This window comes from Chelonia mydas, chromosome 3, assembly GCF_015237465.2.
Source record: "Chelonia mydas isolate rCheMyd1 chromosome 3, rCheMyd1.pri.v2, whole genome shotgun sequence".
Lineage (NCBI taxonomy): Eukaryota > Metazoa > Chordata > Testudines > Cheloniidae > Chelonia > Chelonia mydas.
This window is the reverse complement of record NC_057851.1, coordinates 59,993,433-60,135,249: the sequence shown is the minus strand read 5'-3', so window position 1 is coordinate 60,135,249 and position 141,817 is coordinate 59,993,433. Positions and strand designations below refer to the sequence as shown.

Genomic DNA, 141,817 nt, shown 5'->3' with positions numbered 1-141,817 from the left:
ACATCCACCAATATGATATATGCCATCATGTGCCAGCAATGCCCCTCTGCCATGTACATTGGGCAAACTGGACAGTCTCTATGTAAAAGAATAAATGGACACAAATCAGATGTCAAGAATTATAACATTCAAAACCCAGTTGGAGAACACTTCAATCTCTCTGGTCACTCCATTTCTGATCTCAAAGTGACTATCCTTCAACAAAAAAACTTTGAAAACAGACTCCAACGAGAGACTGCTGAATTGGAATTAATTTGCAAATTGGATACAATTAACTTAGGCTTGAATAGAGACTGTGAATAGTTGAGTCATTATAAAAAGTAACCTATTTCCCCTTGTTTATTCCTCCCCCCCCCCACCATTCCTCAGATGTTCTTGTTAAACCCTGGATTTGTGCTGGAAATGGCCCACTTTGATTATCATACACATTGTAAGGAGAGTGATCACTTTAGATAAGCTATTACCAACAGGAGAGTAGGGTGGGGGGGGGGGGGGAGAGAAAACCTTTTGTAGAGATAAACACCCATTTTTTCATGGTTTGTGTGTATAAAAACATCTTCTGTATTTTCCACAGTATGCATCCAATGAAGTGAGCTGTAGCTCACGAAAGCTTATGCTCAAATAAATTGGTTAGTCTCTAAAGTGCCACTAGTACTCCTTTTCTTTTTGCGAATACAGACTAACACGGCTGTTACTCTGAAACTCGTAAGTCATGTGCCCCAGCCCCCTAATCATTTTCATTGTTTATTTTTAGTTGAGGGAAGTGCAGTAGAGCTGATGTAATCAGACTTCACTAAAGCATTTCAGAAAGATCATAGAATCATAGAAGGTTAGGGTTGGAAGGGACCTCATTTGATCAGGTACCACATGGGAAGGTATTACAATAGTTAAATTAGAGAAGATGGGGATCAGTACAAGCATCGCAAGGTAGATAAGGAACTAGAAAAGGAGAAGGCAAATGGGTTGTGCTGAATGGTGAACTGTTGAACTGGAGGGTGGTTACTAGAGGAGTTCCTCAAGGATTGTGCAGTGGCACATCAAAACCTGGTGAATAGTCATGACTGTCATTGCTGACCACTCGTTGCTCCAAGAAGATTCCACCATTACATTCTGTGGTGGCATAGATGACTATAAAGGGTGTCTAGAAGACAGGCGAGCTGGTGGGTGATTGAAGAGTTCTGTGTACAAAAGCAGGTCACTATTCTCACGGATCTTGGCCAGTAGCATGACAGAAGTCTAATCATGGCAAATATGGGGCAGTGCTATGTTACTAAGTATCAGTAGCTGTGGCAACAGAGTTGCCTGTAAAGTCCCTGTAACAATATGCATCGCTTTGTTAAGCTCTACATCGACCTGCCTTGTGTGAGGTGAGTGACATCAGATAGGAGCACAATATTCTGCTGTTGAATAGCAGACGGCAAAGGCTGATGTTCTAAGTGTCCAGGTGCTAGCACCCAGGTTGAACCCGCCAATTTTCTGAGCCAGTTGTTCCGAGTTCTGACTTTGGCTGCCATCTTCCTCAAGTGGTTGCAGTACATTAATGACCTATTCAATGTCACACCGAGATGAACCAGGTTTGGCTCATGCTACATGTGTTGGCCATTGAGAAAAACTTTTAACTTGTGGCTTGCGCTATGCAGATGAAATACACTAAAAATGGTCTCGGAAAAATTTGGCTGCAGGCACCATCAACTACAATAGTCTGCCATCAGCTTCCTATCATCATTCAAGACCTTGTCAATTTCTGAGAAGGACTGAGCTTGGTAGCTGCAGTAGATGTCGTCAGCATAGATAAACTTGTGTGAGAGTGTAGCTGGCAGGTTGTTGATGTACACATTTAATGGTATCAGTGAAAGAACTGAGCCTTGAGGAAGGCCGTTGATCTGACACTTCCAAGAGCTGCATCAGTTGCCCATGTGTATTCTAAACTGCCCGTTTTGGAGAAAGAGCTCTACTACTTCGACCACCTAACGTGGGGCAGCTTGAGAGAATTTAAACAAAAGGTCTCTATGACAAACTGTGTTGTAGGTGGTGGTCAAATCCAAGAAGTCGGCTCCCATCTTTAGATTTTGTTGAAAACAGTTTTTGATAAAGATGTTCAAGGCCAGAACTTGAACACATGTGCTGCATCCTTTCCTGAACCCTGCCTGCTCAACCTGCAAGACATCGTCCTAACCCAGAGCGATTCGTTGGAGGATCAAATGCTCAAACACCTTGAAACACACCCACAGCTGAAGATGCTGGACAGATGATCCAGGACTCTGAGGGGAACCAAGCATTCTCTTCCTCTTTTATGTGCTTAATTGGCTGGTTCTTGCTCACATGCTCAAGATCTAACTGATCCCCATATGTGGGGTTGGGAAGGAATTTCCTCTCAGGTCAGATAGACAGTGACTTTGGAATTTTTTGTTTTGCCTTCCTCTGCAGCATGGGGGGGAGGTCACTTGATAGGATTATCTGGGCATATCTCATTTAATCAATTCTTTGTCATTGCAGGGGCCTCAGGCATTGGTGCACGTCAGTCCCTCCTATTCTCTGCCTGTGCTACATAATAGTTTAGTTACCTGTGGGCTGCAATACTTTGATTTGGTTGTTGGGTTTAGCTTGTGGGTGGTGGTGGCCTGTGATTTACAAGGAGGTCAAACTAGATGATCTGGTTGTCCCTTCTGGTCTTAAACTCTTATGTGGTGGGAACTGACCAGTCCCGTGGCTGGAAAGGGAAATTGTGCCTCACCGGGCTGCTGGAGTTATCTGACCTCAGCAACAAACGAGTATCACCAACTCTACAGATTATAGATTTGGTGCCTGTCTTAAAGCCTCAACTCCCAGACTTATGGAATTAGGTGAGAATCTCATTTTACATTTAAAAAAATTATTTGAGTGACTGCTGCATATTCACACTCATGGGATGTTCAGGCATGGCCAAGAGGGGATGTGCGAATATGCAGAGGTCACGCAAAGAACTCTGGTTGCAGTTGAAAACCGCTATTTTCTAACAATGCTGAAAGTCAGTTCCTTATTCCCAGCTCCTTATTCATGGTTCCCAGTATAATCAGTGAATTAGGCCCATGGAAAGTTATTTTGGTTCTGACTGACAATGCAGCTAATATGAAATCTGATTGATAAATGAGTATCCATGTCTTCTGTGTTATAGATGTTGTCATAAATATAAAGGGAAGGGTAACCATCTTTCTGTATACAGTGCTATAAAATCCCTCCTGGCCAGAGGCAAAACCCTTTCACCTGTAAAGGGTTAAGAAGCTAAGATAACCTTGCTGGCACCTGACCCAAAATGACCAATGAGGTGACAAGATACTTTCAGATCTGGAGGCGGGGGAACAAAGGATTTGTCTTTGTGTGTGATGTTTTTGCTGGGAACAGACCAGGAATGCAGCCTTACAACTCCTGTTAAGTTAGTAAGTAATCTAGCTAGAAATGCGTTAGATTTCCTTTTGTTTAATAGCTGGTAAAATAAGCTCTGCCGTGTACATTGGCCAAACTGGACAGTCTCTACGTAAAAGAATAAATGGACACAAATCAAACATCAAGAATTATAACATTCAAAAACCAGTCGGAGAACACTTCAATCTCTTTGGTCACTCGATTACAGACCTAAAAGTGGCAATTCGTCAACAAAAAAACTTCAAAAACAGACTCCAACGAGAGACTGCTGAATTGGAATTAATTTGCAAACTGGATACAATTAACTTAGGCTTGAATAAAGACTGGGAGTGGATGTATCATTACACAAAGTAAAACTATTTCCCCTTGTTTATTCCCCCCTTAATGTTCTTGTAAAGTGCTGAAAATGGCCCACCTTGATTATCTCTACAAAAGGTTCCCCCCACCCCCGCTTTCCTACTGGTAATAGCTCACCGTTCCTGATCACGCTTGTTACAGTCTGTATGCTAACACCCATTTTTTCCGCAAAAAGAAAAGGAGGACTTGTGGCACCTTAGAGACTAACAAATTTATTTGAGCATAAGCTTTCGTGAGCTACAGCTCACTTCATCGGATGCTGTAGCTCATGAAAGCTTATGCTCAAATAAATTTGTTAGTCTCTAAGGTGCCACAAGTCCTCCTTTTCTTTTTGCGGATACAGACTAACACAGCTGCTACTCTGAAACCTCTACATGGTTTGGATACTGGCTATGTAGTTGCCACTTCTTTCCCTGTGTAAAACCTTGGCAGTTGCAGTCAACTAAGGTGCTGCAGCTCACAGTTCCTTGTTTTAAACAGACAAAGACTGCGGGAGGGGCTCTCAATTAAGATTTTGAGCCAGGAAAGCCTGGTTTTGCTGTACTTCTATTCTTCCAGATTTTCCTTGGAGTAGAGTGAATTAAGGTATTGTTAAGGGTAGGCTTTGGAGAATGCTGAATAGATTTTCGTGGAAAAAAATTTTAATGGAGAGAAAGTCTTTGGATGCAAATGACTTCAGGGAGACAGCGTGCATTAAGCATGTGAATGAAGGTTTGTAGGATTGGGGCCTAAATGAGCAGTGCAAGCCAGAGTAATAGCATGTCACCACTATTCACTGCATTGTAAGGCTAACCCCATGTGCAGGTGGCATAATGTACTAATGGGCAAAGCATCACCACAGGTCAGTTATCCCAATATGTATTTCTCATTTGACAATGAAAGGTGATGCAGACACCCATGCAGCAATCATGATAACAGATATAAGACATGGGACCATGATATCAGACACTTATCGCTTTGTTTTAAAATACCAGAAATATAACCTCACATATCATTTTAGTGATTATGCATTAGTTCTCATTATACCAGATGGCAAGTGCTAGGATCTTGCACAGATATGCATAGTTATTTCTGCTGATTCACCAATCCAGGTGCATCCTGTTAGCTCCAGTTCACAGTTATAAAAAAGAGGTTGAGGTGCTCCTCTGTGATAGAGGAGACCAGGTTAACAGCAAAGATGGCCTATGGTCAGAAGCCAAACTCAAAAGAAAGCTTTCAATGAAATTTTGTTTTGCTCAGTGATGAACTGGGGGGGCTGATATAATGCCCTTGTTAACCAAACCAGTACAGTAAAACCTGCCTGAAGAGAGACCACCTGTCACAAGTGACTACTTGCAGAGGCTATGGAACACCACTGCTCTCTGGTGTGCAAACCTTTGAAGTGCTACCATTTTTGCTAACTCCCATGAGTGGTCTCTCTTGGCAGGTTTTACTGTAGGTGCATTCCATGAAGGAGAATCTTAGCTCTAATTTTGTTAAAATCTATGCTACTAGCCCTTTTCCTTGAGAAATTACCCTTGAAAATATAAAACAATAGACCCAACTACCAGTGTTGAAAAGAACAAACTTCTGGATTCCAGCAGGAGGCTATAGGCACTTAAAAATCCCTACCAATGCATACTTTTCATCTAAACTGAATCAGTTAAAATTTGAGTATATCCCAGAATAAAAGTGCTAATTATCTCCAAAATCTATAGAGCAAACCTCTACGTAGTAATGGGATAATATTGAACAATAATTGATTGTGGTGGGGGAGGTAGATAGACTTGTGAAATATTTTGCCACTATATCTAAAAATATTGATACTAGCTGTACTTATTAAAATTTTTGACCCTTTCTGAGGCTAGAGTTAGCTAGCTTCTACTCTCAGACAATTGCACCCACTGTTGTTGTGGGCCATGGCAGCTGCTGCAAAAGGAGCTGCCTTGCTGTTTTCTTCACCACTGTCGGTAAGAGTGCATGCAGGACACACTGCATAGTTCTGGCCTCCTTCAGTATCTACTGGCTGCTGCAGCAGTACAAAAGGAGGCCAGGCTGCTAATGCTCCTCCCCAAAGTTTGAAGGGTTGATATTGGCACTCGAACTGTGGCTCCGTCTCCTGTGCTGCCCCTTCCCCCCCTGACGCCCCGCTCCTGTGGCACCCATTCCCCACAAGGCCCTGGTCCCACACTGCCTCTTCCCCTGATTCCCCATTCCTGCGCCACCTCTTCCCCCCCCCCCACCCCCACGATGCTGCCTGTTCCTCTCTTCCCCATCATTTGCCCTTACAGCTGGTAAAAAGTGATGGGGCCAAGGCCCTCTGCTCCCCGCCCCCATGTCGGCATCCCTGCTATATACAAAACATGTATTCCCAGTGTTTTGTTCTACAGAAGAATTTGCTCTTTGTCTCCAGGGAAAACCTGAACAATTTTAAGATATCCCCAAAAAGTTCTCAGAGCCATTTCAAACTGTGATGGGAGGAACTGGAAAATCTGAGAAATGTGAAAATCAAAAACAAAGAAGTGTGGTTTCTCAGAATTCTGTCCTGTGAAAGTGTCTGGGAAATCTAGATTAGGATAATCTAAATGATGAGAAAAGTCAGAAGAACAGACTATGACTGTGACATTACCCAGGGTACAATCTGGACTGTTGAACAGCTGTGTCATAGAATCATAGAATATCAAGGTTGGAAGGGACCTCAGGAGGTCATCTAGTCCAACCCCCTGCTCAAAGCAGGACCCATCCCCAACTAAATCATCCCAGCCAGGGCTTTGTCAAGCCTGGCCTTAAAAATATCTAAGGAAGGAGATTCCACCACCTCCCTAGGTAACGCATTCCAGTGTTTCACCACCCTCCTAGTGAAAAAGTTTTTCCTAATATCCAACCTAAATCTCCCCCACTGCAACTTGAGACCATTACTCCTTGTTCTGTCATCTGCTACCACTGAGAACAGTCTAGATCCATCCTCTTTGGAACCCCCTTTCAGGTACTTGAAAGCAGCTATCAAATCGCCCCTCATTCTTCTCTTCCGCAGACTAAACAATCCCAGTTCCCTCAGCGTCTCCTCATAAGTCATGTGTTCCAGTCCCCTAATCATTTTTGTTGCCCTCCGCTGGACTCTTTCCAATTTTTCCACATCCTTCTTGTAGTGTGGGGACTGGACACAGTACTCCAGATGAGGCCTCACCAATGTCGAATAGAGGGGAACAATCACATCCCTCGATCTGCTGGCAGTGTCCCTACTTATACATCCCAACATGCCATTGGCCTTCTTGGCAACAAGGGCACACTGTTGACTCATATGCAGCTTCTCGTCCACTGTAACTCCTAGGTCCTTTTCTGCAGAACTGCTGCCGAGCCATTCGGTCCCTAGTCTGTAGCGGTGCATGGGGTTCTTTCGTCCTAAGTGCAGGACTCTGCACTTGTCCTTGTTGAACCTCATCAGATTTCTTTTGGCCCAATCCTCTAATTTGTCTAGGGCCCTCTGTATCCTATCCCTACCCTTCAGCGTATCTACCTCTCCTCCCAGTTTAGTGTCATCTGCAAACTTGCTGAGGGTGCAATCCACACCATCCTCCAGATCATTTATGAAGATATTGAACAAAACCAGCCCGAAGACCGACCCTTGGGGCACTCCACTGGATACCGGCTGCCAACTAGACATGGAGCCATTGATCACTACCTGTTGAGCCCGACAATCTAGCCAACTTTCTATCCACCTTATAGTCCATTCATCCAGCCCATACTTCTTTAACTTGCTGGCAAGGATACTGTGGGAGACTGTGTCAAAAGCTTTGCTAAAGTCAAGGAACAACATGTCCACGGCTTTCCCTTCATCCACAGAGCCAGTTATCTTGTCAGAGAAGGCAATTAGATTAGTCAGGCATGACTTGCCCTTGGTGAATCCATGCTGACTGTTCCTGATCACTTTCCTCTCCTCTAAGTGCTTCAGAATTGATTCCTTGAGGACCTGCTCCATGATTTTTCCAGGGACTGAGGTGAGGCTGACTGGCCTGTAGTACCCAGGATCCTCCTCCTTCCTTTTTTTAAAGATGGGCACTACATTAGCCTTTTTCCAGTTGTCCGGGACTTCCCCGGATCGCCATGAGTTTTCAAAGATAATGGCCAATGACTCTGCAATCACATCCACCAACTCCTTTAGCACTCTTGGATGCAGCGCATCCGGCCCCATGGACTTGTGCTCGTCCAGCTTTTCTAAATGGTCCCGAACCACTTCTTTCTCCACAGAGGGCTGGTCACCTCCTCCCCATGCTGTGCTGCCCAGTGCAGCAGTCTGGGAGCTGACCTTGTTCATGAAGACAGAGGCAAAAAAAGCATTGAGTACATTAGCTTTTTCCACATCCTCTGTACTAGGTTGCCTCCCTCATTCAGTAAGGGGCCCACACTTTCCTTGACTTTCTTCTTGTTGCTAACATACCTGAAGAAGCCTTTCTTGTTACTCTTAACATCTCTTGCTAGCTGCAACTCCAGGTGTGATTTGGCCTTCCTGATTTCACTCCTGCATCCTCGAGCAATATTTATATACTCTTCCCTGGTCATTTGTCCAATCATCCACTTCTTGTAAGCTTCTTTTTTGTGTTTAAGATCAGCAAGGATTTCACTGTTAAGCCAAGCTGGTCGCCTGCCATATTTACTATTCTTTCTACACTTTGGGATGGTTTGTCCCTGTAACCTCAATAAAGATTCTTTAAAATACAGCCAGCTCTCCTGGACTCCTTTCCCCCTCATGTTATTCTCCCAGGGGATCCTGCCCATAAGTTCCCTGAGGGAGTCAAAGTCTGCTTTTCTGAAATCCAGGGTCCGTATTCTGCTGCTCTCCTTTCTTCCCTGTGTCAGGATCCTGAACTCAACCATCTCATGGTCACTGCCTCCCAGGTTCCCATCCACTAATTCTTCCCGGTTTGTGAGCAGCAGGTCAAGAAGAGCTCTGCCCCTAGTTGGTTCCTCCAGCACTTGCACCAGGAAATTGTCCCCTACACTTTCCAAAAACTTCCTGGATTGTCTGTGCAGATATCAGGGTGACTGAAGTCTCCCATGAGAACCAGGGCCTGCAATCTAGTAACTTCCATGAGTTGCCGGAAGAAAGCCTCGTCCACTTCATCCCCCTGGTCCGGCAGTCTATAGCAGACTCCCACCACGACATCACCCTTGTTGCTCACACTTCTAAACTTAATCCAGAAAAACTCAGGTTTTTCTGCAGTTTCATACTTGAGCTCTGAGCAGTCATACTGCTCCCTTACATACAGTGCTACTCCCCCACCTTTTCTGCCCTGCCTGTCCTTCTTGAACAGTTTATATCCATCCATGACAGTACTCCAGTCATGTGAGTTATCCCACCAAGTCTCTGTTATTCCAATCACATCATAATTCCTTGACTGTGCCAGGACCTCCAGTTCTCCCTGCTTGTTTCCCAGGCTTCTTGCATTTGTGTATAGGCACTTGAGATAACTCGCCGATCGTCCCTCTTTCTCAGTCTGAGGCAGGAGCCCTGCCCTCTCGCGCACTCCTGCTTCCTCCCGGTATCCCACTTCCCCACTTACCTGAGGGCTTTGGTCTCCTTCCCCTGGTGAACCTAGTTTAAAGCCCTCCTCACTAGGTTAGCCAGCCTGCTTGTGAAGATGCTCTTCCCTCTCTTCGATAGGTGGAGCCCGTCTCTGCCTAGCACTCCTCCTTCTTGGAACACCATCCCATGGTCAAAGAATCCAAAGCCTTCTCTCCGACACCACCTGCGTAGCCATTCGTTGACTTCCACGATTCGACGGTCTCTACCCAGGCCTTTTCCTTCCACGGGGAGGATGGAGGAGAAGACCACTTGCGCCTCAAACTCCTTTATCCTTCTTCCCAGAGCCACGTAGTCCACAGTGATCCGCTCAAGGTCATTCTTGGCACTATCATTGGTGCCCACGTGGAGAAGCAGGAAGGGGTAGCGATCTGAGGGCTTGATGAGTCTCGGCAGTCTCTCCGTCACATCGTGAATCCTAGCTCCTGGCAAGCAGCAGACTTTTCGGTTTTCCCAGTCGGGGTGGCAGATGGATGACTCAGTCCCCCTGAGGAGAGAGTCCCCAACAACCACCACCCGCCTCCTTCTCTTGGGAGCAGTGGTCGTGGAACCCCCAACCCTAGGACAGTGCATCTCATGCCTTCCAATCGGCGGAGTCTCCTTCTGTTCCCTTCCCTCAGATGTATCATCTAGTCCACTCTCCGCATTAGTACCTGTGGAGAGAACATGAAAACGGTTACTTACCTGTATCTGCATTGCTGGTACATGGACGCTCCCCTTTCTTCTTCTGGAGGTCACATTGTTGTACCAATAAATTAAAAACCAGCAGGATCTTATTAAAGGGAAAAAGGCAAAATACCACATTTATTGTGAATACAGAAAGAATCATAGTAAGCAGTTAGTTACAGCTGTAACATTCCATTCAATCTCATCTTTATTCACACATTCATTCATACACACACACACACACACAGGTTCTGCAAGGTTGTTATCATAGTAAGCAGTTAGTTATAGCTATAACATTCCATTCAATCTCATATTTATTCACACATTCATTCATACACACACACACACACACACACAGGTTCTGCAAAGTTGTTATCATAGTTACCAGCCTTAGAGTTGCTCATGCCAAGCCACTGGCCAGGTGGCCTGGACATGAGGCGGGAGCAGGGCCTTGTCAGATGCTCATCTGATGCTCCTGGAAGTTGGTTTGCAGAATCAGACCCCAAAGTTCTCACTTTTTAGAGTCTATTTTTATAGGGATTTCTTCCTATGCCAGTCTATGGGAATTGCTGCATCATGCTGTTGCTGAATCAATCAGCAGATAGCACATTCCTGATGGCTCCAAGATGTTATCTTGTTCTTTGGTTCTCCCATTCTTGAGGCTGTTGGGTGGATTCCAGTCTGCCCTCCGGGGGTCCTCTGGTTATTTCCACTTGACGCCTTCTTCAGCCGATGGACAATGGATTCTTAGGCTGGCACCTCCCTGATCATTTAGTTATTATCCACACCAAGCATCCATCCACATACATCCTCTATCTCTATTTTAATCACAATTGTTAATACAACAAAAGGGCGGGGAGTTTCTGGGTGCTGTTTCTGTTGTTAGAGTATTGCTTTGAGTCTCTCTCTCTCTGTGAATTGCTTTGAGAACAGACTCTGTCTTAGAATGTACTAACACAATTAGCAGCTTGCAAGTTTCACACATAGAGGGAGAGAAACAGTACCAAAAACCAAGAGACCTCTTAATTAGTAATACCCTGGAATTTAAACTATGGGGAATCAAACTCATTTGTGATTCTAATACAGAACTTCTTTAATATGATCCAACATAATCCCCCTTTTGACACTAAGATTTATAATCGTCAGTGTCACTTTCTATGTAGCCTATTCAAGAGAAAGTACTGTGAGGCAATTTGAGTTTGTGATTCCAATTCATGCCACATATATGATCCTAGTGATGTATCTTTACTACAAGGTTCCGGGGCAACAGGCAAGGTGAGGCACACCCACTTTTGAGGAGTCCATTCGGTAGAACCTCTAGTGTCCAATAGCTTCCCTCCCTCCCCAGCCCACTGGCTCAAGGTCCAGGGTAGCCAGAAGGATCCCATGTGTAATATGGGGAGTGGGTTAACCTTCAATACCTTTGCCTCCAGGGACTGTTGGTGTGCAATTTTGACAACAATTTCTCCCATTAACAAGTCTGGTTTACAATACTGGAAACATATTGCATCCATTCATATTGCTAAGTGTCAAACAATGATCTCTTTCTTTTTTAACAAATGCATCAAACCCTTAATATTTCCCAATATGACCCAGAACATTTTGTGTTCCAAAGTAGCTAGTGCAAGTATCTGCATTTCAGTGCGTCCCATAGCTATGGCTGTGTAGTTTCCTATTTCTAATTTTTTTTTTTCTTATGGATAAGCCATGTGATAGTATTAAGCCATTACTAAAGATTCCATTGGCCTTTTAGGTTACCCAGACCAATTTGGACCAAGTCTACATTGGCATGTACTTGTTTTTGTGTCAGACTGTCCTGTAGCTGGGACAGAGAGCTTAATTTATTTTTAATTACCTGCAGGTCTTTAGTATTTTTTTTTTTTTAAACACACAACAGTGCTAGCAACAAGACAAAACACAAGACAACACTTAGAACACAAAACACAGTTTCTAGTAGATTCATAGTATTGGGTTGCTCTTCAGCTCGCATCAGCTTTTCCTGATTTTCTGAAAGACAAAAAGAACATGTTTCTACCCCTTTTGGGGTGGCAGATTATTGCTTAAAATATTTCTTTTACAAATACCCTTGCTGATTGCAGGCTTCAGCTGGCATCAGCTTTTCCTGATTTTCTGAAAGACAAAAAGAACATGTTTCTACCCCTTTTGGGGTGGCAGATTATTGCTTAAAATATTTCTTTTACAAATACCCTTGCTGATTGCAGGCAAAACAGAGCAATTGCCCCCACATTTTCCTGTTTTTGTTCTATAGGCAGGCCAGGTTTCAATGGCTTTTATCTTTTAAGGGTTATGGGGAAATTATCCCACTGTTTAGTCATTAAATCCCTGAGTTTTCCTTCTTATACAGCAGACCAAGTTTATAATGTTTTTCCTGCTGTGTTAAGCTTTAAGTTTTATTTACAGGTAATAACTGAGAAGCATCATTACCATACGACGTTAAAGGGTTTTTCCAAAAATCATACACACTATACGTTGTTACAGGGATACTTATTATCATTAAATTTATTAAAATTATCTTGTTATCCCATGCCTTTTATTTAGACAATTTGTTTGCTGACCAGGTATGTCCTTCATCTGCAGCTCCTTTGTGCTGCTAGTTCTTTCCTTCCTTTATCATTTAGGTAATTTGCATTTTCACAGAAGCTTCCTGCTTTTGGATTTAAAGCCATCAGCAGCTCAGAGACTCTATGTTAAAAGGGACACAATCAACTTTCACCAGAGTTTTGATTACTTTTAACTTCTGCTTCCAAAACACACAGCAATCTGAAAAAGAAAACCCAACCTATTGTGGCTCCCTTTGGAGCCCTAATAGCATTTTAATTAAGTAGCATGGTATTTTTGCATTTCTTTTGCCCCTTCTACAATATACCCTGCACATGTTCTGGGGCAAATGCACATTCCTTCCATAGTTTAACTTCTATAACATTATCCAGATCCATTTTTACATAAGGTGTCACTATTTCTTTTTTTTTTTTTTTTTTGCTTACAGAGTTTTCATGTACCTTTATCAAAGTAACAGTCTGATTACTCAGAGCCATTTTAAGACTCAGTGTTTCTAACATTGCTTCTTTTTGTTTTGTGCACCTCACCCCTGCTGTTGCTTCAGAGAGGCACTGTCTTTTTTTATTTTTATTTATTTTTTTTTTTACTACAACTCTCATCTGCTATTTTGTTACAAAAACAAACAAACAAAAAACAAACAAACAAAAAGAATCCAGAATTTTTTTTTTTATATTCTCCTGATTTTGACTGCCCTGCTGCAGCCACAACTTAAAAACATTTTAATTTTTGTAAAGCATTGAGTTACCTTTTAAGGGTTAAATGCCAAATCCCAAAGCCAAATAACACTAATTACCTGTGTCTAGCAAAAAGGTCTGTCAGTTTTGCAACTTTGAATTAAAGAGTCAAATGGATTTTTAGTGGCATTATTTAAAACAAAAACAAAACCAACTGGTCCTTAGAACTTTACATATTTACACACACACAGACAGATACATACACATTTTCTTTTCCTTAACATCCCTTCCACACTGCTCTGTTTTTTACATCTTACATTCCCTTTATACATTTGAGGCAGTTAAGTTCCAATAGAATCCTCTTATGTTCTTTTAGCAAATTTGACTAAATTGTCCAGTCAAATGATTTTAATCAGATAGTTTATTTTTGCTTGGCTAATTTACAGACATTCCTTTGGAAAAGGGCCCATTTTTCTTTCAGAATGGCTGCAAAGAAACCAAGAATGCTCTTTCTCTAACACTTTTCCTTTTTAACATTTTCACAAAGTTTAGCTGCTTAATTCCCTCCAGCCTCTGCAGAGTTTTTTTTTTTTTTACTCTTTTCTCTTTGTAATTATGCCTGGGGGTGCCATACATAGGACCTTCTCCCCCTTTACCTGCCTCCCTCCAGCCTCTGCAGAGTTAACTTTTTCACTCTTTTTGTATTCCTGGAGTGCCTCTTTCACTATTTTCAGCTGGCTTTGGGTATTTGTAGCAGCACCTTCCAGTTGTCTGCTCCCTTTTCCGTTTGTGTCTTTTCCTCTTTACATGAAGACAAGCGGAGGGAAGAATCCTTACATGCCTCCCACAACAACCAAATTGCTGCTGCATCTCTTTTGGCAGCACTAGAAGGTTTGTATATGAGGATATACTGAGCCAATCTATCCTCTAGGTCCGAAATAGTGCAGACATCAGCTAGGGCTTGTTTAGTCCAAGGACTGTGCCCAAATTTTTGAAGGATTTGTTTAAAAGGTGTAATTTCTTTAACAAAAGGTGAGGTTGGAGTTCCTTCTGACTCCATTCCTCCCTCTGGTACTGGCTTACCCTGTTTTCTTTTAAACATCTTAACATGGATATTTCAATCTCTTTGTCACTGATGGTATTACTTAGCAAGTGACACAGCCTAGATTCTGAAATCATAGCTTAATCTATGCGTTTTTCTCCTGCTACCTTCCCGGAGGCCAGCAGGTCCGGTTAACCTATTTCTCCCTGCTACCTTCTCGGAGGCCAGCAGGTCTGGTTAACCTATTTCTTCCCTGCTACCTTCTCGGAGGCCAGCAGGTCCCCTGCTACCTTCTCGGAGGCCAGCAGGTCTGGTTTAATCTGTTTTCCCTGCTACCTTCTCGGAGGCCAGCAGGTCCCCTGCTACCTTCTCGGAGGCCAGCAGGTCTGGTTTAATCTGTTTTCCCTGCTACCTTCTCGGAGGCCAGCAGGTCCCCTGCTACCTTCTCGGAGGCCAGCAGGTCTGGTTTAATCTGTTTTCCCTGCTACCTTCTCGGAGGCCAGCAGGTCCCCTGCTACCTTCTCGGAGGCCAGCAGGTCTGGTTAACCTAATAGAAATGCCTAGCTCACTAGAGCTGGCGGTGTGCACACCAATATTTACAATAACTGAGGTTTTTTACCAATATTCCCCCTTTCGCAATTCTCCACCAAAATGTTTCTAACACCGTCCTCCTGTCCCCGCTGTGCAGCCTGCTCTGAATCTTCAGAACATTGTGCCCATAGAAGCATATCCTGATGTCTGTCCAGGAAATCTTCAGTTTCTCTTATGCAACGCAGGGTCGATACCTGTTGCTCCAGACCTTGAACCTTCTCTTCCAATATGGAGACCAGCTTGCACTTTGTACAGACAAAGTCGCTTCTGTCCTCTGGAAGAAAGACAAACATGGCACATCCAGTGCAGGTCACAACAGCTGAACACCTCCCATCCATACTACCTTCCTTCTACGAGCTCACTCAGGAGTTGTCCCTTCACTTCTCCAGCTTGGGGTGCCTTTTACCCTGCTTCGCTGTGAGAGCAACCACTCCTGGTCTGCTCACACACAGCCTTCAGCATGTAAACTACTCCCAGCTATATTTTACGAGTGCTATGGCCAGTTACTCAAGTATTATATTGCAGGTCAACACCAGCACATTCCTAGTCCCAGACTTTCCCCCAGAAATGTGCACCTCGTACTGCCCAGCCCTCTCCTGGACAATACAAGCTCATGTAAAATCTGTCATTTTATTAATAGAAAACGATATGCAAAAATCCTGTTATCCCAAATGAAATTTCTCCAACACTTCAATCCAAACACACAGGTCTAAATAAAACAAGTTTATTAACTACAGAAAGATAGATTTTAAGAGATTATAAGTAATGAGGCATAAACGTCAGAATTGCTTGCAATAAAATAAAGGTAAAATGCAACTAATAGCTAATTTAACAAGCTAAAACAAATTCAAAGCAAAGGATCTCTCTTACCACAAGTTATAGTCTTACTGACTGAACTCCTTTCAGACAGGATCCCGCCTTTAATCCAAAGCTGTTTCTTTGTTCCTCAGATGTTGTGGCTGCTGTGGGTAGTGATGAAGGGAGAGATATCTTGGGGCATCTGCTCCCCATTCTTATACCTTTTCCTCTTCTTTGAGAATCATCTCCAGTTGGGGTTCAGAAGACAAGAAGTCTGTGGGGACAGACTGTTTCTTTGCTAAGATATACATTTCTTGCTTTCACCCCTTTTCCTGCCAGATAATGGCCGCTTAACCAGGTGATGGTCCATTTGATTTCATTGGCACATATATTTTACCAGAACAATAATGATCAGCAAATCATGAGTTTTCAAATGATACAAGATATATTTTGTACAATATTTATCATAGTCTTGAAAAAGGGGTGAACATAGGGATGCAGATTGTCACACTGACCTTTACGTATTTTAGTGCCAGGATTTATTTCTTAACACACTTATTTCATATGCAACGCTCCTCATCCTAAGCATGGTGCTTGGCACCAGAAAAATCAGTCGATGAGCCAGATTTTCCGGTAGCCCTTTAAAAAGGGCCAAAAGCAGTAATCTAATAGGAAAAAACAGTCTTGGCAGGTCTGTGTGAAGTTCATAGGATGAGGATAAAGTCTAACAGTCACAACAAAGGATCGGTAGTCAGGAGCCCTGAGTTCTCTTCATGATTCTACAACTGATTTATGTGAATTAAGACTCTGTCCTTCAGTTTTCCTAGCCATAAAACAGGATAATAATAGTTACCTTTGTACTGATTTCAGCTCCTCCTATGGAATGCACTATATACGTACAAATTATGATAATTACATATTTCTGATGGGTGAAATGACTCCACATAGACTTTAGCAGAGATAAGATTAAATACCTCAAGAAGCCAACCACTAGTCAATACTTCATCTCTGAGATAAACAGCACTCCCAAACAATGTATCAAGTAGGGTACCACAGGGATTGCTGTTAGGACCAGTCTTATATCATACTTTATTGAATGATTTGAAAGAGGAAGTAAACAATGCATCTGTTCAATTGATAGATGACGCTAAATTGGGAAGAATTTGCACACCAGTGAGGATAGAGAAATAAAAGGACTTTGAAAGAAAAGAAAACAGAGCAGAAAACAAAATGATATTCCACAAGGAAAAGTACAATTTAGAACATCTAGAAGTAAAATAATCTGACACACAGACATCCAATAAGAAGGAGAAATCAGTAATACTGCAGAATAGATAATCGTGATAGTGGAGAGTAAGTTAGACATGTTTTATTATGTAATGTTGCAATGAAAAAGGCCAGTGTAATTTTGGGTTGCAGTTAATAGAGAAGGAAGTAATATTCCATCTCTATATAGCTCTGGACAAACTTCATCAGGAATTATTTATTTATTTGATCCAATAAAAGATATTTACCTCCAGCCATGTCTCTCTAATATTCTGGGACCAACATGGCTACAACAAAGCTGCATATGCTATCAGAAATATCAGATGCTTCTTCTGGATAGCCATTACCAGAAATGTATTTACAAAATTGAGAGAATCCAGAAAACATTAAGAAAAATCAGGAAGTTGGAAAGACTGACTTATGAAAAAAATTAAATCAGTTAAATATGTGTAACTTGGCTGGGAGATGATAAAGTAGGCCATTTTTACAACTTTAAAAGGTTTGAAGGGTACTATCATCAAGAAGGGAGAGGAATTATTAAGATTGTGCAACAGAAGCAGCAGATTCTAGGATGTAGCATCTGAATCCAGAGCTCTTCTGTTGAGTCATCCTGATGTTAGATGCTTGAACTCTTGTGATGACTTGTGTGTGTGTTCCCTTTCTGCTTATTGCTTCCTGCTCCCTATTCCTGGCTGTTTACTGGTTTCTGCTCCATGAACTCAGTGTTCCAGTTCCTGTCTCTATGTGTACATTGAGTTGGGTGTGTGGAATTACTCAGGGCCTGCTGCTACATACCTGCCGTTTGGACTGTTATGAATTGTTCAGTTTATTGCTGGCTCAACTGGTTCCTAGAATCATCAAAGTGCAGGACTGGAAGAATTACTTGTCATGTCTTGCTTACAACACTCCTGCTAATACATCCCAGAATGGTGTTCACTTTTTTGGAGGGGGGGGCAGGGCAACAGTGTTACACTGTTGACTAATATTAGCTTGTGATCATATAATCCCCCAGATCTCTTTCCGCTGTACTTCTTCCTAGGCAGTCATTTCCCATTTTGTATGTGTACAACTGATTGTTCCTTCCTAAGTGGAGTACTTTGCATTTCTTCTTATTGAATTTCATCCTATTTGCTTCAGATCATTTCCCCAGTTTACTCAGTCATTTTGAATTTTAATCCTATCCTCCAAAGCGCTTGCAACTGCTCCCATCTTGGTATTGTCCACAAACTTTGTAAGTGTACTTTCTCTATCATTATCTAAATCTTTTATGAAGATATTGAACAGAACTGGACCCAGGACTGATCCCTGCGGGACCCCACTTGATATGCCCTTCTATCTTGACAGTGAACCACTGATAACTACTCTCAGAGAATGGTTTTCCAACCAGTTATACACCCACCTTATAGTAATTCCATCTAGACTATATTTCCCTAGTTTGTTTATGAGAAGTTCATGCAAGACACTAACAAAAGCCTTACTAAAGTCAAGATATATCACATCTATCACTTACCTCCCCATCCACCAGGCTGTCAAAGAAAGCTATTAGGTTGGTCTGACATGATTTGTTCTTGATAAATCCATGTTAACTCTTACTTATCACCTTATCATCTTCCAGGTGTTTGTAAAACTGATTTCTTGATGATTTGCTCCATTATCTTTCCAGATACTGAAGTTAAGATGACTGGTCTGTAATTCCTGGGTTGTCCTTATTCCCCTTTTATAGTTTGGCAGTGTATGTGCCCTCTTCCAGTCCTCTGGAATCGCTCTTGTCTTCCGTGAGTTTTTGAAGGTAATCGCTAATGGCTCAGATATCTCCTCAGTCAGCTTTTAGAGTATTCTCGGATGTATTTCATTAGGCCCTTGTGACTTGAAGACATCTAACTTGTCTAAGTAATTTTTAATTTATTCTTTCTCTATTTTAGCCTGAGATGCTACCTTATTTACACTGGTGTTCACTTTTAGACATCTGATTGCCACTAACCTTATTGAAAACTGAAACAAAAAAGGCATTTAGCCCTTCTGCCATTTCCACATTTTCTGTTATTATCTTCCCCCTTCCCCCCACCGCCATTGAGTATTGGGCCTACCCTATCCTTAGTCTTCCTCTTGCTCCTAATGTATTTGTAGAATGTTTTCTTGTTACCCTTTATGTCTCTAGGTAGTTTGTCATTTCATACCTTGGGCTTTCTAATTTTGTCCCTTCATGCTTGTATTGTTTGTTTAATTAATTCTTTCTAATTTGACCTAGTTTCCATTTTTTATAGGACTCTTTTTTTGAGTTTCAGATAAGTGAAGATCTCCTGGTTAAGCGGTGGTGGTCTCTTGCCATACTTCCTATCTTTTCTACACAATGGGATAGTTTGCTCTTGTGCCCTTAATAATGTCTCTGTGAAAAACTGCCAACTCTCGCAGACTGTTTTTCCCTTTAGACTTGCTTCCCATGGGATCTTACCTACCAACTCCCTGAGTTTGCTAAAGTCTGCCTTCTTGAAATCCATTATCTTTATTCTGCTGTTTTCCCTTCTTAGAGTCATGAACTCCAGCATTTCATGATCACTTTCACCCAAGCTGCCTTCCACTTTCAAATTCTCAACCAGTTCCTCCAGAGTAGTCAAATCTAGAACAGGCTTCCCCAGTAGCTTTCTTCAACTTCTGAAATAAAAAATGTCTTTATGGTCTTCATGGTTATCTCATGTTTTGACTGGCATCTATATACATGTCTTGCTTTGATTTCTTTGTATCTGGGATTGCTGTTCTGGGATGCATCAGAGTGTAACAACTTTGCATGGAGGTGCACTGCAGTTATTGCTCAGTGATACTAGCAGATGGATATTGTTAGCTCTAACTAGGTTATAACAGGGTTAAGCAGCTCTTTGCACAGAAGGAACTAGGGCCCTGGAAAAAGTTCTTCATGGAAAGTCCTAGAAACAGTCAAACTTGGGGAGACAGCTTAAGTTGAAGTTTATATTAGGTTATTTTTACTACTAAAGCCAAACCCCATAAAGGAGTAAAGAACCCCATTGTCAATAATGGTCTCTAGTTTCTCTCTCCCCACTAGACAAAATGCTTAGGAACCTGTCTCTACCCTTTTGTCTATTGTGCACTGTTTTTTCCTCAAAACTTTATTGAAAATAGTTATTTTAGAGTTTAAGTTTATTTTGGGCTTTTTGTGTATTTAAAAGGTTAGTAGATATTTTCCCTATTGATTACAACAGGATGGTAGACCTGACATTAAGATTTTATGAGGCACATCTCTTGCGCTAAGAAATTTATTTTGTTCTATTGGTATGAGCCACCTCTCCTCTGACTACAAGACTCAAAAATTGCATAGGCTATAGAGCTGAAGATTGTGAAATGTAGCCCATGTGGTGAGTGTATAGCAGGGGTGGGCAAACCTTTTGGCCCGAGGGCCACATCTGAGTGGGGAAATTGCTTGCAGGGCCATGCATGTAGGGCTGGGGCAGGGGGTTGGGGTGCGGGAGGGAGTTCAGGGTGTGAGAGGGGGTGCGGTGTGCAGGAAGGGGCTCAGGGCAAGGGGTTGGGGCAGAGGAGGGGTGTGGGGTGCAAGAGGGGGCTCAGGGAAGGGGGTTGGGGTGCAGGATGGAGTGCACAGTGCGGGAGGGGGCTCAGGGCAGTGGTGCAGGAAGGGGTGCGGAGTGCGGCAGGGGCTCAGAGCAGGGGTTTGGGGTGCAGGAGGGGGGTGGAGTGCAGCAGGTGGTTGGTGTGTAGGCAGGGGGCTCAGAGCAGGGGATTGGGGTGCAGCAAGGGTGGGGGGTGCAGGAGGGGTCGGAATGCAGGCAGGGGGCTCAGGGCAGGGAGCTGGGGTGCAGGAGTGGTGCAGGGTGTGGCAGGGGGCTCAGGGCAGGGGGTCAGGGTGTGGCAGGGGGTTGGGGTACAGGCAGGGGGCTCATGGCAGGGAGTTGGGTGGCGGGGTGCAGGAGGGGTTTAGGCTCCAGCCCAGCACTGCTTACCTGGAGCGGCTCTGGGATGGCAGTGGTGTGAACAGGGCAGTCCCAACCAGTTTATTTTTCCTTATCTACCCACCCACCTTCAATTGCACTACTTTCCCAAAACTGAGGAAAAACTATGAGTGAAATTAGGAGGAAAAAGGCACACAAACGTGAATAAAAATTGGGAGTTCTTTAAGAAGAATTTATTAAATGACCAAGCAGCCATGACTCTACAATCCAAAAAGACAACAACTTTGACTAAAAATCCATCCTGGTTCAGTGGCAAAGGGAAGGCAGCAATTAAAAATAAAAAAGCAATATAACACAAATGGAAACAAGGGGTAAATAAATAGCAATCACTATAAATTAGAAGTTATGAAGTGCAGAAAATGTATATGGAAAAAGAAAAAAAATCTATGGCTCACAGGGCTAAGGCCAATGAGTGTGTTTTGTTTTGTTTTTTAGGTATATTAACACCCAAGAAATCCTAACAGTGGTTTAAGCCAGTGATACTCGGACCTCAGTGGTTCAGGAGCCAAATTAGTGATCAACATTACCAAAAAATGCCATAGTAGAGTGAATTCATTGTTTCATTTACTATAGTATTATATATTCAGATTTAAACAGTGTTTAAATATTTAATATTTTATAAGAATGCTTATGCTATGTTATTAACCAATTGTAGTTAATATATATTATTATTATTATATATGTATATTATTCACACAGCAAAATGACTGACCAAGTATTATTTTATCAACTACAATTGGTTAATAACATAGTAAAAGCATCTTGATTGGTTGTTAATTAAATCACACAGTATTTTAATATCATATGCTGCAAAGAGCCGCAGGAGACACATTAAAGAGCCACTTGTGGCCCAGGAGCCTCAGTCTGAATATCACTGGTTTAAGCCCATGACTAGATGGAGAGAATAAAATTGTCAATAGATGCAGAAAAGGCAGAAGTGTTCAATAAGTATTTCTCTTCTGTATTTGGTTAACGTATTTGTATCATAGGAGGATGAAGTATTTTCCAGTCCATTCATAAATAAGGAGGAGGATGTACCAGGGATAGATATTTTAAAATCAGCAAGCCCAGATAACTTGCACCCAAGAGTCCTAAGAACTGGATGAGGAGAAAACTGTCCTGCTAATGTTGATTTTTAATAAATCGTGGAATACCTGGGAAATTCCAGTAAACTGGAAGAGTGTTAAACTTGTGCCATTATTCAAAAAAGGGCAAGTGGGGTGATCTATGTAATTATAGGCCAGTGACACTGACATTAATGCCAGGCAAAATAACAGAAGGACTGATACCAGTCAATGCTAATCAACATGGTTCTATGGAAAACATAGGTCTTGTTGCATAAGCCGGATTCATTCTTTGAAGAGATAACAAGTTTGGTTGACATAGGTAATTGCATAGATGTAATATACATAGTACAGCACGAAATTCTAAGAAAAATTAGCACTATGCAATATTAATAAAGCACATTACATAGATTAAGAACTGGCTAGCTGACAGATCTCAAAAAGTAGTTTTCAATGGGGAATCATCATCACATGAGAATTTTTCTAGTGGGGGGGCTTCAGACTGGTGCTAGGCATGATGCTATTCAACATCTTTATCGATGATCTGGAAGTAAATATAAAATACTGCTGATCAAATTTGCAGAGGACACAAAAATTGATGGTAAATGGTGTATCAGGGCAATCTGTGTCTCAAGTGTTTCCCTGTGACACAATGGATATGCCTGCCTCAGTTTCCCCTTCACTTGCCCCCAAAAAAGAAATATAACCTCTGTCAGCATTCAGTTCAGAGGCCCTGGGCAAAATGTATTCATGTGTACATGAAATAATACACAGAACCTTTGTGATAAAAGTATTTTCCCCAGAACACGAACAGAATCACGGCGGTTTTCCATACCCCCTTTAGGAACATCATTTCTAGCTCACCTTCCCAAGACTCCAGTCTGTTTCCAGTTGCTTTTTGCTCGTTTCAGAGCTCCACTCTCCAGAGTACCCACCTGAAAATTCCCCTATTTGCTTCTTCTGAATGACTCTTCTCTGGTAGCCCCAGGTCACGTTTTCCACACATCAGCTCCATACAGATTTCCACTACATAGACTCTTCTCTGGTAGCCCCAGGTCACGTTTTCCATACATCAGCTCCATACAGATTTCCACTACATAGACTTCCTCAACTGTGAGTCCCACCCCTGTTCAGGGAACCCCCCTCCAGGACTAACCCCAAGTCCCTGGGCTCAGCTTCCTGCAGTCTTCCACCCAGGTCTTCTGCAAGGGGGCTTCCCGCAATATTCCACTCACCCAGGCCTCTCTGTCTGTAAGTCCTACCCCTGCCCTGGGATTCACCCTCCAGCCTCAATCCTCTTGTTTTGAGCTCACCTTCCCTTCCCCATCTTCCTATGGGCCTCTGCATGAGCTTATCTGTAATTCAACAGGGGTTCCCTGCTCTGGGCAGTCCTCACCAACAAAATACCTCTCCTTTTGCTCTTCCCAACAACTCTCTAGTGCAACAGTCCTCTGGTGCTCCTGTTTTCTTTTGGGTCTCTCCTTTTCTCCTCAAGCTACTCTCCTCTGCCTCCTTCCTTGTCTGCCTTTTTATATGGCCCAGATGCCTTCTCAAACTGAGTTGGGAAACAGCTGACAGGTTCAGGTGCACTGGACCCATGTTCCCTCTTACAGCAGTCAGTCACCTTGTGACAGATCGTAATGGTAAATAATAAGGACAAGGCTGTCATACAGAGCAATCTGCATCACTTGATAAGCTGGGCCAGTGTAATTTAATGCAGTCAAATGGAAATTTATAAATTAATAATAACCAATGCAGGCCATACTTACAGGATGGGAGACTGTATCCTGGAAAGCAGTGACTCTGAAGAAAGGATTTAGGGGTCATGAACAACAACCCACCCAGCGTAAGATCCCACTGCTATACTGTGGCAAAAAGGACTAAGGCGATTCTTGGAAATATAAACAGGAATAGTGAATAGAAGTCCGAAGGTGACTTTACCTCTGTATACAGCATTGGTGAAACAGATACTGAAATGCTGCATCCAGTTCTATTGTCCACATTTGAAGATAGATTTTGGGGGGGGGGGGAAGCTGTGCCGGATGCAGAAGAGAGCCACAAGTGATTTGGGAGCTGGAAAAAATGTCTGACAGTGAGACTTTTAAACAGCACAATCTGTCAAATTTATCAAAAAGAATCAGAGAGCATCAGAGTTTAAGGCCACAAGGAAGCACCAGATCATCTAGTCTGACCTTCTGTACATCACATGTCTCTGAACCCCATCCAGTTAGTCTTGCATTGAACTTTATAACCTGAATTGGCTAAAGTACTACAGCTTCAAGAAACCAGATTATCTGACACAAGCAGAGAATAGAGGGACCAAGATGCCCCAATGCCTGAGGCCCTTTCAATGGTGAGATAATCCAGATGAACCTAGCAAGTGACCTGTGCCCCAGTCTGCAGAAGAAGGCAAAAACAAAACAAAAAAACACCCCAAGGTCCCTGCCAATCTGACCCAGAGAAAAATTCATTCCCAACCCTGAAAATGTGGATCAGTTTGACCCTGAACACATGAACAAGACCCACCAGTCAAGAGAAGGACAAAAGCACCAGAATCACCAAAAAAAACAAAACAAAAAACCAAAACCAACCCCAGTAACAAAAAAACAAACAAACAACCCTCAGACTACAATAGGGATGCCCCCGCCCTCTTCCTTGACTCTGCAGGAGATTGGCTGGAGTCTGAGATTTAGGAACATAAGGCACAGAACTGGAAGAGAACACTGCTGGGCTACTGAGCCCAGCTCCCTGCTATCACAGGCAACATTGTCATGCAATCCCACTAACAAATTTATCAAGATCTCATTACCACTACAAAAGTGATTTTCCTCCCTTGGTGTTCTACTGTTAATTGAATTGTCTTGTTAGACTGACCCCACACTTGGTAAGGCAACTCCCATCTTTTCATGTACTATGTATATGTATACCTGCTACTGTATTTTCCACTCCATGCATCTGATGAAGTGGGTTCTAGCCCACGGAAGCTTATGCCCAAATAAATTTGTTAGTCTCTAAGATGCCACAAGTACTCCTCATTATTTTTTCTTAAAACTACATTTTTTGCCCCCCACTACTATTGGGAGGTCATTCTAGAACCTCACATTTCTGATGGTTAGAAACCTAATTTCCAGCCTAAATTTATTAATAGCCAGTTTATACTCATTTGTTCTTGTGCCAATATTGTCCTTTAGTCTAAATAGCTCCTTACACTCCCTGGTGTTTACTCCTCTAATGTATTTATGGAGAGCAATCATATCCCCTTCTGCCTTCTTTTTGCCAGGCAAAACATGTCAAGCTTTCTTAGTGTCCTTTCATATGATAGGCCCTCCATTGCTCTGATCATCTTAGTAGCTCTTGTCCTTACCTGTTCCAGTGGGAATTCATCTTTCTTGAATGTGAGTGACCAGAATTGTAAACAGTATTCCAGCTGAGGTCTCACCACTGCTTTGTACAATGTCTATGTCTACTGGAAATACTTCACCTGAGACATCCTAGGATTGCATTTGCCTTATAGGCACATTACATAGTTGGCTCAGTCATCCTGTGATCAACAAATATACTCTGCTCTCTCTCCTTCTGTCATTTTCAAGTGATGAGCCCCCAACTGATAGCAGAAATTATTAGTAGTACCTAAGTACTTAACGTTGCACTTTCTACTGTAGAATTTCATCCCATTTCTATTATTTCAGTCCTCTAGGTCATCAAGTTCTTCCTGTATAATATTCTGATCCTCCTCTGTATTGATAATGCCACCCAGCTTTGTGTCAGCTGTAAAATTTCATTAGCACACTTCTACTTTGTATTAGTCATTAATAAAAATTAGCGCTGTCAAACAATTAAAAAAATTAATTGGGAGATTTAAAATATTGTGATTAATTGCAGTTTTAATCGCACTGTTCAACAATAATAGAATACCAATTATTTAAATATTTTTGGATGTTTTCATTCTCTGGAATGATGCTCAAAACATGAAGGGGCACACAAATGTTTAGCATATCTGGCATGTAAATACCTTGCAACGCCGACTACAGCAGTGACATTTGAACACCTGTTCTTACTTTCAGGTAACATTGTAAATAAGAAGCGGACAGCATTATCTCCTATCAATGTAAACAAACTTGTTTGTAAAAAGAAAAGGAGGACTTGTGGCACCTTAGAGACTAACAAATTTATTTGAGCATAAGCTTTCGTGAGCTATAGCTCACTTCATCGGATTCCACTGAATGCATCCGACGAAGTGAGCTGTAGCTCACGAAAGCTTATGCTCAAATAAATTTGTTAGCCTCTAAGGTGCCACAAGTCCTCCTTTTCTTTTTGCGAATACAGACTAACACGGCTGCTACTCTGAAACTTGTTTGTGTTAGCAATTGGCTGGACAAGAAGTAGAACTGAGTGGACTTGTGGGCACTAAAGTTTTACATTGTTTTGTTTTTGAATGTTATAAATTCAACATTTATAAGTTGCACTTTCATGATAAAGAGATTGCACTACAGTACTTGTATGAGGCGAATTGAAAAATACTATTTCTTTTGTTTCTTTTTACAGAGCAAATATTTGTAATAAAAATAATATAAAGTGAGCACTTTGTATTCTGTGTTGTAATTGAAATAAATATATTTGAAAATGTAGAAAAATATCCAAATATTTATAATAAATTTAAATTTGTATTCTATTACTGTTTAACAGTGTGATTAAAACTGTGATTATCACACATAATTTTCAAAATCTAGTTTATTGTTTTGCACTAATCACTTGACTTAACTGCGATTAATTGACAGACCTAATAAAAATACTAATGAAGATCAGTCCTTAAACTCCACTAGTAATCTCCCTCCACCTTCAGAGTCCTTTTAGCACAACCCATTGTCTCTTCCCCTTTAGCAGGTTCATACTCACCTTACAATTCTCATACTAATCCCCATCATCTCCAAGTTAAATAGTTTCTCACATAGTACCATGTCAAATGCCTTTCTGAAGTCCAGATAGATCTACTGCATTTCCCTTTTCTTTCTTTCATAAGACAAGACATCAAGTTAGTCTAGCATGATCTACCTTGGGATGAAATGCAATATGGATTTACCCATGTTACATATACTTCCATTTAAATAAGAAGATTGAGAGGTGACTTGATAAGTGTGTTTAAGTACTTCAGAAGGAGAGAATACTGGGTAATAAAGGGCTCTTTATGTATCAGAGAAAGCATAACAAAAACCAATGGCTGGAAGTTGAAGCCAGAAAATTCAAATTAGAAATAAGGTGGGTGGGATATATAGATATAGATATATATGATTAACCATTGGAACAAACTATCAAGGGAAGTAGTTTATTCTCCTTTTCTTGAGTCTTCAAATCAAAACTAGATTCCTTTCTGGAAGATAAGCTTTAGTCAAACATCACAGTGACCCACCCTATAATCCTGAGGCAAGTCAAATGCATCATGATTTGATAATAACGGACAAGAATTGGTTACATTTGTTGGAAGTCCCACACTCTTTCATTAACTGATTCCAGAGAGCTAGGGCTTGCTAGCAAGTTATGTGTTCTCTGAGACCATTTCCTCCTTTTTAAAACAAAGAAAATAATACCTTCCTATCTCCCCAGAGTCTTGTATGGGTAAATTAATGTTTATGAAGTGTATAATGCAATGGCAGATAACATTTCTCATCATAGGCATGCTTGTGGCAACTGGATACTCCCTCAGAAGAACTTAAATCTCAAGAATAGCATGCAGATAGAGTAAAGTGTTGAATGTATTCAGGGTCATTCAGGTTCAGAACCTTAATTCATGGCTGATAAATAAAGGGTGTAACTTCCCCCACACCCCCAATACATCACAAAAATAAGGGTATGCCTAGCAATGACATTTACACCCATTTTAGGTAGTTACAGAAGCAGCCAGAGCAGAGGTGCTGGAATAATTTTTATAGTGGGGGTGCTGAGAGCCATTGAACTGAACTGTAAACCCAGTATATAAGGAAACCACTTCAAGTCAGCTCGTGTGGCAACACCCATAGTTCCAGCACCTATGAGCTACAGATAGTATACACTTTGCACAATCAAGACAATCTTCACCTAATTATATTGTCACAATTGGCATCTGTTGAGGAATATTCCCTACATTTCATCCAAATACTAGAATAGAAGCCAGGATACAAATCATGGTAGCTACACACCTACTAAGGTGGGTGTACTACACCTGTGGTGTAAGAGCCAGGAAAATGTTGCATTTGTTAGTTAGCAAGGTGCTGTAGATGTGACTGTACAGGTTTCTCTAGTTTCAACATAATGCCCTCAATACACCAGGTAATTCACCATACACTCATGCATATGCATCTTTCATTGCAAAAGTGTGCTTGCCACACCCAGAGAAAAGGCAGATTCTGTGGCAGATATTATAGCCAATACTTGGCTCTGTAAAAGTAAGAGAATTTTACATTGTGTTTGGGACTTGGGAGAGACACAATACTAGCCAGTAAGAGCATGCACACTTTTCTGAGGTTACCACTATCTTCACTTTACTGAGGTTATCACAGTTCTAATGTCTGTAGCACTAGTTTTCAAAAGAAGCTGCACTTGAAACACAAATAAAGCTATGAACATGCATTTGCACATATGAACACACACAAATACACTGTGGATAACACATTAACTAAATGGCTCCTTCTTAGGATAAAACCTCCAGTAATTAGTTATGAATCAATGTCAGGAGGCTAGGGAGCACTCTGAAATGGAGGGTTCATCTTTTGGATCAACCCAGAACAAGAGATCCTTTTCACTTGTGATTGTTGAAAGAATACTATCAGGTCAAATTTGGCACAAGAATTTCAGTTTGGTTTTTAAAAAAGCCTCTACAAAAATCTAAGTCCAATAGCACCCTTGCTCTGTCCATGCCCTGCCCCTTCTACGAGGCCCCACCCCTGCCATGCCCCTTCTCTGAAGCCCCACCCCCTGCTCACTCCATTCCCCCTCCCTCTGTCTCTCACTCTCCCCCTCCCTCACTCGCTCATTTTTACTGGGCTGGGGCAGAGGGTTAGGGTGCAAGAGGGGGAGAGGGCTCTGGCTGGGGGTGCGGGCTCTGGGGTAAAGCCAGAAATGAGGGGCTAAAGGTGTGGGAAGGGGCTCCGGGCTGGGACAGGGAGCTGAGGTGCGGGCTGTGGGGTCGGGCTGTGAGTGGAGGAGGGGGCTCCGGGCTGGGAGGTGGAGCCGAGGGGTTCGGAGTATGGGAGAGGGTTCCGGGCTGAGGCAGAAGGTTGGAGTGTGGGAGGGGGTATGGGCTCTGGGCTAGGGGTGCAGGTTCTGGGGTGGGGCCAGAAACGAGGGGTTCAGGGTGCAGGAGGGGCTCCAGGCCGGGGCAGAGGTGCGAGGGGGTGCAGGCTCCAGGAGGGAGTTTGGATGTGGGAGGGGGCTCAGGGCTGGGGTGCAGGAGGGGTGCAGGGTGCAGGCTCCGGGAGGAAGTTTGGCTGCAGGAGGGGGCTCAGGGCAGCAGCAGGGCTGTGGGCTCCAGGAGGGAGCTCCAGGCTGGGGCAGGGGTTGGGGTATGTGAGGGAGTGTGGGCTCTGGGCAGTGCTTACTTCCGGGGGCTCCCTGGAAGTGGTGACATGTCTCTCTGCCCCTAGAGTTAGGCATGGCCAGGCGATTCTGCGTGGTGCGTGCTGCCTCCATGCATGGGCACCACCCCGCAACTCTCATTGTCTGTGATTCCCAGCCAATGGGAGCTGCGGAGCTGGCACACGGGGAGCCATGCAGAGCCAGGTAGGAAGCTTGCCAGCCCTGCCAATGAGACTTTTAACTGTCCAGTCAACGGTGCTTACTGGAGCCATCAGGGTCCCTTTTCGAAAACCGAACACCTGGCAGCCCTAACAATGGAGCAAACCATGCCATGCATAGTAAAGCACTTGACACATATAGACAAAACGCATTGTAATTAATAATATTTTAATGGTTATAATGATTTGACTATTCCATACTGAGCTCATACAGCAGAAAGTTCCCTTTAAGCCAATTGAAATTTATTTAAGTATAGAACAGATGCATTATTGCAACTCCTGTGCAGACCAGTTTGCACCTGTTTATTCAAAGAGCATACAAGCTCTGTTGGCATTACCAGTAGAGTTCGTGAGATATACAAATTAATAGTTGCAATACAAGTAGCTTACAAACTCTACTGGTTAACTCAGAAGACCTCAAACTGTGAAAACTGATTCCTTAAAAGGAAAAAAAAGAAAATGTGGAACTACCAATAGAAAGCCAATGAAAAGTTTTCATCTTTCCGTACAAACAAGATGTCAAATTCTGCAGAAATCTATGCTCTGTTAAATTTTTGTTATTTTTCTAATCACACACTACCGGTGGTCTGCAAATGATAACTCTCTATAGGATGAAAAATCTTATCATATCAAACCAAAAGCAAGCTGAAGAATTTCTGGACTGAGACATCTTAGAAGATCAGTAACAACTTTTTTTTTTTTTAAAGGGTTGAAAGGGATATTGTAAAGGGGTGGGCCTCTTATGGCCAGCAGTGGCACTGCAGATACACCTCATTTAAATTTTCCTCCCAATGCAGCATTAATAAATCGTCTTGCACAGATCAAGTCAATGAGAAACCAAAACAAACTAATCAGAAGAAGTATATTTCCTTTAATATAGCCCAGGGAAGGAGCACTTGGAACAATAGTTCAAAGGCCCTTATCTCAGGACCCTGGTTCACAGCTCCCAAACTTAAAGTCCAAAACAAAGCCTCAAGCTCGCCTAGACCCTGAGGAAAGACACAAACAACCTGCATGACTATACACACAAACTATAACCTGCATGACTTTTATTCTCCACCTTGTTGCCTCTTCCTCTTTATATAGCCCAGCGCCATGGCAGGGCCTCATTGATTACACTCCAGGCTATCATTTAAAGGATTAGTACATTATTTCAGAGAGATAAGTAGCGGGTTCAGGAAATATGCAAATGTCTGAGAGGAGTGGAGAGGAAACTTTTCTTTGCAGGAGGTAAGCCCATAACTTCCTTTTGCAAGAAGGATTTCTTGCATCTTCCTCTGAAGCACCTGGGATCATCCAGTCACTGACTGAACCCTCTAGGTACCTAAACTTGCCCGGCAACTTCAATCTGAGTGGCACTCCTGGGCAGTATGTCCCTTTCTCTACAACGCGTAAAAAGATACAGGAGTGAGTCCCACCTATGACTGCTAACAAATAATTGAAAAGCCTGACTTGCCTAAAACTAAGTTCTTAATGTAAACTGTACCTTCATTGTTTGGTTGGTTTAAAATAAAAGCCTCTGACAAAAGTAAAAAAAAAAACCCTAAATTTTTTCAGTAGAAGTTCCTTGGTGCCTATCCTTCTGCACATATGCACTGCAGCCTCATGCCTAAGCCTCAGAGTGATGCATGAACCGGGGGCGTAGACGCGTGTTCCTCTGCCTAACTCAACTGTAGGGCCCAGCTCACCTACAAGTTTGGGCCCTTGTGGCTGGCCCAGGGGGCAGGGAAAGGGGAGGCCCTCCCTTATAACTTTTAGCTCAGTGGTTACGGTACTCACCTGGGATGTAGGAGAGCCCCCTCTACCTGAGTGGGAAAAGGGATTTAAACTGGGATCTGCCACCTCCCAGTGGTCCATCTAGTTCAGTATCCTTCTATTAAATGTTTCATTTTGATCAAAAGTTTGAGAAGTTTATCTTTGAGAATTTGTGGCGGATGTGTGAGATCCTAGAGGACTGGAAAAGGGCAAATATAGTACCTATCAAGGTAAAGGGGAATAAGGCAACCCAGTCAGCTTAACTTCGGTACTAGGAAATATAATGGAGCACATTCAAACAATCAGGGGTTTGTCAAAAATCAATCTTGTCAAACCAACCTAATGTCCTTTTCTGATAGGATAACAAGTCTTGGATTGGGATGGGGATGGGGGGGAAGCAGTAGATGTGATATCTCTCTACTTTAGTAAGGCTTTTGATACTGTCTCACATGACCTTCTCATAAACATCTAGGAATATAACCTAGATGAACATACTGTAAGGAGGTGCACAACTGGATGGAAAAGCATACTCAAAGAGTAGTTATCAATGGTTCACAGTCAAGCTGGAAGGGCATATCAAGTGAGGTCCCACAGGGATCAGTCCTGGGTCTAGTTCTATTCAATATATTCATAAATGATTTGGATAATGGCACAGAGAGTATATTTATAAAATTTGCAGACTATACGAAGCTGGGAGGGGTTAGAAGTGCTTTGGAAGAGAGCATGATCTTGACAAACTGAAGAAATGGTCTGAAATAAATAGGATGAAATTCAATAAGGACAAATGTAAAATACTACACTTAGGAAGGAATAATCAATTGAACATACATAAAATGGGAAATGACTGCCTAGGAAAGGGTACCTTGGAAAAGCAGTTATTTAGTTTATGATTCATTATGAGAGTCAAAAATGTAACACCATTGCAAAAAAAAAAAAAAAAAAGGGAACATCATTTTGGCATGTATGAGCAGGAGTATTGTAAGAAAGACTTGAGAAGTAATTCTTCCGCTCTACTCAGCACTCGTACGGACTCCGCTGGTGTACAGTGTCCCGTTCTGGTCACCATACTTTGGGAAGGCTGTGGACAAATAAGAGGCAGTCCAGAGGAGAACAACAAAAATGATGAAAGGTCTAGAAAACATGACCTATGAGGAACGATTGAAAAACAACAGGGGGCTGTTTGGTCTGGAGAAGAGAGGGCTGAGGGGGGAGCCATGGTCACAGTCAGCAGGTACAGACAAGGTTGCTGCACAGAGGGGAGGGCGAGCCACCCAGGGCAGGACAAGACGCCTGGGGCTAAATGGCAGCATGGGGATTTAGGCTGGCCCTTAGGGAAAACGTGCTGTCAGGGTGGGGAAGCACAGGGGCAAGCTGGAGGTCAGACAAACACCTGCCAGGGATGGACTAGCTACTACTAAGTCCCCGCGGGACCAGGTGACCTATGGGTCCCCAGCACCAGGCCGGGCCCACCTTGCCAAGTGGGAGGAGGGACCGTGGCGGGCGGGCGGGCTGGGAACTGCCGCGTTCGCCCTAACCTCGGCACCCTGCCCCCGCACGAACCATTCCCGAGCGAACTCCCGTCGCAGGCAGCGTCCGCCCCTGCCCCAGGCTGAGCGCCAGGCCGTGTGCGCCTGCGCGGCCGGTGATGGAGCGGTGTCTGTGGAGCGCTGTAGCGAGACAGGGGGAGGCGGCAGGCCAGGTCACGTGATTCGCGCCGAGCGCCGCGGACCATCCCGAGTCGCCCGACTCGGAGCCCGGCGCCTGCTCCGCTGCGCCCGCCCGCGCGCCGTGCCCGCGGGCACAGGCCGGTTAGCGCGAGGCGGAGTCTGCGGCGAGAGACCCAGCAGCGGCACACACTTAAATTACGTGCCCGGCGCGAGCAGGGAGCAGCAGCTCCGGCACAGAGGCACCGCAGCGCACCCGCCCCAGACACCTCTGCTGCTGCTCGCCATGGGATCCGCCGCCGAGCAGCCGGGCCGGGCCACGGGCCTCGTGTCCAGCCTGCTGAACGACACCCTCGAGTTCTACCGCTGGAGCTGGAGCATCCGAGGTACCCGGCGCCGCTTGCACGCACCGGCTGTGCCCCAGCCTCCGCTGCGCTGCAGCCTGTGCCTTGCCCCGACTCTGCTGCCCTCGACCCCCGTCGGGCCCCAGCCTGTGCTCCCTCCTAGCCTCCGCCGTGCCCCGTCTCTGCTCCCTTTAGCCCCAGCCAACGCTTCCCACCTACCCCGTTGTCTGCCTTGCCCCAGCTCTCCGCTCTTTGTTAGCTCTCCAGCCCCTATTACCATCCCCTGCGGATCTCCTTCCCTGCCGTGCTCTTACGGAACCTGCCTGTATCGAGCGGCTTCTGCTGTATTCTGTTCCCCTCCCCTGTTCTCCTCATCTCCCCCAGCATTCCTGTTCCGCTATCCCTCGCTCTCCACTTAGTCTTCCTTTGCTAACCCCTGTTCTGCCTATTTACTGCTTTCTTCTTGTCCCCTGCTACTCTTCACCTGCCCCTCCCATGCCTACTATCTCCAGCCGTTCTACCCTCGTTTCTTCTTCCAGTCCACTCTGGAGAGAGGCTGTCCCTCCCTGTCTTCCCTCTTTACTCACTGTCACTGTCACACAGCGGTCAAAATGGCTCCATTCCTCCAGACAGGGACTCTCAGTCCCTTAATAGTGCATTGAACAGTTCTGGTTTTAGCCAGACCGTGGGGGTGAGGAAAAGAGGAAGGTGCCCTCCATTCCTGCAGGTAAATTATGAAATAGTAGTCTCTTCTGCCTCAGCTTTCTCTGTTAGGGGTCCCTGTTCAGTTACTGGGAGCTTATTGGTGCATGAGCTTCTGTTCACCCTCTAACCCTGTATTTCCTACACGTTACTGAATTATATATTATGGTTCAAGGTAGTGGGAGCATCTTATTGGAACATAAGACTCTCCACCTCTTAGCTCATTTTCATGACTATATTAAATGCTGCGTGAGCCTGTATTCAGTAGCAATCATAGTATTGGTACTCTGGGATTTTATTGCTAAGTGAACTTCTAGTTCACTTCCTCCTTCCCCCAATTTACTTTCTTGGTTATATGTTGATATAGCCTCGAATTTGATAGTAGTGATAAACAAGGCCCATATATTCCATGGCATGATATACCTAAATTCACCCATTAGCATGTGATTTCTCTGGCAGTCTAAATGATGCTGCTGCATAATTTCCAAATTTTACAAATCAGGGTTTTTTTTGTTATGCAAAATAAATAGGGAATCAATTAGTATAATTAATAGACATGCTTTTCTATTTATTTTTAAACTAAACTAAAATCACTGTATTCCATTATATGGTGTTCCCACATCTTTCTTGTGCTACTTTTTTTTTTGGTATTGATAACTCATAGCTACAATGTAGAAGTTGTGAAGGGGAAAGCTGGAAGTTTTGGAATCTTGGGAAAGGTAGGAAGCAGCTTGCAGTTTTGGGACAGGCCTGTTAGGTGGATGTTTCTGCTAAAATGATCGCAGTGAAATAGTTAACAGTAATTGATGTTCAAAGGGTCATCTTTAGGGTGCAGAGTTATCCCAATATGACATGACATGGGATATGTCCACACTTCTCAGAGTTGCTTTTCCAGGCAGGCTTCAGGCTCAGAAAGACAATAATGCATCTGTTTATTCTTAGTTTGTGATTTTTTTGGTTGCCTGTAACAGGCAGTGGCTTCCACAGCTGTGCAATGATAATGTATGGAGCCTTGGTTACAGATCCTGGGAACTCGCTACTTCATCAGCGCCTTTCCTCTTCCTGCTCTGCAGCCCCCCACACACAGCCATCTGTCAGATAATAAATTAAGCTTATGTTGTACATACAGACAGCTTATTTCATGATCTGCCTTCCTACCCTAGCTTCTGGTTTTACCTTGACATATTTTAAATATTAAATTAATCCTATGTACTCATCTCTGTTTCAAATCTTCCAGAAGATGGGATCAAATGGAAAAGCTGCAGCAGAAATGCATTGCAATCAGCCAGTGTGTGCTACACTGAATCCATTTGCATATACCCATGTAATACATAAAAGGCACCTTCTTCTCCCTAATCAGTGCTATAGTCAGACTGGAAGAAAATGATGGTAAGGGCCTCCTTACAGCCTTTTAGGGAGAAGGATTTTTTTAGTTTTCCTGCCTACTGAATGTGGTCGGTTTTTTTTTTTTTTTTTTTTTAAACTGGCTTCTGGGGTACAGTACAATAACCGTAGTGATCAAAAGACAGAGCTGGAAGAAAGGAAACCTGAGGAAAGGGTGATTACAAAAAACAGCAGCAAAAGAGATAGCTGTCTTCTGTTAAAACTGCATATTATAGAAAACTTTTTCTGACACGATGCAGTTTCTTTGTGCCATAGGCAATAATAGATGCCCTTTTGATGTTTCTAAAAGGATGCTGAGCTTTTTTCTAATTAGATCTTCAATAATTTATTATTCGGTTAATTGCTGGTAATGAAATAGTATTGTAATTTAGGATTTAAAAAAATTTAAAGGTCAGTTACATTGGAGAGGGGGAGAACGTATCTTGTTATGACCATCAGGTTATTATTTTTGGAGGCTCCCTGGGAGGACAGTCTTGGAAGGGGCCTAAGCCATACCATAGTCATTTAGTATTTCTTATTTATATAGTGGCTATATGTGACTAGGGCCCTCTTACACAATCAAATGCAGTAATATAAAAAATTTTTACCTCATGTTATGTAGTCTGTGTGTGATGTTTCAATTCATGACAACTTTAGTGTCATCACATGAAAATGCTATGTCATCAGATAAGACATGACAGTGCCCCAAATTCAGTGTATGGATTTGTGGCAGTCTTGCTCAGTTCACTGCTCTTCTGTATATGCTTTTACTTGGGGAAGAAAGGCATGGAGCATCTGGATGCCCCTCTCTCTAAACTAATCCATTTTAAAATCATGAATTTACCACCATCATGTCCTGAAGAATCATAGCAGTGATGATGTTCAGTAACCGACACAGAAGAAACTATGCCAGGCAATCACATTTCACAGCACAGAGTATGATGAAACTATACCATGTAGCGATGTTGCCCAAATAGTGATACCATGGATAAGTATTAATGAATAAGCCATATTGAAACTTCACTACAGGAACAATACACAGATGAAGAAATGATATTCCCGTTACAACTCCTACACAGGGAGCTTTCCTTGTTTATTCCAGCCTTCCCACATTACTTCCTATTTTCCCCCTCATTTGTAATCAGGTATCCCAACTCTCACCTCTCCTAATACAGTAGAACCTCAGAGTTGCGAACACCAAAGTTACAAACTGACCAGTCAACCGCATACCCCATTTGGAACTGGATGTATGCAATCAGGCAGCAGCAGAGACAAAAATAAATAGGTATAGTACTGTGTTAAACAAGCTACTAAAAAAAATAAAGAGAAAGAAGCATTTTTCTTCAGCATAGTGAAGTGTCAAAGCTATATTAAGTCAATGTTCAGTTGTAAACTTTTGAAAGAACCATAATGGTTTTGTTCAACTTAACAGTTACAAACATTTCAGAGTTATGAACAACCTCCATTCCCAAAGTGTTTGTAACTGAGGTTCTACTGTATTGCACATCCAGACCTTCCTGCCAATTTGCAATGTTGCCAGCCTTCTTTCCTTTTGCTGCCCCAAAAATCCAGGACTGGGACCAGAGATATCTTGGCTTACTTCTCAACTTTGGCATAGACTTCCTGTGCTACCTCAGCTCTACCCTGTCATAAGATCACCAGGAAGAGAAAAATATTGTATTTTTAAAAATCAGTTTAATCTGACCTGGGATTATAAATACTTTTGTGATAATCCCAATTGTACTTTTTTTCATGGTGTCGCTATAGGGCAAAGTTGTTGTTTGTCCTTCAAGTTCAAAGATGACCATGATGTTACTGATTGGTTTTGATTTCTGTGAACGAGTGGCTGATCAGGCCAGTTTGAGCTTTGAACTGTCTGTGGCACACTGAACGAGAGATACCACTATGAGTTACTTGATTAACATGCTGCTGTCGTGACATTTACACTTCTGGTGCTTCTGCTCTGCCTTAGTAGTTCTCTGCTCATAGACAGTAGCTCTGGTATGGATGAGACTTTGCCAAGTAGAACGAACACAAGTGAAATTTTCCCAAAACTCTGGGTCAGTGGTGAAATGCCTGAAGGATAACTTGAGGGAGTCTTTGAAACATTTCTTCTGGCCTCCCTGAGAGCGTTTTCCCTCCTTTAGCTCACCATAAAAGATCTTCTTTTGCAGTCGCTCATCTGACATTTTGGTGACATAGCCTGCCCATTTCATCTGTGATTTCATCGGAGTATGGATGGCTGGAATACCTGCCTGTATGACAACCTCAGTATCTGGAAACTTGTCTTGCCATCTGATCCTCAGTTTCCTCAGAAAGCCCATATGAAAGCGATTCAGCTTCATAACGTGGTGTCTGTATACAGTCCATTTTTGCATGCATACATCAAAGTGCATGCAAACACAATGGCTTTGTAGACTTTCAGAATTGTTTGTTGACTAATGTATCTGCACTCCCACGCATTTGCATGTAATCCGCCAAAGGTGACACTTGCTTTGGCAGATCTGGCATTGGTTTAATCATCGATGTGAACTGCATGTGACCATGTACTGCCAACATAGATGAACTTGTCCACTGCCTGGAGCGGTTGGCCATTCACTGTGATAGTAGGCTCTACGTAAGGCTTTCCTGGTGCAGGCTAGTATATCATTTCTATCTTCTTGATATTTATTGTGAAATCAAAATTGTCACAAGCTGAAGAGAAATATTCCACACTCCACATCAGACTCAGATTTGTCATTCAGGGAAACAGTCTCATCAGCAAACAGAAGATCATGAACAGTCACTTCCTGAATCTTCATCTTTGCCTATAGTCTACTCAGATTGAAAAGCTTGCCATCAGTCTGGTATCTGATGCCAATTCCAGTGTCACTCATGAAAGGCATCTGAAGCATGGCAGGAGCGGGTTGGGCCAACACACAGCCCTGCTTTACTGCATTGGTGGCTGGGAATGGTTCAGATGAATTGCCATCGTACATAACATGAGCGAGTATGCCATCATGGAATTGCCTAACCATTGCAATGAATTTCTCCAGGCAGAGTTAAGGTTGTTTGGATGCCCTAAATGTACATTTCCATTCTTTAATGTGTTTGGCTTGTTTGTAAGTTTAACCTTAACTCCAAATTTCTGTATTTAAAAAGGCTTGTTTTTGAGATAATTGCAATATCTCTATAACTTTTTCCTCTAAGTTATTCATGTACTTTCAGCTTTGACACTCTGTATAATACAGCTTTTTGGTCTTGGAATACTTTTCTGCTCTCTCTTGTCCATTTAGGCCCCAGTCCTGCAGATACTTAAGCACATGTAACTACTCACAGGAGTAGTCTTATTGGAGTATATGGGAGTATTTCCATGAGAAGTACATGTATAACTAATGTTTAAGATCAGGGTCTTAGAGTTTAAACTAGGGTGGATTGATTTAAATCAGTAAGCAGGAAACCTTGATTTAAATCAACTTCAAGTTTGTATTTTGCATTTGTATTTCTTACTTTCTCAAAAAAAAAAATTGATTCTCATTAGTTTGTATAATTTGGTACTACTTTTTGGTAACCAGGAGGACACCCTACATTTATATCTTAATTCTTCAGATTCTTAAATTTACATTTTTATGTTACAAAGAGGTAAGTGACAATTCTTATTTACTAGATATTTTTACTCATTGTGACGCTCACCAGGGGTACCCAGGGTTGTGAGACACCTAACCCCTACCTACCCTCAGTATGAGGAAGTCTCTTCTGTGCCTGTTGTGGATCATCTCCCTGAAACTCACTAGCTTCTGCCAACACAAGCACCACCTTGCAGGCCTCGCTTTCTGTACAAGTAGTGATAGGCACACACCAACCCTCAAGTCCATGCAGCATTCCTTGTAGAATCTAGCCCCTTATCCATTGGACACTCACAGAATTACCAGACCTGCTGTTGCCAAAGGAACAGTATATACACAAGCTTGTAAGAGTCAACTCAGGATCACCACTTTGCTTAACACCACAGCACTTAGTATTATTTTCACTATAAACATATCTATTACTTGAATCTTCTTTAAAATGTAAGAGTATTGGAAACAAATAGTTACATACAAATCATTGCATGCTTTCTAGAGACTAAATTTAACTAACAAGTTAAGCTTCTTTAGACAGGAGGATTCCTCACCAAAAGTTCTCTCCAGCGTTTTCAATCAAGCCTGGCTTAGAACCCTCTTTTATGAAGCAAATTTGCTGTCCATTTACTTTCTTAGTGATGGATAACTGGTTGTCTTCTTTGTCCCCCCAAAATATAGTAGAGCAAACCTTTGATGTGCATCTCAAGATAGGGTCAGTTCTCCCCCCTCCTGTTTCCTTCTTCCTGTTACTTTTCTCTCTTAAATTTTTTTCTTTTATAATCCTTTAGCATTTAGTTTAGGCTAGGGAGAGGGAGCCCTATTGTGAACCGTAATACTTAATTTACATGTGAACAGCACAACAGTAAAAACACTTCTTGTCTGACAAATCTGTTTTTCACCTTTGCTGGTGACCAGTCCCTAAGATCATAAGAATGGCTACACTAGGTCAGACCACTGGTCCATCTAGCACACTATCTAGTCTTCTAGCAGTGGCCAGTGCCAGATGTTTTAGAGAAAATGAACAGACCAGGGAAATTGCAAACAATCCATCCCATCATCCAGACCCAGCTTTTCACAGTTAGTGGTTTAGGGACACCCAGAGCATGGGGTTGCGTCCCTGATCATCTTAGCTAATAGACATTGATGGACCTATCCTTCATGAATTTATTTAAATTTTCTTAACCCAGTCATACTTTTGACCTTCACAACATCCCTGCCACAGGTTGACTGTGCATTGTGTGAAGTAATTTGTTTTCGTTTTAAACCTGCTGCCTATTAATTTCACTGGGTGGCCCCTGGCTCTTGTGTTATGTGAAGAGGTAAATAACTTCTCTATTCACTTTCTCCCCAAAATTCATGATTTTGTAGATCTCTGGCATATGCTCTCCCTTAGCCGTCTCTTTTCCGAACTGAAAAGTCCCAATCTTTTTAATCTCTCCTCATATGAAAGCGGTTTCATAGCCCCAGTCATTTTTGTTTCCTTTCTTTGTACCTCTTCCATTTCAAATATAATTTATTGAGATGAGGCGACCAGATCTGCACACAGTATTCAAGGTGTGGGCATACCATGGATTTATATAATGGCATTATATTTTCTGTGTTTATCTATCCCTTTCCTAATGGTTCCTAACATTGTTAGCTCTTTTGACTGCCACTGCACATTGAACAGATGTTTTCAGAGAACTATTCACTGTGAGCCTCAAGAGCTTTTTTGAGTGGTAATTGTATGTATAGATGGGATTATGTTTTGCAGTATTGTTACTTTTCATTTAACATTAGATTTCGTCTGCCATTTTGTTGCCCACTCACCCAGGTTTGTCTGTTTTTTGCCATTTTGTTTGCCCAGTCACCCTAGACGCAGACATAGAACATAATTTTCAATGTATATACATAATTCCTTACACAATATCCGTACATGCGTTTTGCAAGAATATGGATGATGAGCATGACACCAGCTTTGATCTCACATGACATCCTTTGAACTAGAATGTACATACCAGACCCAGGCAAACCCTGTAATCCCTGCACGCCTCCTTGCCAGTTGGCATTAATTGGTTCTTGGGTCCCACTTATAAGGCGTATCTAACAGCATTTGGATGAAAGTAGGAATTAAACACAAAACCAGGATTTTAAAATTGTGTTATTAGTTAAATCTACTTTAAATAGATGTAAAATTATAAATTTATCAAAACACAGTTTTATTGAAAAAGTAGTATTCTCTGTAGTTAGTGAATTGGATTGTTTGTTTGTCATCATATCTTTCAAGATTCTTAGAATTAGTATTCTCATCTCATTTTTATTCATAGAATGGAAGAGGAAAACAAGCTTTCCTACTTTTCAACTCCCAATCACGTTCTCAATTTTGAATGAATTAGTCATTGAACTGAATCAGTTGAATAAACTGAAAAGTAGAAAATAGTCTGTCTGCACCCACAGCAGAAGCCACTGTTGTCAAAAGCTCTTAGCACTTCCAACTCTGGTTCCAGATGGTGAGCCAGTGACTTCCACCAGCTCATTTTAAAGAATGTCAAGCAAACTCAGATTTAAGGCCAGAAGGGACCATTGTGATAGTCTGGTCTGACATCCTGCACATTGTAGGTCACAGAACTGCACTCACCTACTCCTGTAATAGACCCATAATCTCTGGTGGAGTTACTGAAATCCTCAGACCATGATTTAAAGACTTCAAGTTATAGAGAATCTACTATTTACTCTAGTTTAAACCTGCAAGTGACCCGTGCTGCTTGAATATTGATTGGATTTAAACGACTATATTGTACTAAGTTTACGCCTTAAAATAAGTGGTCGTAATTTGAAATTTAACTTTCAATTATCTTGTTTTAAAAATTAAAACTGTTTAAGTCACATTTAAAAAAATCCAGTTTAAATAAAAATCAGAATTTTATAAAAATTGTTTCTTCCTCCCCCGCCTCTCCCCTCCCTCATTTTAAACTCTCCAGGGCAGGGACTACATGTGTATGTACAACACCTAACACAATGGGGACCCTATCAACTGATTTTTCTTCTTCCATTTCCCCCTGTTTCTTTTTCCATTCTGTCTATGGTTTATTCTCCCCTTAAAATTGTAAGTGTCTATTCTCCTCTCCCACACAATCTCTTTCCTCAGCCCTATCTCTTCGGACAGGACATTTGGGGCTTTTGGTAGCTCAAGAGGTGACAGAGGCAGTTTGGACAATCAGGCTATGTAATCATACTGGCTACAACAGTAGCTGGATGATGGTGCTGAAAATGATCAGCAACAATATAATTAACAAGTCAAGCACTGGCATGTTTATCTTTAGTTTTCAGAATTAACACTCCTTTAAGAAGAATGAATTCACATCAGTCTGCTCAAGAATTGTTTTAGAATATCTACAACCACACAGGAAGACAACATTGTATCATACTTTGTTTTAAAAGGAAATTAAAATGAAAAGCTGTTACCATAAAGCTAATGCAGTTTAAAATCCCAGGAAGTCACAACCTGGAAAAATTAAGTTCCAACAGCAGTATTAACAAAGATGAATTGTACACATGAAGGTATTTTCTATTCCTGTAAATTTTTTGTTAAGTGTCTGGTTTAATACGCTTATGTCATTAAAACATATAACAAAATAGGTTCACAAACTTTTTCATAGCATAGACCATGTCTTTTGTGTCTCGCTTCCCTCCCCACTTCTGTTTATATAGTCAGTGTGAAAAAGCAATTCCTTACATGCAAAATTAGTAGCAGAAAAGAATGAATTTAGGTTTTTTTTGTTTTTTTGTTTTTTGGAAGCAACAAAACACAAGCATCACCACAAGATCCATGAGTGCTACATGGAGCACTGGTGGTACATGAATCACAGTTAGAAAACTGACAATATACAGGAAGTGTAATGTGCCTTGTTAATGTTACTGGATCTTTAACTTGTGTGTTGACTTCTTGTGATTGTTCGATCATAATATTAATATAGCCTTTTGCATTTAACTTGTTTTTAAAAGAAAAAAAATTGTTTAATAAGCATTTAAATGGCCCCAAATAGGAGTTAAAGTTCAGGTCTCTGAAGTGAATGGATGTAAACCTTTACTATTGTTGTATGCTTAAAGAGTATTTTTAGTGGGACTAGGTTAGAAGAACAGCAGTGCCCTGGTTGACATGGCTGCATCTTTGCAAATGTGAGAGGTAAAAAACGAACCTTCAGAATGTTGTAGGATGTAATAAGTAAGATGAGACCATGAAATTCTAAGATCCACATTTTTCTTTCATGCCCATAGTAGTCACTGATCTTAAAGCCATATATATGAGTTCTATTTTAAACATTTTGCAACGTGTTCTTCACTGAGGGCATTTCTACATGTACACATACTGCATGGCACTTGGGTGTAAATCTGCAGTGGTCCGGTACGTTAAGTGTCTGTGCAGAACCTGCTACTGCATGCTAAAAGTATCCTAGTGTGCTTTGACATACAGCTGATTCAAACTGCAGTATGTCAAAGTGCACTAGGGAACTTTTAGTGTGCATCAGCAGGGTCCACATGAACAGTTAGTGCACGGCGTGCTGAAGCACTGTAGATTTGCACCCCAGCATGCCACATGGTAAGAGTAAATGGTATATCTGCCTTGAACCATTTGTCCCAGCAGCATCCTTCCCATGTTTGGCAAGGTGGGTAGGATAAGTGTGTGATGGTGTCAAAGAAAAAACAGCCTAATTTTAAATGTAAGGTTTTTGCTGATACTCGCTGAGTGTGCCCAGAAATGATTTGGTTTTGTGTGGTGGTGTTTTTTTGTTTTTGTTAAAGTTAGCAGTAACTGCTTAATCAGTGTCCCACCCTCCCCCCATGAGCAAAGTCACTAGTCCTCAGCAAAGATAGTACTGACTTTAACACATTGGTAGTTCTGTAGCATTAAAAAAAAAAAAAAAAAGCCCTGTGGTTAGTGTATTTTGGTTTATGGTGGAAATGCCATTTCTCCACTGAGCTATATCCTCTCTCCATTGTGACCTTAGGTAGAGCTGGTGGCTCAGCAGAGGAACTGATGGTAGATGTCATACATGGCTGCAGGCCCTCACAACAGTGTTGACTATCTGGGGCGCCTATGAGCTATAACTACCTCCAGCCCCAAAATCCTTCCATGCCCATAGCATCATTGTAACAACTTTAAAAAAAAGTCTCTGCTAGGAGCCACACTAATAAGTCAGCAGCCCCCCATCAGCTCCCTCCACTCCAACCTGCAGCAGCTCCTGCCCGCCAGCAGCCCCACCAATCAGTGTCTCCCGCTCCCTCCCCATTCCTCCTGCCCACCATGATCAGCTGTTACGCGGTATGCAGGAGGCTCCGGGGTCGGGGGTGGAGGGGAGCGGGAGAGGAGCAAGGGCATGGCAGGCTCAGGGGAAGGGGTGGAGTGGGGGCAGGCAGGGCCTGGGGCAGAGCAGGGGGTTGAGCACTGAGCACTCCCCTGGCACATTGGAAAGTTGGCACCTGTAGCTCCATCCCCGGAGTCATTGCCTATGCAAGGAGACACATACAAACTTCTGCAGAGCCACATGTTGGCCACCCCTGTTTTAATATATTTAGGAACTGTATAATAAAGATCTCCCGCCACCCCCATTTGTTCTCTAACTCAGTACTGCTACTGAGAAACAGCAGGGTCATATTTAGTTTTCTAGGTAGCTCTGTGGTTTGGGATGCAAAGTTACTTCATTTCATTCCTTAGATGTATCTGTGCAGTCTTTTAAACTTATTCTTTTTAGAATGTATACATTTACTAGTTATATTTCAAGTATGATTGAAATTGCGGGTTTCATTCTACAAACCTTTCTTGGTGGTTTATACCTTTTTAAGACAAATGATTTTTGGTTTGAAATTTTTTAATACTGCTTGTACACAGCTCAGAGGAGGAGGGTTTTTTATTATTATAATTACAGAGTGGGAAGAGAGGGGAAAATTTGAATTAAATCTGTCTTCCTGTTTTTAAAAATGGGAATTAGTTGACAAAGGCCAGTTGTTTGGCTCGCATACTCACTCTTGGGTTACCATCCATATAATTCACCAGAGTTAACGTACTCACTCCTCAGTGCTCTTCCAAACATCTACCATGGCTGTCACAAAAATGGTATGTGTAGAATCCTCTTACACTAGGTCTATGCTGTTTTCCCTATTAGCACAGTTGAAATGCTGCTGGGTGAAGATAAGGCCCAATCAACCAGCAAGTAAGGCTGGTTAAGGTTGGAGTGCGTTTGGAGAAGGGTCATGAGATTGATTAAAGGATTGAAAAACATGCCATATAGCAAAAGACACAAGGAGCTCAATCTGTTTGATAAAACAAAAAGAAGATTGCGTGACTTGATCACAATCTGTAAGTACCTACATAGGGAACAGAAATTTGATAAGTCTCTTCAATCTAACAGACAAAGGTATAACAAGTTCCAATGCGGGAATTTGAAGCTAGACAAATTCAAATTAATAAAGGTGCACCTTTGTAACAATGACAACAATTAACCATTGGAACACTTGATGAAGGGTTGTGGTGGATTACCATCACTGGACATTGTTAAATCAAGACTAGGTGTTTCTCTTAAAAAAAAAAAAACAAAAAAACCCCACACTCCATTTCAGGCATTAATTCAGGGAAGTCCTGTTGTCTGTTATGTACCTCCAGCTCAGTGATAAAGCTTTGCCTTAGTTCTCCATCTATAAGAGTCACAGAATGCTAATAAATTAATTAATGCTTCTGAGTCACACATAGTACAGTGGTAGAGGAGCATCAATTCCTAAGAAGACAGTCATGTTAAAATCCTTAAACAAAAAAAACCCCACTTTATCCATGTTACCAATATCTCACGTTATTAGAAGTGAATTTTTTTTTATTTTGCCTTTTTCTTGGCTTGCATTAGCAAATTTCTATGAACAGAAGTAAAACTGACTACTCTGGTTCAGTAGCATCTTTTCATATAACCAAAAATACTGTGATGTTTGGATTGCAAATGCCATAGGGGAAAGTTTATTTTTGAAAATTGTTTCTACTGAAAATTTTAAAACCCTGACATTTGTATTGGTCTTGGGTTTTGCAGTTAGTTTTTGTCAGATTTAAGCTTTGGAACAAACTAGACACAATAGTGTCACTTGAAGTGCTGTCTATGGCACAACTGGCTGAAGTGTCAGAAGAGGAATTTAGCAGAGGCCTAGGTGGGAAAAAATCATTGCTTTTTCCTCCTGTTTGGTGGAGTTTAAGGAAACTGAGACAGGAGGTTAGTTCTCACCTTCAAACTCAAATTGGACAGACTGTTTAGTCATTCACCAAAGGGTTTAAAGGGCATATTTGCAGCTTTTCTGGAAAGCATTTCTCTTGTCCATTCTGAGGTTTTGGTTATCTTGAACTACTGAGCAACACAATTCACTCACCTCTTCCTGGCTGCTCATGGTCTGGTACCCCCTTCCATTGTTTGCTCTCACAGTGTTCCCTCTCACTCAGTGCACTCACTCTTCATGACCCTCCAGCTGGGTCACTATATGTGTTTTCCCTTCCAGGACAGGATGGCTGCATATCAAAGTCTCTCCAGATGAACTGTCTGGCTGCCTTTCCAGGCCATCCTCTAATTCAGTGGTCTCCAAACTTTTTGGCTTGTGCACCCACAGGGTGAAGACCAGAAGACCTGCAGCAGGCATGCCGCCAGAGGGGACATGTGGACGTGCAGAGCTGCCGCCGAAGAAAAAAAACAGCGGAGTGCTATTCGGCGGCACTCCTGCTGCCGTGCACCCCAGTTTGGAAACCACTGCTGTAATGCAAGACTAGGGCACTTTCCTCAGTGGTGGGCTGGGGAACCCAAGCCCACCCAGTAATCCAGGTTCCAGTACAGGGACCCTCTGTTCAGCAACCACGGTCTGCTTACTTCCAGACCCTGTTACAATTTCCCTGTGCTCATTTCCTTATTTTGTCCTCTAGCACTGACCCTTTAGGATACCGCTGGAGCTCCCTGTGGCTGCTTCACTCCTCTCAGGTGCTTGCTAGAGTCTAGATTCCAAACATACCTCCCTCCTCCCAGGGAATAACTGCAGACTACTTCCCCTGTAGCTCCCTTCTGTTCTCAGACTTCTGGCTTGTACGGGCCCACCCTACACCTGCTCAGCTGAGCTTCATCTTCTGTTAGGGCTTGCTTAGCCAGACTAATTCTCCCGTAGGTGCAGCCTGCTAAGTTAATTAGCCCCTTCCTAGCTACTTCAGCCCCTCCAAGTGAGGATTCTTTTGACATCCTGGCAGACTCTTTTGACAAGCTAAAAAAATGTGATAGAATGTATTTGCAATAAATGCAGTATTTGAAATGTTTATTGTGTGTGCTAATTCTTCAGTTTACAAGCTTAGGACCGAGTGTTGCAGACACTTATTAGTGAGTGTCATGCTCTGTACTGTGAGTGATTCCCTTCAGGTCAAGTAGATTATGTGCAGTAGTAAATACTGTACTTGTTAGTAAATGTTTGCATTATTTAGTAAACATTTGGGCCATTATTTATGAAGCATAGTGTTTCTTTGAGCAGTTTAAATTCTCAAAAACCGCATCAGAAGGAAGCTAATTTAAATCCTTTATAAACATTTTGTTGTAGTTTAATGTGTGTGAGCTCATTAATCCTGACTTGCTTTCTTATGATGGCACTCTTTTGTAAAGTCCTTGCTTAATGATAGCAATAGGAGAGCTGACTGAAGGTATCTGAAAAGTCAAATAAAATAATACAGTACCTCAGGAAGTGATCAACTGGTTAATAATATCTGGGATACTATCATTTTTGTTGGAATTATTAAAATATCAGTTTAAATTTTTTGTCGAAAAACACTGACTGAGATGAAAAAAGCTTGCTCCTGAAGTGCGCCTTTAGAAATGTAACTGTTTAAAGACATCTGCAGAAGTGATGGTAATTGGACAGATGGATATGCTGGATTGGCACTGTAAGTGTCTTTGCGCTGAGAATAGTAGCCATCGCTATTAATACTTTGAAGGGCTCCCCAGATAAATTAGTGAGTAGCAACCTTCTAGCTAAGGAATGAATATGCTCTTAATCTAAAAACCTAAACTACTGTGTGTTGATATTACATGAAATATGAATGCAAGGATATTTTAAACCTGCATTATATATTTTTAGATGTATAATGCTTTCCAAAGCTAATATAGAAATTGGATGGAAAAGACACATTAGACCATGCAGTCATCTTCCTGCTAATGCAGGATTTTCCCCTACAATGTATATTTGTAGGTACGGTATTCTTCTGCCTCTTTTCACAGTTTATACTTACTGGTCAAAATAATTTGGAAAGATTAATTTTTGAGTCTCTATAATAACTTACAGATAATTATAAAGAAAGTAGCCACTAGATTTGACAGAAGCAAATTTCACACCAAAAAAATTGAACACCATATAATATGATTTGGTTGAGCTTCTTTCTGTTTTAGCTTTAGCTCACCACATTATTGATTTTCCCCCACCCCCTAAAAACTTTGGAAGATAGGTTAATTGTGTGTCCTTGTTTTCTTAGCATGTGGATGTTTTATTTAAGTCTTTTATTGAGATTCTCCCCCCAGTGCATGTGTGTAACTTCCACTAATGCTAAAGCGGCATGTGTCTCATAAGGAGAATTTAAATACCACAAGGATAGGTACTTCAAAAAAAAATAATTAAAATATATATTCTTTATCTCTTGCTTCAGATTTATAATGTGGGATTTTGAAGAACTTTCACCCCCCCCCCCCCACAATTACTGTAAAACTTATTCCATATAAAGGTCTGAGTTTTGTATAACTATATTTCTCATGTGGTAAAAACATTAACATTTGTGACTGCTAGACTCCCTGGGGTTTTTTTTCTTTTGTTTTGTTTTGAGTTCATTTTTTCGGCTAAGTGCAAATTAAAACTCTTACCTTTTTGGAATATACACTTTATTTTTCTTACAAAAAGAGATGTAGTTGTGCTGTTGGCTATGCTGTAATGAGTCATTTTACTTGTGATCAAATTAGAATCTGGGTCTTAGGATTTGGAAGATAAATGCATTAATCCACTGAAACATTCAGTCACTCTCTGTCAATTCTAATCAGATAAAGGCATTTGTAATTTTGAACTGAAGCAGTTTGAGGGGTCAGCTTTCTTGCTTTTATATTTAATTTTCATGGGAAGATTCATTTCTCAACTTCTTGCATGTGAATTTGCTGGATTTAATAAGGCAGTAAGTCCCTTTAAAAACCATAGTTTTCTGTGCCCAGCAGATGCCATTTTGGTCATCACACAGTCTAATGAATAGGGTGCACAATAGTACTGATTTTGCTGATGTAAGGATGTTTCTGATTTTTTTGCCTGTTAACAGAATATTTTCAGATTCATTATAAGTATGATATATTATCTGACTGTGAATTAACTTTTCAGAAAAGAAACTCAGGGCAACATCAGAGTGACAGCAGACTATGTTCTTTTGTATACATCAGTCAAGCAACCTTAAATCAGTAAACTGTAGTGAAGTTGTTTTACTGAAGGTACTTATTATGTATTGCTTGATTTGACCATAGCTGTGTGAGTTAATTTAAGCTGTTATAAATGAGTTTCGCATGGACATGCAAAGTAACTTATAAAAGAAACGTTGAGACATGATACAAACCTCCAAAGGACTGCTGTATTTCCTGATACATTGAATACATTCCAGTAGCTCTACTGTAAAAAATATATCTTTGCATTTAGTATTGTCTCAAAAATAAATATAAGAAACCATGGTGTAGTAGGTGTGATAGAAGTTACCAACAATTAACTCATTAGTAGTGGAATGTCAATAATAGAATTGATTAGCCAAAGCATATTTCAAGTGCGTGGGATCTTGTCACCCCTTGTGCAGGCACATAACACCTAAAACATAGTAGAGCTCATAGGTGCTGGAACTAGGATTGCTGGGGGTGCTGCTGCACTCTCTGGCTTGAAGTGGATTCCATTATATACAGGATTTACAGTTTGGCTAAATGGCTTTTAGCACCCCCACTATAAAAATTGTTCCAGCACCCTTCGTAGAACTGTCCCAGGGGAGAGACAGGCCACAGAAAGGCCACCCAGGCAGACTTGGAACCTCAGTGCACAATGAGGAGCGATGCTACGTTGTGTTCTCTTTGAAAATGTTTCGGGTGGGCTGGGGAGCAGCTATTAACCGTGTATCTGAACTATGTAGATCCATTGTTCAAGCTGCAAGCACAGTTACAGTTCAGGGGTTGTAACAGCAACTGTGTAGTTGCAGTGTGATTTGCTCTGTACATTGTGGGGAAGGTTGCCACCCACTGAGATGTTTCCTCAGGTACTGCATAGGTGGTGAAGATTTTACCATAAGTGGAACATATCCATATCACGTTTTTTTACCAGATGTTGTATAACTTGTAGCATTATACTTTGTATTGTGATTTGATGACCTATTAAAGGCATAGCTTTGCACCTTTACACAAAAGAGAACGTAATTACACTAAGAAAACTATTTTTCTTGTCACTTGGAGACTTCAGCTTTACTAGCCTTTTTTGCATTTTGTCAAGTTTTCATCCTATTTTTGAATTTCAGAGTCTCACGTGAAATCTTCAGCCATAATCCTGAAACAGATCTGCATGGGCAGGCACCTGCAGCAGTGTGCAGCCCTAATAAACTCTTGAGGGCTTATCACTGGGTAGAGGGGTCTGTCCATCAAGATCCAGTTGCCAGATCAAGGTCATCTTTGGTTTTGTCTATCCCAGGAGAGAGGTGGAACCTCAAAACCTTCTAGAAACTGTCTGATTCTTTTAAGTTTAATGGAGTTGAGTGCAGTTAGTGTTTGTGGAAGGAAGGTGGTGATGAAATGTCTCCCATATTTTTTCTTATGGAAGGAAATGAAAATATAGGAGGAAATTTTATATCTGGCTATTTTTCTGGGGAGGGGGACCACCTAGTTCAATAAACTATTGGACTAGTAAATAAAAAATTACCTGTCTCTTTTTACTTTTGTCTTCTTTCTTAAGGTTTATTTGGGATTATGATTTCTAATAGTAAGGGGCAGGGGCACATTCTTTGCTTCAAGGAGTTCACAATCTAATAGGATCCCCTTTTTATTCTAGTCTACGGTACTCATGCATGACAAAGCACTTTTGGATTACAGTGAGATAGCTTACTCCAGAGTAGCAGAAGAAATTATGCTATGGAACCCTGCTTGTACAGAAGATCTTGAATCATTTAATATTTTCTGTTCACAGGAAATGACAGAAAAACCCCAAACCCTAATCCACCCTAAACATAGGCTACATAAAAAGCCACAAGAGTTAAAAAAATGCAGGTAGAAGACCAGCAGCAGGGGGGAGGGAGGCTATACGGTTTATTGCACTGAGTGCAACATGTATGATTACCTGCCTCATGGGCATGTGTCATGTGTGTGCATATGGTGCTAGCAACTCACAGCCCTCGGAGATAGAGTATGGGCTCTTAAGGCCAGAGTGGATGAACTGGAGGTACGCAGAGGAGACTTCTGAGGACATAGTAGAATGGTTCCTTTCCTATCTGGCAGCCTCTTTACAGTTAAGGAGGATGAAAGTGTCGAGGCAGGAGAGCATCAACCTGGAGCAGAGGGAAATGGTCCATAGTTGGGACCCACCTTCCAGAGGATGTCATGATATTCTCTCGCACTGAGGATGCCCTTCCAAGGGTGGAGGCCCAGTTTCTAGGAAGAGATAGGTAATAGTCACGGGGGATTCTTTTATTAGAAATAGTTCGGGGGGGGGGGTGTTGATGACCGGGAGAACCTCCTGGCGAAGGTTGCGGATCTCATGACACATCTAGATAGCCTTCTAATAGCACTGGGGAGGAGCCAGTGGTCGTGGTGCCTGTTGGTATGACCAATGACATAGGGAAAGGTAACAGAGTAAAGGCTGCTAGGTAAGAGGTTATAGTCCAGGACCTTCCTAGTAGCATTCTCTCAAATGCTTTAGGTTCCACCCACAGGGCCAGTAAGGCGGGCAGATCTGCAAGGGGTAAATGCGTGGATGAGACAATGATGTAAGGAAGAGGAACTTAGGTTTATTAGGAACTGGGGAACCTTCTGGGGAAGGAGTAGCCTGTACTGGAGTGTTGGATTCCACCTAAACCAGAATGGAACCAGACTACTAGCACATAAAAGTTAAAAAGTTGTAGAGGATTTCTTTAAACTAAGGGATGGGGGAAAGCTAACAGGTATGGAGGAACACATGGTTGGGTCAGAAACATCCCTAGGGAGGATTTCTTAAAGGGGATACTTTATATCCTAGTGTAGAGGAGAGGAAAGAAGTTGGTAAAGTACAGGTAGGATCTAGTGAGGAACAGTCAAACATAAAAGAGTCCCATTTAAACATAAAACATGAAGGGAAGCAACTAAATTCCTTCAAATGCACAAGTGCAAATACTAGAAGTCTAAATACTAAGATGGGTGAAATAGAGTACCTGGCATTAAATGGAGATATTGATATAATAGGCATCACAGAACCTTGGTGGAATGAGGAAAGTCAATGGGACACAGTTATGCCAAGGTACAAAATATATAGGAATGAAAGAGTGAGTTGTGCTGCTGGGGGAGCGGCAATATAAGTTTAAAAAAAAAACATAGTCAAATAATGTGAAAATCTTAAATGAAGAAAACTGTACCATGGAATCTCTATGGGTAGAAATTTCATGCTTGAATAATAAGACAATGGCAGTAGGAATATACTACTGATCACCTGACTGGGATGATGTCAGTGATTATGAAATGCTATGAGAGGTTAGGCTACAAAACCAGAAAATGCAATAATAATGGGTGATGTCAACTATCCTTATGTTGATTAGGTAAATGTTATCTCAGAGTGTGATGCACAGGTAAAATTTCTAGACTCCATAAATGACTGCTTCTTGGAGCAGCTAGTCCTGGAATCTATAAGGGAAGAGGCAGCTTTTGATTTAATCCTAAATGGAACAGGATTTGGTCCAAGAGGTGATATAGCTGAACTGCTCTGTAATAGTGACCATAATGTAATTAAATTTAACATCCTTGTAGAGGGAAAATATATATAACCCCTACCCCCACAGTAATATTTAACTTTGAAAAGGGGAACTACATAAGAATGAGGATGCTAGTTAGGCAGAAATTAAAAAGAGCCGTCAAGGGTAAAGTAGCATGGAGACTACTTAAAAATAATAGAGGCTCCATAATAGAGGTTTTAAACTAAACATATACACCAAATCAGAAAAGACAATAGGTGGACCAAAAGAATGGCACCATGGCTCAACAACAGGATAGTGGAGGCCGTTAAAGGCAAAAAGGCATCCTTCGAAATTTCGAAGTCAAATCCTAATAGGAAAATAGGATGGAGCACAAACTGTGGCAAATAAAATGTACAACTATAAGGCAGGCCAACAAAGAATTTGAGAAGCAATTTAATAAATACACATAAGCTAAGAGTAATTTTTTAAAGTACATTAGAAGCAGGAAGGCTGCCAAACAAGCAGTGGAACCAGTAGATGACACAGGTGTTAAAGAAGCACTCAAGGAAGACAAGGCCACTGCAAAGAAGCTAAATGAATTATTTGCAGTGGTCTTCACTTCAGAGGATGTGATGGAAATATCCACATCAGAGCTATTCTTTTTGAGTGACACATATGAAGTACTGTCCCAAATTAATATGTCAGTAGAAGAGGTTTGAGAACAATTGATAAATTAAACAGTAAGAAGTCATCAGGTATTTGATATTCACTCGAGTTCTGAAGGAACTCCGACATGAAATGGTAGAACAACTAACTGTAGTATATAACCTATTGTTGAAACAAGGTGACTGGAACGTAGTTAATGTAATGCCAATTTTTAAAAAAGTGCTCCAGAGGCAATCCTGCAATTACAGGTCAGTTAGCCTAATTTCAGTACTGGGCAAATTGGTAGAAACTATAGTAAAGAACAGAATTATGGCAAATTGGTAGAAACTATAGTAAAGAACATAATATGTTGGGAAAGAGGCAACACAGCTTTTATAAAGCTAAATCATGCCTCGCCAATCTATTAGAATATTTGAAGGAGTCAATGAGCATGTGGATCAGGGTAATCCTGTCAATATAGTGTACTTGAATTTTCAGAGAGCCTTTGACAAGGTCCATCATCAAAGGCTCTTAAGCAAAGCAGACAGTCATGCATAGCGGTGCGGGGGGTGCTGGAGCACCCCCCCGGCTTGAAGTGGTTTCCATCATATACAGGGTTTACAGTTTGGTTCAATGGCTTTTAGCACCCCCACTATACAAATTGTTCCAGCACCGCTGCAGTCATGGGATAAGAGAGAAAGTCCTCTCGTGGATCAATAACTGGTTAAAAGATAGGAAACAAAGGGTAGGAACAAATGGTCAGTTTTCACAATGGAGAGTGGTGAACAGCGAAGTCCCCTAATGATCTGTACTGAAACCTGTGCTGTTCAACATATTCATTAATGATCTGGAAAAGGGAATGAACAGTGAAGTGGCAAAGTTTGCAGATGATACAAAATTACTCAAGATAATTAAATCCAAAGCTGTCATAAAGGAATCTCACAAAACTCGGTGATTGGGCAACAAAATGGCAAGTGAAGTTCAACATTGATAAGTGCAAAGTAATGCACATCAGAAAAAAAGAATCCCATCTATCTATCTATCCACACAATGATGTGTTCTAACTTAACTGTTACCACCCAAGAAAATTCTGGGAGTCACTGAATAGTTCTCTGAAAACTTCAGCTTGATGCATAGCAGCAGTTAAAAAGGCTAAGAGACTGTTAGGAACTATTAGGAAAGGGACAGAAAATGAAAGAGAAAGTATCATAATGCCACTATATAAATCCATGGTGTACCCATACCTTGAATACTGTATCCTATCTCAGAAAGGATATAGTGGAGTTGGAAAAGGTTCAGAGAACGGCAGCAAAGACAATCGGGTATGGAATGGCTTCCATACAAGGAGAGACTAAAAAGATTATGGCTATGCAGCTTAAAAGAGACGACTAAGGGGGGATTGCTAGAGATCTATAAAATCATGAAGGATGTGGAGAAGTGTTATTTACCCTTTCACGCAATATAAAAATCAGGAGTCATCTGATGAAATTAATAGGCAGCAGGTTTAATATAAACAAGAGGAAATACTTTTTCACATAAAGCACAACTAACCTATGGAACTCATTGCCATGGGGGATCATGATGGCCAAAAGTATAACTGGGTTAAAAAAATAACTAGATAAGTTCACAGAGAATAGGTCTATCAATGGCTATCAGCCAGGATGGTCAGGGATGCAACCCCATGGTTGGGCAACCCTGAACATCTGATTACCAGAAGCCAGGAGTGTAAGAGAGGGATGGATCACTCCATAATTGCTCTCCTCCTGAAGCTGTGCTCTCCTCCTGAAGCTCTGATATGGGCCAGTCAGAGACAGGATTCGGTGCAAGATGGACCATGGTTTGACCCAGTATGGCAGCTCTTACGTATGTACTAAATACTATGGTAGCATGAGCACAAGACTGCCACTGCCTCTGTGTTAGCTAGGACAAGTCATTTGACCCCCAATGCCCCCTTTTCCCCTATCTGTCTGACATTTTATATAGATATTTACCCTCTTTTCTTTATAAAATTCTTTACAGATGAAAAGCCCTGTCAAAATGTAATTATTTGTATTTATTCATATTTCTGTCCTATAGTTCCCAAACTAAATTAGTCAGAATATAATGTGTTGTTAATGCTCTAAGCATGCAAAAATGTTATGGTGTGAGTTTGTGCAGAAAACAAGGATAAGACAGCTGAGGAGATTAACTAGTAGGTTCTCGATTATAATTATGTCTAATCCATGCACCTTTTATCCCCAAGCACTTTACAAACATAGCTATACTGATATAGAAACTAAACTCAAGAATCACTTCTCCTTCCCCTTAAAGGCATCGATTATCAGGTTCTCACTGAACCTCACTGAGGGCTTCTTCTTTGGGTGAAACATGTCCATTGTCCAAAGTCTCACCATAATGGTAGGCAGGAGTTTGACAGGACATGAAGAATCTAGGGGTAGTTTTATAAGGTCCAGTCGTGTGCCTATTTTTGAGGTCCCTGTATGTATATGTAGGCAAGCTGAAAAATACCATAGGCTAGAAGGGATGGGGACAGCATCAGGGGAAATGGGGGAAGGTTGGGGTATATCTTTCTCTGCGGGTAGCTGCTCACATCTTGATCACCCTGGTTCCTATCTACTCCCTGGCCAGGGCTCAGGGTTACAAGGTGGTGTGTGACATGTGCTGGAGCAGAAATACAGATCAGCCCCCACAATATTTTTATTGCAGGGGTACTAGCCCCCACTGCCCTTGGTTTTGCCACACCTGCCATACACCTAATAAGAGTGGACCCAAAGTGTGTGCCTATGCGGATTTTGGGTGTTTGTACGACACAGGGATTTTGAAACGAGACTTCAGACAAGCAGGCCTATGATCTTTGCATATCTTTGGGAGAGAGCAAGTCCAGTCAGTTCTGACAGGCCTAACATCAGTGCAGGCACAACATCCGTTCACATTTAGCTATGAATGTGAATGATACTGTTATAAGTATTAGCACTAAAGTCCCCTTCAGGTCAATGTGAATTTGTGCCATGGCAGCACTAGAGAATGCAATCCTGGACTACTTCAGAAATCCAGAGATTTCAGGATCAGTTTTATTTTTATCTCACTATTTTTATCTCACTTTATATAAAGTGTTTTTACTAATTAAGCCAATAGAGATATAATGATAGCCTGAATTCTACCCCATCGGAGGCAGAACATTGCCAAAGAGGGAAGAACCTGACCTGTTCCAGATGGTAACAATACAATGCCCAATTTACAACTGGGAAAATTAGCTCATCAAAGCAGATTGATTTGTTTACTTTTTCCCTGCCTGGGAAGAGGATGATAATGGGAACTCTCACCAAAGCCTGGTCACCTTTTAGAGTTAGAGTTGTGGGCTATGCCTCTCCTGATGCCTGCATTGTCCATCTCCACTCTGGTTTCTTTGCACGTATGGTATTTGAGAGACTCAGAGTTTTTCTGTGCCAGACATTTTCTCCAGTCATTTCCATTGGGTTGTAGTTCCCCTTGATGCAGAAGAAGGAATTGCTTATTATGCTGGAAGTTGCTGGGACTCATATGGTCTCCCTCTGCTCCCATTTCAATACTGGCATATTAGTCATTCAGTGTCTTTTGAACCGCTGGCTGGAGATTAAAGGGAAGATCTTCTGATGCAGTCTTGCCCCTTTGCCCTGCTCAGGCAGTGCAAAGAGGCTGCGAAGCAACTGGATCTCTTTTTGTTCCTGTGTTGCCACACCCTGGCAGCCTTCCATGTATGAGATGAGAAGGTGATGTAGCCAGAGCATGCTACTTCTTGGCTACTCCCAGCTCTCAGATGGCCCGGAACTGACTCCAGAATCTAGAAGCCATAACTGGTTCCATTGCAGATACCCTCTTATCTTTGCTTGGCAGAAGCTGAGCACAGTTGAGAATCTGCGTCAATTATTTCATTCTGTTAGGAAGCTGAGGTTCTGTTCTTTCTGGTGGTATAAGCATTGCACTTGTTTACCTCAATTTGCTAGAGAGAAAGCAGTTGCTAAAATTGAATGGTAATAGAAGTGTGGGTGGGATGGTAAAATGGTAATCATCACAATGTGATTTCTGGGAAAATATTTAGCATCTTGCTAGGCTGGAAACAAATGCTGCAGTGCTGAGTATCCCAGACTTTGAGTACTGTAAAATCATGGTTCTCATACTCTTCACAGATTAGATCATATTTTAATAGAGATACTGTCCCAAGAACTGTGTTAATTACGGTCACCTCTTGCCCTTAATGTTTCCTCCCATTCTCACCCAGTCTGTTCCACTATATCTCTCTAGCACAGTTGTCAACTTTCATGCAGTAAATAAGCACCCTGACTTTCACACTAAACTAAAAATCAAGCTAATTCCATTTCAAAGCAAGCCAATCCCTAAGAACCCCAACACTCTATGTGACTAGATTTCCCGCCCCTCCCAGCGTGCAGTCTGGGACTGTGGTGGGCCCGCTGTGCACCCCTGACTCTCTCCCCTCCTTGCCCTTGCTTGCTGGGAGCCGATCAAAAAAAGGGAAGCAACAAGCTGCAACAAGCTACAAGCCAAAACTTGCCAACAAGCAACTCACAAACCAATTAAGCCAAAACCAAGCCCAATTTCTGCTTTTTCCCACAGGTTTGGCATGTCTACTCTCTGGTTCACTGTAAATGTTTCTCTGCCACTTGATCCACTTCTCTTTTCCCTCTACATACTTCCCTGATGCTTGGGTCTTCTCTCCCCTGCACAAGTTGCCTAGCTGCCTGGTTCCCTTATCCTATTGGCTCCTCTTGTTCTAACAGGACCAGTCCTGCTAGTGGCTCCAGTTTTTGAGTCTGTCTCCTATTCCCTTTCCTCTTCCTATTAAATAGTAACAGCCCGTAGTGGAAGTAGTTAGTCTGGTTTCTGTTCCCTCTATTTAGGCCTCCAAGCTCTTAATTGCAAAGAAAGGTGTCTGGAAGCGGGGAGGAAGCGCCAGCACCATGTGATTTGTCCTTCCTGCAGGCCACAGTCCAGGAAATTCTGCTATACAGAACTTATTAAAAGCCCAGGTGGTTTTGAGATATCAGACCTAAAATGTAGTTCTAATTTGTACAAATGGAAATTTTATGTTTTATAGTTCTCTCATTGATTCTGTGTCAGAATTGCACAATTTACAAATGAAAAGATGGGGTTTCTGTCAGCCCTGCAACTTAACCTGAGATCAAGAAGTTATATATTAGTTCAGGGTTATGCAACATGACCAGTAATAAGGATTCTGCATGCCAAATTTTACCCTTAGTTACATATGTACAACTGTATTTCTTTCAGTGAGGTTGCACAAGTATAACCAAGGGCAAAATTTTAAGACAGTGATATTCCACAAGTGACGCTGTAATTGAAATTTAGTTAACAATACCACTAGTAGTGCATGAGCCAGAAAATAATCCTGTTCACTCTCCTACAGCTGTGCTGACGGTAATGAACAAGTTACTCTTCGTATGTAGAGTAACTAGATACAATTCTGAGTACAGATAAAAAGCAGATCTGCTGATTAAACTGGTGCCATTTTTTACAGAGTTATTTTTCAAAGTGGAGCCATGCTTTAATTACTGCATCTCAAAGATGTCACTACGTCCTCAGACTAGCAGTGCTTTTTTTGACACTGAACCAGGACTTAGTATAGCAAATTCCGGGCCTTTAAGTATAACTTCAGATCTCTGGAGTGGTGCTCTTGAGTGACTCATTGAATCTATAAATAAAACCTTGGTCTCCCACATGGCAGCACAGGGTACTCTCACTAAGCCAGCCCTTTGAACTGTTTTATTTAGTAGTTTTCCAATACTCTTATCATTACCTCTAGATCTGAGGCATAGGACACTGACCTATATATCAAGTATAACAATTGGTCCTGCATTAAACTTAGTGTGGTTAAGTTAATTAATGCCTAATTTAAACTAATATAAAAGCAATTAAATTTTGAGTTCTCTGGTTTACCACATTTATGTGTATCCATACTTGAACCTGAATGACATTGGTGCCAATTCATTTTGTTGCAATAATGTGACTGTAATTTGTGATGGCCAATGATAAAATTGTTTTTTGTGGACCTGACCAATATAATTTGCCTCACACAGTAATTCCCTAGCTTTTGAATTGTGTACACTAATTTGCATTTTTCTAACCTTTTAAAAGTGTAATGTTACTAAAATACTTTCTTTTGTTTTAAAAAAAATGAATGATCAGTGAAAGGACAAGTGCTTTATCTCTTAACTGCCAAGTCCATCTATACCAGGTAGGATAGATGTTATACGAACCTTTAAAAGAAGCAGTGAGAAACAAAGAAGCATCCTTTAAAAAGTGGAAGTTAAATGCTAGTGAGGAAAATAGAAAGGAGCATAAACTCTGGCAAGTGAAGTGTGAAATTGTAATTAGGAAGGCCAAAAAAGAATTTGAAGAACAGCTAGCCAAAGATTCAAAAAGTAAGAACAAATTTTTTTTTCAGTACATCAGAAGCAGGACGCCTGCTAAACAACCAGTGGGGACACTGGACGATCGAGATGCTAAAAGAGTACTCAAGGATGATAAGGCCATTGCGGAGAAACTAAATGAATTCTTTGCATTGGTCTTGACGGCTGAGGATGTGAAGGAGATTCCCAAACCTGAGCCATTCTTTTTAGGTGACCAATCTAAGGAACTGTCCCAGATTGAGGTGTCATTAGAGGAGGTTTTGGAACAAATTGATAAACTAAACAGTAATAAGTCACCAGAACCAGATGGTATTCACTCTAGAGTTCTGAAGGAACTCAAATGTGAAATTGCAGAACTACTAACTGTAGTTTGTAATCTATCATTTAAATCAGCTTCTGTACCAAATTACTGGAGGATAGCTAATGTGACACCAATTTTTAAAAAGGGCTCCAGGGGTGATCCTGGCAATTACAGGCCAGTATGCTCGGTACTGAAATCAGGCTAACTGGTTGAAACTATTGTAAAGAACAAAATTGTTGGACACATAGATGAACATAATTTGTGGGGGAAGAGTCAACATGGTTTTTGTAAAGGGAAATCGTTCCTCACCAAGCTACTAGAATTCTTTGAGGAGGTCAATAAGCATATGGACAAGAGGAAATCCAGTGGATATAGTATACTTAGATTTTCAGAAAGCCTTTGACAAGGTCCCTCACCAAAGGCTCTTAAGCAAAGTAAGCTGTCACGGGGTAAGAGGGAAGGTACTCTCATGGATTGGTAACTGGTTAAAAGATAGGAAACAAATGGTAGGAATAAATGGCCAGATTTCAGGATGAAGAGAGGTAAATACTGGTGTTCCCCAAGGGTCTGTACTGAGACCAATCCTATTCAACATATTAATAAATGATCTGGAAATCAGATAAATAGTGAGGTGGCAAAATTTGCAGATGATACAAAACTACTCAAGATAGTTAAGTCCCAAGCAGACTGCGAAGAGCTATAAAAGGATCTCATAAAACTGGGTGACTGGGCAACAAAATGGCAGATGAAATTCAAAGTTGATAAATGCAAAGTAATGCACATTGGAAAACATACTCTCAACTATACATATAAAACGATGGGGTCTAAATTAGCTCTTACCATTCAAGAAAGAGATCTTGGAGTCATTGTGGATAGTTCTCTGAAAACATCCACTCAATGTGCAGTGGCAGTCAAAAAAGCGAACAGAATGTTGGGAGTCATTAAGAAAGGGATGGATAATAAGACAGAAAATATCATATTGCCTCTATATAAATCCATGGCACACCTACATCTTGAATACTGCGTGCAAATGTGGTTGCCCCATCTCAAAAAAGATATTCAGGAATTGGAAAAGGTTCAGAAAAGGGCAACAAAAAGGGTATGAAACAGCTTCCATATGAGCAGAGATTAATAAGACTGGGACTTTTCAGCTTGGAAAAGAGACGACTTGCGGGGGGGGGTATGCTAGAGGTCTATAAAATCATGAGTGGTATAGAGAAAGTAAATAAGGAAGTGTTATTTACTCCTCATAACACGAGAACTAGGGGGTCACCAAATAAAATTAATAGACAGCAGGTTTAAAACAAACAAAAGGTAGGTTTTTTTACACAATGCACAGTCAACCTGTGGAACTCCTTGCCAGAGGATGTTGTGAAGGCCAAGACTATAACAGGTTCAGAAAAGAACTAGATACATTCATGGAGGATAGGTCCATCAATGGCTATTCGCCAGTATGGTCAGGGATGATGTCCCTAGCCTCTGTTTTCCAGAATTTGGGAATGGGCGATGGGATGGATCACTTGATGATTACCTGTTCTGTTCATTCTCTCTGGGGCACTTGGCACTGGCCATTGTCGGAAGACAGGATGCTGGGCTAGATGGACCTTTGGTCTGATCCAATATGGCTGTTCTTAACTTTTAAGAAATGTGATGCCTAAAATTACAGTGAATATATTTTATTTAAACTTAATGAAAAAATATGTAGTTTGTTATTTCAGTTAATTTGTTGTGTTTTATTTCCCTCAGACAAACGTGTTGATGACTGGTTCTTGATGCAATCTCCATTTCCAACACTGACTATAAGCACTCTTTACCTCCTCACTGTCTGGCTGGGTCCCAAGTGGATGAGGAGAAGAGAACCCTTCCAATTGCGCTTCTTATTGATTAGCTACAACTTTGGAATGGTTCTACTTAACTTCTATATTTTCAAAGAGGTTGGTTTTGTATTTTTATACTTTTGAATGTGGTAGAATTCACAACTTTGACAGTGTTAGATAAATTGTATCATTTTTATATTCTCTGGATAATTTTACTGGCTGTTTTGGAAGCTGAATACATTGATTGGATTTTTTAGAGCTCTGCTGGAATTGGTATATATCACGAATTTGTGAATCAGCATACTGTAAAAGCATATATGTAGGAGTCATGTAGAATAGCTTGACTTATTAATACTTTGTTTTAACTCTGATAGTAAAAATCCTTTTTGAGTGGAAGGCATGTCTGTCCCTGCATCAGATTCTTCTCACAAGTACCCAATTCTGGAGCAGATCAACGGAAGTCAGTGGAGTTATTCTAGATTTATACCAGTGTAACTAAAATGAGAATTTGGCACTCTGTCTTTAGGTTTTTTCTGCAAGGTCTCAGACAGGCTATTATATTAGAAACTGAAGGATAGCTACATTATATTAACTTGTATTTTCAGTGTATGTCTGCAAAATACTAATGAGGTAATGGAAATTCAAACTTTTGTTGATCTTTAGAATGAGAACAAAAGAGGTAAATCATATTTTCTTTTAGTTAAGGGCAGTGAGGCAAAATTTTACAATAGTATTTCTACTCAGTTCATAGAGTTTTCTGTTGAAAAACATGAGATTTCACAAACAAGGATTTATGATAGCCAAGTTACTTGGTCTTGCTGCCTGCTACACTTCACCTTTCTTAAGCCTTGTTTACATGGGTAAATTGACCAGCATGGCTAAAGCAGAGTATGTTACTCCTCAGTAGCTATTCTGGAATAGCTCCCTAGTGGACACTTTATTCCAGAATAGAGTATTCCTAAAGGGAGTTATTATGGAATAACTATCGCAGAATATTTTATTCCGCTACAGTTATGACAGTGAATTTCCTTGTGTGGGCAGTGCCTTAATGGGATCATGTTCAGTGACCTAAGCTTGAATTATCTTGCATATAACTTTATAAGGCGAGAAATGTTCACCTGAATGCTCTTATTAATAGAACATCCCTTACTGCTTTTTAGTGCAATTCACATCAGTTCAGCAAACATTTTGCTGATTTAAAATTTGTGACTATCTTCATTCACTTGCTGAAAATCTTTCTTCAGATTAACTCCTTGATGGAAGAATTTAGATTTTGCTAGCACAAGATCTGTTGCCAGGAGCCTGGAATTAAGCAAGTGAACTGTGCAGTTGAAACTAACAGCTTTTGGAAACAGGACTCTTAAAAACTCTATTTTTATGTGTTCACCATAGAAGTGGTATTGTTCCCGACAATTATTTTTTCATATGGGCCCAGGGCTTCTTTTACAGCATTGTTTGGCTATGTGGAAGCTACTTGTGTGAAGACAAACTCAGTAGAACGAATTTTAACCTCCGTGAAAGTCCTCTCGCTATTAGATTATTCAGAGCATACTGGACCACATTCCTCTCCAGTTTACACCACCCAGTGAAGACAATAGGATTGCAAAGAGTATATGTTAAAGCAGAATTTGACTCAATGTGTGTCTCGTCTAATTGCAAAGAATAAACAGTGCAGTGTCAGCACTACATTTGATTTCTTCAGCTAAAGGTGGGAAAGGGAAGGTAACTCCAAGGTCCTCTCTGAAGACTTGTAATACAGGTAGTGTATGCTGGAGAGGGGGAAAGAGAGATTGTTGATCTAAAAATAATACATTCTGTAGTTGCTGTCACATTACATCACTTTTTCAGGTAGATGGCCACCTTCAGCACTAAGTTTCAAAATGTTAGTGCTAATTAAAAACTTAATGTCAGTTTATTCATGGTCACAAGCACTGCTTATCTTGTGAACTTTGCATTGAAGAACACTGGTGCAGAAGCTGCAAATCAAAATCCTCAAGACTCTTCTCCATTCTTTTAATGAACAGCAAGACCAATTTCAGGATACTCTCAGTGTGTTACTCTGCTCCTGTAGTAGAATCTTTAAAGTTACCACAGTGGTATTGGAATCCCCCACTGCACCAAGTTCAGCTTCAAAAAAACAGTTCTACTACTGCTATCATTGAAATGGCTCTGGTGTGTTTATCTAATGTTAAAGCTATGACTAGTAACTGGTACAAATCAGATTACCCAGTAAACTCAATATACATTAGGTATCATTTTTAAACTTCAGAATGCTGTCCAGGTATCCTTTCTGATGGCTAAATCCATCAACAACCTTAGAAACCTTTTGACTATGACACTTATAGACTTTTTTAAGGCCAGAAAGGACCATTTAGATCATCTTGTCTGACCTGTATAACACAAACCGTAGAATTTTACCCACTTTCCCCTGATCCACGTGAACTCATTAGGTGGGATCAGGCCAGTAAGTGGGCTGGTCTTACAATGAATTGTAAGAGGACTCAGTGGGCTGTGCTGATTTAATTGTTCTCTCTCCCTATTAACTCTTTTTTGAAGGGTCGTTTTTGTCATCTCTCCCTTTCAGCATGTATATACAGCAACTAGTGAAGCTTGATGCCCTGAGCTGCAGATTTATCAGTATCTGAATGACATGCAACTTTACACCATCTCTTTGTTAGCTACTCCATTCTTTTCCTCCTCTTCCAGTATCTGACAGAGATGGGGACACAGAGCAGTAAATTCATTGAAGATTGATCTGAATAACATAGAAGTGACTGCTCAGTAGAGGCTGGAATAGAGGCTGCAGTCTCTTCTGGAGGTCATCTATATAACCATTCTATGCCATTATGGCTGACAGCCTTGAAGTTGGACCTGATTCATTGCTGTCTTTGAATTTGGAGACATGGCGGGGGAGGGAGGCAGCATGACATACCTTTTTAAAGTTGACCAAAAGGCTGTGGCCCCTCCCTTCAGATGAGAACGTATAACGGTGATTGAAAACGTTATCTCCTGCAGGCTAAATTACTGCAAAGTGCTTTATTTGGGATGACCCTTCCAGAGCACTTGGAAGCTTCTGCTGGTACAGAATGCAGCAGTTAGCCTCAAAGTGGCATGTATATGAACACATTATACCACTGCTTTTTACTGGTTTTGTATTTGCCTCTGTGTACATTTCCAAGTGTTGGTTACAATATTATAGCTCTGAATGATCTAGGTCCCAGCTATCTGAGAGAGCATTTTCTCTCCCTATATCTGATCATAGAGTTACACTTCTTGTTGGTTTCATTAAGGGATCCTGTGTCTCAGAAACATGCTCCCTCTGATGGCAGGTTCCATGTATGAATGGCTTTAGGTCACAGTGGAAGTCATCATCATTTATTCTGTTCTCTAAATATCTTGCAGACTATTCAGTTTATTTTTTTTCTGAGTATTTTATGTTTAATTTAGGGGACCGCTTGTTTTGACACCACAAGATATGAAAAAGTACATTGTTAAAACTAAATATTGACCACTTTTTAAAATAGCATCTTTGTATTGTAAATAAAAATTATTTAAAATACTGCTTTTGGAGTAAGTGTATAACAACACTAAAATCACTAATAAATAATAAAATTATCTTTTTATGGACTCTTTCCCCTCATATATAATTTTAATATTTTCAGCTATTTTTGGCATCCAGAGCTCAAGGGTACAGCTATATCTGCCAGACAGTGGATTATTCAGATAATATTTATGAAGTCAGGGTGAGTACCCTTTTTATGTACTGTTATTCTGCACAGACAAGAGTGTATTTTAAGCTTTAACTCAACAAGTCTGAAAACCACATGTTTAGAAGCAAAAGGTATTGATCAATCTTCCATCTCTTCACCCCATGCTCTTCTGCAATCCTCTGCTTCCTTCCATGGTTAGCTTCATGTCATCTTTCGCTCACTTCCAAAAGACAGACTAATACCATATGATAACATACATTGCATAAACTTATATTAATATGCAGTTTTCAAGATATACATTCTAAATAAAGTCAGGAAATGCAAATATTAAAATTCTCATACCACTGTGGATTTGCTCACATACTTCTCCTTTTGTATGGCTTAAAAATAGCAGTGTTAGATGTGCAAGTCTAGGCCAGCAATCCAATTGATTGTTTCAGGTGCCAGAGTGGATTTCAGAGATACTACTGGGATATGATTGGGACATTGATTGACAAGGAGTTCCATAGTTGGAAGTCTATTTCCACAGTCACAGATAGGCTTGATTCTCAGTGCCCATTTATGGAGAAAGTAGGTGCATCTGCCGTCTGATGTGTGGATGTGATTCAGAGTGGATCATATTTTCTGTGGGAGTGAAAAGCCACAGGGTTCTTTGGTTGAGTCCTTGCTGAGGCATTTATTCGGGATATTGACATCTTTCCATCTTGCTTACCTGTAGTCTTTGGAGGAAAACCCAAATCTTTGAGCTCTTGAGCTGTAACCCACAAAAAGGTTTTCTGGATTTGAGTTGAAATCTTAGTATATTATTTAGGTCTTCATGTATTGGAAGATTCTTGTTTCCTTAAATAAGATGGAAGAATTCTCATGTTTCAATGACTTTGGGGGCTGGGGTGGATATGCACTACTACAGGAAGCCATGGTTGTGTCATTGACATCACTGTGCCCGTAATAATCTAAACAATGGTATTAAGAATGGACAAGTGATGTGTAGGAGTGGTGTATCCAGATTGGTTAGCAGTATTCTCTGTAGAGTAGACAAGGACCGGTGAAGAGGAGAGTAGAGTTTTTGCATCAGCCCTCCAGGTCATTCCTGCTAGTTGCTGGATGAGATTTACACACATTTTTATTTTGTCGTGAATTTTTTCAGATGTTGTTGGCATGTGAAGCTTCATTCTAATGTTACACCAAGATATTTCAGGGTGGGAATGTGTCATATCTGCTGGCCACAGAAATCTGCATGGAGTTCCACCTTTCCTTTTGATGTTTAGAAAAATTCTGACACAATAGTCTTAGAGGGGTTTGGTTTTAGCCTCCAGTATAAAAAGTATTCTTCCATGACACATTGAACATCCTGGATGATATTTTCAAACGTACTTAAATGACTCAGTGAGACTTAAGTGCTTCTGAAGGTTTTGGCCACTTTACATGAAAACTTAGTTTTAACAGTCTAATCCAAAATAGTGTTTATATAGTGCTGTTTAATATGTTTAATTAGTAGAATATCCTAAACAAGAACAAAATCCCTTCCCTGAATGGTTGTCTAGCTATGGGTAAAACTCAAAAAGTCCACAGTCTGCTTAAACATCCTAACAGCATGGAAATGAAGAAAAGAATCGCAATTGTCATCATCATCACCACCACTTTATATCAGTTGCATGGCCAATATTGCAAAGCATGAGCAGGAGTAGTGACTCTATATGCAGGATTTTTAGGTCATGTTGTCAGAAATCCTTCACCTTCATCATTGCCATGTTCTTTGCCTCGTGCAGAGCACTGCAGCAGAGCTCAATTCTGTGAAGTACTAGATGTCCTACTACTTTTGCTGACCTCTCAATGGCTCACCTCTTGCACAATGTAATCAAAATAATTCTGTTGCATTTTGGACCTTCTGAAACCCCTCTGAGGAAGAGAGGTCACCTGTCATACTACATAAAAGAACACAATACAGTGAATAAAAAGAAAATGGCATATGCTACAGACATTATGTATGCCCAGTGCGAGCAAGATAACATTGCCAAAAGGAACCTTAACTTTTTCAAACTTCATGATAAGTTTTAGATAAACTTTCAGAAGAGAAGCTTAAATGAATTCACAGATTCTAAACCTAAACCATAATGCCTAGGTTTCCAGTTGATCTAGTTGGAATATGGTGGGGAAAAATATAAACTGAATAATACCTATTATTTTACTAAAATAGCAGTAATTGGTTGGTAATACCAAACCAATCTTTTATAGACTTTGTCCAATATCAAAAGTTGATTTTCATAACAAAATATCTGATCATTCTTCTGAGTGTATTCCAAATTTATGAAAACTTAATGATATGCTAGTTACATTTTAGATACAATTATTTTTTAAAAAACTTTGTATTCTGTAAAGACATAACACAATTAAATCTGCACAGTTTCATAGGCGCATTTCCTCCTCCTGTAATACAAGACATTCCAAGTGTTGTTACCTAATAGGGAGTTTGAATTTAATTTCCAGACAGTTTCAGTAGGTCCTGCATATGTATTAAGGACTTAATCTCATGAATCCTTTCTTTGCCCAGATAGAAATCTTTAATTTAAAACAAAATATTTCCTGATACTCAATTTTCTTTAATTAAATTAGTAAAAATAATCTTAGGAGTATCCAAATCAGTTTTGGTTGCTCTTTCACTTGAAAGTTTACCGTCTGTAAACTTTTTATCATACCTTAAATTGGTGGCATATGTTCTAATAGATCTAGATTAAAAAAAACAACTAGTTTTAGATTTGAATCAAGACCGCTAATTTAATAGCCCAAATATCTCTCTGAAGATGAGTGTCTGTATTGGAATATATATTCTCACTGGTAATAGAATAACCAGTGGATAAAGTTGTCAGGAGTATAGGAAAATTAATGGCTTGATCTTGCACTATTCAAGTCAATGGGGGTTCTTCCATTGATTTGAATGGCAGCAGGCTCAAACCCTAAGGAACTTGTACTATTAACCAGCAACTTCAACCCTCTAGGTGGTGCAGAGGTTCAGCAGCTACAACTCCAGCCTATCAGATGGCATAGTAGACTAGATAGAAATCTCAGAATCAATCCTCTAGAAGAGATTCAAAGTTAACAACTTTTTCTAACAAAATTTGAACCTGTTGATTTTTAAAATGGCTGCTACCAAGTTGAATTTTGATGTTCAACCTGCAGATATATATGGCCACCAAAATTCACCAGAAATGTTTGATATACCAATGGTTTGTGCATGAACTTATCATTGAAATCAAACTGTACTTCTCAGTCTATTAAGAAGAGAAATGAGAAGACACAAATCATGGTTTTAACACCTATTGCACCCTAATATTCAACTTTTGATAGCTTTGAGTCATCTGTATATTGTAATATTAGAAATAAGTTAGTCAAACACAGAAGCTATTTTCTCATAAAAAAGTGAAATCATTTTCTCAATTTCTTGCATGCTTAGTATTTGTATAGTATGTAATGCTTTGTAGTTTGACCAGAATTAACATAGACGTTCTGGCAATGGTACTTTTTTTTACAAACAAAGCAACAGTCGTTAGCTGAGATGGTTTATAACATTCATATTGGTTACAGCTGAAGATAAACTGGTAGTAATGGAACTGGTAGGAAGTCTCAACAGATCAACCCCAGTTTCCTACAGTCTCTACTTGCTTCTTGGCAAATAACACAGAGAAGATGGGCATGAAGTCAGTGAACAAGGATTGCGTAGAATACGGGAGGCAACAGCCATTAGAAAGAAACTACACAATATCATATACGGTGAGGCCATTGACAGAACTGAGTCCATCATTCATTCAGAACAGGCAGTATCAATTGTGTGGCACAGAAATTGCTATGCCCAATACACTGACAAGAGCAAATTCTAGAGGCTACAGAACATAAGAGTATGTGGCAGGCTGTAGTTTTCTCATTAAAAACAATCAGTGTCCGTAATACAAGACAGTCCAGTTTTGTGAAACCTATGAACTGGAGATGTTTTGACAAGACGTGCATCATAAACAGAGACTCATCTCTGTTACTACATTCAAGATGAATGAACAGATAATAAGTGCAGGTGCATTTGACCACAAAATGAGTGTTCATTTAGGTGGAGTAAATGACCTCATAGCTGCTGAATCTAACTTGTTACATCTTGTTTATGAGGTCTATGATGAAGAAGAGTGATGGCACCAAAATTACTGATACAGCAATGCGTTGGCTTCAAAGTGAGCTTCAGCATGCCGCCAGCTGAGGTACAGCATCATCAGTGCAATCTTGTAAAGGAAACTGGCACTGAAATTCCACACTCCTACATCAGTCATAGATCATCATTTAAGGACAAACTCCAAGCTCATATTGGAGACTTATTTCAGTTCCTTTCATTGTCTGATCGGTCTCCTGCTGAGAGACAAACACTCTTAATTCCAGCCAAGTATAAATACATATCCAAATCACTAGTAATTCTTGCCAAGATGATAAGATGGCTGTCCCCATTTACCATCCCCAAGGAGACATATTTCTGTCACTGGGTACATGTTGCATTTGAAATTCTAGGAGATACTTTGTCACACCCTGGCCGCAGAGGTTTCAGAGTCAGTGAGGATGATGTTTTGCTTGCATTCCAGATAGCCTGCACATGTTCCTCAGGTGCTGTACGAAGACGATGGTAATAAAGAGAACTCTGAGAAACAAGAATCAGTGAAATTCAAGGTGCTTAGTGTAGCTCAATATTTCGTATATGGTGTGAGTATTGGAAGGAAATGGACACTAAAGCATATTGGTCTTGGGTGAACCCTCCATCAGGCAACAAGGTCAAAACAACTTGTTCAGACTTTTCCATAAGACTAGCCACTGCATTAGTTATGAAGAAATCCTAAAAGTGGGCACAGCCCTAGCAGAGAAAACCCTACAAAGTATGGAAGCTGAGAATGATGATGTTATTCCTTCCAGCTTGTTCTCAGGATGCTTTTTTTCTCTATGCAGCCACCAATACTGACACAAATTATATGTTTTCTGGATGTCAAACACAAGTTCCATGCAACCCAAGTTACTGCTTGGCAAAGAGGACTTGCCCCATATCTCATGTTGAATCATTTAAAACCATCAAACAACAGCACACTTAATGTTGCTGATGCAATTGACACAGTCTTATCAGCCAATGTAAGAAATGGTAAAGCTAAACCAGTATTCATGGACCATGTTTGCAAAGAGTGATACTCTGACTCTGAAGAAAACTGCAAAGCTGCGGATGCAGGCAAGAGCTTCTGATTTAGCTTTTATTGTTAACGTCAAAATAAGACCCCAAGATGTGGGTTTCAGCCAGTTGCACATGACAACTAGCACTGGATACCAGCCAATCATTCGCGTGCCTGCCCAAGACCTAGACATCCTCAGTGCTGTTGTACAGAGATGCAAACGTGTCGGTACTTGGCCAGCAGTATGTGGTTCTAAACGTTGATGAAGCGCTGTACTATAAACTGATGGAACTAAAAAGGGCACACCAGGGTACAGAGAATGGCTTATTCCATGATTAGGTGGCCTCCATATCTCAATAAGCTTTCAAAGACATATAGGCCAGCACATACAGGCTTGAGGGCTAGCAGATGACTGTATTGAAAGTGGAGTTCTTGGACCAAATCAGCAGAACAAGCTGTGAACCATGTCAGCTCACATGCCAGGGTGATCCAGGACTACAAGCAACGTTTCAAGCATTCTGTTCATAGAATATCAGGGTTGGAAGGAACCTCATCTAGTCCAACCCCCTGCTCAAAGCAGGACCAATCCCAATTTTTGCCCCAGATCCCAAAATGGCCCCCTAAATGGTTGAACTCACAACCCTGGGTTTAGCTGGCCAATGGTCAAACCATTGAGCTATCTCCCCCCCCCACTTCTTCCACAACTCTTGGACTTTATAGTAGCACATAATCAAGAGCTTAAAGAGGATATTGTCAAAGCCGATCAGTTACATTCTTATGATGAGTTCATGTCACTTCGTCTTTGTAATTCACAAAAATTTTGAAATCCCACCTCCACATTGGTGACCAGTTGAGGTGAAGATAGTAGGAACTTCAGGTTTTGGTGGTGGTACATGGAAATGATGGTCCTACTGCTCATGCTCAACCATGCCCAGAGAGAAGGAAATTGGGAGCTGCATCTCTTCACCTTCAAATGTGTGATGTCATTCTTCATGAGAGATGACCACACAAACTGTGCAATGTGGGGTACCATCTGCACTGTAGAAATGCATCCACTACCACCTGAAGTGCTCAAGGAGTTCCAGCAAGGGAACTTCATTGTCAAGAAATCATGTCAGAAGTTCAGCCGAATGGACCTTGATCAGACCCATAAGTGGCTTAATGGCATAAGAAAGAAAGGAGGTGGAATTATAGGCATCACCAAGATTTGTTCAGCCCCCCAGCAGATGGGCCTTGTCTTACAAGCTGAGAGCCCATATTGCAGCAGACACCAGAGCCAAGTTCCACATTGGCTTGGATGACCAGCTTATTTGCAATGAGTCAATAAAGGCAAGGAAGCAATGTGACAATGAAGATGAGGATGCACTCTGACTAGTACTTCAAAGGTTCAAAGTTTTCTTTGGGGAGGAACCAACCACTTAATTGCAAAATACTTCAACAAGAAATCTGGCTACTGAAGCCATGCAAAGCACACTGTTGAATGGAAAGATCCTAAGACCAGTGCATTTGGACAGCTTTGTGGAGAAAGTTTATGACATAAGAGGGGATGTCTGGATATGTACACATTCAGGATCCACTGACAAAAAATAATGCTCCAACTTTTTTCCTGCTATATGGGGTGAGAAAAGAAGTCAAAGGAAAGGCTTTAACCATGAAGGCCGACAGAAATATTCTTCAGTGACTAAACGCAGCCTGTGAAGCCAGCAGGACTGTGAATTTGCAATAAAATTTGAAACCTGAGTTAATGCCTGTCCCTTTGGTATTGGCACAAATAAATGGCAGTCTAAGAACAGGCACAAAAGCAATACTGGGCAATGTAATGACAGCTAATGTCCACTGTCCACCAACAGTTACCCTGAGTCCCATTGATGGTAGTTGACAAGGGGTTCACTGTTCTTTACGAGCAACTCCTGTTTGAGATCTGACAAATTCACTACACCAAATACACCACTTTCATGGTATTTATCCATGTCAGGTAAGGCCTCTAATGAACGCTTGTAACTTATCAATACTCATAATCACTGTGTGATGTGTGTATGGGTAATAGCTAAGGAATAATGCAACGATATTGAAAATTAGGTCTTATGGTTTTGGAGTGAAATTGATTAACATGGGAACAGTGTGTCTCAGTGTCAGCCCTGGCTATCTGATTATGCAATATACTGCTCAATTGTCCCCCTTTTCCCCAAGCAACAGAAGTTAATGGAAAGCTGTCAAAGGTTTCCCTCAAAACCACTTGCAAGGAAAATATGACTCACTCTCTATGATTAAAAGTAAAAGACTAATTCAGTAGATCACAAGGTGGAGAAACACACTCTGGAACTGTTCACTGAGGATGCGTGGATGTGTTTCATGAAAAATTGGGTCCTAACTCCTTGGGGTTGCAAGCGACTCAACTGTGTGGTGAGAATCTACTGTATTAGATAGGAAAGGTAACTGTTAATAAGTGTAAGCCCTATTTCACGTTTTATGATATTGTTTTGTATGTCACCATTTGTTTCCATCACTCACGCTTGTTTCTGTTTGAATCTCTGTTCTTTCTCAAATAAAATTCCTTTTGTTTTACTGTAATTGAACTCAAGTGTTGTGTGTGAAACAGGAGCAGTGGTGTTAGGTAAAATTGGTGAATTGGGGTACGCTGTTTCATTGGAAACAAAGTATGTGGGATTTGCTCAGGGTCTGAATTCCACAGGGGGACACTTTGAAGGACTTGGGGGCTGGTGTATATCTGTTATCAACCTGCAGGAAGCAGGGCTGGTATAGTCCAGAGGAGAGTACTTGAGTGGCTAACGGGCTGGTTGTGTTAGCCATAGAAAAGCCATCTGGAGCCAAAACATTGGAGACTTTGCAGACACATTTGTAAAACAGTACTTAAGAGTGGAGAAGACTTCCACAGTATAGATGATTTGTTTGACAGGTACTACCAGGACTCTGTTAAGGGTGGTACAAAGTAAAAATGCTCAAGAGGTGCAAGACCCATGTGAAGAGTGGTCGAAGGCATATATGTGCCTCTTCCAAGTAACCAGATGAATTTCACTGTGTTTCCAGAAAATATTTTTATCTGAGCAACTAATGACACAAGGATCACCTGATAAAATCATTCTGGCTGGTGGCTTTCAGGATGAGGCTGAAGCATAAGGCTCACCAGCAACGGTTCACACCAATTGACTGGGTGTTCATGAGGAAGAATGAGACACAAGAAAGATTTTACACCATGTCCACAGTGATGCTGATGCCAACAATGTGGTGATTGCAGCCAGGGACACCGATGTGCTTACTCTTTTGCTGGTTTACCATAGCAAAATGGCAGGTAAGCAGTTTTTGGATGAAAGCTGGCACATCAAAGGAACCAAAATATTTTCCTGTTCATGCCATTTGTGAGAAACTACAGTATGGACCCACTTTTCTGGAAACTCTGCTCCCATTTCATGTCCTGACTAGTTATGATATTACCTCCTTTTTTTTTTTTTTATCGCTGGACACAATAAGATGACTGCATGGAAAATGTTTCAGCGACGCCATCAGCTTCTAACACACCTTGGACAGGGTGATGTGCGCTCGTAGAAGGTCAAAAGTGCAAAAGAGTTGATTTGTCAGAGGTAAGACTTGTCAGAGGTCCACAGTACTGATAAAACACATGCCATTTTGTTCACATGCTTGCAGTTATCAGAAGCTATACCCCCAAAAATGGTGCTCTTTTCTTCCACATACAGAGAGCTCATTACCAGGCACTAGTTTGGAGACAGTCCCACTACCGAAATCTAATTCTTCCTCCTCCAAATACAGTGGGTTGAAAACAGGAGAATAGAGGTCTGCTGCCACAGCTCAGGTCATTGCCACCAGTACCAGCAGACTGCCTGGAGGCAATATTCTGTGGCTTCACCACAGGGTGCAGAAGTCAACATTGCAAGAACAGGACTGCACAACTTGTTTGTACAGAAGCATACCAATGTAGAAAACTGGAACAAGGTTGTGTCAATGTACATGACCCTTCGTGTTTATGGACAGTATTATCAGGGAGGGATAGCTCAGTGGTTTGAGCATTGGCCTACTAAACCCAGGGTTTGGAGTTCAATCCTTGAGGGGGGCCATTTAGGGATCTGGTGCAAAAATTGGGGATTGGTCCTGCTTTGAGAAGCGAGTTGGACTAGATGACCTCCTGAGGTCCCTTCCAACCCTGATATTCTGTGAAAATAAGTAAATGTCGTAAGTGACCCAATAAGATGTTGATTTGATCGCCACTGTATACCAACGTTTCTTGAAAAAGTATATTAAAATGTTTACTTAATGTTTAGTCAAGAAAATATTTTCAGTTGTTTTGTTTTAAAAACAGGTGTTTTCGAAGTATGTGTTGTATTTCTGATAACTGAATCAGCTTGCACACTTTTGTGTCAAAGTGCTAATGCTCAAGAGCCATGTAAAAATTCTCTTTCATGGTTGTATAACATATTAAAATATTTCTAGTACCTCTTGAAATAAGAAACTGAAATTCAGTAGCTTTATAAAAAGATTGTGCATATTTGATTACTTTTCTTACATCCTACAGCTCATTATGATCGAACTGAAGGATGTTAATCCCAAACAAAAAAGAAATAGACTTACATTTCAGCGATTTCTGTTTTGTTTCTTTGCTCTCTTTGTAGAGGCCTTTATACACAACATACAGCTTGGTAACAACCATATTTGGATTCAACAGACCCTAATTATCTTTAAAAGACTTGTTACCAACTTTTAACAAAACATACTTCTTACAGTTAACTTTTTTGAAAATCCCAGTAATCTAGAGTAGCCAGAGAACCAGAGCTGGGATTTGAGAATTTTACCCAGAGAGAAATTTTTAGCAGCCTTATGGGACCTCTGCAAAATCCTGCACATTCCTCCAGGATATGTATATGAACTTCTGTGACCTCATTTCCTTTCCTGAAAATCTGAAAAAATCTATTTTGTGTTATGCTACGGATTTGAGAAACATTCAGCTAACACCTTACGTTGGAACTTTTTCGAAGAAGGGAAGTTACACATGAGCAGTGTTTCTCTGTTGATGTCTGTCAAGGCAGTGTCTTCTATTTCAATATGCATTTTCTGTTCCCATTTTCTCTTGTTGTCTTGTAAATATATTACTAAACTTGTCTAAATCTGAATCATTTTGTTCTTTCTGTTGCTTTTTCGTTTCCAATTAATATTTTTACTAGTTTTGAAAACAAGGTGAACTGATTAAATATACGCACAATTTAATGTAAATATTTGGTGTAGCAGGACTTAGAGTAAAAAGAAAAATTAAATATGAAACAAGCTGAGGGATCAGGGGATATGTGGTCATGTAGAAGGGGAAAAGTAAGTAAAAAACACATTACAAAACCAAACATGAACATTATGAACATTTTAAGGAAGAGTTTGTGAATCTGTACTGCTTGAGTCTCGTACAATACGCAACAACTTTACATTGCCTTCAGCTGAGAGCAGTTTTCTCTCACGAAGAATAGTCTTTGAGTAATTCAAAGGGTTTTTTGGATCAGGCTAAGATATATATTGGTTGGCAAATAATAATAAATAATGTTTTAACCTATTCTCTGAAAATGATAGCAACAAAACTCAGTACAATTAGGAGGCATCGTACAATTCAGTTCTGTTATGAGCTGGGCTATAGTGTTGCAGGTCTTCACTACCTGCCGGATCGGCGGGTAGTGCTCAGTCTATCGGGGATCGATTTATCGCGTCTTGTCTAGTCGCGATAAATCAATCCCCGAATGCACTCCCTGTCGACTCCAGAACTCCAGCTCGTGAGAGATGGAATAAGAGTCGACGGGGGAGCGGCAGCGGTCAACTCACTGCCGTCCTCACGGCCAGGTAAGTCAACCTAAGATACACCGACTTCAGCTACACTATTTACGTAGCTGAAGTTGCATATCTTAGGTCGACGCCACCCCCACCCCACCCCCAGTATCGATCAGGGCTAAGGAAAGTCGACCAGAGAGCATCTCCCATTGATGCAGTGCAGAGAAGACACCGCAGTAAATCGACCTAACCTACGTCGACTCCAGCTATGTTATTCGCGTATCTGGAGTAGTGTAACTTAGGTCGACTTACCCCTGTAGTGAAGACAAGCCCTTAGGCACTGTTAGAAAATTCAAGTATATGGGAATCAGCACAATATTTATCCCCTTTCCCTGACACAATGGAGTTTTTTTCGTAACTCTCACTGTCAAGTCTTGTAAGCATAAAGTGAATTTAATTTAGACTGCAAAACTATACATCTTTCATACAGAAGCAAAAAGAGATGAAAGAATAATCAGCTTTTTGCCACATTCAGCAGTATGTCCTGCTTTGCATTTAAATTTAAAGATAACGACCTGAGATTTTCAAAGGTGTTTCAGAGAGAGAGAGAGAGAGAGAGAGAGCGCCATAACCACAAAAATCCCATTAAAGTTCAAACTCCTTTAGGCTCTTTACAGCATTTACAGCATGGTCTTTTCAAAAGTTATGAACTTCCTCTTTAATTCTCATCAACTGAACAAATTCCTCAAATAAAGTAAAATTAAGCATCTCTTTTGCTGGTTTCCAACCTCCAATTCTCATTTGATCCAACAGAGCCTGGTTTTTTCTTGCTTTGGGCACATAGTCAGGCTCCTCTAGTCTATTGGGGTTTACAGGGAGCTATGGGTTGAGGAATTTGGGGTCATTGGTTGTGGGGGTATTAAATAGTTTACAATTTTGAAATGTGCTATTTGTGATGCTGGGTGGACTATAGTGTGAAGTGGCCTAGGACAGCTGATGCTAGGTGGACTATAGTGTGAAGTGGCCTAGGACAGTTATCTTTTGAATAAAAGGTATTTATCTTTTTTTGGCATTTCTAATAAGTGTACAAGTGCCTAGAACTTGAATAGGTATTTTTAATATAAAATAAACGAAATCATGTAAATAACTGCAGATTACAAATAAATTTCGGAGTATAAGATTCTAAACTCTTATAAAACTCCATAAGAAGGAAATGTGAGTTTAAAAAAACAAACAAAAACCTCTCCTTCACAGTATATAAAGATGATCTCATAAAGGATACTCCTTCAAGTCCTCTGTAACAAGTCCTTTAATTAGAGTTCTTCTGAAGGGAAAGCAGGGAAAAGAGGGATTCCACTTTAGAATCATGTGGTGTAGTGTGGTTTTTTTGGTTTGTTTTTAATTTCTGCCCTTATATTAAATAAATATCCTTTCAAATGCAATGAGAAACATAGTATGTGATACAAACCGTTCAGGCACGAAAGATGGTGTGTGTGTGCTTGTTTTGGCAGCATGTATATTAAAATTAGAATGAAATAGGAAAAAATTAGCATGGTAACTATGCCCGGATGACATGCAAGTTCATGAAGCATTACATCTTTTCTGGCCTTTAAACTCTATGAAAATAGTTAGGCCTTGTCTGTGCAGGGCATTTTCACTTGCATAGCTACACTGGTTCAAATCCCCATATAGCTGTACTATACCAGTGTAAAGCAGGCCTTGTACCAGTGCCTTACCCTGGTTTGGATCTGGTGGAAAAAACCTAGCAGTGACAAGGCCTTAGGTTAAAATTGTTAATGTGAGCATGAAGTCATAATTTAAAAAGCTTGCAGTGTGCAGAGGTCATGGAGTTGGATCTGTTGCTGACCTCTTAATCTTAGGCAGTAATGTAATCTTTCTGGGCCATCTGGTGTCTTAACAGACTTAGATTTGACTCGTATGAAAGCTCTCAGGAAAGAAATTTCATAATAAGAATTACGTTATTGGTTTAAAGAATATTTAGTATAATGTCTATTATTTTTAATTATTTTTATTAATTGAATTATTTCATTGTTACTCTCTGTTGAACTTGATATTAAGAAGCAGTTTTATCAAAAATACAACTATCAGGTCCTACATTTTTGGTGCTTTACAAAGCAAGTTTAATGGTGCCTGTCTGTTCTTGATATATTACTTAATTGAACAGAGCATGGACAAGCTATCCCCATCTCCACGTGGCTGCTTGACCTTGGACAAGCAATTTAAAATTTCTTTGTTTCATTTTTTCATCTATAAAAATAGTGATAGGGGCATTGGGATAATTAAAGACTTTACAGCACTTGAAACCTGTCAGCTTCTTTGTAAGTGATAAGTAGTAGCCAAACTGAATTATTTATAGCTGTTGAGCAGTGCATGCAACTGATATTTTCTACTTATGTAGCACCCTTTAGGTGGGGATTTTGAGGTTCTGTAAAAAAAACCCCAAAAACTAGGTAGGCATAATCCCACTGAGAAATGGGGAAACGGAGGCAAATACCACACTGGATCTTTAAAATTCTTCATGCCTTACAGGAAGGGAATGTCTTTTAAATGGATTCAGTGTTGTTCAATTGAATTCACCTAACGGGACGTGAATAATCTGCAGGACACGTAGAATTCTAAGGCTCCTGGACTATAAATATTGAGTGACCTACTCACGGTCATATAGCAAGCCTACAGTGTGCTGGACATAGAAACCAGGTTTTCTGACTATCAGACCTCACTTTTATTTCCACACTATGCATCCACATTAATCTTCAAACACTGCTTCTTGTTCTAGTGTTTCTTTAAGAGCAGTTACTGTACTACAGTGTCATCAGTGGGTGTGAGGCCAAGCCTTGCTGTGGGAGTTAAATGTATGACTGCCCGGCCCAGAGGCAGAAGTGCTACTTATTGAGCAATATGTATCTTAAACATTCTTTTGGCTTGCCCATAAATCTGGGAACTCCCAGCTCTGGCAGTCTTCTTTATTTCTTTCACCTACTCTCCCTCTTCCTATTATGACAGAAATTACCCAGTTTTGTCTCTGTTCGTATAAGCTAATGAGTCTGCCTCACCTCCCTAGCATCTGCACTGGATTCAAAATATATGCAGAGATGATGAAGCAGGCATTCAGCAGTTGATATGCAAAGCATGCAGATTGGTAACAATAAACTGTGGTGTTATCCTTCTGGGAGCTCACTGACTCTGCAATGCAGAACTGCAGTTTCTGCTCCTGTGATGCTTTCTCCTTCCAACCTTTACCTAACCTAAAATGCTCATCTCACTGTCCAGAATGTGACTTGATGGATCCAGAGGCAAGTGAGACACCCCCCTTGCTCCTGCTCAGGTTGAGGAGGGAGACATCCGTAAGCTGAAACACCTGGGGCAGTGCTACATGTCTTCCTACTTCCCCCTTCTCCTCCCTACTCCATTTATGTATTTGCCGGGGAATGTGCAGCTCCTCTCTCTCTCTTTCCTTCTGCCCCTCATGCAGGAGGCTGTCCTACATGGCTTCCATGGAATGGAGCCCAATACTGGACAGTGGAGCCATCCTGCCAGGGAGGTGAAGGAGAGGGTGGCTTCTGCTTGCTTTTTACTTCAGGGAGTAGTCATTTAGAGCTCTTGCTTTCTGCTGGTCCGCTGCCAGTTTGGCTCTGTTCAAGCCCTGCCAAAGCCATATTAATGGACAGGGTCCCCAGGAGACTTTGGAGACCTTTAATTATGAGCTTACATATTTCATCTTCCATTTTTTATTTATGGAGCCCTAACACATATATGTATCCTGTGTTCATCACTGTAAGAGCAGGAGTTTCTGTTCACAACTTTACATATTTATTTGATAACACTTGCAACCCTGTCCCTTGAAAATGGTTTGAGCATTTTTGATATGTGGCCTGACTGTTTTTAGATGAATACCAATGTACTTCAGCTACAATGTGGATATGTGAATTACTGTGTGTTCCTCTGTATGCTGGCTCACATTGCGCACACTGGTGTTAGCATTCCAGGAGTGGTTAGAATGCAGCTAATGTGTAAAATCATGCATGTGTGTACTAACTATCGCTACTCAGATGGACATGGTAAACAGAAACATAACAAAAAAAGAAAGAAAAATGTTAAAAAGATGCAGCTTTATTAGAAAAATTTTCAAAGCTCAACATGTTTTTAAAAAAAAGAAGAAGAAGAAGAAGAAGCCGCTACAAGGGAATTATGAAGTGGCTGAAATAAATGACTGGGAGCAACATGGCCCCCATATGGAGCTGGTGATGTTGAAAATTTGCAAGCAGAAGGAAAGGTCGTAGAAATATAGCAGCATGTTACTACATTCAAGACTGATCAAGAATAAAATGTACATGTATCTACAACTGACTAAATTTCTACAGATCCTGCACTGTTGAGAAAATCTGATGAAAATAACAGGCAGTTTTAGGTTGCCAAAGGTTGGCTGTGTGTAGAAATGCAGAAATAGAAAACTTCCTGAATTCTACATGGGTAATTGCAGGGAAAGAAGAGAATGTTTGTTTGTTTTCTAAAGAACTTTTTTTCATTTTGTCTGCATAAGGTTGAAGTTGTTGTGTGAGATTGGCTTATTTACTCTCCATCTACTGGAAATACTTAGTGTTTTTCATATAGGCTTTTCTCCCAGTAGTTTGCATGCGTTTACAGAAGGCTTTAGTGATTGGAAACATCCCAAGTGACTTTCTGAGCATAATAGGGGCATAGAACACTGATTCTGCATGCTGGCTTGGGTAACACATACATACAAAACACATACCAGAATCTTGTCTGGTAGGGACAGAATTCACTCTGATCTGGCACACCAATTTAATTCAGAAGAGCAGTACCAAAGAGATGTTCTTTAGCATGTGGTGGCAGTTATAAAGTTTTTAAGTGCTCGTGGGTTTGTCTTCCATGGTCAGGATGATGTATTAGAATCTGAAAGCATTAGAAATTATTTTGGGATTTTGGAACTAATATCACAATTTGATCTATTTCTGGCTGACCACCTAGCTACATTTGGACAGAAGGGGAAAATTAAGCTCTCCTGTGTCGTCAGCTATCTCTGACATCCATTGAATTGGTGGGAATGATCATTAAAAATACTATAGCAGCAGAATTACAGCAAGCCAAGTATTTTTCTGTAACTGTTTGATACAGCTCCTGATGTGGTGCATGTAGACCAGCTCACATTCACCTTCTGATCTCTCAAATCAGAGGGGCATATAATTGTGAAATTCATTGAGTTTCAGCCACCTGAGAACTACATGTGCAAATGGCCAAAGCTGTGGTGGCTCTATTCTTTCCTCTCTGCCTCAACACATTGATGGAAATCCATTTCCACAACATAAATACTGACACTAGCCAGAGACTTTTGACTTTCAAAAGTTTGTCAGATACTCAGTGGTGTAATTGTACCGATTCTACCAAGCCAGTGTGTCAAAACTATAGCAGTATTCCACAAGCCTTGGAAGGCCTTTCAAAAAATATAAATCAGCCTCCTGACACTTGTTTAAATGCAGCTTATCTTCACATGAAAATGGAACAATTGGAGACAGCTGTCATGGAGCTCTTTTGGACACTGTGCTTCAGCAGTTCAAACTGATCAGTACCCAGCTACAGAAGATGGACGTAGATCTAAGTGTTGCTGTTAATGTACTGTGCTCCCTGGAAACATTTGTTGGGCTATTATGTGACCAGTTTGAGGATTTTGAATTCAGTGCAAAGAAAATGTGTTTGCTACTTCTGAATACAGTGTATTCTGCTTATTAGCAATTCCTCGATTGCCAGAAAAAGCTGCCATTATCTGGTAGTTGCTAATAAGCGAAAGGCGAGGCTGCAGCCAGGAATTGCTGGGATGTGCCTTCCCTGGCTGCAGCCCCCCACCTTCCTGTGGCAGGTGCTCCACATGTCCCAGTTTTTCCTTCCCTGGTTGCAACCTCATAAACCTGCCTGCAGCTGTACCCTTTCTTCCAAACAATATTGTTAATAAGTGGCATGCCGTTGCCAATGTCCAAATCCCATTAATATTAAAGTCATTGGGTTGGGATTTGTTCCTGGCAAAATGTTGCTATTAACTGGAAGTTGTTAATATCCGGATCCCTAGTAAGTGGAATCTATTTACAATCAACATGAGTTTGTCGTCCTTGTAAAAGAAAACCAATTGAGGGCGAGTCTGAAGGGGCAGTAGAGCCAGTACTTGAATGAAGCCATCAGTTTTGCACTGAAACATTTGTTGTCAGAACTGACAAACTTGCAGCTTGTCTACGTCACAGACTAGATGCTTTCAATGTGTTGTATGAGTTCTGTGAAATCTTGTTTAAATTGGGTTCAGTGTATGTCAATGAAGTGCGCAGATATGCAGCAGTTTACCCTCAAGAAAACCAAAACTTTCCTGACAAACTCTTTCAGTGTCGGTTCTCTGCACAAAATGAAACAAGTTACCATATGCGCTGCATCAGCTGACACAGTGTCCGTATGAAATACTACATTTTTATGAAATATCAGAGAATTAGAATAGTGTATATGAGGTCTCTAGAGATAGCTGTTTTGTTATCAATGCCTATTTTTGCTTTTTTGTAAATTGTTTTGGAGAAGAATTGTTAAGACAAAGTCTGTGCAAAGTTGGGTAGTAATTCTAGATGATCTTGCTTTAGTGAATACTGTTATATTTGGCTGCAGTAGTAGTCTGTATATGAAACCAAATTGCTCTATTTCTGCTTCCTCTGTAGTTACCTGTTTTCTCTGTCAGTTCTTGCATGGCATTGCTACGTGTCTAGTGTCTAAACTGACATGCGGTATTGAGCAGGCAGTGCTTCTGAGGAAACCTATTAACTGTAAATATTAATTGCTAGCTAAACCTAATTCTTAATGTCAGCTATGGCGCGTGTTTTGTTCCCTTATTCTGTTAATTTTTTAAATAACATGTTTTTCATCATATCAGGAAGGTTCAAAGTTTTGGGGGATTTTTTATTTTTTTTTTCAGGAGGTGATTTAGAATATGTGCCCAAGTCCATAAGAGTTCTTAATCCATCCCTGAGCCCTGCCCTTACTCACCCTTATCTAATGAGCTAGATCTTTTACAATGCCAGGGGCTAGGGTAATTGTCAAACTTGTCTGGCGACTGGAAAGAATTTTTCCCATATGGCAGAATTGGCAAACTGCTGTGTAGGGTTTTTCACCTTCCATCCAGCATATCTGAGGTCTGGATTTGGGCGAGATAAATTGCATTGTCACAACTTTTGCGGGCTCCATTGTGGTTGGTGGGTTTAAAAATGGTCAAATGTGAATCTCCTGCTTCAGCATGAGCTCAGAGGGCTGCTTCGGCATGAGCTCAGAGAAATTTGTTGCATGATGATGGGCTGTGTCTCGTTCAGTGTATGGCTCCCCTTTTCTCCTTTCTCCTACCTTCTTCATGGAGGAAGGGAGCAGGATAGGACTCTGAGTTCCAGAGCAGGCCTGAGCATGTAAAGAGGGTATTGCCCTCACATGTGCCTGTCAGGTTTGTAGAACCAGGCACCATTGGTACCCAGTTGAAATCCACACTGGAGCAGCCCAGCTAGGTAGTTGGGGGGAATACTCTCCACTGGTTAAGGGTTTTAGTAAAGTTGTAGCCTCTGCATTTAATCACATTGTGGTGTATGTGCCTCATTGTTTCTGTGTCTGTGTCAAATTGTGGTGTGCTTATATACAGGACTTTCAGTAGCAATCTCTGTAGAAGAGTCTAAGGTAAAAAGGAAGTACATGAGAGATAGTAAACTGCTTCTCTTTATAGATCGCTAAATTGTAAAATACAGTAGACCTTATAAAATAGTATATTGAACCCATGTTCATAAATTACAAAGAAAACTCCATCCTTGGCCGGAGTAAAATCCAAAGAAGCCTAATGCTCTGATGTTGCCAGATGTGTAATAGTTAAATCATAACTGACTTCTCCTAACCTATGATTCCACTCCTGCTGTAAATAACCCAGAATTCAGAGCATTTTTCAGAAATGGATTAGAAACTGCCAAATATGCTAGTCGTATCTTCCATTTCTTCCTCACAGCACATTAATGTATTTAACTTTAATTTCATTTAATTATTTCATTAAGAATCATTAGGATCTTTGTTCCTGTATTGCAGATAGCTGGTGCTTTATGGTGGTACTTTGTCTCAAAAGGAATTGAGTACTTGGACACAATATTTTTCATCCTGAGGAAGAAATTTAACCAAATCAGTTTCCTTCATGTCTATCACCATTTCACTATGTTCACCTTGTGGTGGATTGGTATCAAGTGGGTTCCAGGAGGACAAGGTGAGTCAACTGTCTTTTTCTCTTAAGGCAATATAGACATAACAGTGAGAATCAGCCTATTTGGAATTAATAAGGAAACCACTATTTCATGGAATTAACTGAATACTATATGATAAGTCTATTGAAACAGCATTGGATCATAGCAGTTATGTAAGTGTAACTTCCTTCTGTGTGAAATGAGGGGGAGGAAGAGAGAGAACAGAGCGGTAGTTTTATGAATTGCAAAACACTTTACTCACGGGCATCAAATGCAAAACTGAGATTTCGTCTTTACAAATTCCATCTTTAAAAAAATTGTCAGCTTGCTACATGGAGCAAGGCAGATAAATTTGTCTCTTGCACCAGACATTGGTCCAATAAAAGAGAATACCTCACCCACCTTATCTCTCTCATATCCTGGGACTGACACATCTGCAACAACCCTGCCTAATCTAACATTTTGCAGCTACAGAGAACTAAGAATCAGAACTATGGGCCGGTTTCTTCCCCGTTACTCCAGCCTAAAGCCATTGATGTTAACGGAGCGATTCTGGATTCTTAATAGAGTAGAAGTTGGCTCTATATGTGAGTTTTGGGTTTGTTTTGTTTTATAACAAAACAAGTATCAAAATCTGAATTACTCATTTGAAGGTTAGCAATAAACCCGTATCAACCAGTTGTAGACGCTTTATAATGACACAAACCTATAATGTCCTTTCTTTCTGTTCCTATAAAGTTCACATCAAGGAAATCCTACATCCATTGTTTTCTCCACACCCTTCTTTTCCTGCGTTGTTCCCATGTCATGTCTTGCTTTGCCTTGTCTCTCTCAAATTCTACTGAGGCAGAGATTGGAAGAAAATGTCCCATTCTATTTGGAAAGGGCTGTAAAAATAACTATAAAAATAATTTACAATAATAATCCATGTAATCCAGACTAAAATTAATCCTTTGTTAAAATATTCATATATTAAATTGTATATTTTGGATTTTTATACACTCACACACTATATGTACATTAGAATATAAAATGTGTGGTTATATAAATATTTCAGCCCATGAGGTGAAATTCATATCTACAGCTTATTGGAGGATGGAATTCTCCCCAATCCAGCTTTAGGGTGAGAGGAATCCTGGGTTCACTGCATGTTCAGTCACTACTGTTCACTGTACTCATTACATGAGGTTTGTGGCCATTGAATATGTGCAGTTTGTAGTCCCAACTACCATTTTCCAGTGAACCCCTTACCTTTTAGCCCCTTATAGTTTGATCTTGTAAGTTGCTGAGTGCCCTCAACTCCCATACCTATGCATGGGGCCATTTCAAAGCTCAGCTCAACTCTGTGGTCCAGCTGTTCAGCCTCTAGAATTCCTGGTACCGACAGAAGAAATGCAGCAGGTCTGTGTTGCGGCCCTTCTGAAGCAACAGAGGCCTGGCATGGGGTCAGGATTTCACCCAATATAAACTAGGATAGGTGTCAAGTTGTTACAGATTTCTTTGTGTGTATCTGTTCCACTGTTTTCTAGCAGACAACACATTGCCTACATACCAGCAGGTCTAAATTTTCTATCAGAGTGCCAATTTACAATGACAACGAATAGTCATTTGGCCAGGGAAAGAATGAGAATGATTCTATAGCCTGGAGATCAGGCTACTCCCCTATGATATAGGAGACCCAAGTGCAAGTCCCTGCTCCCGGTGACTGTTCATTTCTCCAAAGTGATACAGCTTTAACAGGAGAGATTTATTAAGACTCATGCTATAATATCAGGACATTCTCTTGAGAAATGGGAGAACCAAATTCTAATTCTTTCTGCTTATCAGACAGACAGGAATTGAATTAGGATCTGCCACATTCTGGGCGAGCTGCCTCACCACTAGGCCAGAAGGGAGGCTAGCTACTTCATCATCTCCCCCCACAACCCACCTCTGGCAATTTTGTAATCTAGCCCTCTTTCGGTTTTCTCACAATGCTCAAAATTGAAACAAAACATTTAGAGTGGGTCAAAATAAAACATTTTGTCTAGACACTTCTGAATCATTTTGAAAGTGTTTGGAGAACTTGACATGAATTCCTGAATACTTTCAGGTTGACCAAAACTGCATTTTTGTGTAAACTATTCACTGAACATTTTTTGCCAAGCTCCAGTGATGGTGACATTGTCATACACTGCTGTTGGGGAATTCACATGCATGCTCTTCCTCAAGGCCTGTAAGAGGTCATTCATCAGTATCAGCAGCTGCAAAGGTGATGCTGAAGAAGCGGCAGACATGGATGTGCACAGCAAAAAGGGGATGGGCTGAAGCATGTCGTTTAGTGTTGCTTTGGGGCCCACCCAAAAGACTTTTTCAGGCATCAGCAGGGGGGCAGTAAAAATGTTATAAAAGTGTGTGAGAAGTTTTTCAAAAGCAAAAATTCTTTACACGCTATAGTTTGAATGAATCAGTTTTTTGAAAATTCAAGTTGACAAGTGTCTCTTTAATGTTGAGCCCTACATGGGGATTTTCAAATGAAATTACAGGGAAATCCTACAGTCCATGTTATCTAAAAAAGTATTACTGTCTTGCAAGGGGTATCCTACCCGGCAGAGGAAATTACCTTGAGTTCTGGCAAGAAAAGACACCCTCTCCTGCATGACAATAATTCTTTAGGCAATGTTAGCTGTGTAGCAATGTGTGATTTGGTGTTTGGAATCCTAGGCCATCCTACATTGCAAATGTATAATATCTAATAAAACATGAATGTCTAAAGTGCACGTATTAATTTTTTTTAAAGGTTGAAGTATATTTACTACCTAAATAATACTTTTCATATACTGCTGTTGCATCCTATCGAACAGTGCTTTCTACTGAAAAGTTTTCTTCAAGAGGGAGTGCCTAAATTTTGACATTCAAGTCCATATTTTAAGGGCTTGTCTACACGTGGAGTTGTTCCTGATAAACTCCATATTTGCGGTGCTGATTCTGGTTAGGTTAACCCACAGAAACAAGGCACTCTTATTCTGAAATAAGAGTGTCCACACATGGAGTTAATTGGGAACAACTCCACTGATACATAAGTCCTTAGGCACCTATGTAAGTGGTTCTGGTTTTCAGAAGACTGTAATTCATTGATGTTAATGGATGTTGCTGAGTGCTCAGCTCTTTTGAAAATCATTCTGTGTATTTGGGTGCCTAATTTTAGCCACCCATAGATGGCAATATTAGCCTAAATGCAAAGAATTATTACATTTTAAGGACAATCCTGAAATATCAGTGCTATTGTTTTAAAGTTTGTTTTTTTTAATAATAGATTGCTAAAAGTGGTGTATTGCATGTTGCAAACACGCATGTAACTTTGCTCATGCGAGTAGTCCCATTGAAGTCAGTGGGACTACTCACATGACCAAGTTACTCATATAAGTACATGTTTGCAGGCTCAAGCCTACATATTCAAACCTGTATAAAAGGACAAAAGATGTGGATTTCAACTTAAGTTCAGTTTTTATGCATATTACTGTTTAGTGCTGACAATACACACAAGATTGTAAGTACAAAATGCGCCAATTTTATTTTTACTGTGTAATACAAATAAATAGAGAGAACTTTTTGGTTTTCACGTTTAAAAATAACACTATATGGAATTTTTTTTATATCTGAACAGCTTTTTTTGGAGCCCAAATGAATTCTTTTATTCATGTTGTTATGTACATGTACTATGGATTAGCTGCCTGTGGCCCTAAATTTCAGAAATATCTTTGGTGGAAACGATACTTGACCATATTACAATTGGTAAGTAAAATCTCTCTCTAAATTTGCTTGCTGTCTGTCTCTCTGTCAAATGGAATATGTACCAGCCAAGCACGAGGCTGGATGGCTATCACTTATTCACAGATCAAGTCAAAAACTTGATGTATTTCTAGAACTGCAATGACTTTTGAAATAATTACATGTAAAATTGCTCTTTGAATACTCTTTAAAACAGTCAAAATATGCAGTTAGCCAATAATAGTAATTAAACTGTTATTTTGCTTTTGAAAAATAATCAAATCTTTATCAGTTTGATTATAGTGGCATGACAGAAATAATGAATACCTGATTACCAGTAGGCAATTACACTGTGAAACTATTCTGCGCCCTTAACGTAATCTCTTATTTCAAAGGAAAAGACAACCACTATCAAGTTTGAAAATTAATCTTATTATTTACATAGCAGCACCTGCTAGTGCAGAGTGTAGTTAAGGGTCTGATGTTGTTTCCATTAGTTTTTCTTACATTTTTAAATTAATTTTAGTGTTAGTGAAACAGCATTGGAGATTGAAGCATGTATTTCAAACCTTAGAGCAGGTGCAACACACAAAGTGATAATGACAGTTTCCTAATGGTGCCCTACTGAGCTATTTCAATTCTGAACTGCCAGGGATCTCCTCTAAGGGGAGAAAGCCTCCAGCTCTATTCATTTCCTGGTTTGTAAGACTGTCAACAATAGTGTCCTTTGGTTCCAGCTGTGAATTATGGGTTTTGTGTTGTGTGAACAAAAATCCATAATGTGCTAGACTGAGTCCACGTACTCTTTCCACATAAACTACCAAACAGCAGCCAAGAGGTAATGAATTGCAATCACTGTTGGGCTGTGGCAACATACCCCATTACCATATATTGGGGTAAGCGGTAAGGAGTTGCTCCCATTTTAATTTTTTAATGTCACAGATCAAGGATTTTTCTTAGACAATTTCTTCTTTGCCCAAACTTTGTCTTTTCCCTTGTACATGATGATGGCATGTATTGTATTAAATTATGATCTACATGCTGTGTTTTATAATAAAACTTTAAAAATATATAGACCAAGAGTTGTATTATGTATGCTTATTATATGCTACTTTTTATAGTAAGTACCCGTGCACCGCTCCATGTCCATATTTTTTTTAAATCATGGGGCCTCAGAACAGAAGAGTAATTCTGTATTCTTTATGTAAGCTTAAGCTAACTGGCAGACGTAAAATTGAAAAGGCTTTTTCTTGTTGATTTTATAGGCCTTGTCTATGCACAAACTTGCACCAAAATAACTGAATCAGTTTTAATACACATCTTTTGTTAATTCAGTGCAAGTCTGTGTGTGGACGCTCTTAATTCAGAATAAAGGTTTCTTATTTCAGTTTAGCATAAGTAGATTTTTTTCCTAAGTTAATCAGAATAGGATATTTGTATTCTGAAAGAACTATCCACAAACAGACTTGCACTGAAATAACAACAGTGTAAATTAAGACTCATTTAGTTAGTTATTTCAGTGTGAGGTTGTAGGTAGAGCTGCCCTTAGCCAGGCCTTTACAATAGTTGTATCCGTATGGTAAATAAAAATAGTAGGTGGAGCTGAGGGGAAGGAAGAGCTTTTTAAAATGATTGTATTACATTTAAAAAGAATTATTTGTAAGCACTGAAGGCTTGACCTTCCTCAGCAGTAGAGGGAGGGAATAGCGGGGAGTGGAGCCATCTTTGGCAACAGGGTCTGGAGGGTATCAGAAGTTGAGGTGCCCATGTTTATAATCAGCATATGCATATGTTGTTTTGAGAACAGAATACTGAGATTTGTATAGCTGCTGTGCAGCTTTCCATGATCTCTGCCAGATACTGTAAAGGAACAGCAGTCTAATCTCTAGCAACTTCCTTATAAAACTTTAAAGGCTATGAATGTAAATGTTTTACTACTGTTTGTATTTGTTAGTATAGAGAAATATTGCAATTATATATTACTTATGATATAAGTCTTATGTAAACCATGAATTGTGTTTCACAATTGACAGTTTTTTCTTTATAGTTAATACTTCACTGTATTTTCAATAAAAGTTGGTATAGTCAAATCTAACATCGTATCAAATGGTTTATTATGCAATATTTTATTTTTTTCAGATTCAGTTCCATGTGACTCTTGGCCACACAGCCATGTCTATTTATATCGACTGTCCCTTCCCTAAATGGATGCACTGGGGTGTAATGATCTATGCTATCACCTTTATTTTCTTGTTTGGTAACTTCTACTATCGGACATATAAAATGCCCAAGGAACCCATTAAGAACGGCAAAATAGTGAATGGTGCTGTTGCTAATGGTGTAAGCAAACCAGAAAACAATCTAGTGGTGGAAAATGGAAAAAAGCAGAAAAAGGGAAAAGCAAAAGGAGAGTAACTTATCCAGGCCTTAACCATTGCTGGCAGTGGGGAACTTCCAGTTTGGTTTAAAAAGAAAAAGGAAGAAAAAAAAAACAAAAAAAACGCTATGTACCAATTAACCCTTAGGTTACCGAAGAGCTAGAACACAGATATTTTCATTATTTATGAAGATTGTTTTAACAAAAATACTTCAAGTTAAATTTCTGTTGTAAGTATGTAATTATCAAGCATTTGATGATCTCTGTGTAAACTTTTAGACCGCTGGCGCTGGTGAATGTAAGAAAGAATTGCCGTAAATAATGTGTTTTAGCAGTCCAAAGGTTAATATTACCAATGATCCAATGAATTGTTGAAGCCCACGTTTCTACGTGGAAAAAGGTAGCTTTTGATTATTTCTGTTTCTGCCAGAAATTTATTAAATTCCAAATTATGATGATGTATGTTTTTATCTGAAAATACAACTTCTCTTATTATTAGTTAGGGATATCTCAAGACACAGTTATGTTTATATGCTGAACAGAGTCTGTTGACTTATCAGACTCTCCTTGTTTTGATTTAGTGTCTACTACAATTTTTCTTCTATTGTGGAAATATACCTACCTCTTCATCTGCTGAAAAGAACATTTAACATTAAATAACTTTAATTTCTGAAATATGGAGTCTTCTAATATAAATGTCAGTTAATGCTAATTGGAGAAAGAAATTGCTTTCCTGAAAGAATATATTTTCACCTGTTTTGTAGAATTATCATCTGTCTCTTTCAATGCAAGCTTGGAATGGTATTTTGGATGTGATTAAGTGGGGGGGGGGAGGGACTTTAAAAAATATTTATATGAAACAAAGTACATCTCATAGCATAAGATAATCCATCTGATGTAAGGTTATTCTACCTTGTCCCCCATGTGCATTAAACCCATGGTGCTAACTCTTGTAACGTTCAAAATGATTGTATGGTGTTATGGTGAGGGAGAACATGCTGTAGAACATAATCCTTCTTTTGAAAATGCTACGAGCATTCGACGCCAGTCATGTTTAAGCAGAACACAGGCACACTTCATCAGGAGAGAGAATCTGCAGTTAAATTATGTCTTTACAGCAAATACATTGTAGGTATATTCTAGAAATGTTTACCCATAAGTTGGTCTTGCATCTTAGTATTATGATGATTCTAGACTACACATCTGGTATTGTTTGCAGGCCTCTGTCTAATGCAAATGATAAAGTAGATTGGCTGGCTTTTCTCCAATATTGCTGGCTCTTGTCAGTGTAAGTTACAGGCTTGCTGTGCCCATCATTTCTTAGTCAAAACAGTTATAAGAAGACAAAGCCTTTTTATCTAGCACTTCACAAAGATTAATCTTTCCGTCTGTGAGGAAAGCATGGCACTAATTATTATTCCTTTTCTGTTTAGATGGATACTGAGGCATAGAGAATTGTCACTTGTTCCTGCTCACAATGAATATGAGGCAGAACTGGGACTAGAACATAGGTCTCTTAACTCCTAGTTCTCTGTTTAGACCCCAAGAGCTGGCCTGCTGGTTCCCAGATACATTTCTGAGATTTGTGGTTAAACAGGTTCATCACTAGTCAGCTCTCTTTCACTGGGGAAATGGTGCAACTTTTAAAGTAAAGAATTCATAAGAAGCTCTGTATGTAGAAGTTAAAATGTCCAACACAATTTAAAATTTTTAACTGTTATCAATCCACCCTATAATAAACAATAGGCAAACAAAACCAACACCTCTTCTCTTACTATGTTTCTGTCCTTCCACATTTTACTGAAAACTCTGTCTGTATCCAAATACCAAGATAGGAATGCAAGGAAGAAAACTTAAGGACATAGTCTGTAGTACTGGAAATAGGGGTTAAATTGGAAGTCAGTTCTTCAGTAGTAAGCCCTCTCCCTACCCTCAAGCATAATACATGACAGGGTACTGGATTGATAGAGTATAGAGGCTCTATTGCACTGGAACTGGTCTATGACCATTAATTATCCTATTGGCTTAGTCTTGATGCTTTCCAAAAAACCTCTGAATTTGTACAAATGTATATTTCTGTGTAATGATAGTCATAATGCATGTGGAAGGGGGAAAGGGTCAAGGTCTTTCTCAGACAAATTTGCATGTATTCTCCCTACTTCTAGTAAACTAGCATTTTGGCTTGGATGTTTTTACTTCCTTTCTTTTTAAGCCAAATTAAATAAAGTGGTGCATACATGTAACATCTTCTGGCTCCTAAAAACCTCTCAAGAAATTTTCTGGTACAGGTTCATTGATCCCTCTGCCACATCTTTGAAATAAAAATTTGATCTTGCATGTTGACCAGTATTTGGGAGCCAAATTCCCACTTACTGTATGCATCAAAAATGCACATAAGAATGAAAACAGCTGAAGGCTATGGCAGGAAGTTAGGCGAATCTTATATGAGAATTTTGGGTCTATGACATTGGAATTTTGGGTCAGATGGCGCTTGTAGATGGGGAGCTTGCTGGTGGTAAAACTACATTCTGGGTGAATCGAGGTGCAGGCACAGCTGCTATGTCACTTGGGCTCACAGGCAAAGCCAGTTATAGAGCTCTTTCCTGGCACACTGCTAAATGGAGAGGTTACAACACTGTCACTGAGGTAGCATTGAGCCCACAGCATCCATATTCTGCTACAGGGTTTTCCTTGATGTCCGTATGATTTAGTCCTGCTTTGAGCCTGAGTATGTGGTCTTTTATTGGTGTAGCGTTCTGCAATTTGACCAATGGCATAGCATGGCTGTGAGTGGAATACTTCTACTTTCTCTCCGTTCCTTCCTGTGTCTGAGAAGCCAGAGCTGCAGAACACAGCCAAAGTTGACAGCTTGCAGTTCCTTCTCTTTTCTCAGGTTTGAGGCAGTAATGCACATGTGTGCACTGCTAGAAACTCTCAATCTTGCCCATTCTGTGCCTTGCCTGATTGTCCATGGCACCTCAGAATTTGGCTCCAGATGTAGAGAAAGTAGTGTGCATGTGAAAATGTGTACATATATACAAAATTAAAACTAAAGTGCTGAAAATTTGTATAGTGAATTATTTTTTTGCTATGCACTTTTTATATAATCATGACTCTATTTAACCATTTGGCACCTAAGACTTTTCCATTGAAAGGGATGCCTTCCCTAAGAAATTTTGAAACCTTTGGACCAATCAGCTGTCACACCACTTTACTTGTACCTGATCCTACACACATCTCCTCAACGCTGTTTCCCACAGTGAAACTTCATCTCTTGATAACTTAATTTTTTTAAAGCAAACTAGGACTTCTCAAATTGGGAGTACCTGTTAAGAACATATAGAAGTAACTTATAAGTTTTAAATAGGACCGTTGGATGCTGCTAGGGATTAACCACCAAAACCAAGCTGCTTCCATTGATTATAGCTCTGATGCCAGGCATTTCAAATGTGAATGGCATTTGTTGGTAATTTTAGGCATAGGGTGCTGGGAACCTCACAATGCCACTTGTTCAAATGTAAAATAAATATTGATGTCTCAAATGCACATTAATTGGGGGATCATTGTCATCCATACGTACAGACACCACATGTAATGCATGCTCTGATAGCTGGCCAATGACTCCATTCAATGGTAGAGAGCATTTTAAGAAAACTATACGGTTAATGGAATAAAGGAAAAGTCTCTTCCTCAGAATAAGCTTCTAGTACATCTGGCAGCCATGTGCTCGAAGTTGGGAATGGATACGGGTTTACAGGCCCCAATTCTGTAAAGATTTCTGAACATGCTTAGCTTTATGCACCCTTTACCAACTTCAGTGGGATTGCTCATGGTGTGTAAAGTTAAACCAAGCATTGCTCTGGTGCAATATCAAGGCCATAACTTGTAAATAAAAGCTTGTAATTTGGCATGTTGCGATTTGGATAGAAGGGAGATTTATTACTGGGTGTCTTGAATCAGTTGCAGGCACAAGCAATGAACATCTAGAAGGGGTGAGAAGTAGCAAGTCATCTCTGACTTCTAGTCACCCGGCTATGTGGTGCCAGAATTAATGGGACAAATTTTCTGCTAGTATGAGCTGTTGAAATTCCACTAAAGTCAATGGAGTTGTGCCCATTTACATCAGCAGAGAATTTGGTCCAATTACTTCTTTTTCCAAAGAATGAAAAAATACTTTCTTCCTGTGTGTTTGTTTTATTTGCCAATAATGCATGTAAATAGAGGTAATCAGTGGTTAGGGAGGCTTCTTGTGCATAGGATGCTTTGCTTTTGTAAACATTAAAATAAAATGTATTTTTCATGCTGTGCAGGAGTTCATTGGTTATGATTTTCATATAGATATGTGTTTTCCTTTCAGTGTCCCACTTGGCTTTATGAAACTTGTCAACTCTGATTGCATCACTGCCTTTGTTCTAATGTAACTTGTCACACAGCACAGTACTTCACAGGGAACATTCTTCCACTTTATGATTTGGGGGGATTTTCTAAATTGAGCTCAGGTCTGAGCAGATTAGTCTGGAGGCTTTGGAGTCCTCGTCAGGGAACTGAAAACTTAGTGAAGAATTTGGCTTCAACTTAGATTCTGTGCACACCATAGACATCTTAGAGGTGGTACAGTGTGCAAGTCAGTGCCATATGTGGTCCTAAATGTCAGCTTACGCCAGCAGAAGCTGGAACTGTGTCTGCTGGGCAGGGTTTAGCATTTGATGCTTTTCCAGCTTGTTGTAACAGCAATAGTATTGTGCCTTGGTTACATGGGCAGAAGAGAGTGAGTAACTCAGATAAGTAAAGGGAGCCAGTGAAATGGCTGAGTATAATGATCAAGTCGACGGAAGCCTTCTGAATCCAGCCTGTTACTAAAACCTCTCCTATTGTACGCTGGAGAAAGTGCTGAGGAGAGAAACCTTGCACTATCTGAGGGCCTTAGACACTCCTTTCTTTGCAGTATTAATACTAAGAAAAGAGAAATTAAAAAGTAAAGCTACATGATTTAGTAATTGTATCATACTGCTTTGTAATTATATAGCACCTTTCATCTGAGAATCTCAAAATGCTTTAGAGACATTGGGCCTGATTCCCCATGGCCTTGTCCTTTGCAAAGTCATTTACACTTTACAATCCCATCATTGGTAGGAGTGGAAAATTGTGACTTAATAGTGCTTTACACCTATTTTGCTCCCTCATTACTCAGGTGCAAATGACTACACAAGGTGCAAATCAGTGGTAAAGCAGGCCTAATAGGGGTATGTCTACACTGCATCCAGGAGTGAGCCATAGACTTGTGCTAGCAGGGCTCACGGTAGTGCACTAAAAATAGGTGGACAGATGCTGTTTTGACATTGCGGCTCAGGCTGGCACTTGTGCTCTCAAGCAACCTCTGTCCACCTATTTTTAGTGCACTACGGGGAGCCCCATCAGCACCAGCTTGTGGACCTGGGCTAGGAGGCTTGCTCTCAAATGCAATGTAGGCATACCCTAAGGGTATGTCTGTGTTGCTTAGTAAACCTGGGATTAAACTCAGGTTTAAGACCAATCCCCTCACCAGCCACACACAGTCTTCTGACTCATGCCAGAAACCTCTCATGGCTCAGGTTTGAGGATTACCTAGGATTATGGGTCCAAGCCCAAGTCCCACTGTGGCATGAATTCAAGCCCATTCAGTTTGCAGTGTGGAGGTAGCTGAAGCTTAGGTCACCAGGCTCCCATCCATAGTCTGCCAACACTATCCCACAAATCCTTAGGCCTTTGTATCCCAGTCCTTCCATCCCCAATTTCTCACTCAATTCCCAGGAACCAGAAGCACCTGCCTGATTCCAGTGCAACTGCTCAGCATGTAACCCTTCATTCCCACCCGGAACACTCAGTTGGAAACACACTTAACCCTATGGTATTTTAGCTATGACCAGCACTAACAAGAAGTCCTACATCAAACACACTGCTAGTTGGTCAGAGGAACAGAGCCAAATTCCGGTGAAAATGTGGTGTGAAGAGAGAAGAGCTTCAACTTCCTCAAGAGCACCAGAAACAACCATGTGTACAAAAGTATCTAGGCAAGGCTGGCAGCAATGGGGATCCACTGGACTGCCTGTCAATGCTGGGAGCGAGTCAAGATGCTGTAGACAGAGTACTGCGAGGCCAGAGATAACTGCACCTGAGGAAACTCCCTGTCTACCTGCCTCTTCTATGAGAAATTTGGTGGTTGGAACTGCAACAAGCACAGAGCCAGTGGTGTTGCATGACGATCTGCTGAGGAGGGGTGACACACTTATAACCCCTCAGTCACAGGCACCATCAAAGGAGAGCCTGCAGTCTTAGGATCAAGCAGCTAAAGTAACCCTGGTCCTCACGCTTGTCAAGGATCAGGCTATGCTGCCAGAGCAGCTACAGCATATTCTGGGTCCATATTCAGAGGACTTGTTTGCAGATGGCCTGGGGGAAAGCAGCTTGAAGCTTAAGCAGCAGCAGCAGCAAGAAGAAGCTGCCCTGAAGCCGGAGCCTGGTATGTATCGGCTGCCATATATTTTGTTATGAATACTAACAATGGGAGGGATTTCTGAGTTATGTGAAATTGAAATAGTACAAGCTGTGGGTTGGAGTGTGCTCCCATTGAGGGCAGAAGCCACACCATTTCCCTAGTGACCCCCAGCCTCCTCCCAGACACCACATGGGATTCAAAATGGATAATGGGAAATGAGGGGGAGGGGGAGTTAAACAAGCAAGTAGCATGAAATTTTACTAGTTGCACACTTATTGTTAGAAACATGGGTTTGAGTTATTAGACTTACGCATCTTACTTTCCCTTTCCTGCAAGTACAACGCAGCTTAGAAACTGGCCATGCTGGACCATCCTCCCAGCATAGCTGGAGTGTCCCAGGCTGCCTGTATTGCCAGCCCACATGGCATCAGAGTATGTATTATGGGTATGAATAGTATTTAGTCCACAGTGCCTGTATTATGAGTCTTCATGGCTGTTGAGGATATATTTAGTCCAAGGCTGCTAGTTGAGTCTGTACAGTAATTCAGGGTACTTTTAAGAAGGTGTCTCCATCCAAAATCAGCATCTTATTTATTTTGCCACTAATTTCCCCCCATTTTTGGAAGGTGATGCATGCAAACTTCTCACAGAGTGCAAACTCCAGATGGTTACATTCTGGGCTAAGGCATACTTTTAGGTCTGCTTCTGTTGTTTATGAGCCCTATTCATTCATAGATCAGTAACCAGATGCCAAAAAAGCTCCTTTGCATAGATAGATGGCTCTCCACTGCTGGACTGGAATTAAAGTTCTTGCTTCCATTCAAGCACCTTCAAGACCATGATGTCCTCCAGAGCTTGTCCTGCCTGGAACGATTATGAAACTGTAGCTAGTAACAGGGCCCTTCATAGGATTCCACCTCACCTCCCCCCACCACCAAAAAAACAGGGATTTATAAATGCTTTTAATTTATTTTTGGTATGTGCATCTTACCAAGATGTGTATGTTGGCTTGAACCATGACTTCAGGAACTTCTATGCAGGGCAATGAATTTTATGTGAATAAAATAAAACCAAAAGATAAAAAGTATCTGGGTCACTTTTGACCTTAAAGTGACCCAGCCCCAGGAAAACTGTAGATTTTAATCTACTTTTAATTTTCATAGACAATGATGCACTCTTTCATTTTTCTTGGCAGGCCCTTCCATCTCAGCAGACTCTGACACCAGCATATAAGGAGAGAGAGTGTCACAGATTAAATGAGGCTGGACATTTTGGGCAAAGCCAATAAGCAACTTTCTTATCCGAGAGTGAAGGAAGAAAGAAGGCAAGAAAGTCAGTGAGGCTGTCCAGCAAAAGGAGAGATTGGCAGCCCAGTTCATGGAGTGAGAGTGGAGGTTGAGGGAAGAAGACAGAATGCAACAACAGGAGCTGTTTGAGAAGTTGCTCACTCCCATGGTAACCAGGCTGCAGTCTTCAGCTGCAGCTTCATGCTCTGAGTCCCCTCCATGCTACCGTGTCCTGCAGGCTATGCAGCCTTTTAGGGCTGGCTGGTCCATGGCAAAGGCAATGAACACAACATTGAACAGTCATGTATACCCTGTATATTCCTCCACTTCTATTTAACCACAGGCCATGCATGTGAAACGTACTAGAAGGGCCAAGGAGAACAGCAATACGGGGGACACACAGAAACACTGAAACTAATATAGTGGCAATGTATATAGTTTGGCTGTTTTTCCCCCTTTTTCATTTGGTTTCTTACTATGCTCTGTTTTTTATTTATTGTCTTTTATGTCTTGATGGCAACTAGTCTGCCTCAAAGATTTTTAAAATGTAACTTCCTTACTTGCATGTTTAAAATAAACATTTGTAAACAAGGATACATGAGTAATTTTTATTAAAATCGATACAAAGAAACCTCATCACAGTAATCCATAAGCTGTGTGTTGATGTAAATCAGTTTTATAAAATACAAAACAAAATTCAGAGAACCTCATTACAGTAATCCATAAGCTGTTTGTTGTACATTAACAGTCTTTATAAAACACACCATAAAATTCATAAAAATTCTAACATAGCTGTCTGTAAAAATTCTACATGGCAGTCAGTAATTATATTATGTCACTCCCCTTCACCCATGTCACCCTGAAAACCCATTATGTGAACACACAAAGTGTGTGTGTGTCCTGCCCCAGTAATGACAGGTGTACTTTCTGATTGCATATACCATTGCAGCAATACAGCACTGTCTTGAGTCCACGCCTAGTAAAATGGTTTAGCTTTGCAGACATTGTGCAGTACACAGCAGGCCACAATAATGTGATTAGCACTGAAAAGATTGGCATCCAAACAGTTCTGGAGACAATGCCGTCTGGATTTCAATTGACCAAATGCACATTCCACCACCATCTGACTGCTAGTGAGCATGTAATTGAATCTTCTTTTGTCAGGGCCTCTGAAATCATGGTACAGTTTCATAAGCTGCAGCAGAACGGGCTATGCGGGATCTCCTAGAATAATAGTGGAGACAATGGCTCTATTTATATCAATGTCATTTGAAGGGAATAATGTCCCAACTTGTCCATGAAGGTTAAATCCTGATCTCTTGGAAACCCTGGCATCATGCACTTTGCCAGTACATCCCACATTGGTGTCCAGGAACTTGCCTCTATGGTTGACCTAAGCCTGCATAATGATGGAGTGGTACCTTTTGTGGTTTATGTACTCCATGCACTCCTTGTGGAGGACAAACACTGAGCTCATGAGTCCCATCAATAGGCCCATAGCAGTCTGGGAAGCCCATTCTCTCAAAACTGGCAGTTATTTCAGGAACATTGTTTATGCCCACCACCTTTGAGTAAACCACAGTCCTGATTGCCTCACAAACTTCCACTACCACAACTCCCACAGCTGACTTGCCAACACCAAACTGGTTAATCATGGATGTGTAGCCAGATGGCCATAGCAACCCACTTCTCGACGGGCATGGCTTCCATTGTGTATGTCCTGATGCTGGAGGGTCAGGACAAGCTGATCACACAGCTTCAGGAACGTCTGCTTCTTCATGCAAGAGTTCTGGAACCACTGCTGATCATCCCAGGGTCCACATGATGATGCGATCCAACTAGTCTGTCCTGGTGGTGGTGCTCCAGAAGCACTGGTCTGCATATGGGGCATCTGCAGTTATGGCAGCAAGCATGATCAGTGTCCGCTGCGTCATGGATGCCATATCTATACCTCCCTTGGAGAGGTGCCTTTGATAGGACAAATACTGCCTCCAAAATCTCCACCAGTGTCTCACAGATGCTCTGCTTGCATGCTGAAATAGCAGTAAGAGGGCAAGTTGGAGCAGTTCTTCTTCCATTGGTGCTGGATCCAACTTACAGGCTCTGGTTGCAGGGAGAGCGCAGACCCAAAAATGGCTCCACTGAATGTGGTGGTGGGATAAGAGCACTTCTGGCAAGTGCCAGGCAATGGACAGAGAATTCTCCCACAGTGCACCATGAACCAAGCCCCAGAGTGGCTACAGATAGCAAGGACACTAAGAACCCTGTGATATGACCCCAGAAGCCACATAGTCTACTCGTGTCTGCATAATGCAGTATGGACGCATCAAAACAGGTGTGAGACTCTTCTTATAATGCAATTGTGAGTGGTCAAGCATGAGCTTGCTAAGAACAAGTCTGCAGGCATGTCCCCCACAGGTCCAGATTTACTCTGAAATGTAGACATACCCTTAATGATAAAGATACCAAAGTAGGATTTTTACTTGACAGTTATGACCAAATTCTGCTCTGATTCACACTTTTTGCAACTCCATTGAAATCAGAGGGCTGATATGCGGGTATATGTCAGGGCAGAACTTGGCCCTCAGTTAAGTAGGAAAATGCATACTACAGGTAGTTAGACAATTAAACATTCTGAGGTCTGGATCTTTTTTCTCTAATGTATGGCACAATACTTGTAATATATGGTACAATATATTCCCTCTATATATGTAGCAAGAACTAAGCTGGTATTTGTGACCAAGTTAAGTGTTCTGGAATTAAATGATTTGATAGAAAACAAAGGATTTACTGTATTTTGTGTATATATTTTATCATGTCACCTACATCTTTAGCTGTCAGGCTGGTTTTTTGTTGTTTTGCTTGTTTGTGATTAACTACTTATCCATTACCTCTGTTAAGATCAAAGGGGGTTAACACAAAGGTTGAATTGGGTCAACATATTCTGTGGTTTGAGATGCAGTTTTGAACCCCATTTCTCAGATAAAGCATTAGTTAAAGGTCAGTTCTGCAAACTATAAATTCTTTATATGGACTAGTGCCTTTGAGTATCATTGTGGTTCACCTCGTTAAGTGGCCTAATGGCTACAAATATGATTATGCATTGATTATTTAATGTGTCAAGAGAATCACATATTAGTTAATTACAGAAACACTTATTCACATGATTATGGTTCTTGTATTGAGCACTCTTGTATCAATTGTCTGTAGGCTGCTAGTACACATTGTCTTGATAGTATCAAGACTTTAGTGTCCTTGATTGATGGACTGAGCACCAGTGGAGTTAGGACAGCCTTAAATGAAAACAAAAGCAATTTCATTTTAGATTCAGTATGATGGAAATGATTATGCCTCATTCAGAATCACTATTGTCTGTGAAATCAATATGTGACAGATTGTAGCCTGCTATATAAAGAGGCAAAATTGATTTTTGTAAATAGATTAGTGACTATCTATTAGTGACTATTAGTGACTTTTAATAGACTAATGCAGCTTGGGGTTGAGGGCCATTAAGACCGTAACAGTGTCAGGTGATTCCATGTCAGACCTGTGTTTTGTAAATGAACTAAATGTACTAGTTTGTTTTTAAAGGTAAGGAAACTAACTACATACAAACGATGAGTCAGGCCAAAAGTTGGAAAATTCAAAGCTGAGGTTCACTCTTCTCTTAACTTTTGCTATTGTATCTGGATACTGCAGTGCTCTGAGACCATTGCCATAATATTATTGCTATCTATTTATTATGTATATATCCTGTAATAGTGCTTTGTGGACATACTTGGCTCTTCACAAAACACTTAGAACGACGACAAGCACCTCAAATCCCAGCCACAACTGCTTAAGTTAAAGGTAGAGTGTTAGATCTGCACACCTATAATGCTTACATAAACAAGTAAACGTTTGCTCTGAATTCTTTGACTTTTGGTCTGTCAGACTTTTAAAATATTTTAAAGCTCTTTGCAGGTGAAAGTTGCTATATAAGTGCAAGTATTATTCCCCAGAGTTCCTTTATATCTGCTTTGTTTCTTTTTGTACCTGTGTCTCCTGGTCAGATGCCTGCTCTTACAGTATATTCTGTGGGTTTCTTCTTTCTTTTTCTTTTTTTTATGTTACAGACTGTAGGAGGGCATGTGATGTAATAAAATAGATTCCAAGAGAATATTGCCATCAAATTCAAGTTGAGGTATGAACTTTGGGCCAGCCCAGTCCCCCATCTGTCACTTTTGTGCCGGCTGAGTGGCACAGAGGGAACATAATCTGGCCACAGTTGACCTGTTGAGAATTTCCCTGGTGGAGGTAGGTGAATACTCAACTGGCATAAAGCTATTAGAGCTGGTTCCTAGACCACACTCTCCTTCATTCATTCCTAGGCATAAGGGGCAGGGAGACTGGGTTGGGAGAGCTAGAACAGAGTTCCCTTACTGCAATTCTCAGCTGACATATGGCCCCTTAGGAGCCATAGCTAGCGGCTCTAACTTATAGCAATCCCTAGCACATATTGACGCATGAGCGACTGTTGCCCAGTACGTTTGAAAGTTTGGAGTCTGCAGTTTGGGTTGCAGAATTTAGTTCCAGGTTCATGTTTCTTCAGCTTAGCATCTCATCTGTTCTTCAGTTCAACCTCTAGTTTCCAATGGCTGGTGTAAGCAAAATGTATCTGGGTTTTCCCAAGAAAACAGTAAAAATTGTTCTTAATAGCTGCTAAATTTTTAATGGAAACGTGTCTTTCTCTCTTTAACCAATGCTCATGTCTGTCTGTCTTTTTGCCCTGCAATGTTATCATGAGTTAATTTATAAAGCCTAGAAGAAAATTGCTGTGTGCACTGAGGAAACAGTTACACTTGTTACAGGTTGTCATTTATAATTCAAAGCAATCAAATTTACTTATTTATTTTAGAGTGTTTAATAAATAGAAAGCTCTAGAGGGTTAGTGGAAAAAAAATACTTTGCACTTTTAGTGCTTTCAAACCAAATATGTCAAACCGCTTTAGAAAAGTGGGTATTTTTTATACAACAGAGCAAACAAGTTCTTTTCAGGTCATTACAATATTTAGTTCACATTTTGCCACTAATTATTGGGTTACAGCGACAAATTACGGTTTTGTACTCTGTGATGTCAACATACATATACACTGCTTGCAAGAGTTTAGGGCTATGGTGGAGTGAGTGTTTGTTAAACGATAAAAATATTGTTAGAGATTTTGTAATGAGGTATTCTGTTCTGTGATCTATCAAAGTTTAATAAAGAAAAAAGAAAAAACCTTCTAATCTTGTCATGTTAATTGCAGGCAATCAGCAAAAGTTTAATATTTCTTGGATAGGACCAAATTCTTGTCCCATTGAAATCAGTGGAACTTCTTGGCTCACTCTGGACTTGAGCAAAACTCTCTTTAACTTCTGGCTGATTTCAGTGGATGTCCTGGCTGATCAAGGACAGCAGCATTCTGCCCAAAATGTTTAAATAGGATTGCTAAGACATATGGTGCATAGCAAACCTTAAACCTTAATTGCATGGATTTTGCAAAGTTAAAACTCTTCATGTATTTTACCCTACACGTGAGTAAAATGGAAATAGAAAATTCAAAATTAAAAAGGCATCCTATTAATCTTGCTATTTAATAGGCAGCAGATTTAAAACAAACAAAAGGCAGTACTTCTTCACAGAACGCACAGTCAGTCTATGGAACATGTTGCCAGGAGATGTTTTGACAGCCGGAAGTATAACTGGTGTTGCAGCACTCCAGCTTTGCCTTGGGGGGTCCTGCACTTCTAAGCAGTTAGGGGCTTGCCTCAGAGGTTTGCAGTGACTCTCAGTGTAGCCTCTCTCCCCTCCTAGAGGCAAGGGTTACAGCTTACTGATCCACCTTCATCATCGGCCAGTCAACAGGTTTGGTGTAAGAGCCCTCTTTAGTTCCTATTGTCCTACTCGGGGCGTGTTTGTGTAGAAGCGTGGGGAGGGTTGGGGGGAACCGAGGCCTGCCCTCTTCTCTGGGTTCCAGCTCAGGGACCCTAATGGCACCAGCAACAGGTAGTTGAGTTATACCAGAGCTATAGCCCTTCCCTGGGCTACTTCCCCAAACAGACCCTCCTAGGTTCCCCACCATGCTTGTCCTCCCAGCTCTTTCACTGCACACCTTCTTTCTTCCAGTTTTCCCACAGCACACCTTCCTGCTCCCAGCTCCTACCAGCTGGCCTCTCTGAAGGGGCTTCCTTTTAAACTAGTCCCAGCCGGTTCTAAATGAGCATCAGGTGATCTGATTAGCCTGTTTCCCTTGATTGCTTCTAGTCAGTTCTTAATGGGTTCCAAGTGTCTTATGGAGTCTGCCTGACTTAATTGCTTCTAGTACCTTCCTGACTGCTCTGGGGCAGCTTCTGCCCGGGTCACTCAGTGAACAGAAAACTATTCATCCAGTGTCCTGTGTGTTTCCTTCAACCAGACTCCTGCACCCAACCGGTCTGGGTCTGTCACACTGGATTCAAAAAAGAATTAGATAAGTTAATGGAGAATACATCTATCAATGGCTATTTGCCAAGATGATCAGGGATATAAACCCATGCTCCAGAAGCTGGATTGGACAACAGGGGATGGATTACTCAAAATTGCCTTGTTCTGTTCATTCCCTATGAAGCATTTGGCACTGGGCTAGATGGAACTTTGGTCTGATCCAGTATAGCCATTCTTATGTTCTTAACCATTTTTAAAGACTGAAAATGAAATAGCAGTTACCTGGATAATTACTTTAGTACTAAAGCAGGAAGTGTGATAGCCACATGTATCTGAATGTCAGCCCGCACATACCACAGATGACAAGCCAGCATATCCATCATAGTTTATGTAATAGTCACTGAAGAAATAGTCTGCTGAACATTGCAGGGGAGCATACAAACAAGCTTTTTCCTCCATCTGTGCATTTTCATTAACAATTGTCTTCATAATAAGAAACCATATCAGTTTCCAGTTTGCACTAGTAGCTCAGGCTTTAGCAGATTCCAAGAACTTCATCAGATCTATAGATTATTGTACAACATTAATCTATGCATTTTATAACTGTGTTTTATCTTATAGGTCTCAAAACTATATTTTTTTGCTTCAAGAACCTGATCCAGAGCCTGGAAAGCTGGAAAAGGCATTTATTTACTAAAAGCTTTTGATTCTGTACTGTTATTAAGCAAACATATATCAGGGCATTTTTGTTTTTAAATTATTGTAAGCCTTTAAGTATTTTTATATTTTTGGGCTCAGATATTGCCTTAGCAAAGGTACAGTTCTATTTATTTTTCAGTAGGAATTTAGGAGAATATTTTTCTACCAGGGCACTCATGTTTAGCAGCATGCACCCTGGCTTACAGTTTTAGGGCTTGCCCTGGGCTCCCATTGACTCCCAAGCGAGCGAGAATGGGCCCACACTAGCAATCATGGTTCAACATTTTGCTGTAAATATTAAAGAGAAGGTAGTCCAGCAACCTACTAGATTGTGCATTAAATGTGAGAGATTTTGCTTCAAGTGTTAACATTTTTATATTGCAATTTGAGACCTTCATTGTTATGTCGTAGCACACAAGTACAATGGTTGTACTATCTTAGGACCAGATTCTGATTCCCTTATTCACATGGAATAGGACCTTTCTCCTTGACCAGAACTGCTGAAGTCAGTTGGGCTGCTTGTGGCCAAAGATGCTATTCAGTATGAATAAGGGTGTCAGTCTGGCCCCTACTGTTTACAGTTTGTAGAAACTGTAGCAGGCTGCTTTCTTTATGGAATAAACGGAGGGGATTGGTAGATAAGAGCTAGAGCAGTGGTTCTCAACCCGCAGCCATGGGCCGCATTTGGCCCAGTTAGCACACAGTTGCAGCCCAGCTGTGTGCTAAAAAAACCGAAAGTTTCCCACTCCAGTCTGGCAGGGGGCGGTGCCGGCTGAGCGGGAGACGGCATCACACAGCCCTGTTCCAGTGCTCCTATCAGCAGGGAAGGTGGAGCAGCCCACTGTGGCAGGGAGGAGCTCAGCAGTCCAATGTAGGGGGCCCTGCTGGGCAAGTGGGTCCTGAGGGAGCCCGGCCTCCTGGGCAGGCCCCGCTCTTGCTCCAGCATGACTGATCGTGCCATTCCCGAGTGGCCAGAGCGATCCCTGACCAACCCCAGCCGTGCTTCCGGCTCAGCCTGGTGGACACAGTCACCTCCTAGCAGGGCTGGTGAATGTGTTGCCGGCACAGAGTGCCCGAGGCAAGCAACAGCTGGGTTCGTTGCCCGGTGTGCGTCACGCCAATGACCACAATGGGGTGGAGAAGCAGAGAGATTTATTTGGAGCTCCAAATAGGGCACAGGGAGACTGAGCTGTCTCAAATCCTGCAGCAGTGCAGCAGATTCCAGTATACATTTTATACCTTTGCCTATTTCACTACACAAGCTTATGCAACCAATTACCTGTTGCCCCGTACAATACCATAGCCAATCAGCTAAAGCAGCCAGTTGTGTTTTTCCTCAGTAGCATTGCCCGAGCCTTGCCTATTTGTTACTGGTTTTTGCTAAACATTTCTGCCTTATCTATCTGTTTCCCAGGCCGAAGGTGGCCTTGGCTGGTGAGCCGTGTGCAAACCTGTCTGTTTGTATGCTAGCTTCCTCAGAGTTATGCTGGATCACAGAGGGTTCAAGGAGCAAAGGGGCCTTAGTTTATCCGGGCCTAGAGCAGGAGGGCTTCCTCGACACTCGTGGTCTTCCACCCTCCCGAGTTACCTATGGTAGTGCCCAGTGTCCCCAACAAATGTGTCCAGGGGGCAGGGCGCAGGAGAGTGGGTCTCTGGGGGGTTTGTGGGGGACTCTGGACAGTGAGGGGGTGGGGGCGCTGGGCAGTGGGGAGTTTGTGGGGGGTGCTGGGCGATGGAGGGCTTGTGGGCAGGGGTGCTGGGCATATGGCTCTTTGGGGGGGCACTTGTCATAGGGGTCTTTGGGGGAGGGTCTCTGGGCAGGGGAGAGCTGGGCATAAGGAGTTGAGAGGGGCGCTGGGCAGAGGGTCGGTGTGGTGCAGGACAAGCCCCGAGGGGAAGGGGCACACTGGCAGCGCAGAGTTGGGCAGGCCAGTGTGTGTGTCTGGCTCAGTGGTTCTCAACCTGCGTCTAACATAACACTTTGTGGGCCGCATACGCGGCCCACGATTGTAAATAGGTTGAGAACCACTGAGCTAGAGAGATCTGTTAGTGTTTAAAATCAGATACTGAAAATAGACTATATATTTATTTATTCTATGTGTATGCTTTAAGTAAAATAACTGTAAATAGCCATTTAGTCTTATCTGTTCCTGTTGCAATAATATCTGATTCGTGGCTAATTTTAAAAGGGAAGAACTGAATAAATTAAATGAATGTATGTGCCATTTTATGTCATAGTATTCTATTAGGTGCTTTTGGATAAATATGATAGACTTTTGGAACTACTAGGGACTTTTGGGGGGCTATCAAAATGTCAAGTCTAGCTGCTTTATGCAGCAGGTTTGGCAAGTACAAAAATGGAACCCACAAAATATTGTTTAAATTAAAACAGTTGTGTTTGCACTGTTTAATACATCAGAATCCTACTGCAAAGTGATCAGATGTACAACAGTGGGTAAATCACTGGTGTGGCCTGGTAGTTTTAATTACAACAGTGGTTCTGTTCTGCAGACTAGAACCTGCTTAACATTAACTTTTGGAGTTACAATAAATATTTCCATTAGCTTGCATGCATTTTGGACTAGGGTAAAATGAAAGAAGCAGAGGTGGCGTATGGATTAAAAATTATTTCTCTCCTCAGTTTTGGTGCTGTATTGAAAGTTAAAGTATTGTATCGCAGTTTGGAAAGTACACATTAGCACAGAAAAGTATTGTTTAAAACAAGCTACATGTTGAAAAGGCAAACTTGCAGGAAGTAAACTAGTGAATATGCTTTGAGCAGTTATGTATTGAATACTTAATATAGAAGAGCATAGAAAATAATAACCTAGATGGACATCTACTAAGTAGTTGGGCCTGGTCCAACCCCTCTGGACTTTGGGGAAGCCCAGATCCTAACTTGACAACTGACTTCTGTGTCTGTAATGGGCCAAACTAGAATCATGTCACTGAGAGCCCTTGAACTTTGGAGGAGGTTTGGAACCCATCTTTACTAGTAAAGCTTTCACAAGGAGAGAATGTGTAAATGCTGATAAACCACTTGTAGAGGGCAATCAAGGTGTGCTAATAATCATAGCAACAGTGTGTTAATGTTAAATGTAATGATATGCAGAATTTAAGGCTAGAAGTGAGTGATTGTGTTGAGATTATGAATGCAAAAGCACTAGTCAGGGTTTGCTGGCTCTTAAATCACCGGGACAATGAAAATATTGCCTTGTTCTCGCTTGACAAACTAGTTTGAACTCTATGTTCCCAGTGTAAATAGTTAGGATAGTAATTTTGACTGCATAGCATCTTGAGGCACTGTGAATATCAGTTTTAATATACAGTATGCACTGCATGCCATATGACAGCTTCTTCCCCTGTCTACACTTGCATTACAAGAATAATGTGATGCCATTGAGGCACAAACATTGCCAGCCTTAATATTGTTATTATTTGGCAGGCACTATATTCTGAATTTTAAATATTTATTTTTGTAAATAATCCACCACTTGGAAAATGTAATATACTGTGCAGCCTCTTCCAGTGACTGTGAAGTCCAGGCCAGGGAGACCCTTTATAACGATACTAAAGTACAACAGGCTCTGTGTAGTCTGGGAGTTACTGAGCATGAAAGAAGTACAGGCTCCTGTTTGTTTCCTATATCTTCAATAAAGAATCATCATTTTTGTATTCACTACAACCGAGTCTTCTTGTAAATTAAGAAAAAAATTAAGAATAGGTCAGTAGATGGTGTTTATGGAGTCCATTGCTTAGCACTCTTTTGTACCTCTCTGCTATCCTGGTAGTAAAAGTAACCATAGCTAAGGAACACAGGAGCAGCTAATTCTCACGATTTTACCATGAATCTTGATATATTTTGTAATTTAAAGCCCCAACTCCTGGAGTCGTGTAATTAAATGGGAATCTCAGCTTTCATTAAAATAAGTTTTTAGCTCTCATGGTTGTGGAGAAGAGTTTGAAAACTGGACCTTAAAGGCCCCAAATCTAAAAGGCAAATAAAAACTAAAAAATTATTATTTGTTCATCTCTCATGATATTTAAGACTATGTTATGATTTCTGGGGTCTGACTTAAGAGTTTTCAGTGCTTGGGATTGGCAATACTGAACCAGAATCAGACTTGCTGTAAGCAAGGTGCAACTTTCAACTGGAACCACTCAGTTACAATAGAGTTGCCGGTGCTTACGCTGAGTCTACATTTGGCACCATTATTTACAGAGCTCTGCTGACAACACGGGCTGTGCCAGTGGAATGGGTAAAATGCAAAACTCTTTCAAGCTGCACTTGAACTATAGAAGGAACTACTAGACCCTAAAAAAAGGGAAAAGGGGTAAACAGTTAAGAAAAAATATTTGTTTTTAAGAGGATTAAAAACATTATAGATTGAAAGAATTAGAAATTCTAAAAGTGTGCTTGACCAGCTCCCTTTATTAACTGCAGCCTGCAACCCAAATCACTGGCCACTTTTGTTCAATATCTTCATTAATGATCTGGAGGATGGTGTGGACTGCACTCTCAGCAAGTTTGCAGATGACACTAAACTGGGAGGAGTGGTAGATACGCTGGAGGGTAGGGATAGGATACAGAGGGACCTAGACAAATTAGAGGATTGGGCCAAAAGAAATCTGATGAGATTCAATAAGGATAAGTGCAGGGTCCAGCACTTAGGACGGAAGAATCCCATGCACCGCTACAGACTAGGGACCGAATGGCTTGGCAGCAGTTCTGCAGAAAAGGACCTAGGGGTTACAGTGGACGAGAAGCTGGATATGAGTTAACAGTGTGCCCTTGTTGCCAAGAAGGTCAATGGCATTTTGGGCTGTATAAGTAGGGGCATTGCTAGCAGATCGAGGAAAATGATCGTTCCCCTCTATTTGACATTGGTGAGGCCTCATCTGGAGTACTGTGTCCAGTTTTGGGCCCCACACCACAAGAAGGACGTGGAAAAATTTGGAAAGTGTCCAGTGGAGGGCAACAAAAATGATTAGGGGACTGGAACACATGATTTATGAGAGTGGCTGAGGGAACTGGGATTGTTTAGTCTGCAGAAGAGACGAATGAGGGGGGATTTGATAGCTGCTTTCAACTACCTGAAAGCGGGTTCCAAAGAGGATGGATCTAGACTGTTCTCAGTGGTAGCAGATGATAGAACAAGGAGTAATGGTCTCAGGTTGCAGTGGGGGAGGTTTAGGTTGGATATTAGGAAAAAAAAATTTCACTAGGAGGGCGGTGAAGCACTGGAATGTGTTACCTAGGGAGGTGGTGGAATCTCCTTCCTTTGAGGTTTTTAAGGTCAGGCTTGACAAAGCCCTGGCTGGGATGATTTAGTTGGGGATTGGTCCTGCTTTGAGCAGGGGGTTGGACTAGATGCCCTCCTGAGGTCCCTTCTAACCCTGATATTCTATGATTCCATTTACCTGAGTCAGGTTTGCTTGTCAGTGCTTATGAATGGGAATGGGAACACCATTCTGGAGGCTGAAAAATAATGATGAAATGGAGCTACTTTCAAGTACAATCTATGAAATTGTTTGAAAGATTTAGCATGTTATTTGAAACAAAGATTAAGATGAATAGATTCCAAGGCCAGAAGGGACCATTGTGATCATCTAGTCTGACCTCCTGTACATGAGAGACAAGGTGGGTGAGGTAATATCTTTTTTTGGAGCTATACAAAGCTTTTCGGGTGATCATGTAGCTCAAAAGCTTGTCTCTCTTTCACCAATAGAAGTTGGTCCAATAAAAGATATTACCTCACTCACCCCGTCTAACATCCTCGGACCCACACAGCTACAACTCTGCAAACCTCCTGTATAACACAAGCCTCTTATGAGCCAGGTAAAACCTTGGTTAGTTGGGTTAAAACCCTGTTGAGGTTGATAGGTGTGAACTCTCCCTTCAGTTACCGTAACTATAAACATAAGTGTGATGGGGTCTGCAGGGTGCAACCTGGACTATGAGACCACTGACCCCTCTGTCCTACCAACCTGGGCTTGCACTCACATTGTGATGCTGATGTCAAGCTACAAACTTCTGGCAGGCACTGCACTTACACAGACATCCACAGACAGGGACACACCCAACTGTGTTATATGAATGATCTCCCAGCCACTCATGAACTATCAGGAGGGAAGCTCCAGCCAATTCCCCCCAGCTCCCCAGCCTTGCACCCCAAAACTGTAAAATCTTGCAGCGGTGAGAAGCCTGGCCAGAGTAAGTTCATTTAGTTAGCCACTTCCTCCATGTAGAATGGACACACACTAGCCTTTGTAAACTGAGCTGAGATTTCCCAAGTACTTCAACCAAAACACACTGTTTTAGATAAAATATAAATCAGGTTTATTAACTACAGAAGGAAAGATTTGAAGGCATAGAGATCAGAGTTGGTTACTGAATAAACAAAAATAAATTTGCAGTCTAAGTTATACACACTAAACAGGGATTTGACTCAAGCTGTGTCTCACCCTGACAGACGGTACAAGCAGGTAACAGATCCTCAATACACAGACTGGACTCCATTTCCAGACTGGGTCCACCTTCCCCAGTTCAAAGTCTTTGTCCTCCAGACAATCCTCCAGGCATTGAGTTGAGGGGAGGTGGAGGGCAAGTGATGATCTCACTTCCCCTCTTTTATATTTTCTTCCAGAGTGTTTGGACTGAGTATTGTTTAGAGTAGAGGTGTGTGAGTGAACACACAGATTCTGAGGTCACAGGCAAGAACAAAAAAAAAAGGCAAAGGAAAAAAGGCAAGAAAAAGCCAGGCAGGAGCCTGTAAACATAGCGTGACCCCAGGGAAAGCTAGGGAGAGAGCTTTTGGGGTCTGGAGTTGGCAAGAAGGATTTGGGTGCCTGGTAAGCTAAGAAAGTGCTCCTTTTCTCTTGGTTCATGCTGCATGAAACACAGGACTTTGTACATTCCTTGTAAATAAACAAGATTGCATCAAAGAAATACCTGACTACCACCAATTTTTACTCCCAACTGGAACACCCACATTTCCCTACTTGGGTCAAAAAGAGGCAACAGGCCATAGAACTTCTCCAAAAGAATTCCTAGAGCATATCTTTCAGAAAAACATCAGTCTGGATTTAAAAATGGCCAGGGATGGAGAATCCACCACAAATGTTGGTAAAAAGTTCAGATGGTTAACTACTAGAAATACACCCATTCGATGATGATTCCCCGTTTACAGTTACATTTTGAAATCTATCAGTTAGCCAGTTTTAAATCCACTTAATATGTGCTATGTTAATTTTATATCCATTCTAGTTTTTTTAAATGAAAATGTCATTTGGTACCAATTCTAGCACCTTGGAGAAGTCTAAATATATCACATCAGCACTGTTACCTTTATCAACCAAACTTGTAAACTCAAAAAATTTTTTGTTAGTTTGAGAAGATCTACTTTCCACAAACCCATGTTTATAGGCATTAATTATATGGCCCTCCTTTAACTCTTTAGTAATCGAGTCCTGTATCAACTGCTCCATTATCTTGCCCAGGGTCAGTTTCAGGCTGAAATTACTATAATTACCCAGGTCATTCTGTTTACTCTCTTTAAAATATTGGTACAACATTAGCTTTCTTCCATTAAATTAAATTCTTTATTAAAAGGTACATATTATTAGTGGTGAAGTCACTTCTGACACATCTGACTCTTATGTCTCTTCAAGACAGCTTCAAGCCCTAGTTAACTCCCCAGATTCTCATGAGAAGAGCCTGGCAATGCTTCTCCAATTTCTCCTTAGCATCAAGAGTTTCAACCAGTGGATAATCTTAAATAGATTTTCCATGTCCCACAATATCACTGAAAATGAATATCCTCTCTGGTGCTCATAGCAGCTTATGACTAATCTGAGAAGACCAATTTAAGACAAACAATGTAAAATAATTCTCAGGAAGGAAGACTGAAGTGTATGAAATGGACAAACCTAGAGTGTTTCTGAAATGCCAGGAGTGTAATAGTGCTTTTCTGTGGGGTATTACATTAGAGGTACATTGTCAAAGCAATGAAAAGTGATGTAGCTGGTTCCCACGAGTGCTACACAAATGTTGCCCATAATAAAAGAGAGTTTATGAGGTAGCTGAAATATTATGCAAATCCTACTTTAAATAAATTGTTTGCAAGAACTTGACTGATGATAAATGTACTCATCATGTAATGTTCTTGTTCCTTCTAAGAAGCAAGCAAGCACATGAAAGTTGCACACTTAGCTCCAAATTGTGGCAGGGCTAGCATACTAATACCATGGAGGAGGGGATACTTTGCAACTCCTCACACCCCTTCTCCAGCTACCTGCATCACAGGTAGCAAGATGAGAGTGGAAGCAGACTCCGCAGAGTTCCTACTTCTGCGTAGTGCAGGTGGGCAGAAAGGGACAGAATGGGAGAGAGAATAAACAGAGCTTTGGGTCTCCTCCCCTGCTATTTCTCCTTCACAGTGCACCCAGTGGCATAGCGATTCCGGTAGGACAGCAGTGTATTCTGCTAAATTATGCGATTTACTCCCTGTCTGGAGCATGAGGAGCCTGAGTCACAATTTCCATCCTGGTTGCTCCAGAGGCAGTGCAACCACATGCTTGTTCCTTCCTCGGGGCAGATAGTTGCCTCATAATCTAGTCCTAAGTGATTTGCATCATTGTAGTGCTTGCAGTTGTCAGTGTTCAGTAATAAGAAGGCAAATTCTGTTCTGGAGCACTGATTGCATTGCTGCTTTACTGGTTATTTCGCTTAATCATAGATCATAGAATATCAGAGTTGGAAGGGACCTCAGGAGATCATCTAGTCCAACCCCCTGCTCAAAGCAGGACCAATCCCCACTTTTTGCCGCAGATTCCTAACTGGCTCCCTCAAGGATTGAACTCACAACCCTGGGTTTAGCAGGCCAATGCTCACACCACTGAGCTATCCTGATGGATGTTAACTCACCAAAGACTTGTTTCAGATCCTAAAAAAAAGAAGCCCCATATATCTATAATTGTGATCAGTACTGGGAAAATTAAAAGAAAATGTTGCTCATCTATAAAATATACAGATTACTATGGAAGGCACAGAAAAGGATATTTTATTAATACAGGAAAAATAAAGATTTGGAGATCTTACTAACGACATAAAACCTACAGGATTAAGTTAATTCTTCTTTAGAAAGCAACTCATTCTACTACATTGCAGTTTAGCCTTTAAAATATAAAGTTAAGGCTATTCACTTAAGAAGCAAAAGTGAATGTTTACTCTTACAATACATGCACGCAATATGCATTATTTAAACAGTTACATTAGAACCTCTTCCTTTTGTGCGTATCTTTTTGTTTTGGGTAAGTTTGGAAGAAGGGTAGATCATGATCATCTAAAGAACATTCATATACATAGGCTGTTTAGTACACTGAGCGTGGGGCACCAGTACAATTATCCCTTCTCCCCCCATCAACCCTCCCCACCCCAAGTGAATGCATTATTATGAGTTCAGAATGCTGACATGGAGAATGTGCAGAGATCAGAGATGGAACCTAGCTCTCCCACAAAACACAGATGAGCATTATTGTTAGGTGGTTTTTTTTGCTAATTACAAGTATTTTTGCTTTTTATGCTTGTCCCATGTGAATGTGTTCTACTAATTTAAACAAATCAGCACACTAATTTAAAGATAATGATTTTTAAATGTATATACTCAATACTTGTTTTTACCAAGTGAAAGGACCTGTCATGCAGGGTGCAATTCTAAGTATGTGTATTTACCTTGTTCCAGCTCTTATGTATCTTGAATGTAGGTATCAGATTTTCCAGGGCTCACTACTCAGTCTCGCAAGGCCAATAATATGCTGATATTTATATTCCAAGAATAGCCACTAGAGGGTGATCAATGACTGAATAAACAATGATAAGTGATTGACCTCTGGGTGAAGAGAGGCTTACAGTACAGAGATTTAAGGTTAAAAATAAGAAGAAAGAAGAAAATGTCACAAATTAATCATGCAGGTTTGGTTTACCAATCATGCAATAAAACAGGAAAAGAAAACAGAGGAAATGAAGTTTTGCTCGAAAGAAACATTAAATTGTCTTCAATCCAATTTAAATGTCTGCTTACCACAGTTTCAGTCATGCCAAAATCTGTAATCCTGAATCAGCAAGCATCACATTTGATTGCAATGGACTACTCACAACAATAAAAGTGAGCATGTGAGTGTTTGCAGGATCCAGGCCAGTGCTGGTGAAAGCCTCCCTCACTGATTTTGTAGGGAATAACAGGCCATAATATTGGACGATGTAAATGCCTATACAAAAGAAAAAGGTTAGACATTAGGCCAAAGTTTTGAACATAGGCCCCTAAATCCATATATAGAAACCTACATAAAAGTGGCCATATTTTTAGAGGTGCTGAACACCACAGTGACAGATGATGTCAACAGGGGCTTCAGATGCTCTGCAGCATTCGGTCCTGAGCTGCTTCCAGTCGTGTGTTGAAATGTAATTGCCTACCTTTGAAGAATTTGGCATTACAGATTTTAATCACAGCACATTTGGGCTAGGACAAAGCTGTGATTTATTAGGGTTGCAAACATACATTGCAATTTCCATTGTTTACTCTTTGCAAAAGATGCACAATTAATATTTACCCACACACCTCTGTGATAGCCAGAAGCTCTCTGGCAGGAGTGCTGCACAAGCAGGCTGTAAATCAGGTATTGTGTAATACTGAATGGCATAAGACTAAGCAGCTGTTTAGAGATTGGTGGGCACCTCAGCTCGGCAGCATGTCACTGAGGTTCTACCCTGCAGGGTTTGCAGATTAGATCATCGCAGCAGTGTATTCATTACAGGTATGGAGGATATCTGACCACTCAGGTTGGCTATTGCAAACAAGGAGTTGTGGGGGAAGAGGTTGGTCAATTTCTATGCCTGGATTAGTCCACCTTCCATATTTCTGCAAGGTGAATTCTGGAATATTAGAGGAGAGGCTAGCATATGACAGTGGCTCCTTTTTTCTTAATTAATCATATTTTTTTTCAAGAGCAGCCTGTGATTTGGTGTCTTAGTAGCTATAGAGAGCTAATCAAGAATATTGGTCATTTCTGTTTTTATATGACCTTTTATCATTTTCTTAGGAAAAATGGCAAACTGTCAACAGAATAGTGAGTGTCCTGTGCAGAGGCTACAGGTAGACAATGGATCATGCTACCCATCAGGCTCTCTCAAAAGCTACCAACACCATGTTTTGACATCCTTCTTGAACTATTGTCTTGAAGTTGAAGCTGTTAGATTCTACAGTGATAGTGGTCGAGCACTGCTTGTACCATGACATTTTTCCTGGACATACACTACAACCGTCAAGAGGGAAGCATTGGGGAATGACATGGTGGTTAGGCAGTTTAACATACCCGACATCATTTTAAATGGGCATTCTTTTAAACTTCGGCCATTCAGCCAAGTTATGTTGCTTATAAAATGCTAGTGTATACATGGCCAGCCCATAAAACAACACTGATTACTGTTCAAAGATGATCCCATTTTATTATACTGAATACCTGCAGTCAGTTTGAATGGGAAGCAGATTAATGTCTTTTATAGACAGGTTGGGAAATCAGATCGGGTTTAGCATCCAGATAAGTCCAGAGTCTTCACAGATGTGTTAAAAACCCAAATACATCCCTAGTACATCTCTGTTCGTATTATTATTCCAGACTTTTATGTCCTCATAGAATGCTACAAAGGGTACGTAGACTGCTGTGAATATTCTCAAAATGAATGTCCCTACAAAGATATGCCATTCATCTTTTGCTTTCTTTCTCTAAAAATCAATATTAAGCATCTCATTTCAGAGCTGAAAGAAAATATTTTACTATCCCGCAGGACATCTGAGTTATTAACCTTGAACACTAATCAGTATGTTAGAATGTTCACACCAGATTTAGAATTGAAGATAAAAATCTAATTAAATCAGCAGGGGGCACAATTTCTTTGAAATATCACAGTCTTTGCTGCAATGTTTGTTTCCTCTATTACCTGCTTACAGGCCTGCTTACCACTCTAACATGAAATATGTACCATATTTTCCCCTGGTTACCTGATTCTCTTCACTGAAATAGATTATTTTCCTCAAGTAGGGCCTGTGAGAGGGTGTGTTCTGGCCTTTTGGGGTTCAGGAGAATGACTCTTCTAGGCTGAGATCACCTCACCCTAAGCTGGACCTGAGGGAGAAATTCCAGGATCCCTGCTTTCACCACAGTGGTTCATCAAGGACCAGCGGGGATTAAAGTAGTGGGGTTTGTTGACTAACTTGCCAGTAGGAGCTATATAACCTGCTGATGTTGGCTGTGGGGAGCCTAGTAAGGAAGCTCAGTGTCCAACCAGGAAAATGCCCATGCAAGAAGTCTCACTCAGAAGTCTCACTGAGAAGGGAATCTTCCTGCTGTATATTTTGGACTATTTAGGTTTCAGTTATTATAAGAGTGACTGTTTATAAAGAAACAGTGAGTTGCACCTGAAAAATGGGGACCTGATGTGGGTCTTGTGTTGATTTGATTTGGCTAACTGCCTAAAATATGTGCAGCACCCAAGGAGAAGGGAAGTGTTGCTGTATCAGCTAAAGAGTCTGGTGTCATTACAAAGAAGGGATGCTGTGCTTAGCTACAGGGCTTGATCCTGTATGATCTCAGTTGACCCCTCAGCAGGACAAATCCTGAGACCCAAGTTCTGAGCTGCTGTGCTGTTAATCTGGTGTAACTTCACAGAGGCTGAACAAACTAGTTCAAATTTACAATGATATCAGGGAGAGCACAATTTCCTTTCAGTCTTTAACTTCAGTGGGAAGTTAGATCCTTCCTGTTAGGACTGCCACCAACATGGGCGGCTATGATGGTAGTGTATGCAACAATATTACCATTAGAAAGTGGACTGGCACTCTTTATTCTCAAGCCACAAAAGAGCTACTCAAGGTGATGATTTTCAATAGTGAGTGCCCCGTGCTGAATTTGAACCAATGACCTAGAGGCAAATGAGCTTTTATCTCACTAACAATTGCCTGATTCGTTTAGCTCCCTGATAAAATGGCTAGTCTTTAAATAATAGCAGAGGGAAGTGACATGATGATTTTTAAAGGGTCAGATTCTTTCACCTTGACTCCCACTGAATAATATGTATGTATCTGTCTGTCTGTGTTATGCTGCCACCCATCACCAGAGTATCTAAGTGCCTTCCATGTAAGATCAATATCAATAAAAAAGTCCCTAGTGGACTTCCTGGAGACCCTGGCATTTCTCCCCCGTGGGGGTGAAAACTCTGCTTGGGGTAGGATTGTTGGGTTTTAAGGTTTTGTAGAGTTTTTATCCTTATTGGTAAGGGTTTGTTGGGTAGAAGGAGATCTCAGTGCTGTGAATCTCATTCTTATGGTAGAAAGAATTTTTGAAGGGGAAGATTTTTGCAGTGTTTCCTAAAGATGGTCTGCATTCGCCTAATCTCCTTTGTTTCCTGCTCTCACATGCTTTGTGATCTGCGTTGGCCCAGAGAAGCACAGCTGTCATGGTAGTTCCTAAAACAAAATTCAATCTTTGGTGAGCTGGGGCTTGATCAATTAATTGCTTTTAAAATTAGGATGAAGATCTTAAATTGGCATCAAAGCTAAATGGGAGCCAGTGAAGGAACTGGAACATGGGCCTGATGTGGCAACAGTGGTTTAAACAATGGAGAAATTCCTTGAGTTCAGGTAGTTGGTTGTAGGTTTCAATGGAACTAATCATGGTACAAGGCATTATTCAGTCTGATTCAAGATGGCAGAATCTGGGATATAGCGACTATGACTCTGGGTCAAATTCAGAGATGCAATAAATGGTGGTGTGAGTGTAAGATGGTATAAGTTACACACCCAGAGCATTGTAACTGGAAAACCAACAAACAGGGGAGTGTAAGATGGCAGCGGGAGGGAGCTGCTTTCCTTGACACATTCTTACAACCTCCTGTTGGTTGCTTTTTCCCCCGATTGATCCCAAAACTTCTGCTCCCTCTCCCCAGACCTCATCTACACTGGAGAACTGTATCATGACTAGAAACGTATGTTTCCCCCAGCACATCTGTAACATGGCCCACATGTAATTTAAACCAGTTTACTGATTTATGCCACTCAGCTTCACCCTGTTTTCTGGATAAGGTGTGATGGGATGATTTGGAGCGAGGGGGAAAGTAATTTCAAAATAGTTGCATGGTATTGTGATAAGCTGAGCTGCCACTTAAGCTAAACCCTATATGATATACTAAACTTGCTCTGGCCCCGAGCATTTCCGTTATGAAAGCAGCCCCGCTCCCTCCCCCGAGCGCTGCTTTACCGCGTTGTATGTGAACCCATGTTATATCGGGTCGCGTTATATCTGGGTAGAGGTGTAGTCAGTAGTAAATCTAATTCTGGAGTATATAAAATCCTGCTAATCTAATCTTCATCTAAGAAAGCAAATAAAACTCCTGAGCTGGGGAAACTTGTCTTAACCACAGCAGAGAATATCTTGCCTTTTGGGTGTGGAGGGGGCGAAGTTAATTAAAATTCAAGAAGACTCCTTGAAACAGAAGATGTGTATTTAGAACCTGTCAGGAGGAGCCCAATCACAAGTGTTAATACATACATTATAAAGAGCTCTTTGAACAGACCTGATGGTATTCACCCAAGAGTTCTGAAGAAACTCAAATATGAAATTGCAGAACTACTAACTGTGGTATGTAACCTATCATTTAAATCAGCCTCTCTACCAGATAGCTAATGTAATGCTGATTTTTTAAAAAAAGGCTCCAGAAGGGACCCTGGCAATTACAGTCCGGTGAGCCTAACATCAGTACCAGGCAAATTGGTGGAAACTATAGTAAAGAACAGAATTTTCAGACACACAGATGAAAGTGATTTGTTGGGGAAGAGTCAACACAGCTTTTAAAAAAGGAAATCATACCTGACCAACCTTCTACAATATTTTGAGGGGGTCAACAGACATGTGGACAAGGGTATATAGTATACTTGGGACATAGTATACTTGGACTTTCAGAAAGCCTTTGACAAGATTCCTCACTGCAGGCTCTTAAGCAAAGTAAAAAGTCATGGGATAAGAGGGAAGGTCCTCTCATGGATCGGTAACTGGCTAAAAGATAGGATACAAAGGATAGAATAAATGGTCAGTTTTCACAGTGGAGAGAGGTAAATAGTGGAGTCCCCTAAGTATCTGTACTTGGACCAATGCTGTTCAACTAATTTATAAATGATCTGAAAAAGAGGGGTAAACAGTAAGGTGGCAAAGTTTGCAGATGATATAAAATTACTCAAGATAGTTAAGTCCAAAGCAGACTGCAAAGAGTTACGGAGGGATCTCATAAAACTGGGTGATTGGGCAACAAAATGGCAATGAAATTCAGTGTTGGTAAATGCAAAGCAATGCAAATAGGAAAACATAATATCAGCTATACTGTACCTACAAAATGATGGGGTCTAAATTAGCTGTTACCTCTCAAGAAAGAGATCTCGGAGTCATTGTGGACAGTTCTCTGAAAACATTCACTCCATATGCATGGGCAATCTAACAGAATGTTAGGAACCATTAGGAAAGGGATAGAAAATAAAACAGACTATCACAGAAATGCATGGTGCGCCCACACCTTGAATACTGTGTGCAGTTCTGGTTACCCCACTTCAAAAAAAGATATATTAGAACTGGAAAAGGTACAGAGAAGGGCAACACAATTGATTAAGGGTATGGAACAACTTCCATATGAGGAGAGATTAAAAAGACTTGGACCATTCAGCTTGGAAAAGAGATGACTAAGGGGGGATTTGATAGAGGTCTATAAAATCATGACTGGTGTGGAGAAAGTAAATAAGGAAGTGTTATTTACGCTTTACATAACACAAGAACCAAACGTCATCCAATGAAATTAATAGGCAGCAAGTTTAAAACAAACATAAGGAAGTATTTCTTGAAACAACACAGATTCAGCCTTTAGAACTCATTGCCAGAGGAGGTTGTATAACTGGGTTAAAAAAAATTACGTAAGTTCATGAAGAATAGGTCCATCAGTGGCTATTAGCCAAGAAAGTCAAGAATGCAAACCCATGCTCTGGGCGTTCTTAAACTTCCAACTGACAGATTCTGGGACTGATGACAGGGGATGGATCATTTGATAATTGCCTTGTTCCATTCATTCCCTTTGAAGCATCTGGCATTGGCCACTTTCAGAAGACAAAATACTGGGCTAGACGGACCATTGATCTGACCCTGTATGGCCGTTCTGATGTTTGTATGACAGAAAGCAGAAGAAAATGGAAAGGATTAAATATTGAGGGATATGGACTTGCATTCAATATTTTAAAAAATGGAACACGTGCTGTATTTAGGTATGATCCTGCTTTCTTTGTGCTGCACCTTAACATTTAAGACCCCAGCCTTTTTGCAGAGACAGCAGCCATTTTGATCTTATTTTATAATTGTTCCTGAGCATTTGTGGAAACTGAACAATACTGCTGCTGATGGTTTTTTAAATCTCTCTCTGAAGGGTGCTTCTTTTAGCAAAGTGTCATTTGTAACTTTGCATCTCCAGTTGTGTTTGAGGCTCATTGGCAAGGGTTGCTGCAGTTTAAGCATCTTCTCTGCTGATGAAACTTGATACAGCTGTAGGGTTGCAGCAGTCCCTTATTGCTAGGGACAGCCCTTATTTTCTCATCTCTGTGCAACAAGATCGGGAGTTGCTGCGTGCTGCAAAAAGCATCAAAACATACCCCTAGTGAATGTAGGTGAGTATTGCTTATTATTATTTTTATATAATTAATATATTATTAATAATAATAAGGATGATCATAATATCGGGAGGAGGCGTAAGGTGGGGGTGCTAAAAACATGTCCTTATTTTTGAAATACAATGTTATCAACCTTATGTTGAAGCAATTTGCCTGCTGTTTGATGGAGCTGGAGTCTTTGAACTCAGGCGGAGTCATTTAATATAATCTCTAGTAACCATATTAGTTTGTCTGTGTATATATACCATGCTCATCACCATGCCCTGCAGTTTAAATAGAAATATTCTAGGTACAGTTGAATTCTCATTGTACGTAGGCAGTTAACTCTTTGTTACCTATTGATCTGGAAGTGGTTTCTCCCAATTGAAATAAGTAAACGTAAAGCATCCATGTCCTGAAGGTGTGAATGGAAAATAATGCACAGTACTTCCTGAGGAGCCATGAATATGATAACTGTAAGTTAAGTTGATGCAGCTAAAGATAACTGGCCTGATCTGATTCTGAGCAGCTCTATTCATGAGCTAACTGCAAGAAGGGCACAAACATGGCTTTAAATTTCCTTAGAACTCTCATATACTGTAGCAGCTGGGGGCATTCCTGGTGTAAGTTAGAGAAACCCTGAGGCTTCTTTAAGTAATGGTCTCCTTTCCATGGCCCTTGTATGAGCCCTGGGGCAGAACAGGCTTAGAGCACGGTGCAATGCCACCATGCACCTTCCCATGAATGGAACATCCCCTTCCTGTTCCCAGCCTTCCCTTAACACTTCCCTGTCAGCTGAGGAGGGTCCCTGCGAGGTATTCCCAGGGAGAGTTTCCATCATCTATGTCCCCCCCCCACACACCTTGCTTACCACTGGAGTCGTGTAGAAGGGGCAGACTGCAATGGAGAGTCAGGCAAAATATGTTCTGTGTAAATTATTGGTCAGCTGCATTCGTTTCAAAATCATATTCCCATTTTACCCTTGCTATTGTACTGCATATTGTATGAGAGCTGGGGTCTTTCACCTCTCTTTTTTTTGGTCTTGTTTTGCCAGCAAGTTTATCTTCAAGTGATAAAAAAAATCAAACTGTCCAGAAACATCTGCTGTATTGTAACATAGGCACGTTTAAAATACATTAGCTAAAATTATCCCTGGCTTGGATCTCCAAGGAGATAATTGCTTCTGACAAGCCAGTTAATTCCTGGAGGAACCGAAGGACCTAATATGGAATTGATAGTCTGAAAAAAAAAAAAAAAAAAAAAAGAGCAGGTGGCCCAAAAAGAGGACTCTCCTGAAGCTTCTCACAACCCACCTGTTTTATTACGAGCACCAATACCAACCTTGCAAAATAATATATGTTACTTGCATTGATAGCCTTTCTAGGCCATTGCTATTCATTTGTGTCTTTCTAGATAAGTAATTTAGGGCTTTATCCTGCTGTCATTGGCTTCAATGGGAGCTGGATAGGGCTCTTAGAGTCTGTCATGTGGTTATAGTGCAGGCAGTAGGCAGAGGTGAAAGTAAGCCGGTACGCCCCGGTACGGCATACCGGCAAGAGCCGGTGCTCTGTACTGGGGCAGCCCGGCTTCCCCAGGGGGCAATTTAAAGGGTCTGGGGCTCCCAGCAGTGGCTGAAACCCCAGGCCCTTTAAATTGCCTCCAGAGCCCCGCTGCTGGAGCCCTGGGGTAGCGGCTGCAGGGCTCCGGCAGCTATTTAAAGGGCCTGGGGCTCCCCTGCTTCTACCGCCCGGGCCCTTTAAATAGCCACTGGAGCCCCTCCGCTTCCCCAGGGCTCCGGCAGCTATTTAAAGGGCCAGGGCAGTAGAAGAGGGGAGCCCCGGGCCCTTTAAATAGTCCCCGGAGCCCCAGGCTGCTGCTACCCTGGTGGGAGGGGCACTTACCTTACAGGGTGGGCTGGGGCTGGCTCTGACCCCCTCAACCCCCTCTTTCTGCCCTAGGCCCTGCCCCTTCCGGGGGCCAGAGCTGGCCCCAGAGTACCGGTAAGTCACTCGACTTACTTTCAACCCTGGCAGTAGGTGACAACTGGCCTAGAATCCAGCTCCCTCAGAGCTCAGATGGCAAGCCAGGCCAGGTAATCCCCAGACCAGTAAGGAGTTCTGTCACTCCCTGCCCTGTAACGTAGGGGGACTTTGTACTGTACGGTTCAGATCTCTGATACCAGTAGCCAGCCCACAAGTACAAGGCCTCACCCTAGCTCTCACCAGCTTAGTTACTCATTGCAGGATGACACCAACAGCTCTTCCAGTCCTGAGAGTCTCCCCAAATCTGTCCTCCCTGCATTTCTAATTACCGGACACTTGGGCCATTCCACTCTGGTTCATTATCTCCCAAAGGTGTGAAACCAGCCCCCACAGTTACCAGCTCAGTTTGGTATACACACGCCACACAGTTTGCACATCAGAGACCTGCTTGGGATGAAGATAAAGAAGAAGTTCATTTAATAGAAAAACCACAGATTCAAAGATGACATAGAAAAGGAGAGCAAACACATACAGGTTACACAGAAACTAAACTTAAAGTCGCAACCTCAGGTTTTACATTTCCACATTAGATTAAATTCTTTTTCTAATACTATTTACCTATTGCCTTAAAGTAGTTTCACAGCATACCCCCTAGCTCTAGGAAGGATCCAGTGTACACAGACAGCTTCCCATCTCCAGACTGTCCCTCAAGTTCTGGAAAAGAAACTTCAGTTCCAAGCCTGCTTGTAAATCTCTTTCCTTTCTCTCCCCTCTCTGTCCATGGTGAGTCATGGTTTTTCAGAGAAGGGAAATGCCCTCTTGACTTGAGAGCCAGGATGTTCTTTTCAATTTCACTTGTCTGATAATGAAGTGTTACTTGAAGCCAGCTTCTTGTAAACAACTGGCTTGGGAGGTGCCCGTCCTTGCTTGACTGCGCACTGTCCTGCTGTGATGTATGGCACAGATTATGAGCACAGTTTTCTATATAAACAGATACCTGCACATAAATTCATAACTGCAGTCTGTATACAGATCTCATGAGGACCATCAAGTTCAGAACATTGCAACATTACTAAAGACATTACTAAATATTTTTTATAGTACAATAATATTTTGGGCAATCAGTTGATTTAACTGATTTTGGGGGTTTAAACCTTCCCTTCTCCTCTTGGGGTGTCCAGACCCCAATTGTCACAACAGCCACCATGGGCAAGGCTACCATTCGGTGGAGACAAGGTAACTCACAATCCTGGGTACGCCAAGAATCACCACAAAATGTAATTCCGCTTTGCTTTCAATAACTGTAGTATGCATGTCCTGTCAGAAACAATACTAAAGCACAGGGAAACTCAGGTTTGGGCAGGGAGTTCGTTCAAGAATTTAACTGTGGTTTTGAATAAGTATTTAGAAGAACAGCTGGTGTAATTTTTAAATGGCATTTTGGTCTACTGAAATTAGGCTTTGAAATGAAAAGTGCAGGTCTACAGTACATTCCAGCACTTGCAGAAAAATTGTAGTGACTCTTGGACATAGGAACTGACATACTGGATCAGAGCAGTAGCCCCATCTTGCACAGTGTCCTGTCTCTGACATTGGCCACTAACACATGCTTCAGAAGAAAGTACAAAAAAACTTTTATGAACAAATATGAAATGACCTGCACTTTGAGAAGATTTCATCCTAACTACTAATTAATGGGTGGTTATATGCCATACAAATTATATATCCAATATAATGGTAACGGTGGTGCTTTCTTTTATATCAATCACTAAACTTTCTTTGAATCTTACTAAGGGTACACTAGGAACTTACATCAGTATAGCTATGTCTCTCCGGGGTGTGAAAACTCCACAGCCCTGAGAGATGTAGCTACACCGACTTAACTCCCAGTGTAGACAGCGCTAGGTCAATGGAAGAGTTCTGAAAATGCTACAGCAGTGCAGCTGCTACTGCTGTGCTTCACTGTAGACACAACTTACGCTGACAGAAGGGGTTCTTCCCTGGGCATAGGTAATCCACCTCCCTGACAGGCGGTAGCTAGGTCACCAGAAGAATTCTTCATTTTAAATGTAGACATACACAAAGTGTGTGTGTATGTAGGTGTGTTTGGGTGTGGTGGAGTGGGCGGAATCCTGGCCCTGTTGAATTAATGGCAAATCTCTATTGACTTCAGTAGAGCCAGGATTTCACTTAAATCGCTAATATTTTCTGGTAATAAATTCCACCAATTAATCATCTGTGTTTCAAAATTTTGCTTTGAAAGGTAACAAGATTAAAACTGATAATTTTTTCTGGACATGCTCTGGTAAAGAAGAGCACCCATTTTACCTTCCCTACTGCATTCATTATTTATACACTTCTACTATTTCCTCTCTAAAGTGACAGTGAAAATAGTCCTTCTGATCTCTTCCCACGGAAGTTTTTTTCCATGTGTCTACTTATTTTCCTGACCCATTTCTGGAGCCCATATGTTTCTGCTATGCCCTTAAGCTAGAGTAACCAAAACTGAACATAATCTTTAGGATAAGGATGTATCATTGATTTTTAGTGGAATTTTAATATGTTCAGAATGCTATTCTCTCTAGTTCTTTTTGTATTTTGATCACTGCACAATAGCGGTTTCTACTGAGCCACTAGATGCTACCAACAATTTATGGCCATGTCTTTTTCTTAAGTGGTTACATTTAATTTAGAACCAGATAAGGTGGCAGAGTAGTTCAAATTGTGTCTTCGAAAGTGTATTACCTTGTAGTGTCAACAGTGAATTTCAGCTGCCATCTTGTTTTTCAACTGCCTACTTTTAGAGTTCCTGGTCTTGCTTTACCTAAAAAAAAATGTATGTCATCTGAAAATTATGTTACCGTTCTGGTCTGTAATTCTTAGGATCACTACATCTATTTATTGACATACAAAGGTTACCATTAAGTCCTTTGGTACAGGAGCTACGTTTAATAAGAGATTGTATATTTATCTAAAAAATGCTGTGTGTATCATCAGCAGAAGTACCATTCTGGAGAAAGATGGTATTTCTTGTCAGACTATCAAAATAATAATGGAATCCTAGGCTCTTCCCCTGCCATGCACACAGATTTTGGACAGCAGCATTTTCAAAGGTCCCAGACAACCCCACATTCAAAGGGCTCACACTTTCTGAACATTTGTAGCTCATCTGTGAGCAAATTGTTAGTAAGTGCAATTGAATGGGAAATGATTTTTGTTTCAATTACAAATGTTGATGAAGATGAAAAGGGTTTTCATTACTGTTGAAAATATTTTCCAAAAATTCAGAAAACTTTCCATTTTTGGTTGTCAAAAACCAGAAGGAAAAAAATCATCAACAATGGAAATTTGACAGCAATTTTGTGTCAGCTATGGAGAAAAAAGTTGACCTCCTTTATTGATAAAGTATGATAGCTGACATCTACTCACTGCTAAGATGATGCTTAATCTAAGGAATCAATTATGGAACTGGATGACCCAGCAGGATTCTGGCCTTATTATTTTCAGCCTTCAGAAGTGTTAGCATATAAGCCTGTTTGTTAGCCTGAGATAGAATTTTGGGTTTGACTTTTAATACTCTTACGTCCTTACTCATATGTGTGAAGAACAAAGGACAAAGATGCTGTGTGTTGCATTTCCCACAACCAGATCGGGCTTTTAGTACAATGAGACACATAAGGGATAAAGCTAAAAGTGTTACAGGGTATGGTGGGAGTGTAATATATAAGCACACACTCGACGACTGCCTCAACTCCTCATCTCAAAGCAAGCTCAGGCAACCAGTTGGGAGGGGTAAGGGGGGATGGGGTGGGGGAAGGTAAAACACTAAAAGACCAGAGAAATGCCTGCCCCTGACTGGAGCAAAACCTCACTCCTTACCCCTCCCATAGGGTACAAAAGGGGTGGGAAGAAGACCCCGACTCATGACCCTCCAGAACGGAACATAAGTTATAAGGGGTGTGACTAGGGAAGTGCATTGCAAGTATATTTGGGCCTGCTAAGAAAAAGGAGTGGGAATGGGGACTGGGAATAGGAGAATGAGAAACAGGGACAGGGACACAGGCCAGGCTCTGCAGTGTCAGAGCTGGGAAGGGGGACACAGGGTAAATGCTCTGTGGCATCAGAGCTGGAAAAAGAACAATGGGAAGAGGGAGCTCCATTGGGGTGCGGATGTAGGGGTTAGAAGAAGAAGGGGTTCTATTGGCGTATAGAACTGTAGTTGGGGGAGGGAGAGGGGAAAACCATTGGCATATAAAGATAAGCCTGACTGGTGTGAAGGGCTTCGGAATATGATTGCTTGGAACTAAACTCCAATAAACATCACATTGCTGGCACTTTGGACTTCTGGTTTTCTGCTTTCCGCCTGCGTGACAAGAACCAGGGAAGGGGGTGAAGGGAAAACCCTCTAACAAGGATGAGGAAGAAGACTCAGGAATTTGTCCAGTTCTTGTCTGTGCACACTGAACTGGGGAAATGCATCCGATGAAGTGAGCTGTAGCTCACGAAAGCTTATGCTCAAATAAATTGGTTAAGTCTTAAGGTGCCACAAGTACTCCTTTTCTTTTTGTGGATATTAAAGGTCTCCCTAAGAATGACAAATAATGGGCATCTTTTTTTCGGGGGAAAGGTAAAGCTGTAAAAAACAAGTTATCAGAATGCTTCTAAAGAAGTAGGAGTAAATATTTCCCTGCATATACTTAGTTGCTAGGAGCAGAGATTCAAATATGCTTTGTATGACTAGAAAGAAAGAGAAAGGTACAAACAGTTATCCCTGGTAATAAAACATTGGGGCTACTCTCTCTATTGCAATGAGAGAGCACTGTACTCTCTATTGCACTGGATTTATAAGGCAGTGTTGGTGGCAAGGCTTTAGTGAAAATAAGAACAAGGATTGTTAGGAGCTCTAGCTGCAACACCGATCTCAGCTGAGGAAATATTGATTACGATTCACATCTAGCAAGTCACCATACATAGCCTGTTACACTGGCCAGTGCTCACCATCTTGTTTCATTTTGCTAATTAAAGTCTAAAGTCATAGTTCAGTGTTTTCAACAGATATTTTCATAATGCAAATAATTACTGCAATACATCAGAAAACTGATAATGCATGAGGTCTCTGCAGGGATTTAGCTGGGCAACCCAGAGGTTCTTGAGGGCCTGGGTAAAGTCTAAAATTCAGACCCTACTGCCCTTCCAAAAAAACTACCATTGAGGGGAAGCCCCTGTGCACAGAAGTGGTGCAAGAGAGCAAGCCTGCTCCTTGCTCATCCCACAGCAGTGGCTCCTGTGGAGAGTGCAGATTCCCCTTTCCCCTCCTGTCCAGCCCCTCTCTCTGGGAGTTGAAACTTGGCCCACCGGGTTGCAGTGCCACTTAGGTATGGCCCAGTGATCCCTCCGTCAGGGACCTGAGTGGCTCTGCAACACCTCACTCTAAGTTACAACACCACTCACTCAAATTTGGTCCAACTGTCTCTCCATCTTTATGCAAAGAATACAGGGCCAAACCTGATTTGCACTGTGACTCCATGCAGTTGCTGCTTCTGCTTTTTCTGATGTTTTTGCTCTTTTAGGTTTATTCTGATGTTCTCCTTCTTCTGCTGCTCCTATCTTGACTAACTTTTGCCTGCCTGCTCTCTGCCTTATATACAGTCTTTGGCCTGTTCCGATTGGCTTATTTTTCAATCCTAACATTAGTGTACCTATCTGCCAATCACTTTTAGACTCTCTCTGATTGGTCCATACTTATATACCAATCATAACTGCTAAATCTATGGCAACCCTTACATGTTTTTGGACTGCGTATGCCTGACTGACCCCTCCCTGCAGTTTTAGACTGACCTTTACCTGACCTTAGTCCACACCCTACCTAGCAACACACTAGTCATATGCTGCACTGCTTGAAATATTGACTGTCCTTGGCTGTGTGCCAACATTGATCGCACATTTAAATGACCAGACTTTTAAACCATAAACCATCACCTCATTTCTTTAACATATGATTAATTGTTAACTTATGTCCCTCAATGTTATGGTCTACCCCTGCTACCCCATTTCTTACCAATTTAATTAATTTTATTTCAGTTTTTTCTCTCTTTTCAGTTAATAGTGGCAAAACAGTGTTTTTCAGTGCTGTGCTTGGAAACAAAATAAAGCAGCTCAGAAGCCTCTGTATCACACAACCTGCACTAGCTCCCTCTTTATTTGCCAGAAATACTTTATGGTGCTGGTACTGGTTAAAAAGTTCTGAATGGTGTAGCATCATGTGATCTCTGAGACCAACTCTCCTTCCTGGACCCACTATGCCAGCTGAAATAATCAGGGACACTCTGTGTCTCAGAACTCGGGGAATGCTGAGGCAGGGAAATGCATGGAGCAGTGTGTCATTACTACTCTTAACAATGTAATGAATGTATATTCCCTTCTCTGCCCCTCCCTCTTACACACTCCCTGCTAGATCAGCTAAACATTGTCAAAAAAACTAAATATCTTTTTCTTGTATTAATCAGATATCAGATGTACAGGATGATTCATCATGTGAACATTGGCATTATTAGATTATGATGTTTGCAGGCGAATCCTTATTCAGTAATGGATAGCTTAGTAAACCCTAATGTAAATGGCTTATTGTGATCAGCAGTGCTACCTTGGTCCCATTAACAATGGAACTATGATATTGACAACCACCTGAAATATTAGCTTCTTTCGTGATAATAAAGCAGAGTGCCTGAGAGCGCATTGGAAAAAGCCGCATGACATTCCATAAAGCTATCCTGCATTCCCATTTTGACTGTATACATTAGTATATGTTATCAAAAGGAAGCTATCTGATGGGTTCTTGAAAACATTCAATAAATCTAGTTGTCGTCCTCTGACAACTACTGACCTCAGTTTGGTACAAAGAGCTATGGATTGCATTTTACAAATGGCTGTTCTGATCCTGTTGCAAACAGGGCTGGCACTGATGAAGAGTTTGCATTTGTTCAAGACATCATCTGCTCTCACTAGATGGTACAAATCATACATTATGCAAATTAAAGCAGGGCCTCCTGTTTACCACGTCCCCAAGGGCCTATGGCTGTCTCTTGAAGTCACCTGTAGCCTACTCCTCTTCTGAGCCAAGTTGCTTTTCTTCCCTTCCTTCTCCTATTATTTTTTTAGGAGGTGCTGGTTAATGTTCATTAATAAGCAGTCGTGTTATATACTCAAGAGACTACAAGTAGGGAGGAAGACATTAGGGAGATTAGGGAAGGGAGGAAAGAAGTCTGGGAAAATGAAAAGGTACATTTTCTTATCTCATAGACTGTGTATTTGTGAGAGTTTCCTTTTCAAGGGCTAGACTCTGCACTTATGCACATGCTTATCTTTAAAGATAGAATAGTCCCATTGACAGGTCTACTTCTGGGCTTAAAGTTAAACACATATATCAGATAAATTTGCAGGACTGGGGCCTTACTCCACAAATTGTCGTCATCTGGCCCTATCTTTTTGACCCTCTGGATATAGTTAGCAGTAGAGCTGAGTGGATAATGGATTTTTGGCTTGGGGGCCATGCTAGCAGATCCTCATAGAGAAGGGAGGTGCTGTAAATGGCAAGAAGCCTCAGTCTGAATACAGTAGAACAGTGGTTTTCAACCCAGGGGTCTGCAGACTATATCTAAGATTTCCAAAGGGGTCCACACCTCCATTTGAAATTTTTTAGGGGTCTGCAAATGAAAAAAAGATTGAAAACTGCTGCAGTAGAACCATAAAGCAAGTACAGGATTAAGGCATCACCAGTAATAAAGATTCTGCAGCTGGAATTTATTATTATTATTTGTATTCCAATAGTACCTAGGAGCCCCAGCCATGCACCAGGAATCCATTGTGGTAGGCATTGGACAAACACAAACTAAAAGCTTGGAATCTAACTACAATACAAGAGTCAACAGATGGATACAGGCAGACAAAAGGAGAAGTACAAGGAAACAATGAGACAATATTGGTCAGCATGATAAGCAGTTATCGCTGAACACCAGCAGCTTAACTGTTGTCAAGTAAAAACATGGGATCATGGATTTTGAAGGTAGATAATGAATTAGTTTTGTGGATGTTTATAGAGAGCTCCTCGCAATCATGAAGGGTAGCATCAGAGAAAGCATGGAGGTGCTGGTTTTGGAAATTTTTACAGGCAATGGCGACTGGTATCATGGGATGATTGAAGGAGGGAGTCGATATCTCAACAGCGAATGAGAGATGAATAGGCCCTTGAAAGAGAAGACAAGTAGCTTGTGATAGCCAAGAAGGTGCTAGTGGAGGGATGCAAGAAAACAGGTGACATGATCAAAGTGACGGGCTAGGAAAATGATCTTTGTAGCAGCATTCTGAATGGATGTGAGTGGAATGTTTGTCAAGGCCAAAAAGAAGGATGTTGCAGTAATCAAGAAGCAAGTTTATGAGAGCTTGGATGACAGTTTTAGCTGTCTGGATGATTAACAAAGGCCATATCTTAGAGATGAAATACAGAAAGTATCTGTGAGATTTAGACCTAGCCTGGACATGAGGACCTGGATAGAGGTCCAAGTTTAAGATGACAGCTTATGGGCCTGAGTGACAGGTAGAAGCATGGTATTGGCTACAGTGTTCAAGAAAGGATGTAGCGGAAAGGGCTTGGCAGAGAAGAGAGCAGGGAGATTAGGAGCTCTGTTGACCTTGAGCTGAGATGTCAGAGAGACGGGGAGATTTTCATTTGGACAAAAGGAGACAGATCTGTGAGTCATTAGCATAGAGCCTGAAGCTGAATTTGTGTCTGTGGATGGGATTACCCAAAAATAAGGTGAAGAAGGAGAAGAGGAAGGGACCAAGGACAGAGTCCCATGGAATCCCCACAGAAAGTTGGAGGGCGGATGAGGAGGATCCTCCAAAGGACGTGACAAAGAAGCAAGCAGAGAAGTAGGAGGAGAACCAGGAGTGAACAATGTCACAAAAGCCCAGGGAAGACAGGACTGCAAGAAGAATACCATGGGTGACGCTGTCAAAGGCAGCTGACAAGTCAAAGAGAATGAGGATGGAGTACTGGTTCTAAGTTTTAGCTAAGAAGAGGTCACTAGAGATTTTGGTGAGAATATGTTCAGTGGACTACAAGGAACAGAAACTGGATTGGAGAGGGTTTAGGATGGAATTGGAAGAGAAGACCTACAGACAGGGAGTTTAGAGAGGAAAGAGAGAAGGGAGATGGAATGATAGCTGGAGAGGCAAGTGAGGTCTAGGGTATTATTTTCTAAGTTGGGAGTGACTAAAGCATGATTGCATTGTGAGGGAAAAAAGCCAGAGGAGAGTGAGAGGCTAAGGAGAAGACTAAGGGAAGGGATGAGTGTAGGCATGCGGGAGATTGGGAGAACTTAGTTAACCATTGTTGATGAATGATCCAGAAAAACATCCAGTCCTTTCCAAGAGCTGGGTTGGCTCTGTGGTGCTAACAAGGGTTAAATGTAATACAGTTGCATGAACAAAGAGGAGGCAAAAACTGAGGTAGTGTGGTTGCATTTTGGAACATTCAAGCAGCAAGATCTGTGGGAAACATACTGGTTGCAGTTTGCGGGGTTCACGTACCTAAATTTCAGGTTTAAACAAACTCAAATTGGAACATAATGAAATCTACCTGCAAACCCAGATATCTCCCTAGTTTGGCCCAAAACTGGGCCTGGGATGCTAAATCTTAGCAAACATGTCAACGGATCTGGCAGAGTTTTGAGGGTTGGGTTATTCTTTTACGTGAGTTTTGCATTGTTTGGGGGTCTCATCACAAACATTTTGTAGCATTGAAAAAGCAGCATTTTAGGAGGAGAGCACCAGAGCCATGCTACTGTCAAAATTAAATCAAGGGAGGAGCTAGTAGCATGGAGAGGGGTGGAATTTGGTGGGCTAGGAGAGACCCCACTGAGGACAGAGTCGTGGCCATGGAGCATTAAAAGAGCATTGAATATCCTTTGATACATTTTTCTTCCATTTTTAACATTAGAAGACCACACCACTGGCTGCTGTAACTCAAATGATTTGATGCACCTGTAGGATTAAACATAACAAGCCAAATGGATGACTTCAGTGGCATTACTGCAGGGACAAATTTGGCCCTGTTTCTCTTGATTTGCTATATTATGTGATTATACTGATGTATTAACTCCCAGGAACACATCTGTCTTGATTTACTCATTAGAAATGGGCAGCACTACTTTTCTTTTTGAACATCTCAGAAATGTGAACGGTTAATTAAAATGTATGGCCCTATCAAATGTTATTGTAATTGCATTTCAATACTAATTTAAATGGTCAAAGAATAATAAAGTTAGGTATTACTGTATGTCTGTTGTGAAATGCTGAGAGAAATGTAGAGGGAACAGAGAACCCCAGCAATCAATTTCTGCTTTGCCTGTGGACACCAGCGTGGTCCCTCATACTGCTGGACCTGCTGAGAATACCATTTCTTTGATTAATGAGTGGTATTTTTCTGTGAAAATCAAAGAGTTTACTATTATTTGCTGTCAGAAATTGTTCGCCTTACTAACAAATGAAGGAGAAATTTATTTTGCACGTACCTCATGCTGGTAGAGCCATTAATCAGAGATGTCTTTTATGAACCTAGAGGGCCAATTAATAATGATGAGTTGGAACCCCATGTAGGGTATATTTCACAAGTACAAACTGATTGCTCGTGCCTATTTAGTTTAACTGATTATTCCACCCACTTACTCTTAATTAGCTGATTCCCTGCTCTTGCCATCCATGCCTTGCTCTCACCCAACCATGCCTGGCCATTCATCCTTGCCTTCTATTCCCACCTCAAGTCTTCTCTTCTAATGTCTCCTTTCTCTCCCTTCCAGCTCCACTTCCCTTTTACCCTCTCACCGCAACCCCACACCCACTCTCTTTTCTGTACTGTACTGGTAGGAGCAGTGTCACACTCGGCAAGCCAAGCAGTGGTTCTGGAGTGTGCTGTGTGGAAACAGCGTGTTGTGTGCACCTGAGATAGGATAAATAACCTGGACCCATTGCATTGTTGCAAGTTGACTGTGATTGCACCCAAGTAAGTTGCAAAGGTGCAATTCTGCAGCACAGACTATTCTCGTCATGTTTTTGAAAAGTGGTCTACAGCAGAGCAAGGAATCATCTAACTTTAGCTTTCCCTTCCTTGATGGAGCCAGAACTGTCATTTTGCTCTGTGTTAAAATATTTGCTTCTATGTAAGAAACTTTTTATAAAATACCTTTTTCAGCTTGTCTCAAAGTGTCACACACTGCCCCAAATCCTAACCTAGCTTCTATCTTTTATTTGGGAAGCACTGACTGTGCTCAACCCCTGCCCAGAATTGTTTATGATCTGAGAGCTCAGCTGTAAAAGCACTCACACATGAATAGCTTTACCCACCTGAATAATTCCATTGAATTCAGTGGGACAGATAGTGCCTGCAAGGTCTAGTTGCAGTGGGAACTTCATCCCACACTGAAACACCCCCGCCCTTCTTAGAAAGCCCAGAGGGCCCTCAGTTGGATTAGAATCCTCCTGAAGAAGGGAATAGGAATTTGGCTGGGGGAGTGGGAACACTAATCACCCCCTCCAGCTCTACAGATTCCTTAAAAATCTGTGGCCCCGTCTCTGGTGAGGAAATCCCTGTAGGATGACAGGACATTATCTAAACCAAATTAGAGGTTAGCATATAAAGTGCAGGACTGTGTGTTGCCCTTTCACAAAGGGCAGGCTACTGAGATCTCTTCCTCAAGGGGAATGTCATTTGCCTCATTTTCGTTCAGGTTATACCAATAGTGCTTTAACCTTTCCCCTCTTAAATCAATACTGTCTTATCATAGTTTTTCTCTTAATAGAGATTAAGTAATTGTGTTGTGATTGAGTAACTGTATCATGCTTCTGGATGCCAGCTAAGCCACTGGTCTGAAACACCTCACCCTTATCAGGCTGCTTTCTTTTCTTTTCTTTTCTTTTTTCAATTCAAAGGGTGAGTGTCAGGTTAAAAATCTTCTTCTTTTTAAAATCCCCTGAAATGTTCTTACCCCATTTACAAACAATACCTATTACTATTTTTTTAAGTGTAGTTTATTTCGCTTTATTTGTAATGCTTGTTTTACACACTGTATTTCTTTTAACTTGGTCAATGAAATTTGACCCGAAACTAACCTAAGACTGCCCACTCAATTTTACTGTCAAATTTTCATGCGCTGGTACAATGCTGTAATGTTTGGTTTGCAAACACTGCAGGGGACTGTTTATAAAACTGTTTCATTTAGAATTAAAATAATGTTCACACCAAGCTAAAACATGTTACCTTTTTTTTATATAACCTAAACTTAGGGCTAAGTGTCTCTTGAGCGTGTCCCTTTAAGTGAAAGTAGTGTATCTGAAAGTTGCCTGATTAAGAGCAACTGGAGATAGCGGTTCTCTCTGACTAGCGCTATAGCTAGCAGCAGAGTCAGGTTACACAGAATGCTTTCCCAGTACACCTCAACCCTGTTATGAAGGGACACTCTCTAAGGCTAAGAGCAGGTCTGGTTCTGGCCGGCTGCACACCTTGTACCCACATGGGGCCCTGACCTGGGACTTGACCCACAGCGTGAGGGAAGAAGGGAGGGAAGAAGGAGGGAATCACTGCTACACTTGGTCAGTTGCTCACTTCACACATTAGGAGGGAGAGTGAGCTGCTGACTCTGTCAGGTATGTGCCGCGGGCCCCAGCTGCAGAGCACTGTGTACACCACCTCCTGCCAAACCAGAAAGAGGAAGGGGCAGAAGGATGGTGGCCTAGAGGGGGATTCCAGGGACCCTCTCTACCTTATGAATGTTGGTGGCGAAAGGGGAAACTTCCTGTGGCCCTGCCCCACACCTGCAGTGAATGGTGCCTCAGTGGTGGGCTTGGGTTCAGTTCCATGCTCTGTCACAGACTTCCTTTTTGACCTTCAGCAAGTCACTTAGCCTCACTGTGCCTCAATTGCCCATCTGTAAAATGGAATTAACAGCACTTCCATACCTCGCAGGAGTGCTGTGAGGATAAACACATACTCTAAACAGACCATGCACATTCTTAAAGCTAACTTAAAGAAAGCACATGCATATGTGTTTGCTGCAGCAGGGCCTACCACAGAAATGCTACTGTTATTACTTAAAATGATTATATTCTATATTTGTAACTCGTAACTAATACAGAAGCTGATTCTGCTGCCAATTCCCTAAACCCACTTCATACTCATGCTGAGTAGTACTTTAGTGCTCAAGTATTTCCATTGGGTCATGGTGTCTACAATTACTATCATTAAACAAAACCATAGATGGGAAAATAAAGGTTCTTAAATTATCACTGTACAGCAAACATTTTTCTCTCTTAAATATTAGCCCTGGAGAGGGTGATTTTGGATCCAGTGCACTACTTGAAAATATGGATTTTATACTACTTTTAGGATTAAATTGATTGATCCTCTGTTTGCTGGGGGGTGACAGGGGTGGAAAGGGGATGGGGTCAAAAAGAGTATATAGTATGCTGGCAGATGAAGAGAAGGTTGCTTGACTTTTCCCAATTAAGGAAGAATGGTAATATTCAAGTAAAAGTATTTTGGAAGATGCACTTATGAAAATTATGGAAAAATAAAATGGTTGTACTAGATGCTGCCTTAAATTGCCCCAAGGAATAACTTTGCTGCCTGTTTTATACATTTGTTAGTAATATTTTCTTCAAGTGAAGATCCTGAGACTTTTGTGTTGTACACTAAAGTTTTTCTTTTAATAGAGCTAAGCATTCCTGATTTAGGCACTGGCAGACTTCTGATATGCTGAGATTTCATATAAATCTCTCTTATTATAACTAAAGACAGACAGATTATTGAGAGAAGAGGGTTTACTCATAGTTTGTCTAGTATTCCTTTAAATATTTCAGTCAGATGAATAGGTGGGGAGATCCCGGTCTCATGAATCTTCACAGAGATGTTCATGTATATACTCTTGAGAGACAAGCTGCAGTACATGGGTTATTTTAAGCAGCAGTTGCCGGTCTTTGTGGCACTGAAAATCCATGTGATCTGCAAAAGCTGACAAATAAGGAATTAAAGCAGTTATGTGAAGCCAGCAAAACCTACTCTTTGCTGAATTATGAATCACTATAGATGGACGGGTCTGAGGGAGCAATGTCCCTGGTTAATGAAAGTTCAAACAAGTTTAACTATGTAAAATGCACATGAAATCCATCTTGTTAGCTACCCTCATACCAACATAAACATCAGGAAGGGGAAATTAGTGGAGAGAAAAAAAGCTTCATGTTTTATTCATTTATGTTAATTTAAAATATCTTAAACTTTGACTATCCTGAGTCTCAAGATTCTGAAACCTGCTCCATTTTGGATGAATTAAAGTTGGCTTTGAAAAAAAAATTAATCTCCCCCCACCACATACACCCACCAAACTTAATGTGTGTGATCCTTTACCTGGATAAAACTCTGATTGAAATGAGGACTGTAGGCTTTGGTCCTGAATTGTGTCATTTCAGTTTCCATGTATTAAGTAATTTCATTGGACATTTTTTGGCATGAAAACTCAGCTTCATGATCCTATCACAAAATCTATTTCTGTTAAATAACACAGAGCTGCTCTATACACACTTGTTCAGCATAGGAGGATCTTTTGTGCCAAGAATCATAAAAGTTTTGTATTCATGAGATGGGATATGCAGCCCCCGCATACACATTGGCTAGGAACGGGTTAATGAGCTACTGTGAGCTCAGTCAGCCCCACTCCACTAAACCTGCAACTGATGTCAGGCCTGGAGCTAGGGGCTAAAAGGGGAGAGGCCAGCTCAGTTGGGAACAGGCTGTGGAAGAGAGCTGACCTACAGCGCTCACTCTGTGGGAAAAGCCTGGCTTCAGTCCATTCATTTCCACACCTTAATGTGTTTATATTTCTCAAACCCATCTTAGCTTTGAATTTTGCTTTTTGAACTGAATCAATGCAAAGCTGCCTTCATCAGCATGAACTGATACTTTATGACACAACCATTGCTGACTTTTATCACTCAATGGCAGTTAATGGAATAAAATATAGACCAATGTTGAAAAAGGCACCTATTCGAAAAGTAATGCCGTTCCTGTTGAAATAATAAGGGGCATCTAGTTTCTGGAAATGCATCTTACCAGTTTTCATTTGGAATAGAAGTCTGAGCATCAGCAGCTGAGCCCCAAAGTACTTCATTGTGTGTTTAAGGTTAAGCATATTGGTGATCCCACCCCTCTTCAACAAAGCTCTGAAGCACATGCTTAAGAACCACTGAAGTCATGGCACTGCTGTTGGCAGAGACTTAAGCAAGTGCTTAAAATGCTTTGCTGAAGAGGGATGGAACTAGTTAGTGGTTACGTACTTTGCTGTATTGGGGACTTATGGACAACATGGATTACTATTCTGGATGTTCTCTTACTGCTACAAATCTGATTTCTCTGGCTGGTAAGATAGCACCTGGTAAGCTATTACACTGGATGCTCTTTCAAACTATTCTGTTAGGTTTGTATCATTTGTAGAGTCTTATTTAATAAGCAAAGTAAATCAGTTTGGTTCCCCCCCTCACTGGCAGCCTGACAAATCTAGTCTAGTATCCTGTGTGTGAAGGTTCGTGACTGGTAAAGGGGCCCACCAGATGTGTAGGGACACAGAAAATCCCTTTAGAAATAGCAGCAGGTGATCTGTTGACTGTTGCTGATCTCTTTTTTCCCCTTTAGTAAATTGAAAAGTGCCTTCCAGTCCTGGTTTATTTCTAAACTAGCACTATCATAATTCTTGGTCCACCAGAAAAGCAATCCAAGCACCCAGGGCTGAGTTATGGCAATCTGGGGCCATACAGTAGTAGGAGGCTCCTCCCACCACAGAGAAGCAAGGGTGGCATCAAAAGATTTCCATTTCCCCTTGGTTGTGTCTGCAGTCAGCCCCACCTACTTTTGGGAGCAGCAGAAGTGCCAGCAGGAGAACCCCTCCCTTTTCCCCGTCACCAAAGCAGCATCCGGGCCCCCTCCTCCTTGCTACAATCCTGTCTCACAAAGGAAAGGCAAAGGAAGGACCCCCATTACTTACCCTGGCATCTGGGGTGTATCTGCTTAGACTGGTGGACCAGACCAACTGCATTCTTCTCCGCCTGCCATACACAGTCTGTACTGGGCTGTGTTGCTCTTCTTCTTCCCGATGAGCACTGGGTTTTGGAGAGAACACCCCATGGAGATGAATGGGGCAGTTCACTTAGAAATTTTCATTCAAACGAGTTACTAGAGATTCTAACAGTTGTATGAGTCCAGGATCTCGCGTGCTAGGGACAGACCATCAGTACCTATGCCTTTATCTCTTTCAGCAAGAATCACAGTTTGGACTGGGTGTTTCACCATTGAATACAGGGGGAAGTTTTGTCTGACAGCAAGTTTACTCACTAAAGTTTTATATACACCAGCCTATGCTTCCATTCATCCAGAGCCCTTCCTTCATTGTTAAAATTAGATTAACAAGGGCTGCTCTCCATGGTCCTGAACATGGGGTTTCAGTTTAACATACTACAAGCCCATTGATATATTTAGCGTAGCCCTCAGTTACATTTCCAGTCTTTACCAAATATCATTTGAACTACTTGGGCTAATTATGGCCTTCATTTGTAGTCTGCTGGACTCAATCTAGTAGGCATACCATGGACATAACTGAGGGCCAAAATTAGCCCAACTAGTCAAAATAAAAGAGAATGAGTGTTTATTAAAAAGTCATGTTGTAATACCCTTGCCCTGGTCATTGCCAAAGGCACTACTACAATTAATAAGAG

The 141,817-nt window shown here is 41.1% G+C and overlaps 1 protein-coding gene and 1 non-coding gene across 3 annotated transcripts; both read left to right on the top strand.

Annotated features, from left to right (window-relative positions):
* Nucleotides 1-33,179: 33,179 nt before the first annotated feature.
* On the top strand, nucleotides 33,180-95,692 carry ELOVL4 (ELOVL fatty acid elongase 4). Of its 2 annotated transcripts, none has more exons than XM_037894368.2 (6): nucleotides 33,180-33,551; nucleotides 62,250-62,437; nucleotides 65,983-66,063; nucleotides 85,110-85,281; nucleotides 88,905-89,032; nucleotides 91,148-95,692. In XM_037894368.2, exons 1-6 carry the CDS (start codon nucleotides 33,452-33,454, stop codon nucleotides 91,421-91,423), a joined length of 945 nt encoding a protein of 314 aa, XP_037750296.1. In that variant the 5' UTR covers nucleotides 33,180-33,451; the 3' UTR covers nucleotides 91,424-95,692. The 2 variants fall into 2 exon arrangements, with proteins under 2 accessions (XP_037750296.1, XP_043398493.1); XM_043542558.1 differs by lacking the exon at nucleotides 33,180-33,551 and adding an exon at nucleotides 34,153-34,236.
* On the top strand, nucleotides 78,484-78,591 carry LOC114019507. The gene has a single exon (XR_003564566.1). It is a non-coding gene; the product is annotated as a U6 spliceosomal RNA (small nuclear RNA).
* Nucleotides 95,693-141,817: the final 46,125 nt, after the last annotated feature.

Coding starts and splice junctions, on each gene's coding strand:
- ELOVL4 (XM_037894368.2), top strand. CDS start 33,452: ATGGGATCCGCCGCCGAGCAGCCGGGCCGGGCCACGGGCCTCGTGTCC. Junction 62,438..65,982: donor ACTTCTATATTTTCAAAGAG/GTTGGTTTTGTA, acceptor TAATATTTTCAG/CTATTTTTGGCATCCAGAGC. Junction 85,282..88,904: donor GTGGGTTCCAGGAGGACAAG/GTGAGTCAACTG, acceptor ATATCTGAACAG/CTTTTTTTGGAGCCCAAATG.